This window comes from Lagopus leucura, unplaced genomic scaffold (genome assembly GCF_019238085.1).
Source record: "Lagopus leucura isolate 7727_CA_CO unplaced genomic scaffold, USGS_WTPT01 Super-Scaffold_100002, whole genome shotgun sequence".
NCBI classification, from domain to species: domain Eukaryota; kingdom Metazoa; phylum Chordata; class Aves; order Galliformes; family Phasianidae; genus Lagopus; species Lagopus leucura.
The window spans coordinates 19394641-19538819 of NW_024962263.1; the positions used below are offsets into that span (position 1 = coordinate 19394641).

Here is a 144179-nt window from a genome sequence, read left to right on the forward strand (position 1 = left end):
ATCCTTACATGTGAAGGAAGGAATTAAACATGGATATGGCTCTGTTTTGACTATCTTTTCTTGTGTTCATATGTACAATAACAGAATCAAAATTCAGTGTGACCTTATAGCCAAAAAAAGTCACAAGGTAAGGAAAAATACAGCTCGGTGTCTGAGCAGTTTTTAAAGTTTTTAAAGGGAGAGCATGTAGAATTACACAGCCTCAGAAAGAGAACAGCAGAATGCAGTGCAGCTCTAGACAGGAAATAATTGGAGCAGACTGTTGTTACGGGCAAAGGGTGTCTTACACTTCAGTGACATCCTAGCAGCAGGCAGGGAGAAATCTTAATGCCCCTGAGCATTTTAATTCATTAAAAATTCCTGTTACATGAAAGGCTGCTTTTTCCATCAATCAAGAACCTGCAGAACAATGGTCAGAGCTTTGGCAAACGATACAAAGATGACTGATTCATGCAATTATCAAACTCTACATGCTGAACTAATTTGCGACAGAATAATGACAGGACAAAAATCCAGGCTCTCAAATGAAAACGCTTAGAGAGCCCATTAGTTACACAGAGAACTAAAGATGTGCATAGCTAGTGAACAAGCTCACATCCAAATAGAGAGCATAAGCTAAACAGTCACAGAAGTATTTCAGAAGGCAAAACAAGGAAAGCATGAAAATTTAAGGAAAAACAAAGGAAGGCATACAAACACAAAGCAGAATAAGTGAACAAGTCCCAAAGATCTGTGGCTATTGTGAAAAAAATATAATGAAATGCTCTTTTTGTGGAGTCACATGCAAAAATTCTGACAAGGCAACTCATTATGCAAAGGACTGCTGAGAAAAAAAAAAAAAAAGCCCCCATACTGAGGAAGTAAGCAGTGACTCAGATTTTGCATCTATGTGACATCAGTGCAATGCAGAACAGCAAAAAACAAATGGTCTGCAAGGTTCAGACTAGCACCAGATGCGTAAGAAATGGAATGCAAATGAACAGTGGACATCAATGTGTGTGAGAGGCCTCAAAGACCTCCTCAGAAGTGTACACAAATATTAAGGAAAATAGCAAAGCCATATTTTAAATTTTCTAATTATATAAACACGGCACAACAAGGCCAACAAGGCCAAGTAAATCAAGACTATCAGGGCTATTAAGCAAAAATTAGGTAGAGTAAAAGTTCAGGTAGTACAGCCATTACAGAACAACATTTAGCAAAAAGAAGAAAGCACTTTAAACATGAATTACAGATAATTCTGATAAGATACACATAAATATAAACCATATCCTGGGCGGCTTGTGCACTATTATATCCATGCAACAAACAACTGCACATCACAGGCAAGCCAGTAAGATGCTCAAAGATAAAAATTGATCAGTATCCCACTCTTAAAGCAATACAATATTGGTAATATTTTGGCTGCCCAGGGCAATGGGCACAGCACCAGTACTGACAAAGCTCAACGAGCATTTGGACAATGCTCTCAGACATGGGGTTTGAATTCTGCTGATCCTGTGTGGAACTGGAAATTGGACTTGATGATTCTTGTGGGTCCCTTACAACCTCAGTTTGTAAGCCTTTGATTCTATGCTTTTTGCCATTCTTTTCTATGTGGTCATCAGATGTGATTACATACTAACACTTTGGACAGTACGGTGGAAGGACACAAAAAAGGTAGTTGCTAGGAAATGCCAGCATACTCTTCTAGAAGCAGTACTGCTTTGAGGGATGCTCTAGCAAGCTCACCAGCAGCGTTGCTGGTGGGGACATGGCTACTCTCACCTCTCCTTCAGAAGGAGCCCAGAAATGAATCTGAAATGAAATATAATGAAATTTAAAATAACAACAATTCCCCTGCAACAAAAATAGGTAACTGTGATTGACTACTGGCAAGGAAGCTGTACAGCTGTTTCGATCTTCACTAAAGAGCAGGTCTTCTCAGATATTAGGGAGATCAGTTACTCTACCCCATAAATCCTGTGTCTTAGTGTGGTGGGTGGCTATCATGGCCTAAGGTCTTTGCCACCTCACCATTCCCTGGCCTGCCCAGGCCTCCATGCAAGCCCCAGTCCATCAGCCCCTGCACCAGTGAGGATTCAGTGGGCTGGGCTCCATCTCCCCACAGCCCTGCCCTGCCTAGACATGGCTTCTGCCCATTTGAGCCCACTCAGGTGCTCACAGCCCAGCCTGGCCTTGGCCCATCCCTAGCACCACTGAGGCACCTGGTATGCAGAGCTGAGGCTGCCCCAGTGCCCTGCTCCTGGTGAGGCACTGGGAAGGGCCCCGCGTGCTTGCACTGCCTGTTCCACCAGAGAGACCCTGGCACCTTTGGTAATGCACTGTTCAGGCAAAAGATAATAAGTTACATTTCCTGCATTCAAGTACCTACAGAGGCCTTGCAAACTAGCAGATTTATAAACAGAGTGAGGACATAGGCTTGAGCCCTGGCACACAATAGCTCAACTGTTAAGCTGCCAAGGCGCCTTCGTGACAGCACGCAGTCTCCCTGACAATGTCCAGCAACAGTTTTGGAAACAGCACAAGCCAGAGAATTGATGCTCCCCATCAACAGCACAGGCAACACCACTTCTGAGGAATGGGAAGAGCAAAAAGACAGTTCAGCCATATTAAATTATATTAGCAAGGTCTATTTTATATAACACTACAAATGAAGTCAGATGAGAGATAAGTGGAAAATACTTCTCAGTGCTACTCACCTGGGAAAGCTTCAAACTGTACAGTCAAGGAGAATTTAAACATACATCAGTAAAAGATAGTGAGTCTGCAGTATTATGTATTTCATTGGATGTATGGTGCACAGGGCAGGTATGCCCTTACAGAGTTAAGCAGAGGAACTTCACACTATGGGATTGTATGGGAACTGCTGAGTCACGGCCTGAACCTCTGATTGACCACCTGAGGCAAGCAATGAGTCAGCCACAGGAGCACAGGTGAAGGTAATTCTCCTGTGCTACCGGAAGGGGTGAAGCCTGGCTCCACCTCTCCTAGATCCCATTTAAGAGCTGACTGGCACTGAGGAAGGATCTCTTCCTGGAGATCATTCCTTGTGGAGAATATTGTGAGCTTACAACATTGGTAAGCATTTTCCATTTATTATCTTACTGTTGCAATAGTTTTACTTAGCCTAACTTTCCTGTATATTTCTTAATTATAACATCTGTATGTTCACTGATTATACAGGGATAAACAGCAGTTAAGTCAGAGCATGAGATCTTCAGCTGGCTGAAAGGTTGTGTACATCTTCTATAGGAAGCTAATGTAAGATTTGGGCATAGCCCAAGATTTCCTGTTCTTGGTGAGAGAAAGAAAGAATGAATGAAAAAAGAGAAAGGAAGAAACACTCACTACAAACTCTGTTGTTACAGCACACTAAAATGCTAAAAGCTAAATGAATTGACCTAGCAGTCCTCTCAGACAAGACAGAGATTCTAACAGCATAGATATCCCCATACTATCACATTAGCTAGTAAGCACTTGCTTACACATTTTTCAAAACAGAAACAACAAAATCAAACTTCTCTAATTCCAGTCAAGTACTCAAGTCAGATTGTTAAAAATGGTTACATACTACCAAAAGAAAGGTGAAAAAATGAAATGTCACATAATGACAGAATGCTTGAGGCTGTAAGGTACCTCTGCAGGCCATCTGGTCCAGCCCTCTGCTTAAACAGGGCTGCTTAGAGCTGATTGCTCAGGGTGACATCCAGACGTCTTTTGAAGTTCTCCAAGGATGGAGGCCCAGAGGGCCACCTGCTCCAGTGCTCCATCACCCTCACGGTAAATCAGCATTCACTTATTTTAGATGAAAAAGTCATACGGAGCATTCTTCAATTCCATTAGATAGACATTGGGGGAGGAAAAAAAAAAAAAAAAAAAAAACCTGCTTTGTTGAGGGGAAAAAGAAAAAAACCTATAATAATGTGGTTGAGGAAAGGGGCTTAAATGCTATATCTGATCAAGCATCTATTTTTTTTCTTCACTGCCTACTACAACAAATGTATCATAACTGATCTGTAAGAAATGCTGGAGGCAAGCTGTGGAGTTCACTGGGAGTTCATGCCATCATCATTTTTAAGACTGATTAGGAAAGAAATTTTCCACCAAGCAAGAAGAGATTGTGTAAACTAGGAAAGGTGGCCTACTTAAAGATAACTTAAACCTGAAGTCAGACTTTGGTGAGGAAAGAGACCATACTTACTACACATTCTTTGAGAATAAATCTGATGATAAGTGAAGCTAGGCCACAATGACAGGAAAAACTGGATTCGTATTTACAAGTTCTCCTGTAAAAGGCAACTTAATAGTAAATTCTTATTTTAGTGACAAATAGGAATGCAGTACTACTGGGCTGAATAGTAGGAAAGGACAATATTGGGAGTTAAGGAGTTGTGTTTTTTTTTTTTTTTTTTAAGATTCACTTGCATTCAGAGCATCTCCAATAAGAAGGAAAATCTCCAGAGGTTATGATCAAGGGATCCTGATCTACAAACTAATTCAAATAGGACACAATTGCCCCACAGCAGAGCTATTTTTGAGATCCTAGCTAACTTTTCAGAAAATACAAATCCACACTTGTAGTCTTTGCTAAAATGAGATGTCATTTAATGTTGTCTACTAATGAGGTATTTTTCATAATAGGCTCACAAACACCAGATGTTCTTTCTCTCAGGAAGTAACTCTGCTGGGAGGTGTGCACAGACATAGTCCTGAAATACTTCCCACTACAGATATCTTTTAAGGATGTATGAAGTAGGACTACACACTTACCATATAGTTGGCAATGACTAATTTCTGCAGCATTCATGCCATATATTAGATCAGTAGAGTAAAACTGGTAAGCAGTTTTCCTGTTTTTTGTTTTTTGTTTTTTTTTTTTTTTTTAAAAAAAAAACCCTTTAAAAAAAAGAAATACTTAGTTGTTTTTTATTAAAAAAAAAAAAAAAAGCCAAAAGTTGGATTGCAAAGAGTCCTAATACATTAGGCACCTTTCAGAGAATCCACCAGTGCAATATAAATAGAGCACAAGCCAAAAGCAAGAGATGTCATAATAGATTCAATGTATCCCAGTGCAAGATGAAGTGCAAAGCAGTAACCAAGCATCAAAAGAAACATTTGAACTTTTTCCAGCATCTTGCTAAATAAGCAAAAGAATTTGTTCATAGACACAGAGGACGTTATTCCCAAAACAGAGTAATAAACTAGTTAAGTTAGTACTGATTTGTCTGAAACCATTTTTCAGGGGATGTACCTCAGAGTTCAGCATGTACACACATTATGTTAATCATGTTTCATTACCTCCCATGAATGTGACAGAATGGAAGCTACTTTATGAACCTTCTACAACTATTCTGCCTGATGTATGTTTACAAGTTAGTGCTTAGGAATTTAAAGACACTTACAGAAAGTACTTGTTAGTTATAACGTAAGGAGCAGAATAAAGCTTGGATACTGCTTTGTCTCGGCTGCTGTTTTACATCAGTTGCATGTGAACTGCAAGGAATGGAGGCAGGCCTGAGAAAGGAGCTAGGAAAGTGTTTTTAACATGGACAAGCTATATAGGAAAGAGCAAAATAAGTCATCATGGAATAATAAAATGGCCTGGGTTGAAAAGGACCACAGTGATCATCTAGTTTCAACCCTTTGCTATGTGCAGGATCGCCAAACACCAGACCAGACTGCCAGAGCCACATCCAGCCTGACCTTGAATGCCTCCAGGGATGAGGCATCCACAACCAAGTGAAGATAAGAAAGAAGCATGCAGGAGAGCCTGTGGCCCTCGAGCACTCCCAGAGCTGAAGGAGACTGAGGGTTGTGACTCTTGTCTCACATTCTCCATTATAGATCCACTAAGATAACCCATTAGAAGAGACCCTCTTCCTTTTGCAACAGAGGCTATAACAGAATGGCATCCTATTACTGGTACCATCACATGTTACAGTAGCCCAAGTGGCAGAAGGTGGCACCTCCTAGAGGCTCCATTCCCAGTACTGAACTACGTAACAGTGAACATGGAAAGATTTAGTGGAATCTGGGAGATAAAATTTGATACTTTGCCTTTCAGCACACAGCTAATACTATTCAGCTAATAGTGGGTTCTACTGCGAGAGTGACCTGCCTTTTCAGCCTAACTGGCAGTAAAACCCAGAGAATTAAGATGTTTCTGATGACCAAGAGAGAAAAACCAGCTGATGGCTCACAGAGTTGGAAGAGCTAACACTGTGTACTCTGTTGAGTTGCACTGTCTTAAAAAAGAATGAACTTTCAATTCATTTGGAAGAAATGAATTTAAAACAATTCTAATAGAAGAAACTGGTACATGTTAGTCTAGTACTTCCTGAAATCTTTTCAGAGTATTCCAAGCAGTGAAACAAAGCTAAAATAAAATAAAAGATGCAGTCAGAAGATTTCTGTGGGTAAACCTAGATCTCAGTTCAAGTTTTAAAGTGGAAATAACTCATGGAGATACTGAGTATTTAGACTGGTGTAAGGAGAAAACAGTCTTTACTGGGGACAAATAGGAATGAAAATGTTTACAGCCACAGCATTTTTCTTTTCATTGCTGCATGATGGCTTAATATTTGTTCAAACAGCAGGGAAAAGACAATTCCATAGCTTTAGAGAAGAACAAGTGAGCAAATTCAAATAATACCATAGCAACAACTGTATGATCACCTCAGTGAAAGAAAATTAGATCCCTCTGGATCATGTGTGTAGGCACTGAAGGAAATGATATCGAAATGCTGGAACTTTATAAAATGTTTTTAATGCATTTCATTCACTTTTTACTATTAATATTATGTAATTAGAGATGGGATAAATGGATTTTCCTGCTCTTCTGTGGTGTGCTTTCCTTTCATGCCATCCTTCACAGTCCCTGACGCTGACTGACTTTGGTGCTGAAGTGTGGTTAGTTACAGCCTGCTGCAATTCTAACTGTGCAACAACCTCACGTAATTTTGTAGTGAAAATCAACATTAGATGTGATGGGAAAGAAATTAAAAAAAAAAAAAAAAAAAAAAAAAAAAAAAAAAAAGTCAAGATCATTATTTTCAGAAAATAAATAAATAAGAAACAATATACCCAGAGGTTTAGATCAGCTCATGTCTGCTGGAGAGGAGATGAGCAGCATCGTAAACCCAGTGTTCCAGGCATGCTGCAGTGTTCAGGGAAGAGTGAATGGCAGATAGTCACATAGGAAGAGAGGCTATTCAATTTCTGTGTCTTTTACAGAATTCACTTGCATACTTCAAGGATCACAGCATCTTTTATTTTTACCTGTAAGAGCAACGATGAGAGGAGGAATCCCACTCTTTTTCAGTACAACAAGAAAAAAACATGGAGATCTAACCAGAAAAGCCAGTTGTAGCCAATCTGCCACCTCAGATCAGCTGACTGTGGAGATATTCTCATGATCAATTGCATGCCTCGCATACTGAAGCTAACAAAACACAAGATCAATTGCTAAACAAAACAAAACTTGAGATAAACTGGAAGCTGCATTTAACCATCTCTTTCCAACCCCCAACATTCAGATGTCTGTTTTCACCAAAGATGAGGAAAGCTACTTCAATTCTCTGCTGAAATCTGGACTGATATTTTCTTCTCTGCTAAGTGGCATAATGTGAGACTATAGTGGTCTTCAACTTGTGTTTCTTGTCTAAAAAGAAAAGTAAAAACTAATTCCACACAACAGCATATTTTTGAAATATACTTATTTTGTGTGCACACCATAGCCAACAGATTATCTGACTTGACAGAACTCTGTTTATCACCATAAAGAATTAAAGTATTGCCTCTGTGGTACAAATTCGGACCTCATGTTTACAGTGACACAAGAATTTTAAAAGCTTTGATGTCAAAACCAATGTATTTCATCAAAATTAGTAAAACACACCATTCCATCTCCCCAAAAGGTTAACAAAAATATATCTTTCTCATCCAGAGAATTCAAATAATTGCAGTGGGAGGTGAGTGTTCTCGTATCAAACAACGTTGTTTTTACTTCCTATCATAACTGCAGTGGTTTAATTACTCTTCATAGCAGTCTTAAAATTAATGTAGTTTGAATAAGAGTGTCTGCATACAGTGCATAGATGATGTTGTATCCAGAGAAATATTCTTTCACCAATAAATATTTTAACTTAGAAGCAAGTCAAGAATTAAAATCCTAAGTCTTTTCATAGTAGACCCAACATATATTCATGGATCATGAAAACTTAATTTGCTACAGAGCTGCCCTTTCTTTTTTTTGTTTCCTGAGATACTGCAGCAAATCCTTACATTTTCCTGATTTCCATCTCCTAAGCACAGAGATGGATGGAAAGTAGAAGACAAAGTTTGAAGAATATGGATCATCACTCTTAAACAAGCAGTTGCCCTTTTGTGTTTTGATCACAACCCCCTAAGTATCCAATGCAAACTCTGTTCTTATCAGAGCATTTTATCAGTAGGCTAAAGAATTTGTTTCAACTGATCTCATCCTGTAGCAAATAAACGTGACTTAGATAGTGGGCAAAATATCTTCTACTTGGATAAATTCTTCCATCTTTTCAGACTTCTGTGTGAGTTGGAAACAAAGGCAGTGAACAAATCTAAAATATTAATAACTCAAATATGTGTTTTTTAAGGGAGATGAACAAATGCAAGTTATAATGTTTTGGAATACAAAGGAATATAAAAGGCAGAATTACATGTTTTTCTTTTCCCAGAAGTAACTATTATTTAGCACAAAGACAGGAAAAAGCAAAAGCCAGTTCTTACAGGCTCACATTGGTACACCCAAAAAGATATTGGGGGTAAGAATAAACCAATGGCAATAACATAAGTTGTTATTTACTCTTTTTGAAATCAGAAGACTGTTGACATAGAGAAAAAAAAAAAAAAAAAAAAATTAAAGCTCAACTAACAGATCACAGGTAGAGCAATTTGACAGTCTCTTTGCATGACTGAAGACTAAAAAAATGTATTTCTTTTTTTTTTTTTTTTTAGACACTGTTCTACTGGAGAGAAAATGAATAGCAGTCAATTACATTTAAGATCATTGTAAAACAAAATTTGCATACTAGAACAACACAAAAATAATAATCCAACTGATTGACAAAATTTTACTATTAAAGTGAATAACTTGGAAAGTGAAAAAACCATCTGAGAACCAATAATTTGCATTTCATATTGAATTAAGAATATTATTGCTTTTGCCTTTATTTCCATAAACCTACTGAAATACCTTGAATAACTCAGTAGGATGTTCTGTCACTTCTCATTTTGATGTTTGATGTCCCTTGAAAATGTTTGTGCTGTATTCTTTCGCTCCCCCCTCCATAAACACAAGTACCAAAACAAGTACTTATGGACTATCAGGAATGACTACTCAGATCCTTGGTGTGCCACCAAGACTTTCGAATAGCAGGAGCTTGACAGCAAGCACTTTCTTTGAAATGTTTTGATGGAAGGGCAGAGAGTCTGCTGCTGCCCTGCGTGTCCCTGTGGAGGTTGCTGAGGGCTCCTCAGAGGCAACAGGAACACCTGCCAGAAGTTCTGGTGGGATTCCTGCTGAAATGACAGAAACAAGGAGCCACTGACCCATACACACTTGGAACAACTGTGCTTTGGTCATCACTAATACAGAAATGAAGGAGACAGAGTGCACGTTTAATTTAAGCAAAATTTGGCACAGAACAATATGTTTTTCATGCTGAAGCATTGTACGTAGCAACAAGTAAAGTTTTCTGGCCCAGGCTAAGATCAGATCAGCCCCTTGAATGTATTGAAAAGCTTTTGAAGTGTCGACCCAGAGACAGTTCTCGCAGTGCTTGGGTAATGAAACTATGAAACTGAGGCCTACTTTGAATTCACCAGCAAATACCTCACCAGAGAAAGTCTAGAAAATGCAATTGCAGAGAACAGCACCAAGAAACATAAAGATAACTAAACTTGTCCTGTTTGTTAATATGCTGTAGGAAACAACAGCAAAAACAAAGCCATAAGAACTGATGAAGAAAAAGAATAATAATCTGGATACTTCAAGTGTTTGTTTTCTTTGTCCAGAGCAATAGTGTAAGCCCTTTTTTGGGCTGAGAAGGCATTTTAATTTTCTTAGCATTATTTTCCTATCAGAGAGCGAACATATTGATGAGAACATTTAAAACACAGACTATTCCTAATGCTCTAATGTCCAATTAGAGCTAAAACATTAGCTAACTTCAAAGAAAGAGTCTACAGCAGATGCCAGTGCTTTGGAAATTGCATCATGTTAGAATGCTTAACTGTTAGCAGAGAATGACACTCTTGTGTATTGTATTTGGCTTTAATCTGTTCTGAGAAATGCCTTTACTTCATTTAAAAAGATTCCACTGTTTGTAGACACAGCTAATACAAATGAGTTTCCTTTTCACAAGATTATTTAATGCAGAACACTGTATCAATTATACCTTCCTACAGCAACTACTTGAAGTATCTATGTACATATGTATATGTACATCTGCACAGATCTCCTTATTTTTACACCAAATGCATGTGTTTGCATGCATTACATATCTGTGGACTGGGAAGGCAGGTAGTTCTCACTTTCTGATTTCTCAGTGTGCAGTAAATACTAAAAGAAAAGAAAACAAACAAAAAAAAGAGACAAGCAGAACTGATGGAAACCTGAAACATCATCCCAGCATTGGATTTTGTCCTGACAAATGTCTAGTCAACTCAAACCAGATTACAGTCTTCTGACTATTTCAGTCTGTATCTGTCTGATGGTTTGATAGCAAAACACTTAGAAAATTCCACCTGCCCTGCTCAAATCTCCCCAGAGCCTTGAGAATGAATAGGACTTTCCCTGGAACTGCATCTGCTGTGAGATGGTACCCACTGCAGCACAGCGGCTCAGCAGCTGCTCCAGTTAGATCCTGGCAGCAGAGAGAAGGAGAAAGAAGTAAAGTGTTTGAGAACAAGTAACAAGAGCAGGAACTGAGAGGCAACACCAGCTCAGATTCTGGAGGTGTGGGGCACTGTGAGAAGAAAATCAACAACGTGGAGTTGTGGAGCTGAGAGTTAAAATTAAAGTTCTACCCCAGCCCTGAATATTTTGTGTGATTCTGAATATACCACTGAACCATTTTTTTCCTACCACAGACGATCAGTGCACAAGGAGATACCTTTAAATATCAGTTCCTAAATGGATTTGGTTCCCTCCTCCCAGGCTGTAATCTGCAGAGGTGCTGACTGAGGTCCACAAAACTGTGCACTGAGCAGAGCAGCTGCCCTCATGAGAGTAACTGTTTAAAGAGGCCACAGGCATCCAAGGTTGCACAATTACAAATGAAGAGCACAATCCTTATGGCCTACAGGCTTACAGGAATTTAGGTGACTAACATACAGAACACTGATTTTGCTGGGAACTGAGAGTCTGAATATCCATACTTTGTGGTTTTCCTTTTTCTGAAAAATCAAAAGCTTCATTTCCATCTGGAAAATAACAACTTCTCATAAATTCATTAGGTTGTCATGAGCAACCCAAAGAACCAGAGAATAGTTCCAAATGATCAATTCCTTTACCACAGGCAGTCCATCAGTGGGGAATAGCACCAGATTTGGGGATAACACTGTACAGTGGGGCCAAAATTAAAACTGCTCCTTCAGGGCACTGAACCACCCTACGCTCCGACTGAGGAATACACCTGAAGAGAAAGGGCTGGACTACGAGTCATTTTACAGACCAAGTTAACACATGCAACCTAAAGTCTGGATTTTCCTAATTACTTGCCACACTTACTTTACTCAGGACTGTTCTTCAGGACTCCCTTTTATCTTTATCCATTTTTTCTACAAATCTTGCTACCATATAATTTGCACCCAGGTCTCAGAAAATGTCAAATAACAATCAGAAAGGAGAGAGGAAGATTTTGATCACATAGAATTTTCTGAATTGACTGCAGAATCATTTGAACATATAGTATAGGCTGCCACCCTGAAAGTCCTTATCTTTATCTTGCTGTTGGAATGTGTTGTTTTGCTACTTCACAGCATGCGGGAATCTTTTTAGAAATACAGAAGTTATTTTTCTTTGAGAAATGTATGCTATGATCATGTTATCATTTTACTCATTTCTATAACAATTTTCTATTTCATATCCTTTGCAATCCGAAGTGATGGGATACGCTGGAAGAAAACATTCCTTCTTAACTTGTCAGCTTTGTTATAGTACTTCAGGAAAGAAAAAAAGAGGGGAACATTGTTCTGACTTGGCACTTTTGCAGATCTCTCTGCTATGTGTATTTATAAAAAAAAAAAAAAAAATCACCTAAGGCTTTATCCTGCACCAACAAATTCATAGGAAACTTTCCCTTTGACTTCATCAGATAGCAAAATAGGCCACAGAATAAAGGAAATGTGAAGATCTAGTTATGTATGTAATTACCACTTTATCAATTAGGACTGGAATCCTGGAGATGGGAAGAGGAAAAGCATAAGTTCCTGGATATCCATAAACAGTTGGTAGCCGTGGGCTACAGAAATTAAACAGGCAGCTCTTACTTCCATCTTAGTACCTTTGCTCAGAAACCAAACCATCATCATGAGCCATCTTTGTCCCTCATCAGTCTTGGTCTCTGAGCCTTAGGAGCCAGTTGTTTGGTTGCAAACACCAGTTTGGAGAAGCAGACTTGCAGGCAAGCAGCCACTAAACAAATGACCAACCAGGCACTGATTAGCAAGAGATTTTTGTTAGCTGTATTTGGGTTTTGCTTTTCTTCCATTGTATATAATAAAGATCTAATTCTGTCACTGCAGTCAGAAGGATGAAGTAAATCTAATCTCAGAAGCACTATAGCAAAAAACTCTTAAGATTTTCTCAACCCTTTTCTGAAAAAAGCGCCATTCAATCTATCAAAGTATTATTATCTCCACATAAGGTAAAAGCCCTCCAATTTTTTCTCTTGGTAGGAAAAATATATTGGATCTTCATTTATCAGAAAATTAACAAGCAGCACGTGAGTCAAGAAGGAAGCTACTAGCTGAGATCATACAATGATTACAGGGGGCTTTACTGAATAAGACATCAGCCTTTGAGTGATAGTGTGAGATAACTGGAGATTCTGAACCTGATTTTACCACATAATATCTTTACACCTCACTACAGCTATTTCTAATTTAAATCTGAATGGACTCATACTCCTTAACTTTTCTGTTATCCTAAGATACCTGCTTCTAGCAACATGTTTATCATCATTATAATGGAAGTATCCATATTCCTGCTTCTTAGGAAGGCCAAGATATTCCTATTCCTGGATGTCTATTCTCAGATATCTAAACACTCTTCTGATATACATTAATCGTTCAGGAAAAAGGAGTCAGAAATATCTGATTAATCCACTCAAAGCTGTCATAGCAGATAGATACCTCATAATATGGCAGATCTTTATCGTATGACTGTCCCTGCAGTTAAACAAATTTGTTTAAGAGAATGTGATCTTATACAGAAATTCTACCATATTCCCAAACAGCGTATGTATAAAAAATGGTAGCTTCAGATCCACTTCCATTCCTTTTTTTCATGGTTGTTACTGTAATGAAGTTGGTACATGTTTCCACGTGCTTGCCAAGCTGGGAGGTTAGTGTGCGTTATTAGAAGGTTTCACTTAATTGATTTTCTGATACATAGCTAATTTCTCTTCAGGCTCAGAGTAGCACAGCAGCGTTGCACTTACACAGAAATTATACAGGCATTTAAAGGAGCAGCAAAGAGTGTACTGGTGAAATTCAGCTTTCGGTTGATATAAATGGAAAGTAACTAAATTGATTTCTGTTAATGTATTCTAGAATTGCCCATGTACATTTGGGAGCCACATTTGGGCCAAGGACAGTAAGGACTGCAGTCATAAAATGTTTAACAGAGAAGTAGCATATAAATTCAGAGGATTAGGGGCGGGAAACAAGCAGGCCATAACAATACCGGTCTGGGTAGCTTACCTAACAAAAACAAAAAAAAAAACCCAAAAAACCAAAATCAACTAAAGCTAGCCCACAGTTGAGTTACAGACAGCTTGTTCCCAGCTTGTTGAGTGTTAGTGTATTTAACTGTTGTACAGAAAGTTGTGACTGAAGCACCAGTATATTCTAAATTATATAACTATGCAAAAGCCATTGCTTAAGCAATCACCTACTGCTGTTAACATTTTCTCAAGCTAATTCCAAATACTCCCTTACTAAAGCTCCACTCCTAGAAGATAGCTTAGCGTTTTCCCATGGTGTCATTTACAAGACAGCATGAAAACAACAGCCTCCAGGTGCCATGAATTTCAAGCTGTTCCTCATGAGATAAGTACCATCAAGCCTTCTTAATTTAGTTTCAGCAATCCCATATTTAACAATGTTGTTAAGTATGCTGAAAGAAAATCTAAAATGGTTTTCTCACTTTGCATGTTAAGTGTTGCTATACAGCTTGCAGGGTAATTATTTTTTAAATTTTCTTGAAAGTATGTCCTTTCTTCAGTCTCTTTTCTTGAATGTTGGTGTTTCATAGTATGTGTTATGACCTCAACTGGGAGTAGAGAAGTGCCTTTTAACTTTGAAAGCCACGCACCACATTTTTAAGTCTTCTGTGACTGAGATATCTTGAAAGTACCTTGAGATTTTGAAAGGGTAATGGAGAGTAACTGTAAAGAGAAAAGATAATTCTGTGCTTGGAAAACACTTCTGAATGTCACTGTATAGAAATGGATTCTCTGTTTAATATGAAATAGCACCTTCTGAACTTATTTTGAGCTCTCAAGATCATGCCCTGCACTGGTTTCTGGTTTCTTATTGGCCTAAAACAATGCAAACAACAGTGAGCTGTGCAGAATTGCCATAAGAAATGCCAAGAAGGCCCTAGTACTAAAATCCAATTTAATGCCTAGTCATTCCTGTTGAGACTGAAAATGGATATCAGAGAACCCAGGACACTATGTGAAACCACCTGTCTTCGGGTCAATAACAAAGTGAAACCTTCTGAGAGCATGGAGGGGAAGATGAGATGGAAGCTGTGGGAGACCCCAGCACTGGCCTTGCCCTTGCCATGGTAAGACCAGGCTGGTGACAAAAATAGGTCCATCAACAGTCCAGTGATGATTTATTGAGGGCATGGGGGTGAATCTATCTGGACAGACATCCCTGGGAAATCCAAACAACTAAAGGACAGCAGAAAATGGCCACCTGTAACATATCTTGAGGAGGGGTTTTGGCTTGGCTGGAATGTAGTCCTGGGTCATGGGTGGTATTGGGAGAGAGACTGGGAGGACTGAATGGGGGAAATGAGGAGTAAAAGTGTCCCAAGAGCTCATACAGCAGCAAAAAGAATGAACGTCTTGGATATGCCATCTATTTGGGACTGTGGTTTTATGACTGCTTTAGTGTTTCCCAAGGTAAACCTAGACTTCAGTCCCCCATTCCAGGTCCAAATATATATATATATATATATATATATATATATATACAATATATACAATATATATATATTTACATACAAAGCCTAAGACCTAAAACATACCTCCCATAGGTATATGAGATGTGCTGTGATCTATGGATGGACCAAAGAAGAACAGACCCAGATTTAGTCCCTAAATTAAAAATACATCTCAAGTACACCTTGTAAAAACACTTGTAAACCAAAACCTTGTTGTAACTTGTAAACAAAAACCTTGTAAAATCTGTGATGATGACATCTTCTTCATCTTAAACTTGGCATGATGAATGAGAATGTTTTGATCACAAAAAGTTTGCTTCTAATAGATAGGAAACTTTCCTGTGGATCATGTCTCATAGGGCCACGAAATTGGTAAATCCCACTAAAATCCTTCTTCAGAAGATTGTCAGTTAGAGCCTCCTGATTCTTTCTTTCAACGCTGTGCCTAGTTGAAACATCATTTCCAAAAGTGCACCAATTAGGAGGTTTGGTAAAGTTTCCAAGTCACATTTCTGTGGGATGAGGAGGCCCAGCATAATGACTATTGGACAGACAAAACATCAATTGAGCTATGAATGCTGCTTCCTCTCCTGCTTTTCTCTGACTGTTATTCACTATAGAAAATACCAGTGACTGCTGTGCTTTCAAAACTTGCCACTCTATGGTCCCAGAGACTAAATTCGCCTTTCTGCTTTCACACAGGTTAGGAAACCTCCTGATATCACTGTTCTTAGATGCTTAGGCACAGATGAGAGATGTTCCCATCCCGTGTCCTGAGGTGGCAGTGCCCTGGTCCCTCATATGCAAAGCACAGAGAAGCTACAGCTCTAATTAATCCACAACCACCCTGTGTCACCAGCAGACTTCTGCAAATTGATTTCTTTTTGGTACAAAATTCCACACACCACTTGCCCTAAGTCTGCTGCTGTGTCCACTAATAGTATGTGCATTTCTGTGTGTGACCTAAGGAAGGGAAAAGGGCCTGGTTATTTATTATTACTCTTACTATTATTATTATTAGTATTAAGTTTTTTCTCAGGGAGAACTATTGATGTCCTTAACTTTATTCAGCCTCTCTAAATAAATATGACAAAAAGCTTTGGAGAGTCAAGCTGTGTTGATTCATCTGCAACACTGTGGTTTCCCAGAAAAGAAGCGGCAGGAGGATTGTACATCCTGACCTTCCCCAGCCTAGTGCTGTACACACAACTTCCTCAGCAATTCAAATAAATGCTGTGGTTGAGAGTGGTAAAGTCTCCATCTAACACACTACCCTTATTCTACCCTTCTTCTGCTAAGCAGAAGAGAACAAACCAGAGAGCAGAGACTAACATATTACAGTTAAATTCAGAAGCTAGAAGTAAAATCCAGCATCCTTCCCAAATGGAAATTGAGACAGTTGATTTGATTAACATTCCTTATTTGGAATCCTTGAAGTGAATATCTCGACTCACGCTTCAGAGCTAAACCTTTCAACAAGAACATTCAAGTTTAGGAAATGGTTTGAGGCAGGAGCAAGCAAGGCAGAAACTAAGCCTAGGAGAACAGCTCCATCCCCACAGCACTCTGGCATGCTGTCACCTGAGGATTAAAGAGCAGTATGTTGGCTTTATGATCTGGAAAGAGAAGCTAGCAACTTTCATGGAAGGTTTTAGCCTTAAAATAGGGTTGCTTTAAATGAGCAGTATCCTGCAGAGCAGAGAGCCTATACACTCATTTCTAATCCTAAGAATTCTCTGCTGCTGCCTGTCACTGGGAGATCTGTATGAACATGATCACTGAAGACTGCAATTTAAAACTCAGAACAATGCATTCATAAATCTGATGACTAAAACAATGAGCGCAAACCATACTTGAGAGCAGCAGCAAATGCTGGAAAGCTGCTGTGGCTACAAAAATGTTGTCTCGTGCCTGATGTGGATTGCTTTTCCATGAGTCACCTGACCTCGGAGTGAGTCTGGGTTTTTGGTTACACTGTCAGGGTTTATTGTTTCTTGGTTTCACAGTGCAGGACTGCCATTCCAGAAAATGACTGTTCTCTGATGGGAGCATCCCCTGGGGGTGGCCAGTGCCTCATACTGATTGCTGTGATAAAATTGCAGCTTACTCAGTAAGTAAACAGGCAGGACACTTATGTGGTGACTATACCTCATGTTGAGCACGTCTGCATCAGAACAGTTAGTCAGGTCCACATGGCTGAATCTTTGTAAGATGGCTAACATCAGAAGAGAAGTGCATTATACCAACGGTGGGGGCCAAATTTATTCAGAGACATGGAAAGATCACCCTTGTTACAAGCTAGTGAAAAACATCCTGTCAGAATATCACTTTCAGTGCTAAGTGTAATTCCAGACTTACCCAAATGCTGTGTCCTCAGACCTCAGATTTCAGACTGTAGAACACGGTTTGATTTCTGAAGCCAGGTTTGGGATTTTAACCTATCTCGATGTTCCAGCTTTACCTCTAATTTTGTCCACTTTCTCCACCAAGAATATCTTTCCTGTAATGTAGAAAGCGAAACTTTCTTTGAAAAAAAGAAGTGTTATTTCAGTAGCTCCTAGCTGCTGGAATTTCAAGGCTGCATTTTACACTGCATTTCTATTTCCATACGTACCTAAGCTGTTCTTCTGCTCCTATTTTTAAAATTAAAAAACAGAAGCTATTTCTTACTTAAAAAGAAATCTACTGGAGGTGAAACGAAGGCTGGGGGAAGGGACTGGATCCAGAAATCAACCTTTTTATTAAGTGCTTTTTCACTTTTCTTTTCCTTTCAGGGCAGGGACACACTGAACCAAACCTTTAATCTCAGTAATTGGTATGTTAATTTATACCACCTCTGGCTTTGATCTTTCAGTCCTACCACAGTGCAAATTTTTGCCTCGTATTTAAAATTTGGAAAATCCCCTGGTTATAACATCTGTTCTTTCTCACTTCCCATTCTGCTAGAACAACTTTTTCTCTGAAATAGTTGTCTTTTTTGTGGTTCCTTTGAGAAGTGTAGTCCAGCATTTCCTATTGAATCAGTTTGCTGTGTATTGAGACAACTAAAGACCACTCACTCAAGATTTTTCTTCTTACTATATTGCAGCAAGTCACAATGTAGATCTTAGTAAGTTCAAAAAATTCAAGTGTGCATTCAATAAAAGCATGTGTGCATGACTTTTAAGTACCTGCTGAAGTCTCATTAAGCTCGTGCCTCAAGTAAAATCCACCTAAGTATTTTGCTGAACAGAGTCCCTCTGGGTTTGTTCCAACACACATTGAAGGCAGCCAAAAATTCCCTTGAATTCAGTGAGCTCTTGGATGATTCCTGTGAGGTTTTGGGTGTGTGAAGTTCAGTGTTTCTCCTGCCAAATTTCAGTTCTTGCTCTGACATGTGTTCTTTAATTCTTTACACTGCCTCCTCCCTGTAGAGGAATATAAAACTTTTAAGTCATCCCTAAAAGGCCAGAAGAGTTTTTCACCACTGTATTCAACACACTCTTGTCAAACTGAAGTATTTCAAAACCATTTATTTCCTCCTATGAGAAACATCAAAGCAAATAGTTTGAGGTCTAATATCTGGCTGTAAGGATTATATGTATGTCATTGCATCTTTATCTTTTGGGGGGGTCATGTTTCTGTTTTTATACAACTATTCAAAACACTCATTACAAATCCCGCACATACATGTGGAAACACAACTGCAAATGCTCACTATTGTATTTATAAACTAAATCTAGAAGCTTAAATAGCTAACAAAACAATTTTTCTTTTTCAGAATTAGAACCTTCTGAAGCATGGGTAGAGTAGTAAATTTTACATTGAAAAAAATTTCAATTCAGAGTAGAACCAAGCTTCTAAATGTTCAATTTTTCACAAAAGAAAGTTTTCTGTCATGCATCTTCTAGAACATTTTAGATTATGTAGCCTTTTACTCTATAAATACAAAGGCACATGGCACTTTCACCTCAGCTTGCCTATTTAGCTTAGAAACACTAATAAATTCCTCCTCAAATAATCTTGCAGTAAAATAAATGATATTTCCAGAACTTAGTATACAATGTGACAAGCTTAGCTAAATTCTGCAGAAGAAGGCTCTGGTTTCTGAGTATTGTGTTAATTTAGTGGCAGCTTCATTACATTCAGAAATTGAGAGTCAAATCTTCAGAAGGTTTAAGACTGGCAAAACTCTGAAGTCTAACAAGCTATAGTGGTTCAGTGCAGCTGGAGATGTATTCAGCTGAATAAAAACTGGATAATAGGAACTGAAGAAGTAGCCTCTGTTCTATTAAGATGAATTATTCAGTTCACTTTGTGCAGACCCTGAATTTTCAAAAAGCTTCTTTATTTATCTCCTGTCCTCTCACTGAAGCACTTACAAGGATGGGTGAGATTTGTACGGTGGACCTGGGGAGCCAGCACCCAAGAAGATGTCAGAGGAAGTCTGAGCTTGTCCAGTATTTGGAGTCATATTACATACCTTTTAGATGGATCAGGACAAGATTTAAGCATAGTTTAAATTCATCACTTAGAGACTTCACAGTTACCAGGACATCAGAGTACACAGGGAATGTCATGTCTTTCACATCCAAGCGCAGATGTACCAAAGGGTCTGATGGATCTATCGACCCCATCGGCAGAAGTCACTGAGGAAAATTTGAAGCAAGGCAGCACTGAAGCAGCTGCCTGTAGCTGCCATAGCTCTACTGTTCCCAAAGCTATACCAGAAAGCCACATGGCTGAGGGTAAGGGCATTGCTCCTGCTGGATCCATGCCTATAGCAGCCAGTATTGGCTACTAAGACAGTTCTGGCATGGTATGGAGCTTGGCATACAAATACCACCTACCCTGAAATAGCTTGGCTCTCCACTGCACCCTGTTCTTACCCTACCAAGTGAGGGACTCAAATATTTCTTATTGGTTATTTGTACAAAAAGACGCCTTCTTGTCTTTACAAGTGCAGATGTGAAGGACTGTTTATTTCAAGTCACCATTGAGCTATGAAATATTTTCCACACCTGAAATATTACATAAATCCAGAGGAGAGGAGAGGAGAGGAGAGGAGAGGAGAGGAGAGGAGAGGAGAGGAGAGGAGAGGAGAGGAGAGGAGAGGAGAGGAGAGGAGAGGAGAGGAGAGGAGAGGAGAGGAGAAACAAGAATTAAAAAAGAAAGGTTATGTTTATACAGTGAGCCATGAGCATGTGAAAGATGAGGGGAATGAACTTTATGGAAGATTTAAAAGTCCCTATTTCTGTGCTTGCATGATTACTGTACTGGCCTTTTACCATAACAAGTACCCATATTATGCTTGTCTTGCGAAGAGAGAAACAAAAAATCATTGCTAACCATCTTCAAAAATGCTTTCTTCCTCCATCTTCTCTGCCTGCCATTGTTCATGACAATGTCTCTTTCTCAATCAAAAAGAAAATGGTCATTTGAAAAATCCTCTGTTGATACTACTTTGGACTTATCCTCTCCCACACTGAAGTCAGTGGTGATGTAATTAATTTCTACTGTATGACGCATAAACTGATCCCTGTTTTGCAAGGATCTGATTCTGTGTTTTTGATAGATACTCATCAGAGTAATACGTTGCAGAGGAAAGTGAAGTTAGACTTGCAGTATGTCAGCAGTGTTCACTAGCAGAGGACCATAAAAATATTACAGGGGGAGAAGTGCCAATAATTTCTGAATCTAAAAGGAGAAAACAAAATGAACAGGAGAAAGCTGAGAAAGCCTCCACATTTTGTGATTCCTTGATTTCTTGAGTTTAGCTGGTTCTTTTAAATCTTCCCACTGTTTCCCTGGTGCTTCTTTGTCAGCCAAGCCTCCCCCTTTCTCTCTCTCCCCCCACTCCCCCCCCCAAAAAGAAAAACCTAATTAAACCAATAGGTAGTAATTTATACCACTGTAATTCGTATGATCCCTCTTTATCATTCCAGGATAATCCCAAACATTTTCTGCCTTTGTGGAGCATTAGCTTACATTGTACAGATATCTACATAAGGGCAGCTTATCAAAACACCCAGTTGGAAGAGCATTGTACTTGCAGGTGCAATAAATCCCCATATTTTCAGATAACAGAGAGAGTACTATTACAAATACATGAAAGCATAAGCTTTTAAGCTTTGCCTCTCACCAGCATTATTTCTTTCCCTGTTTAATCAGCAGAGCATTTCTAATGGTTATGCCAGAGCAACTTTGTCACATTTTTCTTCCTCAGATGACACTACTTGGCCTGACTGTGACTCTTGGATGCAAACCAAGATTCTTAAAGAGAGGGAAGGTGGGGTAGAGTGGGCTGTGTGGGTAAGGAGCATGTGCCTGATTGCAGAACAGCAGTTAATAATGAACAGTGCCGATATCTTGTCTGGGACAAGGCTGTGTTGTTTTTATTTTGGCTTTCCAAAGCCAAATTGGATTAGTCTGTCACTCTGTAATAGACACTGCTTCTTTACCTGTTACATTTCTGCTCGTGCACTTGAAGACTGAACGGAGTGCAAGTGCTACAGATTAACATGAAACTTCATTTTAGATTGACAGCATTTTTAAAACTTATATGTCATTTTTCCCTTCCATAAGAGCAGGCCATTCATTTAACACCATCTACAGAAGTATTCAGACTTAAAAAAAAACAAAACATGAAAAATAAAAGCAATCTGAAAATAATATGTTAAGAAACTGAGAAATGTTGCGTAATATGAAATTAATACAAAATAAAAGTGTGTTTTCTTCCATCCTTTCTACTCCCTATCCCCCCTCCCCCCAAGCCTTCAGCATCTCTTGGGAACTGTTCTGAACTTCCGCTTAGGCAGCTGCTTTAATTCTAAGTAAATCACAGAATCACAAAATGGCTTGGGTTGTAGGGGATCTTAAAAATCACCTAGTTCCAACCTCCTGCCATGGATAGGGGTGCCACCTACTAAATCAGGTACTAGATCAGGTTGCCAGGGTAGTAAATTTTTTAAAAAAGTATTTTGTCTTTCTCACAAGGTGTGGGAAAATATGTCATTAAATATATCCATGAACAGAGTTGTGATACCTGTCATTGTCTGATTATCAGCTATTGCAGGAGTGGTTTCTCTTATCATATGGTACCACTGGGTTCCAGTTGCCACAAACATTACAGAATGACAGGGCCCATTGTAGCAGTTGTGTGTAATGGGAGTATACATACTGCTATTTATCTGCCACTGTGAAATCAACTAATCAAATATAGTAATTTTCATTCCATGGGTGAAGCTGCCAAGGTGCATATTAAATAGTTCCATTTAATGATTCAAAATGGTATCATTTCTGTGAAACAAAAGATGACGAGTATTATGGACTGTTGAAACAGCTATGCCAAGTACTTCACATATCGGAAAAAATGAGAATATTTCCATAAAAGCAAAGTATGAGAACTGAAAAAATTGTAATTTTTCAAATGGAAAAATAAATTGAAACCATACTGCCGTTTCCACTCTCTAAGATCTTTATTAACTGAATCTAAGAAGAGAAAATGAGCTTTCTTGTTTTATTACTGTGTTTGGGTTTTAGTACAAAGGCTCAAGGAACTCTTTAGTTATTCAGTAACTTCTGCTGGCTGGTCCAATTGCACACTCCTTAAGAAATTAATGTTTCTTATTTGAAAAAGATAAAGCTGTTCAAGAAAGATTAGGGACTTTGAGGGAGTATTATAAATAGTGACAGGCAGGCACTAAAATACCTGCCTGTACGTGCATCGTGATAAAACAGCGGAGAAATTCTACACACGAGCAGGGCAAGATGCCCTCTTGATTCAGATACCAGGTACTTAGGGCACCACTCATGCACAAACTGTCCACATTTTGTGGAAGGTCACAGCAAAATTCTCAGTTCCAGTTTTAACAACAGAAAAAAAGCTCAAGCATCTTGTCTAGATGCAGTTGCTCCAGATGAACAAATCTTTTATTTTCTTTCTTCCTCCACTTTAATAGTATTAATGATTATTTGAACAGGATAATTACTCTGGCTAAAATCAAGGCAAGTCGTACACACAGTCTGGTCTTTCAGTTCATTGAGCTTTAGATTAACTTGGCCAAACTAAAACTGGAGGGGTGTAGGGAGATAGAAACAGTGGTGATTTCCAAGACTATAGAAATAAAGCCCAGCAGTTTTGCAAATAGTTTGTGCTGAGTTTTAGGCCAGGAGCCAAGAAAAAGTAAGGAAGGAGATGAACACATAGAGTTTCCAACTTTAACGGCTTTGAAAGTATCCTTCGAATTGTCAGTTCCTGAGTTTCAAATGGATCTAATTACTCTTGCGCACATGGCTGAGTCACTTCTAAGCAGTTTCTGGTGTTGTGTGGAAATACACACGGACTCAAGAAAGTCTGATTGAGCTTCAAGTCCCTAACCTCAACATTCCCTCTGTGTGCCAAAAATAAAAGTGTTAGAAAATAATTCCCTCTTACAAGGGAAAAAGAAGCTTAACATTTTGTGGCTTCTCCTACATCTACCTCAGCTATAAATTAACCCAGTACTAGCATAGTTATGCACATGCCAACACAAAGGAAAAAGCACAGAATAGCAATGATTGCTCAGCAGTCAGCATGTACATGGGGCAGGGATTTTCCAGGTCATTTTTATCCAGTTGATCACTACAATTTGCTGGTCCAATTCTGCCACATCAGCAGATGTGCTTCTTAAAAGAAAGCCTCATCCAGTTTTGCACAGGCAGCGCTCTGCGAGTTTGCAGGGTTACTAGCACTTTTCATCAGAAATCCATTGTGAATTGCACCTTTAATTAAAGCCCACAAAGATTAGAAAATTCTCACCACTGCTGGATGTCTACATATCCCCAAGACCATTTATAACAGCTGATCACGTTGCCCAGTAGAAACAGCAATGTATTACCTGCCTATTGCAGGCTGAGACATGAACTGAAGCACTACAGATATATATCCAAGACTGACCAAAACACAGGCTATTGCTTCTCATTAATAGTTTGATTGATGCATACAGGAAAAAGTAAACAGCTTTGCTTATTGATAGTCTGAAAGACAAAAGAATGGCTAAATCAAATCATGCAAGGGGGAGGGGGACAAACATTTTATTCTGAGCACTCAAACAACACTTCAAAAAATGTTTGAAAAGGGAATACTCCCAGAGTAACAGTGTGCTGCTATTGAAATACAGCACCAGGGGATTTATTTGAGACTGAACCGTACCTTCTACTGCCCTTAAACCTGCTGAAGGCAATCTAGAGTGAGTTATTACTCCATGAAAGCAGGCAGTTTAACTCTTACTCACCTGAAAGAAGGGAGTTTTCACTGGAGCAATTTGAAGTCATCATGGAACCACGGAACACTTGGAAGCCTTTAACAAAGCTTCCCTCTCCTTCAGGGACCTACACCTATATCCACGTAACTCCTGGCCAATATTTCTTCTCAGATCTGTAGTCTCCCTGCAGCAGTTCCATGGACTCCTCAGGTGAGAGGCAGCCCTGAAGCCCACCACAGGTAGGCCTGACAAGACCAAGGCACATGGCTGCCCTCGCCCACACAGCCAGCCCAGGCCTGGCAGAGAACATGGCAGCCGGAAGTTGGTTGTAAAGTGATCTCTGTGTGTGAACAGGGCCATTGCTCTTTCACGCCTTTGTTTACTACAAGATGCTTCTAAGGAGAAGGCTGAATGTGGTGCCTGTCCAGAAGTACAGGAATTCTCTGGAAAGCTTCTGGGATGTGTCACATATTCCTCTTCAGTGTATACTTGGCCACTACAGGAAAATATTACTTCAATGCCTAAAGCATAGCTCAGGGAAGAGAAGAAGGTAAAATATCCAGGTGGGAGATATGGAGTGAAAGGGAAAAGAATAGCAGACTGCAACTTTCTCCGTGCTTTCAGATGCAGGCAAAAATCCTGTTCTTTCTGCATAGCCTTTCTGGCCTGCAACACGGGCTGCCTTGTCCAGACACTCAGATGGGACCTCATCTCCATACCCACACAAAACAGTGCTCCAAAAGTCACCATCCTGGCCTTACATACTGACTGCAATCTTCTGACAGTTCCCTTTTCACTGTGACTGAAGCTTCTGTCCCTTCCTCACACTCTTATTGGAAATATAATTATTACGTTACAGGACAGTAGCTATGGTCTTGTTCTTCACTGACACCACAGTTCATTTTATTTTACTTTTTACATATTACTGGAGTAAGACTTTTCTAGTCTTACCCCAGTCACAAAATGCCACTGAGTACACCAAAATATACGTTCACATATTTGTAATCCAAATTTTCTTGGATTAAGTCTCAGAAACATAAGTATTACACAAAAGAAAAAAATATGTCAATATCTTTCAAATATGGATCCTTTCTCTAAAAGTGACTGCAATGGGGGGGCATAACTTTCTGCTAGACCTGGATGTCAGAGAATCACAGAATCACAAAATCATAGGCATTGGAACGGACCTCAAGAGTCCAACCCTCAATAATTTTCCAGTCATCATAAATGTTGCTTTTAGAGAAAAGCAGTATTTGTCCTCATTTACATTTCTTGTACTCTGCCTCCTCCTCTGCAATACTGTATGTGATCCCATTTGTAAAATTCAGCTCTCCTTGTAGGGTCTTCCCCTATGAAGACAGGCTGAGGGAGCTGGGCTTGTTCAGCCTGGAGAAAAGAAGGCTGCAGGGTGACATAATTGCAGTCTTTCAGTATCTAAAGGAAGCCTATAAACAGGAGGGGAGTCAACTCTTTGAAAGGGTTGATAACTGCAGGACAAGGGGAAATGGTTTTAAGCTGATGGAGGGAAGATTTAGGTTGGATGTCAGGGGGAAGTTCTTTACTATGAGAGTGGTGAGATGCTGGAACAGGCTGCCCAGAGAGGTTGTGGATGTCCCATCCCTGGAGGTGTACAAGGCCAGATTGGATGGGGGCCCTAGGCAACCTGGTCTAGTATTAAATGGGGAGGGGCAACCCCTCTGTGGCAGGGGGGTTGGAGATTCATGATCTTTGAGGTCCTTCCCAATCCGGGCCATTCTGTGATTTTATGATTCTGTGATATGGCTACATGGGCAGTGGTAGTGTAGTGAAAACAGAACTTCTCTTCAAATCTCACCCAAAAATGATCCAACATGTGTGTGACACTGCTAAGCTGGAACATCAAAACTTGAAGTAAGGCAAAATTCAAGTGTATTATATTTAAGAGCAGCTTGATGCACTAGCTTAAATTTAACACCTATTAAAAAGTACACAGCTCTCCTCCTTGATACCATTATATTATTTCTCCATTCCTTCTTAAAGTGCATATATGGAAATTTGCTGATCCTTACATTGTCCCTGTTGTCTCACATAAGCATTGTGACACATTCATAAAAACTGACTACCTAAAGTCTTCGATAAATATTTCAAATCTAACACTTTAGAAGTTATATTACCTTCTTAATTAGTATTCACACACTGCTTCTTCTCAAATCCAAATCTGTCTTTTATTAGTTTATCACTAAGGATGATAGCTTAATTGTCTCACACCCAATCAAGCAATGCTACCTGTTATAGTGTGATATTCTCTTGCTAATATGCTTTTATTTTTTAAGATCTATATGAAGTAATTGTAAATAAAAGAAGTTTCATTCAGTTTGGTAGAGACTTGTTGATTATGGCAGCTGATGAATTAGCCACTCGTATTCCAGATTTTCTCTGCTTTTTATGCTGAGGTGTGTGGTAAGGCTAAACTAGACTGACCATTTAGGTTATCTTCAAAAATTAAACAATAAATATTTGCTTTCATGAATGTCTTTGAAAAATTGCCAATTACAAAAACTTTTATTTTAAATGAAATGTTGGAAAAGATTCCCAAGTAGTGTCAGAACCTATTCTACTGAGAAAGGTTATTCAATGTTTAATAGGGCTGAAATTTTCCTTTACAGTATTGTCATTATCAGCTACTGTTGTTTGTTTCCTTTTATTTAAGAATAAACAAAATGGAGTGCAGCTGACAATGTTCAGATTATTGGACAGAGCAGCAAAATTTAAACCAACAATTCATTTAGCACACAGACATGATATCTCTTGAAATCTTCATAAGGTCTTTTAGCTTATAGTGAACCATTTCAGAACCTAGGCTGCAGCAGAATAAAAGGTTTGTTCTTTGAGGCATGCACCAATTTTTAGCAATATAATTATTTTTTTTCAACTTCTCCTTTTCAACAAGTCATTTTGTATTCTATTGGAAAATATATAAAGTTCTACATACTCAGTCCAGAATTCTGACAGCAATGCCAGAACTCCACCGAAAAAAAAAAAAAAAAAAAAAAAAAAAGAAAAAAAATGTTAATAATGGAACATCAGTATGGTCTGCCACTACATACACTATTCTCATTAACACAAAATAAAACAAAACCTGATAGAAAGCCAACAAAACAGGGGTAGGGAAAAAGGAGTGCTAAAAATAACAGCCACTGGAGCGGACAGACCACAAGCCCAGCAGCTGGCTTCCTGCCACCCAGGGTATCACCAGTAACCTAGTTTCTCAGGTGAGCTGTGTAGGCTGTGGTTAAAACACCAACCAGGTTGAAGTTTTCAAGTACTAATGTCTAAGTTATGAAGACTTTCTCTAGTTTGTAGTTAGTATAACTTAGCCTGGCAGCTATGAGCTCTGCCATGCCTGTCACATTCCCAAACTGAAAAGACCATCCACGGAGAGAATCCTGTGCTACGCTGTGTTTCTGAACTGGCTGGAGCTGAGTGGAGAAAAAAAATAGTTTAATTCTATTCTCTTCCCCATCCTAATGTGAGCAGCTCTACTCTGCCTTTGTAAGCCCAGTATGATATGTTTACTTTTCACATGAGACAGAATGTTGAATTTTCCCAAGTGTTAATTTAACATTACTGGCTGGTGGAACTGCCAATGATGTTTAGCAAGTCATTCATTTTGCTGTGACCTGATAATATCCCAAACAATGGTCTGGTAGGACTGATTAGTAGGTAGATTCTGTGAGAAGATCTCACCTTATCCTCACTATAAATATCATGTAAACCCTTTGATTTTTTTTTTCTTAGTAAATAGAACAATGTTGTAACTCATTCAGATCTGCACCTGACTGACTGAGCAATCTCAAAATCATCTTGATCAAGCCAAGTCTATGATGTTTTTAAGTCATCAAGAAGCTCAGACAGCTTCCAGGTGCAACAAGAGATTCTCAGAGATGCAAGACTCACAATGTGGAGGAAAGAGCAGCTGAAGGTGGAGGGAATGCATTTAGATAGCTGTGAGAGGAAGTGCTGGAATATATTATATATATATATATATAATATGTATAATATATATTATATTTATATTTTTAAAAATATGTAAAAATTTTTACTGCCAACACAAGTAAGTATGCTAAAAGTGGAACAAGTATGCCAGCATCAAGAAGTTGAGGGAGACGGGTAACCTTATAGTGACTAGTTAAGATATAATGATGCTGTCTCTGGAAACAAAAAAATTGCGTTACAAGCCATATGTCCCAGTTCCTATGCCCATACTTCAAAATATCCCCTGCCTTCCCTCTGCTCAATAACAACAAAAATCCGAGGTACTTCACTCTCAGCTTCTGAAGAATGACTGAAGGCTTGATTCCTCTACTTCTTAAGCTCAGTTCAATGCACTTGAACGAAAAGGAATTCAATGTGTTCCAGAGAAAGCAATTTCTATGTGAGACAGAGAACTGATACATCCTCCAATTAAGAAAGGCATGTCCAACTCCTGGCTCTCAGTCTGCATGTGGCCCAACACAGCTGGAACTGTGGCCTGGCTGCTGCCTCTGCTCCCCACCAAGCATCCTAACCCGGACCTGGGAGCACGCACACCCACCACTCAGCAACAGCCAAACATCAGTGTGCTATTAATGCTATTTGAGTTGCAACTAGAGCACAGGTAAGATGCAGTGCAGTGCCAGCTCAAGTTATAGCAAATAATTGTGTACATTTTGATTCATTGGCTACACACAGTCCTGTGAACAGTGAAAAGTACACAGCTGTGCTTTCAGTTTTGGTAAAGGAATTTGAGAACTGGTTACAACATTGCAAAAAAAGTGATCGTATTTTTTGTATATTTGAAACTCCACTTTCAGTTGACATAAATACATTATGTGGGAATTATTGAAGGGAGTGCATAGAGTTGCAGTCAAAAAGTTACCATTTCTCTTTGCTTTTATAAGCCTCTCTTATTGATGAAAAACATTCCTCGCTTCGCAACCATATCTTACTCGTTCCATCACTTTTTGGCAGTATGCACATTTGTGAACAAATGTTGTCAAGGATAAAGCACAGTAAGAGAAAAATTTCATCAAAAATCTCCAATGAACACTTTGGGACCTCACTAAGAACTGTAGCCACTGACATCAAACCAGATAATGATGCAAAAACAAGGTCACATATCCCACTAGTTCTGTATTTTTGTTGCTCTCTTTTTTTTGTTTTACTAAAGAATATTAAAGATTAAAATGAATTTTCTTACTTATATACATGAACTATATTTTATATTTTATGAGGGCTTCTCCAAAAGTAATGCCTCCTATTTTATGGTGTTGGCCCGTGATATCAGCAGTAGATGTTGGTGGTATGGCAGTAGGGGCTGAATATTCCTGCCAGTATTCCCTTACATTTTCTGCTGTGCAACAGTTGGCAGCAGAGGAGCAGTTTGACAGGATGGTGTCTGACATGGAAGTGCAGATGAAGCAGAGGTGTGGAACTGAATTCCTTCGTGTGGAAAAAATGGCACCCATTAACATTCATGGACACTTGAATGTTTATGGAGACCAAACCATGGACGTGAGCATGGCGAGGGGTTGATGGTGTGTTTCAGCAGAGAAGTGTGTGTCAGCTACAGAGAAGGCAAGTCACCTTTGCTATTGCAGATTTTTATGAGTGCAACATGATTGCTCTTGTTCATCACTGGCAAAAAAAAAATCATAGTTAATGGAAGTGACTATGTTGAAGAATATTGTTTTGTAGCTCAGAATTTGCTCTATCAAATACTGTGATTATGCTCTTTGTATCAATTGTAGTTTCCATGGAAATAAATGGAAGGCATTACTTTTGGAGTGACCTTTGTGTATGAGGTTCAAGATAATTCCTGTTCACTCAGCACAGCACAGGACAGCTAAAAGGTTGGACACCCATGAATTAGAAGCTGGAACAAAGGGAGAACAAACAGGGAAGCCACTCACCTCAGATACATACAGTTGTTTAGTCTAATACCTAGAAGTCCTGTCACATACAGCATCAATGTATCCTGCAATGTTTTATTTTAAACTTGCTTCAGATGGGTGCCTATCCCATATAGACACACTAGTACATGTTACAGAAACCAGCTTCAGGGAAGTGCTGAGTGTGGTTCTGAGGTGGCTATATCATTATGAGTATTTTAACATAATTTTAGTTGCTTTTCCATCTCAAAATTCCATTATTAAAACATCATGTTTTATTAATGTATAATCATGTATATTTCATATACAGTAATAAAAATAAGTAAAGGTTAAGTTGCTCCTCTTAACAGTGGTTGCTGTGAAAATGGGAGTGAAGCCAATGGCACTGACCTTCTTATTGTTGAAGGGAGAGAAACAAATTCTTGATGATCTCCAAGGAAAAACAAGGGAGCCTTTGCAAACATTTCTCTGTAGGGGCTTTAAACAATAGAAAAGGTTTTTTCCCAGGGTTGAGTTTCTCTATTCCTTTGGCATGCTTTCATGAAAGGGCTGAGTCTTTGAGGTTATCTGTAATGTGCTTACACTGAAACCATTAACATACCTGTTGGCTCAGTACTCTTTACATACTTTTTCTGTTATTAAAGAGTGATTATAGCTCAGAAAAGGAGGATCTTGGAGATGAGCTACTGCACTGAGATGGAGAAAAACAGGGCTCTGGCCCCTTTACATGCCATTTCAGAAAAGGAACATGCTTCATGTTTCTATTATCCCCATCCTACATTCTTAATTCATGAGCACTTTGAGCAGAGGTGGTATCTTTCCTTGTGTATCTAAGTGCAGCAACACTGTGGAGTAATGGTCTAAGCAAGAATGCTTCTGCACTACCAGTTGCATGCTTTTAAATATTTGGTAAGACTATGAATAAAAGAATTAAAAATATTGTATGGCAACTCATAAGTTTTTGAGAAGATCAAACACTGAAATGCATCAGTTTTTGGTAGCACTGCCTCTCAGCTTCCCGATGACATGTGCCTACTTCTATGCCTCTATGTTAGTGATTTCCAGTCACATGAAATGACATTCCCTTGCACTACTGACAGTATCAGGAAGAAACTTCCTTCAACAAGCAAGCTCTGAGAACTGCAGCATGTATGTAAAGAGTATTCTGTCAACAGCTGCAAAAAACTGCTTGGTTTGGATACAGCTCTGGAGTACAGGGGTATTTTTAACTCAAAGAATTAAAGTAAGACTGCTTTTAAGACCTTCTCACCAGGTCTAAGCATGCCAACTGAAGACATTTTAAGAGAAAACAAAGCACTGTCAAATAGATTGTCATCTGTTTTAATAAGAGATTAAGTGCTACTTTGAAAATTTTATTGAAAGTGAATGGGTGTGGTATCAGATAAGGCTTGTTATTGTCAGTAGGCATGTTTGTAGCCATCCCAGTAAACAATTTACATACCTGTTCTCCACTGGCAAGCACTTCCAGCCTGAAGGCAGAGCATCAGCTTAGTCCCACCAGCACCACGTTGGTTCTGTACTGCATCACCACGAAGTATTCAGGATCTCTGCATGCCTCCTCTTCATCCTGGACCTCTCATGAAGTTCACAGAGTAGTCCTGGGCAGAAGTTTTCCCTCTCCAAGACACATCTATGCTGGGGAACAATGGCAGAAGGCTCTTACAGGTTTGCTAGAAAGCCGCAGACTTGATCTCACAAGAATGCTGTAGGTCATGACAGCTGTATAAGCAAAAAGTTTGGTGAACTACCATGAAGGTGCTAATCTGCCTAACCTGTGCAGTTCTTCACCTCTTTTGTCTGAGAACTCTGCCTTCTTTTTAAGCCAGAGTACTGATCTTTGTGCAAAATAATCCAATTTATTTTGATATGTTATGCAGGAAATGAACTCCTTTACATTAAGGACACAAAAACTTGATGGTGATGTCGGATTCATGCAAGTATTTGGCCTGATATGAAACCAGGAGGACTGCTGTTACTGTTCCAGTAAGCTTTCCCTGGGTGGACCAAGGCACATTACTATCCCCAGCAAGAAATAAGACCCCCAGGTTTATGAGCAAAATAAAGGATGAAAATTGTGAAAATCTGTAAAGAGAATTATTCTCACTGTGTGGAGGAAGAATATGTGAAATAATGTATGTAATTTTAAAGTAATATTTGCCTTCTTTACTAAATACAAGACCATGTATCCCTTTGAAATCTGTACAAGCTGTGTTTCTGTTTTCCATTGGCCACTTCTCTCAGAACCTGTGCTCAGTTCAAGAGCTTGCTGGTAGACAGAAAATGCTGCTTATGTTACTTTGTTTACCTCTACTTTGCTATAAATAGGAAAGTGAGCAGCCCCAGATGTAATGATTCTGCTCTGGATGTAAGGATTTTCTTTGCCAAATTCCTAAGGTGAAAGCGGAGATTTAATCAGTCTTTACGCTTTTATATTTTTTAAATTATTTAACTTTTATTACTGTTGCACCATTTATACAATTACATATAATTTCAATGCATCCATTGTACATTTTGTTTTTTTTTCATTTGTTTTCCAATGAGTGTGTGTTGGTGTCTGTGACACAGAATGGAAGAGAAACTGGAACTGCAATGAACGCAGACTTTTCATTTCCACTGACCAATAAACAGAACTACAGGTGCACCCAACCACGGACATGCATTAACTCGTCATGAGAAATCTAGGAAGGCTAAGTAGGATGAGAATGCTTTTTACTCCCAAAAAATATTTGGAGAGGAAGAATTGGAGGATTGGCATTGAGAAATATGTGGACAGCTAAGTGGGTTTTGTCTGAAAGTTGGCATTCATCCACTGCATAAAAAAAATATCAAAATAAGAAAGGCTGTAAATAAAAAAAACACAGAAAATACTGCTTTCATAAAGATCTGATTGCCTTGGCACAAACCCAGTGGGCAGAATCAAACGCATCACTCCCAAACCCCATTACAGAACAAAAAGAAGATTTTGATACATTGGTGGAGTGCATTTACAGCAGTTCAGATACAAAAGATGTGCTGTACTTTCAGACATCCATTTTTTTTATTTTTTTTTAATCCAGGACTTGTGTCAAGTTGGCAGAAAGTATATTAGATATTTCCCCACAAAAATACTATTTGGATTCTCCCCCCTCCCTCCCTCCCAACTTGATGGGACATCCTTTTCATTTTTTTTCCTTTTTTTCCTTCTCTTTCTGGGCAATAATTTTTGTTATTTCAGATCTGAAACGAGTTAGTATAGCTGAAAAAATAAAAAAAAGACACAGGTTGTTTTAAGTGGTTGTTTCAACAGGCTGTCCAATTTAATCTTGCACTGCTATGGTTTGATCCGAATTAGTCGCTGGGGCTTCAGAAGGTTTCGCTTCCTCTGGTGGGGCTGATGGGTCCGAGGCCTTGGCAGTGGAACTAGGTGCTGCTGTGGCTGCTACGGTCTCCTTGGAAGAAGGTGCAGCCTCGCTGCTGCTAGGTTTTGAGTCTGAAGCTGGGGCCACTTCGCTTTTAGTTTCTTGGGCTGCAGGCGTTGCGGGAGCCTCAGTCTTTTTGGCTTCCCCTTCCTCTTTGCTCTTGTCATCTGCTTTGCTGGGAGCTGTGGCTTCTGAAGGCTGGGAAGCTTTTGCATCACTGCTAGGCTCAGAAGTTTTGGGTGCTTCACTACTGGCAGCAGGAGCAGAGGCTGCAGCTGGCTCCTCTTGCTTGGGTGCCTGTTCGTTGTTCTTCTGTGGCTCTACTTTTGCATCAACAACAGCCTCTGACTTCTCTGGTTCTGCTTTCTGGGTTTCTTCTTGGGTCACTGTTTTCTCTTTCTCCCCTTCTTTTTCTTCTGTCTTATTGGCAGCGACCTGAGCATCTTTCTCAACCTTCTCCTCTTTGTTGTTCTCCTTCACTTCTGTGGTCTCTGTGGTTTGCTGGGCATCCTCAGCCTCCTTTGGAGTCTCCTCTTCCTCAGCTGCTGCTCCTTCAGCCTTCTTGTCTTTATCTTTAGCTTTTTCATCATTGACACTGTACCCCTTCTTCTTCTTGCTCAGTTTGCCTCCCATGTTGGAGCTCTGTAACAGAAAAAAGAAAGAGGTGGTTACTCAAAGTGTTTATCACCAAGGGAATCAAAAGCAGATCAACTGACTTACAGGAAAAACAATTCAGTCTCCTGAAACAGGGACTACAACCACTGGATTGCCTGCTAGCAGCCAAGCACACCCAGCGTGATGACCACCACTGCCACCAGGCTGCCACCCCGCTCAGCCCCACAGCACTGCAGCCCCAGGACTACTGCCACATCCCTTATGGACAGTCCTGCTCCAAGACTGTCAAGAAAAGGGCATCACACACACCGAGGACCTCAGCCGCATCACGCCTCATGGTCACGCACAGTGGAATCGATACAGATCAGAAATGCTGAGCACAAACTACAGCAAGATATCTGCCCCTCAGCAAGGCAGCTGAAGTAACACAAGTGCTTCTGAATGGTGCGTACTGCATGATATCACACAATAAAAGGTAGAGAGGAAAAAGAGAGGCGCATGCTTTCACCCATGTTTTCAAGCATCAAAAGTGATCAGGTGCACAGTTCAGCTGCTTAGTAGAGCTGATATGGTTACAATTGTTGAGCACGTGTAACTATATTGGTGTTTATATACCCTATGTGTGGGAGTCTTCACTAAGAATATTTAAAATCTTCCACAGTTTCTGGAAGCAAATTGAATCTATTAAAGCAGGAAATGCTTTCAGATACATTGCTTCCCTCATGGACTTGAAAATCCCTAGGATTGCCTGAAAAGTAGTGTTTATATACTAAAACAAAGGTGTTGTTCATCCTCAGCAAAAGGTTAACAAAACCATAATTTCCTTGCTTTATGCTATTTGAAAACAATTGAAAAGGAATTTTTTTCATAATAGTGCTAAACAAACATGTAAGAGCTTCTCCAAGTGGAGATGAATCATTCTCAATTTCTGTTTTTAAAAAGTAGACAGTCTTGTAGGCCTTATTTTTTCTCACACTTTCCAAAATTGTGAATACAGATAAGAGCTCATAATACGCTATATAGTAAATTATTATAAATATCAATGAGAACCAGCTGCTTCTCAATAGTCTTCCAGCAGGGACCTTTCTCAAGAAGAAGAATTTGCCAGTATTGTTTAAGGGTTAGCACACAGCCCTGTAAAGTGGTAATCTAATATTGCTAAAACACTACTTTATTGTCTGAGGTTTTATGGGTAATGCCACTAAAAGGATTAACTTCCACAGAGCTGCAGTTGAGCTATCTAATCTCTACCTTCAAGGCAGAAATACCAGGTCTTTAGCTATTCAGGGGAAGAATATGGATGTTAGTTGTTTTCTACTTGATACTCCAAAAATATTATTCCAGCTTACTGTTTATGTATAGTTAAAGCCAAAATATTTGAAAGGACTTTTTTCAAGGCAGCAGGATCAGAAATTTATACTGAATTCATGTGTGTATCTGAATTTGCAATCTCTAACTAAGCCTGTATGTGTTTCCCAGCAAAGCCTAATATTACTTGCTACATCTATATTTTTCCAGATTTTGCTATTCTGTGTACAGGAACTCTCAAAGATTTACTTTTTCCTGGAAAAAAAAAAAAAAAAAAAGGAAAAAAAAGCTTCCAACTGCAGATAAAGCTAGCTAGAGAATGCATATGCCAAAGGACATTTAATAAGCAGAGAAGCATTCATATGAGAAAAGTGCTCCCATCCTATGATCAGAAACATGCACTGCCTTTGCTTGGAGGTAAGATGTGAAATTGCTGAGTCTCAATTTGCATCACAGCCAGCTGGCTCGAGAGAGTGGAGAAGATGGAGACTATCATTATGCTCTATTAGTAAATATTTACAGTTACAAATGGACTGCCATAACAGAACATAATGGACTTCATAGAAGAACAGATTCAGTTCTTGTGACACCAAATTCTGAATCTCCTCCCTGTTTAAAAGCCTTCGTCACAACTATACCGGGCCAACATGCAAACGCAGTGGCATAAAGAAGCTCTACATCATGTTCTCCAGTCAGAGTCCCACTGTCACAGGCAGATGCTGCTCTGGTCCCTGTTCCACTTTATCCCAGCCTGAAGGATAGCTCTGCATTGTCCAGAGCAGCCTCTTGGAGCATCAGGTAGAAAGCAGACCTTAGAAAGCTGTACCTGGAAGACACCTAGCACATAGACCAAGGCACAGCAGGGATAATACTGCCTGATGCCATATGAAGGCTGGATGCCAACATCCCTCTTGAAAACATTCACAAGGAATTATTGTCCTGTTTTAAGTGTACAACACTGGTTTTAGTCTCTTCATCCAAGTCGTTCAAGTTGCTTTGCTGTCAATCAGGTCACTTTGTTGTCTAAGCAGTGGTGGGTTTATGAAAACAGGCATTCAAAGTAAAACAAGCAGAGAGAAAGAGAAAAGGAGGAAGGGAGAAAGAAAACTGCCACAGTGACATTTATTCAAATAAAACTCCTTGAGAAAATATCTCAGTGAAATGTCTCACAAGTGAAATGGCAAACTGCATTAAATCACTAAGGCCTCTATGCATACGGTGTTAAGTCTACACTTCATTACTACCTATACACTAACACTTGCAAGAGTGATGACTTCTTTGCTTCCCCTGCCAAAGAGATAAAATCTATCAAAAAGGACAATGACAATAGTTAAATAAATGTGAATGACAGGCCTTGAAGAAAATTTGTCTACAACTACTTACTTTTATAAGCTATAGCCAAGTATGCCTTTGCACTACCACTGTCCCGCAGTGGTTCTTAGCTCCAGAAGCTACCAGCTAAGCACTTTATAATAAGTATATTCAAAAGGAGGGTTCTCAAAAATGCTGGTGCCGAGCACCATTCCTGCAAAATAGAACAGGGTTTGGCAGCTGTGTCTCTTCACTGTTTGACGGAAAAATGTATAGAGACAATCTAGAAGCTTTGATATAGGAAGCAGCAACATATCAGTTTTGTTCAGGAATCTGTGATGAACCAGTTGGCAATCAGTGTTTCTGAAAATCAAAGTTAAATACTACTCCAAAGTCATAAAAGACTTCATCTACTTGTCAGTGTGCTTAGTACGCTTTATCTGCAGTGTTCTTAAAGAGGAAGAAACAGACCCAGTGAGCACTACAGAGGATGTCTAAAGAGGAACAAGATTTCTCAAGTTCCTAACAGCTGCTGGTCATTTTACTTATCCTGAAGTTTCCATTCTCCTCTAGAAAGCAAGAAGAGAGTGGAGAGTTGGCACAGGTATCTCTCTCATTGTAGAGAAGAAATAATCTGGCAGTATTTGCATTACAAAATACCATATCTACAGCTCACCTAGAGCATGTTAAGTACTCTGAAAATGGAATGTTCATGATAATCAGGATTTCCTGGAATAAAAAAGTAAAAAAAAAACTTAATGTCCATAAGACCATTATATAGCAGTAAGAAGAATTCACAGAATACTGTTTGAAGATTGAGATAATAGGGGAGCAGTCGGTCCCTGGAACAGAGGAGGCATGTACTTGCAGTTTGGGTAAGAAAATATTATTTCCAAGTTCTGCATTTCAACTGCTCTTCAAGTTCCTATAATTACCCCTTTTCCTCTCTCTCTTCTGTCAGTAATGGTTTGTCTGGACAATTAGCTTTCTTAAGTGTCTATAACTTTCTACAAATTTCATTTAGCAAACACTTTCACGTCCTATGAAAGGGTCTGGCTCTCAGAAGAATGGACAAGCGAGGAATTCCTGTTATTCCCACACTCAGTACAGAAAACAGTGCATCACAAAAGGATGAAAATTACAGATGAACACCTTTAAATTACCATCATCTGATTGCCAAAGCTAAATTCCTAAAGCTTCTCTTAATCTTCATGTGGAGCGTGAGGAGCTTAGTCCACCTCCAAAAACACAGAGTTGAGGAAGGAAATAGGTACCTTCTGAAATCTTGCTGCCCAAAAGGCAATGCAGGCCCTTGTGATGGGTTGGTCCAAAATAGCCCTGGAGCAATCCAATTCCCAGAGATAAGTTATCTCACATCACCTGCATACAGGAGCAGTAAAATGCACATTCCTCCCAAAGCAGGTTAACAACACTGCAAATCAAGGAAATGCAGATCCCAGAAGCTGCCTCAGCCCCAATTGCTCAAAATAAATAATAAAAAAAAGAATCTTGAAGAAAGCTTTGCATCTCTACACTTCATTGAATTATCTTTACATCTCTGTTTTGAAAAATGAGTGGAAATGTTTCATACAAGCATGTACATAGGAACTTAGGGGAAAGAAAAGGGATTTCCAAACATAATTTTCAAAAGATTTTCTGAAACTTTTTAAAAGAAAAAGAAGAACTTACTACTTCTTAAGATATGAAGTAGAATTTCATGCTTCCCCTTACACGTACACAAATGCTCCTATCTCACCAACCCCAACAGTCTACCAAGTTAATTTTAGAAGATGTCTATAGCAACCTCTATAGAATTTGGTAATAGCTCTGACTTTTAGCCACAAATGCCTGCTTCTCTGTTGGCTCTCAGTTATCCTCACATATCTTTCTTTTCCTCTGCTATTACATGGAATTAACAGAGCAGAAATGCTAGGTCTCAGTCAGGTTCAAGCTTCATCACACTTCAGTAGCAGTGACTTTTTCCTCTCCTCTCCTCTCCTCTCCTCTCCTCTCCTCTCCTCTCCTCTCCTCTCCTCTCCTCTCCTCTCCTCTCCTCTCCTCTATGTTCTAGAAAAGGGATAGGAACAATCTCTCATGGTCAGGCAGGTTGTGGTGCTGGTGCAAGGGAGGCAGTGGGAAGCAGGACCCTGACCATCTCTCACGTGTCTTAACGGTTATATAGCTGGCAACTCCAGGGCCTGGGCAGCTGATGCAATGCCTCACCTACAGCTTTGTGATGGCAGCTGCATGTATCTGAACATAACAAGATGTTGGTTCATTAGATGCACACAATAAAACATGTCCTGTGGTCTTTGAATGTCCTGTGGTTGTTTCAAGCTGAACCCTTAAAACTTAACAATTCAGTGTGTTTATTGTGTTTATTGTTGGCCAATGCTAGTTTTATTATTGTCCAATTATCTTTGGACAATAAAAAGAAAAGCTAGTAGAAGACCTCTAAGAAGTAGTACTGCCAGTCTAAGGGTTTAATTTGATTAATTTCTTTTTTTTTTTTTTCTTTATTTAAAGAGGAACTTTTATTTTTCAGGTTATTTTAAAAGTCCTGGGGACACATACCATGAAAAAATAGGAATGACACTGTACTTTTTTCATGTAAGCCCTTTGTCATTAACACATGTAAATGATGACAATTTATAATAGATTGCCATTATGAGGGCTATAATAATTTAAACACACTGCAGGCAGACATGAAATTGTGTCTGGCTATCTAACAATTCATACATGAGTAACTGGTTCATTCGAGAAGTATAATGAGTTATCATAAAAGTTAATGAACACATGATAATTATTTTGAAAGGAAATTAAAAATTCATACCTGAGAATGACTAAGATCCAAGTGAAATACTCACTTAAACTCTGAGATATGTATTAATTCATCGGTAAGGAACCTATCAGCAGGTTCATCAGAGGCAAATTCTTTGCTGAAATAATCGACTCATATTAGCATCAACCTGAAACCACAAGTACCTCACATGCATAATTCATCTTTGTGAGTTAGCTAGGCAAAATTCCTAAGTACAAATAAAAGGTGTCCATTATTTGATCAAGAAGCAGTGAAGATTTTTTGGGTTGCTTTGATAGCAGCTATCAAAATCTTCAGACATTGTCCTCCTCTCTTGGAGGACTGTTCAGCTGAGACCAGGAGCACAGAGCCACGGAAGGTCCACCACTGAATCTGCCTGATCAGACACCAGCACTACTTTAGTTTTAGGAGCTTCTGCAGAAATACACACATCAAGGAGCTGTATTAAGTAATCTTTATGCATGTTATCCTCTACTAAAGACACTCTTGTGCAGTGTTGAACTGTGCACTGTATGAGGACATGCTGCAGAGCTGTTCTGTAGGAGCAGCTTCCTGAATGCAGCAAGTACACTTCATTTCTTTAGGCTGTTACACCCTTAGCTTCTTTGGGTGTAAAGCCATCTAAAACACATGAGCAGAACTTGGACCAGTGTGCTGTGCCTTCTCTGTTCCACAAGCAGCATGGAAATGATGCTCTGCTGTGTGCAAATTCCTACCCACCCCAGGCGAGGCTGTGCTTTGCAGACAGAGATTGTATTTTCCATCAAACCAGCTAACATAGATAGAAATAGCATTACACCAATTCACCTTAGGCCACTGTCCCTACCTGAGCAATTTTAGAGTTAGCATTATTTGATGCTTGTCTATTGCAGATTTCAAATCAGAACCACAGTGGTTTTGCCACATCTCTTTTTTTTCAGTGAGCCAACACAACACTTCCTTGCCCAGTAGCATAGGCAGAATTGCCAGTGTCTCTGGTTTCATCTCTGGCAGCTCTTCTAAGGCTGTTTTGCACCATTTGTACAAAAATAGAAGTTATGTTAAAAACTGACCAGCACAGAGGAAGTGTAAAGTAAAGGGTGATGTATGTGTTTCACAGCCTTGCATTCAGTTTGTTCAATATTCTGACTGCTGAAATTAAAAATGCTTCCATCCACTTTAATTTCTCTCCTCTCACCCATTCAGTATACCAGCCTTCATACAGGCTGGAGTCCTACCTCATCTTCAAGGCATTTCTCTTCTATTCAGATTACCTGCATATACTCTTTCTGTCAAGCAATAAAAACAGCATATGGACATGTACATGCAGATACAAATATGCAGCCAAAAGTCAGCCTGCCCCAGATCGAGATCCTAATCACAATATTGTTAGGCACATGGTTGGAAAGAGGAACTCTGTGGTAAACACCTGTTTTGCAGAGACTGGGATTAATTTTACAAAAAAAACCTTCTGTAGAAGTAGTTTGCGGTCTTCAAAACTAACCTGACAGAATAAGCCAAACCATAAGTCTGTGCTGCCTTATTATTCATTCTGAGTTGTAACATCACCTTGGTTTCTTTGTGTGTGACTCCCCAGAAAGCATTAAAAAAGAAACCATTTTACATTAGCCAAAGCTTTCTAATCTGCATCCTAGAATTAAGTTCCTAAATAGGAAATTATGCAAATTTCAAAGGTGCTCATTACCTATATCTTTCTAACTGTTCAGTTCCCAAGAGTACTCACAGCAGAGAGGCAAGATTCCTTACATATCATTCCAATTATGGTGAGCCACTTTTTGTCTCCTTCAAATACTTTAGACATCACCACCACACCTAACTACAAAAACATACAAGGTGACAAAATCCTAGGTAACAAAACAATTTTCTTCTAATTTACATTTTACTCAGATTTTGTCCCTCCAACTCTGTCTCTGTCACTAATCTTCAATCACAAATATATTGCTAAGGCTTGCAGACCCTTGAGCAATTTTGAGAGCTTCTGGAAGAGCTATTCCAAACTTGCAACAGTCAGATGCTAGTAAGCAATGAAAATATCCTTCTCCTCTGCTCTGCAATCTTGATGAAGAATGGAAGTGCAAATACATCCATCCTGGAAGGACTGTATGGTGGGAAAATGAGTTTTTTCAAGTATAACATCTATTATCTATATTTCTCTAGCTTTATCCTCAAAAAGGAACATGCAGTCTTTTACTAAACTTAATGTACTGGAGACATTTATGAGGCTCTACATTTACATTATATCTTTTTAATATTTCCTACTTTTAAAACCTTTTTTTACTTTAATGCCCATTTAACTGGTCAAACTAGTTTCAGTCAAACTTGAGACAGTCCTTAGAATATAAGTTGCAGTATACTTAGAAGAAACAGATACATTAATTTTCAAATCTCAGAACTGCCATTTTTACTTTGGAAATAGATTCTCCAATGTGATTGCCAAATTCTTTGGAATTTTTCTTTCCCATCTGTGAGCTGGTCACTGAAAACAGCACTGGGTATGTGCCCCAATTGTAAGGAAACGTCCTACCGCTGGAATTGAAATTCTTAGCAGATACAGCAAACCAAGGATGGGTCACAACCAACCTCAGGCCATATATTTTCCTTCTTATGTTTGCATAATGGCCTTATTACAGGCAGTGAGTGAAACCACATTTATAATCATGAACCAAATCTTATTGTTTCTGAGGCAGCAGCGTGCCCCAGCAGCCCCAAAGGCCAACCATACCTGGGGTGCACCAGGCCCAGCACTGCCAGCAGGGCGGGGGCAGTGGCTGCCCCCTCTGCAATGTGCTGTGCAGCCTCACCTCCAGCACTGCGTGCGGGTTGGGTGCCACAGTGTAGGAAGGACATCGAGCTGTAGAGTGTCCAAAGGAATGCTATGAAAATGGAGGAGCTCAGGGAGAGTTTGGACAGCTCTCTCACATACAGGGTTTGGATTTTGGGTGGTACTGTGTGGAGCCAGGATAGCAACTCCATGATCCTTGTGGGTCCATTTCAACTCAGGATATTCTATGATTCTGTGATTCTATGAGTTCCAGGTTTGTTTACCTTTTAAAACCCAAGCTGCCACTCCTGACTGCGGCACATGACCCCCTCATCACACCACAGAGCAGAGAGAAAAGCAGGGAGCCAAGTTCAGCCACTGCCCAATCAGTGGAGCGCTCTGCTGCAATGTCTCAGTGCTCATGAGGGCACTTCAAGCCCCTCCTTCCAAAACACACAGTGTAGACTTTACTCAGCAAAACAGCAGATTAGGAATTTAAATGAAGCATTTATTGCTGACTCCTTTATTCCATTATTTAAGTATTCAAGTATTGTAATGTCTAGAACCTAGGTAACGCATTCCTTATCCTCTTTTATAAGTATCAGCTTGATTGTAAGCTGCACCACTAGCTTTTCTCCATTTTCTTCCAAAAGAAACAATTGCAGATCCACCCGGTAATTCAGCACATGCCACAGCTTTAGGTTCAGACACTGGAAGAAGTTGCTTGATTTAAAAAAAATCACCCACGGTTCTTTTCTCCCAAATGTGAGTCACAGAGCACGCAGATGCCTCAGGTGGTGGCAGTGTGCTACCTTTGGCCTTGAACGCCACAGTGGCATTCCTCAGAAATAAAGGTTTATGGATGAATTGAGGAATTAAGCCCATTTCATCCTCCAGTTATTTTACAACTGCTAATGACAGTTAAATTAGTCAACGAAACATTGTTCTGAATGTACCTGCAAGTTTCACATCGCACTAGAAAGCTGAGGGCGCTTGTGGCAGGGGAACAGAGCTACACAGCAGACCTCTCTGGTAGAAACTAACCATCTGGAGGTGGTCAGCACAACACCTGCTTTCACCCTCAGCAGCACTTAGAGGGGATTTTACACTGACTTCCTGAAGTCAGTGTTAGAGCTGCCTAAAGAGCTGCTGCATGTCTCCCTGCAGTAACAATTTTTGCCTTTTCGTCCTGTGTATGAAATTTCATTTTAAGTGAAAATTTCTGTACTGAAGTCAATGTACACAAGTCCAGTCATGTTTCACAAAATGTTAAAACTACCTGTAATTAAACTCTGCAAGACTTTGGGCTGAATTACAAGAAAAGCCTCCCCCTTACGAGCACAGTAACAATGCCAGCACCGTATCAGCTCTCAGCTTCTCACAGCTCTGTCGTAATAATGAAGATGTGCTCTAAAGAAGTGGCAGAAATGCAAGCTAGCATGCTTAGCATTCTGGAAAACCTTTTGCATTCATATACGTGGATTTGTGCCATACACTCTTTTGTGCCATCTACATTTTGTATATTTTGTGCCATTTACATTTTGTACCTTGCTGTATTACACAGTTTGTCACTTCGGTCATGTGCATTTCCTGGTTCTCACGCTTGTACAATACACACAGATATATATTTTCAACAGCATACACATAACACAAAAGAAAATCTTAGGTTCCAAACTTTCTTTATTTAGATTATATTTAGAATGCATGTTCATGCTGGATTTTAACTCTTTTTATCTTTTTTTTTTCTTTGTTTTTTCTTTTTTAATCAAAGCATTGCATTCAAACTACCTAACTTACTGGTTTCACTCCAGTCACTGAGGGAAGATTATCAAAATAATATGGAATGTGCATACAACAATCACTGGCAAGCAAAGAGTATCAAGCATCTGATTTATGTTTTTTTTTCTTGCAAATGTCTCTCTCCATCATTTTCACCACTACTAATTTACATTCCTGTAATGGCTGTTCAAAATAACAGGATGCCTTAAGCAATCTTTTTATTAAGACTAGCAATGCTCTCCAAACCTTCAGAAATTAGAGTTGCATTTCTTGAACCAGATGAAGAACCATAGGTATCAGCATATCAGCAAACTGCCCTGTGGAGCCTATTACACCCCTGTGATACCACGTTTTGCTATAAGTTCTGTGTGTTTAGAGAGTGCCATAGATGACTCTGAGAAAAGAGGCAGAGTTTGCTTTTAACTTTCAGTGGCACAAGCTGACACAAGGCATTGCAGAATCAAAACATTGTCTATTAGGGAGCTTTGTCTTGTGTCTCAACATGACAACGGTTTGCTTTGAGAAATGCACTTTGAAAACATAAAGTGTTTCTTAGAATCCCATCATAAGAGCTAAGCCAGGATAGAAGCTGTACCATGTCACGTGCTAGGCTGTTAGACACGTCAGCTTGGATTTGAGACTCCAGATGTAGGTTGATTGACTGGGTTTCTTTCTGACCTTTTCAGTGACTGTATCTTTTTTCTTTTTCTTTTTGGCTTGTTTTTGGTTCAGTTTATACAAGGATGGCAGATCAGCCCTCTGAGAGGGAGACTGCACAAGATTGAAGGCTAGCAAGTTTCTTCGGGAAAAATTTAAAGTCAGTAGCTAGTTCAGTCCCTGAATTGCTAAGGAATTTATGTTCAAACCAAGCAAGACAGGAACACAATCTAATAATTACTCAGCTAGAATCTTCCCAAGCTAGTGGCTATAGAAAAAAAAAGGAGAAGAAAACACAATGCAGAAAGAATCAAAGGAAAAACAGAAATCATGAAAAGTGATCAGGTGTATATATCCTCTAAATAAAACAGCTCATTTTTACTTTGCATTTAAATACCAGTAGGAAATCTGACCATCTTAGAGATATCAGATTCAAACTTGCAAAATGAAAGCAAAACAAAAATAGCTTTGTAGGGATAATTGTGGAGTTGGATGTAGTTCCTTTTTCTCTGTGTCATCTGAGCACTGACTTGCATTTTGTGACTACAGATGTAATTAATAAATTAATGTGGCCGCATTTCTATTTTTGAAGTTCAAATTGCTTTAGATTATATTACTCCTGAAGTGGTCTAGCTTTCCATCAATGTTGTATATATGTTCCAATTTACAGCTTTGGTCCACTCAGACCATGTAACAGAAAACAGCTTAACTTTGGAGGCTCACATGCTGTACAGAAAATTGTGGAGAGTTCTGAGAGTCATTCCTTCACTTCGAGGAGCTTTCTGTTCATGGCTATTTGAAAGTTATCTATTCTAACCAAAGAAGGCAAGCAAACAGGACTGGTGCTCTTCTGTTTTCTCATGCCCACTGATCCTTTGAACTCGGAAGTATAAAATATAACTAAGCTATTTCATGATTAAAATGAGAAAAGTCTTTCAATTCAATGGAGATGTGAAAAGCATGAAAGATTGGGTTTCATTTTTTCAAGACAGAGCTGTAAGTACCATTTGAACTTCCATTAGCACTTTCATTGCTGAAACATTTCATTAGTAGCCCATGATTTAAATGAGGACCAGGTCACATTTCACTGCCCCCCATACTAGCACATGCATGAAAATCACCTGTGCCCCAGAATTTCCAGGTTTTACATGGTATGAGAGGATATCAAGACATTTTAATGTCATGAGCAGCACACAGTTGCCAAGACTCCCAAAAATAACTGGCTTTTCTAAAGTTTTTTCTCGCCAGTTCTCCTGGCTGGCAATGTAGCAGTAGTCAGAGTGAGCAGCCCATCAATTTGTTTTTTTATTTCTCCTACTGGAAGCTTATATGGTGGTACAGAGTCCCTGTGTTCCCCTATGAAATCTCATTGAGGAATTGGAACCCAGTGAGTCCCTTTGCCCTGCTACCTCAGCTCTGGCTAACAGGGTTTTTGAAATTCACTTGCTAAGGGCAGGATGGCAAAAAAGAGCTGTGCTTCATGAAGTTAAAGATGTTGACTGTTACAACTCAGGGTGCATGCAGCTCTGCAGAAACTACGCATAGTTTGCACACTGCAGTTTTCTGGGCAATCCCCTCACCTGCACAAAGCAAGTAATGAATTCACCCATCCCAGGCCAGGAGGATAATTCAAGTGTATAAAAGTCCCGTATCCAAACTTAGAAATATTAATTTCACAGGTCTGTATTACTTTAGAAAATGCTAAGTGAGGTAATATCATGAAACACGTATCAAGAAACTTGTAACTTCTAAACCAAAATCTTCACTTAAGTCTCTTACGTGTCACAACCTTTGACTATAGTATTTCTTCTATTTCTGAATCATGAGTAACTGGTAAACTATACCACAATACAGTTTCTTCTGTTGTTTATTCTTGAACAGAATTTCTTTTTTTTTTTTCATAAAGGGCCAATTTCATTCCCCACTTTCAGTTCAGCAATTCTTCATTACCACAGGACAAGGCTTCAATTTCATTACTCATTGACTTCAGTAAAGGAAAGATAAAAAATTATTTCTTTTCAAAGTCTGGACTAATATCCCCTCAAATTTCTATGTAAATATATGAGGGTAAAAATAAGGATCCTTTTATTCTGGTTGCTAGTGAGTGCCAGTATCTCTCGTGTCACATAGTCTTCTTGAAAAAGACTGTCATGAGACACTTTATTCAAATATAGAAATCAAATAATGACAGAATTACTCTCTTTATTTATAGCAACTTAGAGAAATCAGGCAAAGCTACCACCACACCATTACATTTTGTCATAGTCTGCCATTCACACTTATTTTGTGAGACCCACCTCAGTTCTGCCTTTTTCTTCAAGTCTAAAGAATCAGCCTCACCTTCCAGTCATCCCTAAAATCACACCATGTTCCTGTGGGACAGAACTCATATTTTAAGATGAAATGTGCCATCCTTGAACAGTGAGACAAAATCCCTTGGAGCAAGCTCCTGGCAGCTGTCAAAGTACAAAGCTCCACATGGTAAAAATGGCAGATGAGCTCTTACCTTCCAAAACCTAAATGTAGACAAGTATCACTGAAATAAAACTGTAATGTAGTATAAAATCATGAGAATATCTCCCTCTCTCTGTTTTCTGGGGTTCGTAGCAACCTGGAAATGGAGGAGGCATAAGCTCAGAACATACTTTCATCTCTTCCAGCTGCTGGAAATCCAGCTCATCTGAATCTAACTTTCCCTTTTGGAATATTGGTAGCATCACTAATATGACTTCCTCAAGAAAGTTCTGGCTGCTCCCAGCAGGTGCTGTAAAGAGTTAAAGAGAATTTTCCGTGTTTTAAAACACAAACTCTTTTCATACGACTTCTTCACCCCAAATCTTTTCATTAGAGAATGCTGTTCTACCTACTGGCATTGTACTAAATTACTGTATCTGAAACATATTAGAATACTGTAATGAACAAGTCACTCATCCAGATTTTACGATTTTACAGTATGGAGATGTAAAGCATCTCTGAACATTTTCAGGTATAACTGAAAGCACCTCCTGGAATCAAGCTCCTTTGCAATTATGCCTCCAGACTGAGAACATCTGTACATGGACGTTTTGATTTATGGTTCCAAATGCACACATTTCAGTCAGTTTTGGCTCACGTGATGAGAAGGATTTCTTGCTCAAGCTAAGAAAGCTTAGGTGTATCCAGCTGGATAAAGATGAAGCTTCTGCTTGGCAGCCATCTTAGAACTTTATTAAAGACGGATGTAAAAAAATAAAGTAATTTTGCTTAAATAGAACATTTTGAATGCCTGAAAAACTACAGCAAATCCCTTTGAACCTGCTTGTACTAAGTTTTCAGGCACTGGGCTGAGATATCATAGCTTGTGCAGCATTTATGCTACGTTTATTAATTGAATGCATGTCTTTGTTAAAAGCACCTTCCTTTTTTGGAACAATCACTCAAATATTAACAGATGTAAGAGGAAGCTCTAAACTGGTTCACTAACTTTCCAAGACCTTTTTAAAGACCATGAAAGTTTGAAAATTCTGAGTTATATTTGTTACACACTGCAGAAGCTGCATTTCCTATCTATAGATCTGTGTTTAGCAACTATATCATTACAATGGAAAGTTGTGAAACTTAAAAATATTATCCTTTAAGCTGTGATTAAATATCAAACAGACTTTGCAACACAGTGCTGCTGTAGGTCAGCAGCCCTATTTCCTCAATAGGGCAGGAAACAGAAGGCTCTTCTGCAGGATTTGGGAATTTGAAGGATGACAAATTTGTATAAATTGGGTTCAAGACCTGTAAGTATCTCCTCAAGCCAGCCTGTATTCAGGAGCTTCAGAAGCCTTGTTAGATTAGACCAAGAGCATAGACTTGGCCAAGTAAATAAATAATACCAGTGGGAATTAAGAATGCTCATGGAATTCTCAGTTCTTAGCATCTGCACCAAGGAGCAAGTGACTACAAAGGACCATTGTGGGTCCTTTGATTGAGAGGTCTTATTTTATTAACTGCTTTCATTACCACTTCTGTCAGATGCCAGTTAGTTAGAAAAAAAACATCAGATTTGCAAAAAATCCTGGAGGTTGGTGGCTGAGCAAGAAGTGAGGTCAAAGAAATTAAATCATATGAGCTCATTACCACACGATGCTCAGTTTCAAGTGAACTCATTTTCTATGAATACTCATTTTCGTAACTTGTCAACTCACAATTTAATCATAACCTCAAAGTGTTTGGATTTATTTAAAGCACCAGTGCTAGAATTTATTACAAAAATGATCTATCCTTTCATTTTTGAATTCTCATTTTAGTGAGAAAAGCTCTGAAAGAGTCCTAAAATAATATACAAGTTTTTGTCTCCTGGCTTCTTAAGACATCACTGGCTTTAGATGATTAAGGGTACAAGCATAGAATGTTTGCAAGGAGCAAAAACTGTCTGAAACATTCGTTAAGAACTGAATGCCAATTTATTTTATGCATTGTCATGATATTCAGAATGAGTGCTCTTTTTATGTTTACATGTTTCTCATTAGCATGCTTTATTTTGACAAGTTAACCTTGAGCACTCAGGAGTTAAGAAACTGCCATTAGTTACTAACCTGATGAGGTGTTGCCATACAGAGAACAGAAGAGTTGTGGATGGGAGAAAAAAGAATTGAATCTCTTGTAATCAGTATGTTAGCAGTGGGAACTGGGACTCGGAATCAGTACTAGTAAAGAAGAGAGCTGCTCCCAACATTTCAACATTTTTTCCATAGCAAATGCATGGAGAATCCAAAATTTTCTTAAAAAAAAAAAAAAAATTAAAACAAAAGGCCAAGAGTAATTTTGTTTAAATAAGAAGGATCTTTGAAAAATCTTTAGGGATTTTTTTTTTAATGTTGAGAAGGTTACCCACAAGCTTGCCACAGTACATCACTGCAAGATGATCTGTGCTATTAGCTCTTCATCTACTGAGCTTCTGGAGTGTTTTCTCATAAATTCTTTTGCTTATTTGCAATCAGCTGATATTTTGGGTGCTCTGAGTGATTTTCCAGCTGGAGCACTATAGCAATAATTTGATTTTATTCATGTTATTTATAGCATTGAGCAAATCCACAAATGAAAACCTCAGAATTTGAAACTGCCTGCCCGTTAGACCATTTTTACTGTTTCCCCTGGATATTTGTTTCAATCTTGTTTCTATTTTTAGTCATTAGCAAACAACTGTTTGCTATCACGCTTGATTAGAAAAAGAGTAGTGCTAAAATGTGTTCAGAATAACTTGGTGATATTATCTGTTGCACCAAGTAATACAGATATAACTGTTTTGTTTTTTTTTTTAACTTTGTTTAATTGCAGTATTACTAAAGAGACAGGAGTTTCCTCTATTTAAATACCAAATTTTATTTTCATGTGTGATGTTTTCAAAATTCAGCTAATATTTTTCCTTGTAATTTTTCCTCTAAAGATAATTATAAAAAGTAGTTCTAAGCCAGAACTCAGTCTTTACAAAATGCCACCAGCACTAAGCATAATTTTGCAGTTTCGCTCAAAGAACTACAAGTCACATTTACAAATGCTCAGCAAAAGTTAATCTTCAGCATCTGCCTCTAATTCTATATATTCAAATGAATACTAAGTACTAGATTTTGTACTTAGAAGAGTGAAGTTTTGCTGGGACTTTCAACCACATCTCCAGCATTTGCCAATACAATTCCCTTCCAATAAAACAAGATAAATAGAGAGTTTGCTAGCATTACAAATGAGGTTAGCATTTGGATCAAAGAATGCTGAAGCAGGGTTTGTTGAACCTCCTATTTAACATTTTTTTCTCCAAAAATCATGTGTTTCATATGCAGCCCAACTGTATGACATCTACAGTTACTCCATTATGATCCTCACTTACCAGAAATACACTCATTTCACCAAGCAGCAGATAGAATACATCAGCACCAGTGGTAGGCATGGACGCATATCAACGTCTAATGGCCAGGGGAAAGAAGTTGTAAATGACCACCTGCCCATACAGACTGAGAGCAATTAACTCTGCTTAGCTGAGCATCACCATCCTCAGATTGCTTTAACAACCTTTAAATATTGTTTAGAAGGTTATTGAAAGCATATTCTTCATATTCACGAGGCACAACAGTGCTGTGCCTCTCTAAATCTCTGAGGTTTACAGCCTCCTTGTAACATCTCAGCACGATGCTATGGAGCAGAATGAACCATTGGGCTCACAAAGATTCAGTGTGTGATTAAGCACATGGAAAAAAAGCCTTACTACTCAGCCACAAAGCATGCAACAATTATTTAGATATTTGATTACAGCAGGATAAAATTACAACTTGACTTTCAATCAGCACTTTGTAAATCAACCTCAGACTAATGCCTAAGAAAATATCAAGCCCTGTCTTTCCTCATATGCTGTTATCAAACAGTTGACAGTTCTGATAATAAATAGGCAGGACAAGGGAGCAAGAGGAGAGTGACTTTGGGCACATAAACTTTCTTGTGCTAAGGAGACAGTTGTTAGACCAGGAATCAAAGGCTGGAGTCTGTTAAGAGGTAATGAGATCTCAGAAAAGGCTGTTCTGCCTATTTCTTATTTACTACTGGAAAGGCATACGCACACAAATGCACACATATGCACACACAGACACACACATGAAAGAGAAAATGTTATTCTGCTTACTTTACACTACCTGACATTCCCATTCAGGTATCTGTGCCCATTCTCAATGGATGGTTATCCACAGACAGTGGGAATGCATTGCAGAGCTGTTATTTTCCATCCTTCCTGGTAAGATCAGCAACCTTAGAGCTCTGAAATGCTCCACACTCCATTGCTGATCTTGAAAATTATTGTAAAGATTCCTACAACCCTTACTTTTGCATGATATTGCTGAGAGATGTCTGTGGTATTAGGAGGATCCACTTTCTGATCAGAAACTAGAATAAATTGGTGCAGTATATTTCTGGGGATTTTAAATCCTACCCACCTCTGCAAACTCTTCATCACTGCAAACTTTACAGTTTAAACACTACTTTACATGCAAGGTAAGTATGTACTCTTGAGAAGCTACAGGATTTTGCATCTCAGCTGTAAATAGTTATTCTGTATCACTGGGTCAAGATGTATATCTAACCTAGGAATGTGAATAATTTCTATTTCCACTGACATTTGGTAAAAAGAGGGCATAAAAATGTTTGCTTGTTTGTTTTCATTCTAGGCTACTTTTTTTTTTCCTCCAGATTATGAGGAGGTCCACTTTTACACTTTGATGGAGGGGAAGAGAGGACAGAAAACTTAATAAAATATATATGAAATCTGTCCTTCTCTTTGTTCAAAACAAGTAAGAATATGCGGTCACGAGACCAAACTTGATCTCATTTTTCATGGGGCCCTTGTAGGCAACAAGTCCTCCCCACCCACTGATGTAAGCCAGGTAACATCCCATGATGCTGGGTGTTGTGCACAGATATGAGATGTTCTCCTGGGCCTGATAAGAAGTGTGCAACAACAGCAGAACACTGTGACCAAGCCACAAAGCAGCACACAAACAATGTAAGTGATCCCCCTCTCAGGCCAGTGCTGGCTTGCTCAAAGGCGCCCAGAAACACTGCAATCAGGCACAGTCTGAATGAGTGAGATGAGGCCTACACAAAGCTTCAGATTAAATTTAAGAGGAAAGCGTACAAAAAAAAAGGTAATATGCTAAACTTATCCTTCGTAAATAGCCATTTAGAGTCATTGGGTCAAGATGTATAGCTGACCTAAAAGTCTGAACAACCTACACTGGCATAAAATAATTAAAAAGCTCTAAAAATTCATTCCTTGAGTTTCATCTGGAGCAATTAGAAAATATGAATATTAGTTACTCAGCAAATGAAAATGTGGTTTGTTTTATGTTTGTTGGGGTTTTTTTGTTTTGTTTTTGTTTTTGTTTTTTTTTTTTGCTTTAACAGATATCTGAAATTAGAGTGATGATCTACGCCTCTGTAACAACTTTTGTAACTGTTTATATTGCTGGAACTGCATAAACTGCATTTATATGCTGGAACTGATTTCTGGGCATGTTTCCTGTGAGATCTGATACTGGACAAACAAGTATAATAAAGCACGCATTCTTCTGTTCTTCACTGTCACATTTTGCTGTGTGTGCCATTTTGGCTCATACATTACCTTTTATGTATGAGCTGTACTTTCAGTGCCCCTTCATTTTTATGAAACACAGCTGTCAAGGACTCCAGTAACAAAGAAATTCCAAAATACTCCCAGGCTTAGGCATTTTCCTGTCTACTACACTGCTTGCAACATTAGAGTGGTATTGTATGAAACAAGGCTGCCTTAAGAGTATAGCTGCCACCATCCACTGACACAGAGTGTTTTAAAACAAGGAAGTAGTAAGAGCCAGAGTTGGAGCATTGCAAGCCCAGTCCAGCTGGATAACATACAAACATCTTACAACTCAGCCTCATTAAAAGAGTTCAGGGAAAGGGCATTGCTGAAAATGAAGAACAAATGTCTTGATTTACAGATCTATGTAGCATTTGCTGCAGTATGTTAAACAGTACCAGAAGTCATTTTTAATCCAATCTTTTTCATGGAGAAGCTCATAATGATACCCCATCTGTGCTGCTAAGGAGAGACCCAGAAGGGACACACACAGCATCAATCATTTGTACTACCTTCTACTGAAAGCTCATATCAGTAAAAGGTGGTGGCAGCGGTACATGCCTGTACAAAAGGCGTCTCTGGTTACTTAAGTGAAGACTCTCTTCATCTTTCCTTTCTGATTGCTGAATATGTACAGCCAGGCAGTAGGCAGCCCAGGAGATGCACTAAACAGGGTTTCAAGTCCCTGCCTTGTCCAGCTCAGGGGGAAGAATACAAGAACTCTATCTGAATGAACACTTTGAACTTTGGATCTCCAGCAGGCTAATCCATCCCTCAGCAAGCATGAACAACACATGCAAGGCAGCTTTCTCTCTTCCCACAGCCATGGGGTCCCCTGGACAACACATGGATCCAGATGGAAAACTCTGTAAAAACAGATATTTTTCCACAGAGGGACAGTGCAATTAAACTTAATTTGAAGCAGAACAGCCATCTCTGCTCAGTACTCTGAGGGGAGGAAGAGTAGGAAGAAATCTGCAAAACTGTACAGCAATTTCATAGCTCTCAGGAGAGACACCCCCAGTCTTGCAAGTATGAAAACCAATGGCACCAGTCCAAATATCTTATTCTACCTACTTGTTGCCAACTTGTTATCCAGTCTCTGGCAGAGCACCTGAGATCTCATAAGCGCATTTTTTCTCTTCCTCTCCCAAAGCTTTGAAGATATTAATCTCATTTTTACCTCCATAACAATTTCTCTAGTTTGGGCACCGTATTAGTTAACTTTCTGCAGCTAAGCAGACAATCAGAATAAGACTCACAGGATTATAAGGATCATGTATCCATGGTGATTTTTAATAAGAAGTCTTATTCGCAGTAGAATAGATAGAAGCAAGAAACAGAATTGGACTTCATGGGTGATGTATTTTAATTCATCTCCTATGAACTAGGATGTTACTTGCTTGACTTCCTGCCAAAAATGGTAAGCCTGGATCAAATCCTTGAAATTCAAAGTCAGCTATATTCTACTCTCACAGAACAGAATAATAAAAACAAATTTTGCCAATCCTCCAACCAGAAAAGGACAGGAATTTTGAAGCATATGTCAGGATGTCATGCAGAAAGGAGAACTAAACAGTTACAATTTTCATTTGTATCTGTATTAAGTGTACATTTTCTTTAAGTATTTGTATACACACATATATACATATTTATGTGTATATATATGTACAGAGGTTCTGCTGAGTGTGAACATCCCTTGTCACATAGCACCTTCTTGGACCAACTACTTAATGCCCTCTCTTTCTTGCAGCTAAGTGCTATGTTTTCTGAACATAGCAACACAAGAGTTTCATTGTTTCTGTTCCTTTTACTAAGTGATTTAATCAAGCTTTTTATAACTGCTTTCCATCACCGTATCACCTGAGATCTATGTTAAACAAAGCACTCATGATCACATAGTCTATGGGATTCTGCAACTAAGCTACCCCAGCACTGGTATGTCTTGAGCAGTGAAGCTGTGATGCTACAGAGGCTGCACCACGTTCCATTTCATTTTCTTTGTTTTCTACATCAGTACTTTACTCTAGTGTCCTTTCTTGGTCAAGAAGGAGGAAAACCTAAGAAAACACCATGCACAGAGTTATGACAACAAAGTAGAATTTGATAGAATGTTTTTGAGTATACTGAGACCTGTTTGCTTTGATACTGAGATGCCATGGTTAGAACCTTGAAAAAGCTAAGACCAGAAAGGAAATTACATTAAGTCTTCTGAGAAAAGGACTCTGACAAATGGCAAGTCAGAGGTGAAAGGTTTGCATTCCTTCTGCAGTGTCGAATAGCTCTGTTCCCATAGCTACTGTATGTTGAGACAGATGATGTAGCTACAGCAACAGAGAGCCAACGTTCGTGTTCACTGTAAAATTCCTAAGTTATTACTTACTCCTTCTGTTACCTCCTTCCAAACTTCTAAAAGAGGGAAAAAATCAGGCTGGGTTATTTTTTGAATGAAATAAAACTATGCTAAAAGTATTAAAATGAACAGATCAACAGAACAGATGACTGGAGCTAGAGCTTGCTCCCTTGGCATAGGCATATTGCACCATCCCATGTCCTCCTTGTCCACATTGACTGGGAGCCATTACTGTTTTGCTAAAAAACAAACTTGCACTGCTTGATGGGTGATGTTTGGCAGACTGCAGCTCCTCCAGGTCACGCTGGATTCAAGCGCAGTGCCCGATGATGTGTAAGCTGATTCTCCCATCTGTTATACACTCCTGTTTCTTACCCCCCACCTCCCTTCATGTCTACCTCACTGCTACTTTGAAGTAATGCCTCTACTCAGAAAATCTGCAAATTTTCATGGCAATTATTTGCCTCTGCTTAGCAGTGTGCTAGTTCCCTGTATAATTAAAAGGGAAGGGATTGCATCAAGCACAGAAAGCACTGTCTAGATCACAGAGCATTTTAATCTTCAGCATGTTGTTTGCCATGTTATTGCCAAATGGATAATGTTTGGCAACCCAAGGGCATGTTTTGTTACATGTATATGCTGCTAAACAGAAAAGAGTTTAAAGTTTAACCCACTAGAATGATTTCTGTTTTAATGCCCCAATTCATGTCTCACCAAAAAACAAAAGCAGTCTCACTGAGGGATTTATGCTGGCCCTTAGGAGCAACAGTCAGCAAAAGCCTTGGTTTTCTGAGAGCCCAGCACAGAACTTTGCACTGCTGTTGCAGAATCCAAACATGGAGATACCAACAGAAGCCAGCACTCTGAGCTCTACTTTCTTTCTTTTTTTTTTTTCTCAATGTCCTGCTTAAAATTGCTCATTCTCAAAGCTACCTGGATTACTCAAATGGTCAGTCTCCACTTGAACTATAAAAGGATTAAGCAACACTTAGGCCCTGATACAGTGTAAATTAATCTGGAACCACTGATTAGAAAACCAGTGGAGTGTTTCTCTATGTTAAAAAGCCAACCCTAGAATATTCTCAATTAAAAAAAAAACAACCCTAGTGCTCAGAAATATTCTCATAGGAGTCCAGAAGGCAGCTGAATCTCAGTGTAAATATTTAAAGTTTTAATAACAAGATGTTTATGCAAGCTTATAAATCCGTGTGTGGCATAACTACCCAACATTTATACTGACATTGCTAATTTTGGCTTGTGTGGACAGAAGGAAGGCTCAAGTAAATACTGCAGAGGATTGTTTTTCCAGGCCCTGTCTTCCTCTGTCTGTTCAAAATTTCTAAGGCTAGCAGAGATGTTCAGTCAATAGTGGTATTTTTTTTCTTACTGTTCAGGAAAGGCACCGCACAGGTAGCATGTACGCAGAGGTACTCCTGCAGCAAGTGTCGTTAGTCAACAGTTTTCTATTAAGAACAAGTGGAAAAAAAAAAACACAAGCACAGTCCGGGTTTCAACTTTTTTTTTTATTATTATTTTTTCAGAAGAGAATGTAACCACCCCGATAATGAAAAATGATTGTTTTAGAGAGCAGTTTGTTTCTTTCCCATCCCCTGAAACTGAAACATGTCTTTCCTGCTCCCCAGGACATAGCTTTTGCAAGAGGAAAGTTTCACAACATGGCACCAGGCAAAGCATGTGCACACAACAGCCAGGGAGAGTAGAAATGGTGCAGGAAATGAAACTACTATAATTTCACAAGTTTTCACATACGTAGCTGAATATAGACACAAGCTAGCTGAAAAGTGGAAGCAAAGTAGAGTTGATGTGGTTCATGAAATGCAGGGAGAGTGAGAAAAGCTCAGGTTGATCTTTCATATGTGTTAAAATAACTAAGGCAAATTTGAAAATCACCTACTTTTCAACTGAAAATATTGCTCTGGGCAATCTAACAAAATAACACTCCCATAAATCATCATTTACCTTGGTGTTGCACTGCCTCTGAAGTACTTCTGCAGACAATATTTAAACATCTGAGGTGATCTATCAGGTTGCACTGCCAGAGTCCTTCATATCCATATGAAGATTGATGAAGTATTGGCTGCCCTGGGAGATGGTGGAGTCACTGTCCCTGGAGATGTTCAAGGAAAAGCTGGCTGTGGCACTGAGGGACATGGTTTAAAGGGCATGGTGGTGGTGGGTTGATGGCTGAACTTGAAATCAGAGGTATTCCCCAACCTTAATTATGCTGTGATTCTGTCATCTACACATTTCTGCAGGTTTTGAATGGTTGAAGAGAGAAACAGCAGACAGGTTGCTCTCTACAAGCTTTGCAGACAAAAGCATGCACTGCTGTAATTTCAAACAGAACCAGAAAACACTTCATAAAGGCTGCCCAGAAATGTTTGTCATAGCCCTACCAGTAACAGTTCTGAGACCAGAAGTAAAAAGAGTACAAGATCATCAAAACTGTACCATTAAACATGTGAGATTCCACCTGCATACCAGGACCACGTTAAACAAGTTTAGTACAAGCCTAAGCAAGGAAAAATGCAAATTCATAGGGAATGTTTCCAGCACCAAGCACAAATGGGTTCTCACATAGATTTTTGCATTAACTCTGGTAGGAATGAATGAACTGGGAGAGCAGGAGTGGCTTTTCTTCAAGCTGTGCCTATGCAGTGGGACTGACCACAAAGCATTACAAGAAACTGCCCCTCTACCTCATCTGCATCGAGTCTCCCCTACTGAACTGAAAGACACTTTGAAATGACTAGTCCCCATATGGCAGAAAACAAGCCATGGCTCCAGAGAAACATAGGCTTCCTCCTTTCATGCTGGCCATTGCAGCCAGATAAACACACAGGCTCCAAAGTAGCCCAACTATTTCAGTTGTATTGAGGAACTCTGTGAAAATGAGGTACAAAGCTGGAAAATGATTTGATGTGGGATTGCCCCAGGCATGTTAAGAGAAAGGAGTGTCTTTATTATTTCTTCCTGAAAGAGATGGAAATCAGCTTGGTGAATTGGATTCCAGTGCCAGAAAGGCAGGCTGAAGGCTAACAATGGGGAATAGATCATAAGAAATGCGAATCCTCAAAACTCAGCATTTCCAGTTTTGTGAAATACAAATTATATTTTAAAAGAGATATCCTCTAAATTCAAGGAACTTAAAACAAACAGTCACTATTGTATGAGCACCATTCTTGTGCATAATAAAAATACCATATCCAAGATTACATTCCCTCCATTCTTCGTTAAACCTCCTTAAATTTTATACTGTGATCCCTGCCACAACTTGACAAAGGCCTCCTCCCACCCACCCGAGTGTTGTCTTCTGCTGCATTCAGCATAAGCAGTTCTTCCTCCCAGTGACGCTACAGATGTTCATTTCAAAAACATCAACTTAGCACAGCAATCTTAGAGAGAGCATGCAATGCCTTCAGACAGACTTCCATCCTGCATTTATTATAAGAGTTACATCAACTTGCTTTAGCCTGCCAAAGCTAGAAGAAAGAGAGTGTTTTACTTCCAGTGGCATCAGTGCCACAGCATTATGGAAGGAACATTTCCAGAGCTTTTCAAGCAAGCCACTGTCATCTTCTGATAACTGTGTCAAAAATCATGGAATTTCACAGAATCATAGAATGGCCTGGGTTGAAAAGGACCACAATGATCATCTATTTTCAACTTCCTGCTATGTGCAGGGTCACCAACCACCAGACCTGGCTGCCCAAAGCCACATCCAGCCTGACCTTGAATGCCTCCAGAGATGGGGCATCCACAGCCTCCTTGGGCAACCTGTTCCAGTGTGTCACCACCCTCTGAGTGAAAAACTTCCTCCTAAATGATAGGTGATAGCAAAGATTCAGGTATAAAGAGCAGGTGATCTGCACCCATGCATTAAATTAGCACTCAGCAAGAGAATAGTCTGGTATTTTGGTACGGAACCTGAAAACAAAAGGTGCAGCATGGAAGACGATGCTGGCAATATTTATCCCAGTAGGTGCTCAGTCATTTAGAAAAAAATTGCAATTTTAAGTAATTCAGCTTTTCTGTATATTCAATAAAGAAAAATAAAGTAACAAATTACAACAGAGATGTGGACAATATTTAATATTACTTTGGAGGAATGCCATTGTGTTAAAAAAAAAATGTGATTTAGGTCCGTTTTTTTAATTCTTACGTTTGTGTGCATTGATGGAATAGAATAAAAGGTCCTTAAAAAGTCAAATGGATCCAACTTGAAGCTGTTTACAGCAAGAGGTCTAAAGTAACTGTGGGGAATCTCATTATTACTCAGCAGTGACAGGTGAAGTGATTAGGAATGGGAAGGAAAATAGGAATTCCCGATATAGATGAGGTCATTCATTTCTAAAGATGTCTTCTGAGAAGATGCCAATACGATAATTAAAAATGTCCATTTAGGAGCAAAAAAATATCCTAAAGAAATGACACTGGGAGAAGTTAACCACAGGTTTGCACATGGCTGGAGGTGACACCTTCAATGGTTTTATCTGTATTTGGAAGCTAAAAGCCTAGAAGTGTCACACAGCAAAGCAGGATCGAGTAAATTCTGCAAGCCTGTGAAATTTCAGTTGCGGATGTCCCTTCCATTTTACATACCTAAATTATTTACTTCTTCCAAAGTATGAAGTGTAGAGGAAATTTCTAAGAATTTAAATGCAGGAATTTGCTAGTTAAAATGTTAATGTTAAATGATGCCTCCACCAAATGAGGTAATCTAGAGAACTGAGATTTCTGCTTTGAGGTGTCCACTTGCAGGGACCTAACAGTCTGGTTGGGGGTGGGGGTGAACTGCCTCAAAGAATTTCTTAACCCATCAAAGAATTTCATCTAAATGCAACTGAAGAAGTGGCTAAAGGTTAATGAACTGAAGGAGCTGCACGCTCAAGGATGTTTCGGCACTCAGTGTATGCCTACTGGGTTCCATTCATTCCTGCAACCCTCAATGGAAAAACTGATGTAATAAAATTTAGACTATGTAAGCAACAATTTAAAATAAACCCAAAGCAAGGAAAGACCAGTATATTTGGAGATACTACAAGCGCATAAAAGTACTGCAGCCAGCTGGCAGACTGTGGGGCAGATAGTGTGCCAGAACAAACTATCCTCTGCCCTGGCAGAAAGCTTTGGCATGTTTTGCTACGTCTGTTGGAGCTATATTTCCATGAGGGCTGGCAGCACCGGCAGGGTCTCACCTGAGCTGTGCTCATCCAAGTGAGAACTCAGGGAGAGGGAGGGAGAAAAGAGAAGCTGAGGGTGATAGGAAGCATGTGCTGAGGCAGGGAGAGGGACTACTTGAAGCATGAGGTAGCTCAAGTAGAGCTGAGATAGAAAAGAGCTGCAAGAAAACTCCTCCATCATGAAGACAAGGATTCAGGGGAAGACTGAGGAAACTACCCAAGGGAGGTGCCTGATAGCAGAGGTGTCTGTGCCAATAATTAACTAGAGAGAGCTCTGTATGTCTTAGTTGGAGCCCATTATTGCGATAAGGGGTAGGACAGTCAGTGCCAAACTACAAGGACAACGTCCTCCAAGTAGGAACACAAAAGTGTAGTGCCAGACAGGGAGATATCAGCCTGGAGAGGACTGAAAGGATGTGCTGGGCTGAGAGCCCTTGGCTGGAAATGATCTCTGCTATTCAATTTTAGTTTGGGGTCTAGGGAGTAAGGGAATGGGAGGAGAAAGATAAAAGGAGATTGTTAGCACAGCATTCCTGAATTCATACAGCAAGATTTCAATCCTTGTTTCAGTCTCCGTAATGAAGTAGATTAAGTGTCTGCACTGCACGCTGCCTCCCAAGGGGCTGACAAAAGCTGGATCAGGATTCAAGAGGGCTCAGGGGCAGCTAGATTGGGTCCAACACTGAACTTTGTTCAGCAGTTAAGGAGTTCTCCAGTTTAAAAAACAACCAAACAACTAAACGACGACTGCACACAAAAATGTACAGCATTCTCTCTACTAAATCTACCTCATCAGTGTTTTTCCTCTCTCATTACTTGAGCATTCAGTAATCAGAGCTAACAAATAATTGCCCATTATGTCGGTTCAGCCCCGAAGCAGCTGCCCAAGAGGAGCAGAGGTGAAACAGTCCCCAGCGCTACAAAAACTAACACATACTGAAAGAGAGGAATGGATTGAATACAGGAACAGGGTTCATCTGCTTTTCCATTCACTCCTGGATTTAACTCTATTACAGTTACTTTAAAGATGGAGATCTCAGTCACTGTTGCAGCGGTGAAGTCATTCCAGAATGTTTTACTGTGCCTTTCTTTTTCCCACTCTTAATGGGAAAGCCTAACAAACACACACACACGCACGCACACACACCAAAAAAAGCCTAAATTTTAAGAAAACATGTCAATTATTTTATGTTCTCAAGGTTTTGGCAACAGGCAGATTCGGCAAGCAGCATCATGGCCCGGCAGCAGCTTTTAAGTTTATGGACACGAAGGCCAGTGACACAAGGCACATACACTCTGCATCACAGCTGCATGCTACTGAATTTCCACAGTGGGTCAGTGACTCAATTATATAAACAGTGAGAGTAAGAGATCAAATCATCCCCAACACAGGGGATCTATTAATAAAATGAAGTCAAGCTGGGTAATAAAAATCAAGAATAGGCTAAAGATGAGCTAAGAATATTCCCTGGCTAAAAGGCAAATCTGAGTTTGAAGTTACTGGCTCCAGTAAATGTGGCTTCAATATCTAAAGCTTTTCGAAATATCATGCACTGCTTTACTGCACACATGATATATTTTAATTGCTGTTATACTAGAAGGGATTGCAATACCTTACACAGTCTGTTTCTAACTCACACTTCTCATTTTACTTTGCTTCAAAGAAATCCTCAGATTGGTTTTAATCTCTATGGCATCTGAGCTATGATAACCATGCCCAAGAATGGTCAACTAATTATCCTCAGTGGGTTACAAACACTGAGGAGTGTGGCTTTCTCCATCACCAGAATAAGTCAAGGTTTTTAAATTAGGGTTTTGACGTAGTTTGCTAAGCTATGCAGTGAGAAGGATAGCACCAAATGCTTAATTTTCATAAAATGTACAGAACTAAGCAAAATCTTCTTTTACATGTGTTAGAGCATGCTAACTCTTTATTATAAGGTATAGGACCTTCATTCACAATGAGTTAGGCTTCAAAATGCCATATAGAACAGGTTGTTGAATGTTGTTGAATGCAGATAGTTATGAGCCACAGTAAAGTCACAATTCCCTATTCAGACTCACATCACGCTGAAGAGATAAGCAGGAAGAGGGGAGCAGTTAGAGCTCCCTCTGTAAGAATAGGCTGAATATCACAATTGGCTGGTTTGTAAGAATTTATTGCTTGGCCTAGGCAATTTCTTTCATCGGTCAGAATTTCATTTGTTTTCCAAGAAATAAAATTTCACTTGCCAATATCTAACTATCTCAAAACATAATAATATGATATAGTTTTCCTGGAAGCGTGGTCAAGGAATTTCAGATTGCCATCAAATGTTATCAGAGTGAGCCTTTAATATTACCTACAAGACACCCTCTGAAGTCTTGAAGAGTTCCACAGTTTTTGAAGCAACAGCTGGTTGAAAAACAAGACATATGCTGATCTTTGCTTAATTGTTGATCTGCATGTTGTCCCTCTTTTGGCTACTTCATGCAAGAAACTGGACTATCCGCCTGGAAATATAAATGGTCTAGACATTAAGAACGTGGCCTAATTTTTAGTTTTCTTTTAAAATGCCATGAGGAAATTATTTCTGAAGCAGCACGAGTTCCACGTACAGTTAAAATGGAAACTAAAAACATTGTTCAAAGACAGAAAGGAAACAGTCTTAAAATACTTAATGAATTTTCCATGCATTCCTCCATCTGACGAGTTGCATTAATTTCACTGAACAGGGTGCATTCTCACCTCTCCAGTCTGTACATATTTTAGACATGAAGAAATTAAACCCAAGTAGAAGTGAGAAAGTGTAAGCCCCTGAAAGCAGATGTTTAAAGAATCTTCTAAATCTGCTTGTAGCAGTGCTAGGTTTGGAGAAGAGCTCAATCAGTACAAAGACACTAATGACTGATTTAACTTTCTTATTCATATTCACGTTTGTTAAGTTGGTGGATTGTTGTTTTTTTTTTTCATTTTATCGAGAAATAGGAGAAATATTTGTACAAAATTTGTTCTTGTGGTCTAGGACAATGCATCCAAGCCAGTTGTTGAGGCCAGCAATACTCATGAAGCAGTGCTTTAGTACTAGATTGTGAAAATTGCAGAGCAACTCAGATGAGCTCAGAATTTCAAGGGGCTGCTCGTTACATCCCTCTAATTGGGTGGACACATCAGTCCTTGTTAGAGCACCTCAGTGATCCATTTGTTGTTTAGTGAGGCATGTGCTGGAAGAGTCCACTGGCATGCTGTCAAGGGTCACAGAGAAGACACTTCCATTGAAATTAAAAATTTAGTTGTCTTTAGCAGCTTTTTAATAAACATGATTTCCATCTGACCCACATTAGAAGCTTGCTTTGTTGAGATTTAGAAAGAAATGCTTGTCCTTGCAAAAGAGCACAGGGGACTGTTAGCATTCAGATCGGATTACTGTAGTGATTAGATATCATTAGCATCTGAGTTTCGGCCCAAAGTGAATATAGTTTCTTCCTCATCTCAAGAAGTTCTCAAAGAGACACCTTTCTTCTTCTCAGAGGCAGCAACCTTCGTAGACACTAGAGTCCTCTGAGCCCTTTTAATGAAGGGGTTTTCAATCAAACATGCATTAAGCAAGAAGCTGGGGTGCTCCTACACCTCACTGGGTTTAGCACTCTCACCAAGGGGCTCGTGGCACTGCCATGGATCTCAAAGCTTTGCAAGCCCCCAGCTTTGCCCCAGAATGCTGCTTATAAACAAGTGCTTCCGTCCTCCTGTCAACCTGTTCTCCTCATGGCCTTTGCCATTCGTACCAGGGATGATATGCTGAGTCTTGTACTTGACGTCTAAGTTACATCATATTTTCTACAAACTTAACTTCCTTGGTTGAATGCGAGTCTGCTTTACGGATGTAAAACTAGTAGAAAACGGGGGTTAGTGCCCTGCTCCCTGTAACAGAGGAAATACTGTTTTGCTATAAATGGAGTTGATACTGCCTGTTGGTGCTGGGGGGTTGACACCAGGCCTGTTCACATTTGCATGATACCTTCAGTCCCTACAATGTTAGTTATTTGTAGAAGCATGCAAAAGTAAGGTAGGGGGATGTCCGTCATTGCTGCCATCTCTAGTGCTTCTGTGTTGCAATTGTATCTATTCAACTACATACAGCCAAAGTTAAGAGGAACTGTTAGATTTTACAAGCATTTCTGAAGAGTCATATGCACACAATATAAGCTTTATAATGAAACTCACATATTTAATACTGTTTTCTAAAATGTTATCTTAATAAAATTTAATTCAATTTAAAAGAATGGAACAAGGATACTTGATACTTCAGGCAATGCAACATTGAATTTAGTACTAAGATAGCTAGTTGCAAGGCAGAATTACAAAGCACAAAGCAGGCTATCGCATTGGTGCCCACAGTAGAGGAAGTAACCAGGTAAAATACATGTGAAATTCTACAAGGGGCTGCTAAACATTCTCAGAAGGATAAAATTAGCTCGCACGGAGCTTCCACATGAATACAGCTGTGGTTCCACCAGGAACTCTGGCACTTGTAAAACTACTAAACATACTATATGCATATCCCTACTTTTATGGCTGCTGCATAAGCCAACAGAAATGTGTTGGTCCAGAGCTATAGATCTGACGGATTAGGACAGGTCCAACAGCTCTCCGTTTCAGGACAAAACTGGGCAAGAAATGCACTTGCAGTTAGTTTCTCAAAAATCCCATCAATAATACTGTCTTACTATATTGCCTCGGAACATGGTGGAAAACAATTCTTGGGGAATTTTAGCAAGTAGGAATTACCTGGCAGATTACTGTATGAAAAGTTAATATAGTAGCTAGGCTTTCCTCGTAAAACACAGCTTTACACAAGAGCAGTGCACTTCTCTCACTGCCCTGACAAACAGTCTTGTGTTTGGCCAACAGAGGTGACTCGCTTCCGTCCAGCAAGTGCTACAGCTCTCCTGCAGCCAAATGGCTGACACAGCAGACATCACTCCAAAAATCTGCACAAACTGAAGCTCAGTTTTATGGCCATCATAGAAGTGAGCTAAGCGAGAAAACTACACGCGTTCATAAATTATGCTGAGCAAGCTATCTTCGGGATACAACATTTCATAAACAGTGCTAAGTTCCCATTTACAATGTCAAAGATTTCCTGCCCCAGCACCAGTGCAGCAATTTGCTATGTGCAGCACAGTTCGATTGCTGCCTTGCTGCTCTAATTCTATCGAGGAGTGTAATCTGTAGTCTCAATGACCTGGTTTGTAGCAGGCATCAGAAACTACAGATGAAACAGAAAATAGCCCTTTATCTTGTGAAGCAAGCTATAAATGGCTCCTTTGAAGGGAGCATAAATATGTATAAAGTATTAATTTTTTAGTCCCCTTGATTAAAACCGGTGGAAATCCCCCCAACTCCCCCTAGTCAGCGTTAAATGAGCATTAAGAAACACTTGAAAGTATGAACCCAAGTTGTCAGCCTGATGTGATGGTTTTATCATTACAACCTACTCACTACTTTTAATACATGAATCAAAAGACAACATTAAAGAAAGAATTTAGTGAGCCTCCCGTAGCTTTCCTGCACTGCCAGGATCACAATATTCCTTCAGAGGTTTGGCTCCTGCCCAAGACCAGAAGTGTCAGATGTTCTCAGGCATTTTTCTTCCCACTGCTACCACACTGCTCACACCTGAGTTTTACACATTAGTTTCAACTCAATGTAAACAAAAGAATTGCCATATAAACCATAAGGGTTATTGCTTGCTTTGCCTGAATCAAAATAACTTTAAATAAATAAATAAAGCTTAAGGTTTGAGTTGGTCCTACTTTATGCAAAACATAAACTGATGTGTAAGATGTAGATGATCACTGCAGACCAGAGTTAACTCACTTCTGAACTGCGCTGTCATCTTGGACATATAGTGATCATTGGGCAGATTGAGACCTCTGGCAATGCAGAAATCCACTCATTAGAATTTAAACTAAAAAGGCATTTGACTGGAAAATTTCACAATTGCTTTTAATTTGCAGAAGTTTATGCAATTTTTTAAGATACAACCAAGCCAAATCAAACAGCTTGCTGTTTCCAGCAGGATGGGCCGGCTGCCCACTCCCTTCCCTCGCAGCTGGCCTGGCTCTTAGCTGAGCCCTGGCTGAGGTGATCCCACTCAACCAGCTGGAAGTAAAGGAGCCCAGCCAGAAACAGCAAACAGCAAGTGAAGGAGCACGCAGCACAACACCCAAAGGACCTGCTGGAAGCATCCAACAGCAGAGATGGAATTAGATCTCGTTTGAGTAAAAAATCTCGCAGCTTGAAACATAAATTTCAAATTTCCACCCTAAGAGTTTTGTCCCGGTATAAAGTAGTGGGACCAGCTCCTTGGTTAAGATGAGTGCCAGGCACTCAATTGGCACTTAGGGACTTGAACATCTTTCTGGAAATTCCTACAAATCAAACACTGCAAAATAACAGAAGGGCTGCATGTTTAATTTATGAGTTCAAACAAAGACAGTGGTTTAGCACTATAGCTACATAATAAAAAGCACTTCCCCAGAAGATCAGCATTTGAGGTATTTTTTTATGAGCTTTTGCAGTTGGACAGGCAAAAAATAGCCATGGGTTTAAGCCCTCTGCTTGTAGAGAACTACTTCATCTATAAGAGTGGATATTTCAGCTCTTTATCTGGTTCAGGCTGAACCTCAGCATCTCAGACCACAGATATTTTTCTGCCAATCAGTAGTTTATAGAGCATGGAGCAGTCATTTCATCAGCAGAGGCTCAGACTGACCCAACCAAGACTGGACAACAGTCTGCTGAGTATGCTACTCACTGGCTGCATGAAGACAAATCTAAACAACTGGCTGGAATCAGTAACAAAAATTCGAACCTTGGCTGTCTACATGGGTTACATATATGTTAAATGATTAACTAGCCCAAAGTGGGTAAGTCTGACCTTTATATCAGCTAGGTATATATGATTATTCCTACAGAAGCTGAGCTGTAAGAATTCAAACATTTTCCAGCAGAAAACATTTCACAGGAAGATTCCCAGCCAGTTCCATTATCCTGTTCAAATCTAAGATTTTTTAATTAAAATCTCTTTTTTTTTTTTTTTAAAAAAAAAAAAAAAAAAAAAAAAAAAAAAAAAAAAAAAAGCAATATATGCCTTTCTTTAATTCACATTCATTTGTCCACAGGCTTTCAATGCTACTGCAAACTTTAGGTCATAAACCTCAAACCTCTATGAACTGAGGGTAGTTACATTCCGGTAGAAAATTCTACTGTAGTAGATAGCAGTCTCAAAAGAAAACTCCAGTCCTGGAATACAAACGTGAGTGTTGATTTTAAAGTTCATGTTTATTTTAACTGGCCTGTCTCTTAAGTAGAAGAGGCTTTTGTAGAAGTGCACTAATTAAGCTAGCCATATCTGGTTTACACGTCAGATATTTCTCTATAACAAACCAGTCCAGCTCTGGAGTTTAAACGCTGGCATACACATAATACTTGAAGATAAAAAAACTATTTTCTAGAGCATATTCCCTAAAGTAGGTTCCAATACGATCATTTTTAGTGCTCCATCTTGCTTACCAACTGCTTGTACTGAAGAGCAGTCATACACACACCAGAGTCATCTGAACTATAGCAAACTCCAATACTGCAGAACCCCATGACCATCCTAGCCCACTGTTCTCATCCAGCAGCTCCTGCACAGAGCTCTGCTGCAGAGAAGCAAGAGAGTGCTTCCCACTACACATCAGAATGTGCTCCTGTACCTACCCTGTAACAAACCCTGACATAGCAGGATGGCCTGGTACATCTAGTCCACTCTCCGTTTCCTCATACTGCCTTTACTAGGCTGGTTTCTCACATAGAGAAAAAAAAATTGTCTGCTCAGCCCTTTGTGCCAATTTATATGAGCTTATTAATATTAGTGAGACCTAGTGCCAGGGATTTTGTCTCTGACTAAAAGAATATTAACCTAAGGCATTTTTGTTTGTTTGTTTGTTTGTTTGTTTGTTTCCTTTTCTGAGCTATCTACCCAACATGAAAATTGTACTTCTGCAGATTAAAAAGATAATTCTTCTTCCTCTTCAGGCAGTACAAAACTTGTCTGCTACATCAATACTATTCTTAAAGGAACTCAGGAAGAAAGGCAAACAGATGACAAAATGCTTTGATTTAATGTTTTGGTAAATGCTTGTGTATTATGATTGCAAACATGAGCATCTCACGAAAGCATCATACCCAACCAGTGCTAGCCACTCAAACCATCCCAATTAACCTGCAATTCCAGCAGCTCACAACTCCAATTTTATTAGCAGAACTCAATCACAATCAAAGGATGGGCTCCATAACCAAGAAGGCAAGTACAAGACGTGGAATCACGTCCACAGCTCCAGCTCTGCTCCTAGACTTGCCTCTCTCCATGAGACATTCATCTTGGAGATGCCAGCACACTGTTGTGCGTAGCTCGAAATCCATACCGAGCTGAGCAATCTAGCAATTAGCAGCCGAACAAAGGTGAGCATTTCCTCATCTCTAGTAACACCAAGATATGGGCAACAAGCCAAGAGTCTGATTCACCAAGCAGAAACATACACACAACTCCTGCAATCGCTTCTGAAGAGCACACCACTATTTTCAGTGAGCGCATAGGGAAACTAAACAAATCTCAGGTTGCCCTCAGGTACAAAAGGCAGACTCATTTCAAACTCAGTCCCAAATAGCTGCAGAACGGGCGGCCCCTGTATCGATCCAGGAACTTCAACTGCAGCTGCCCACCTGCACACAAAACAGAATGCAGAGGTGTTTGTTCAGCTAAATGTTACGTCTATTCAAAACCATTTATGAATACACATCAAGGATTTCTTTAGAAATGAGCCTAATTTATATCAGGCTTAACCTTCAATGCTATTGTTATTATGTCTTTAAGTTTGAGCAGCCATGTGGTGAAAGTGTGTGTATAACCTCTGTTATGCAGCTAGATCCTCCACTCATCTGTGGAACAACCCCACAAACCTTTCTGCAGCCTATAGATTAAGTAACAAAGGAGTTAGTATGACTAGTGTCATACCAGTCAGCACTGCAGTCATTCTCAGCTGCAGTTACAACATTTCATTCTGGGCTTACACAGCAGAAGTATCAAGTGTACCCACATGACTACATATCATTGTCTTGAAATAAAATTTAGGAACTAAAAAGCTTTGGTAATTTCTGTAAGCTTTACTTCCATTCTTTTACATCAGCCCCAGTCTGAAGGGTGGCCCCAAATGTAAGCACATTTCAGGCATTCTGTCAGAAATACTAAACAGAGATCTGCCTAACAGCCTGTGCTGTCCAAAATCAATAAATTAAATCTGCTTTAGAAAAGCTTTATTTGTGCATTTCATATTAGCAGTTTATCTTTTGATCTCTATGATTCTATGATTTTAAGAGAGCTCAGACCCACTGCTAATAAATTGGTACATTTGGGAATGACTTTCTTTCAATGGAGCTTATTTCCCTGCACTCCAGCACAAGCTCACTCCCAAGGTCCCTGGTGTGCCTCATCCCACAAACCATAGGGCTGACAGGGATCTCAAAAGCAGTGTGAACGATCCTCCTTCTTCCCCCAGGGCACAGTGACTTACACTGAAGTGATGTCTCACTGGTGATACTCACCTGGTCTTAAAATAATTATCCTCTTCTTTACACTGCTCAAAACCAACTTGTTCATTTTCCCTTCCACAGATTCCATTGATCATTTGCATTGTTTATGCGGGCACCCATTTGAATGGTGTCTCTCTTTTATGTTGCCTATGACCCATGCACGTAATATCCAAATGTCCAATGTGTAGTACATGAAAAGAAATTCTTAACTGTCCATTTTAGGATAGTGACAAATCAATTTATTCTTACTTCGGTAGCAAACATTTAGCACAACATGAAGTATTCCTGCCCATCATTGGTCAACAAAATCTTCTTCACTGTTATTCTGACCATGTGGCTACCTGTCTTTCTCAGAAATGTTTCCACCGAAAATTATCTTTTACAGTGATTTATAAATTTCACATTATTCTTATCATTTTAATCTAGGTTACTGACCATCTTCCATCTGTTACAGAGCAAAGGACAAATATTTTCCACACACAGCCTGAAGTCATGTTTATCTGCTTGAACATTGGTAGTCCCATTTCTTACGTACAGCACAATCACCTCCCAGTCCTCTGTGGTAGAACAGAGAGATTCCTTCTTGTCTTCATGACAGATTTGAAGGTGACTGGAAGTTTCAAGGTTTTCTGTTAAGGTAAACTTATTCCTCCATATTAATTAAGATGAGCTCCCTCTATTTTCATTTCAGATGAAGGGCGACAGGGAGGTATTCCCAGCTGTGGAAACAGTCTCTTAGGAACTGTGGGCAGATTTAACCATGAACAGCTAAATGTTCAGAGAGATGCAAAGTTATATTTAACTGTCTCCCTAGCTAATTAGATTGAGGAAGCAGAATCATATCACTAGATTAATTAAGATGAGATAGGGCATTTGTAATAATTAAGTTAGGCATTTGGTCTCCTTTCCAGTGTAGGGAGGCAATGATCATTGTAAGTGCAGCAGCTGATGGCTGGTACTTTGGTGCCCCAAAGCCACCAAGCACAGAAAACTTCAATGGACAGTCTCATTTCATGTGTTTGCTTCATGAAGGCAACGCAGTTGGCCAAAGGTCTTTCTTCCCTGGGAGAATCCCTAAGACTACTCTCAGGAGAGGTTTCTGGACAAGCAGGGTGAGACAGGCAACAGGTGCTGCAGTTTAGGAGCAGAACCACCATAATGCCATGAGGGGCCTAATGTGGGACTGCAGCCAGGCCCTAGAGGCATTGGAAAGGCACATTAGGACCAGGAAGCCCTGCAGAAATTTGCTATGACTCAAAAAAACAAAAACCAACAACCAAATCAACCCAAAAAACAGTGTACTTGAAATTAAAGCAATACTTTAGAAAAAAGGTATATATATTTGCCATCATTAATTCATTTGGCCTGAATGTGGTACTCATCTTGATGGCATTCATAATGAATTTGCATGGCAATTGTGCTGTTGTCTCTATAATTTATAACTGTGACACATTATCTAGGCACAACAAAAATTTCCAGCAATAAGAAGTGGATCCAAAGAAAGGTATCTCTATGGGAGAAACTCAGGCCAGCTACTGGCCTTTGTGCAGTATGTTGCCCAGCAAAGCCACAACTTGACAGATGAGCTATGTCTATTATAAAAGCAAATATTTCCCCTGAATATGTGTTTTGGAAGATTTTGCAACTCACTGATGTAGTTCAATCGTGATCTTGCAGCGATTTTTTTGTCCTACAGGAATCAAACAAGTCTAGTTTCTCTGGAAAACAAGACTGGCAAGGCAAGCTAACAGATTTTTTTTTAATTTAGTCTTGAGCCCATTTTGCTTAAAAATGAAGTATCAAGTAAAAAGGAAAAAAAAATCTAATACCCTTCCAGTCAGCAGAAGAAACCACATGAATATGTTTTTCAAGTGATAAAAAGTTAAAAGGATTGAATGCCTTGGGTTGGAAGAGCACCAAGATGTCTATATTCCATAAAATTTGCATAAAATGCTGTTTAAGATCAAGTTCTCATGTTGATATGATCTCATTCTAGTGGAAATCTAGATTTAGAAGCCATGTCCATGCAAAAAGTTGGGGGTCTGGTAACATTATGAGTTTAAGAGTTTAAAATTAAAGTTTGACAATAAGTCATTCTGTTCACATATTCCTGTCTATAACAGGGAATGAGATTACACTTAATCTTATGTCATAGATCTTACTGCATTCTGTACACCTGCTAATGCACGTTTCATGTTAGTACGTGATTAACAAGATGTTCTGTGAAACACTTTGTGTTAGTTCACAGCTGAAAATACAGACTTCTGGAGAAGACAGTCAAAGGAAACACCAACATAACCAGTGTGATGGTTAACTGAAATTAAAAAAAAATGTTACCTGCCCCAAGAATACAAGGAAGAACAAAGTTTGCTAAAAAAAATATATATGAATGAGATGTACTAGCTTGAAGACACTTGATTATTTTTTTTTTTACCACAACACATTTAGAAAGATGTGGTATGTATGGAGGTACGTAAGGGATAATGCAGTGTTTCTATAAGGAAATATATGGAGTGGTTTCTTTAACCAGAAGCAAGTGTGCAAAAGGGCTTCGTATTTGAAGTAGAAAGGAAATAAAGGCTGCTGAGATAAATATTTCTGTTCTCAGACTGTAAATTTGCTGCCATTGTTTCAAAGCAAACTCCTGTATGCACTTTTTTCTTAACTACAAATCAGATAGTACAGGACTGGTGAGATGTTTCATTCCTTCCTCTTCCCCTCTTAGCTCTGCACTTTAAATTGTGAGGGGCTCACATAGTCAATGGCTGTGAGAGGGCACATGCAGACAGTTCATCTCCCTCAACACCACCCTCCATGTACCAACTCCATAGCAGAATGGAGGTGGCAAGAATATAATGTCACAATGTTTAGCCTGTTTTGAACAAGTGGGATCCATTATATTTGTCATTTGTTGACTCGATACGTTTGCTTTCCTTCATAACGCCTTGGTAACAGCATTGTTTCAAGAGATGTTTACAAGAACAAATACCTGTAGGTGATTTGCAATGTAGTTTGAACCCTTAGTAACAGGAGCTACCTCAGAACTGAAGACACTGTCAAGACATTATGTCTTTGTGGGTTGCCAATACACTGCACTGTTTGGCCAGGAATGAGAGATCTTGAGGAGTGCCACACTTTTGTTGCCGTTGCTGTCAGTAGTTTATTCATGAATCCACACTTAGCTGCCTCGTCCAGAGAAAAGGATGAGAGTTGAACTTCCAGCAACTTATTAATTATTCTTGTGCTTACTGAAAAAATACTATTATGTTCATTTTCTTGAGCATTGTTGTAGATTTTAATACTGCACACACCAGAAGAGTATCTGCAGGTGAGGTATTGTATTTAAATGCATTATCATTTACAAAGGCAATGTCAATGGCAGCTGGAGGTAAAGCTTGGGCCACTATGCAGAAAGCTGAATGCTCTTCTAAATATCACTTAGGGAGGTGGGCAAAGAGGATAACTCTAAAATGATTATTTTAGCAATTATAATACTGATCGAATATCAAGTGGCTTTGAAAGGGTACATCTGCACTGTAGAATGGTTTTCCTCAAGAAGAATATCCCTGAGGGCAGAAAAGGAGAAAGGTCCAGTACAGGAACAGAAAACAAGTAACTCTTTCTTACCAAAATCTGCATCCATGAATGGCATCAGATTCAACAGAAAACACTGTCTGCCAAGGAAACTCCTTCACATGCTCCTTGACCTCTTATGTCCTACAGACACCAGGATACTCTTGGCTACAAATGTTGAAGTTATGCAGAGTACATACCAGCTGCATCAGATGAGGGAAAAGTCACCACATTTGCTTCAGCCCACTAATTTGTGCACGTGAAGTAGAGGCTCACAGATTATCCCAAGCATTCAGATACACTGTGGAGGCCTACACTGACTATATGTGCTCCTAGTGAAAGCTCCAAGTGAAACAAAGCTATGAACCTCACTGTGTTCTACTCCCACTCAAGCAAAGGAATGGAAGAAGTTGGGAAGTCTGGCCAGATTTTCATTTTTAGTCTTTGGGAACCTGTTGCCTCCCTGCCCTCATAGGGCTCTTAGATCTGGAAAGGAAAGCAAAAGTCAGCGAGCAGCTCGCTTGCACACCCCGCAGTGAGACCAGCTTCTCCCAGTGGGCCACACACTCAGTGGTGCACAGCATGCACACCAGGCTGAATGGTGCTGCTGGAAAACCAGCTCCACTCTCTTGGCCAATCTGCTGGAGAAACATGTTGTTTCGAGCAGCTAGCACATCTTCCCTACTTCTCTTTGCTGTGAAAGCAAGATACACAGAAAAGCTGCTTTCACCATCCCAGAGCTCACTGAATTTGTTTCCTCCCACCAGCTCAGTGCAGCCTGTATCAGCAGTCAGTCATGCACTTACCAGTGCTGGCTGAAATACAAGCAACAGGAAACTGCATACTGCTGGGGAATGCCACCATCACCTGAGCACCACATCCAGCAGTGACAGGTTTCATCCTCCTCATTTGCAGACTCCTAGTTTTGTACCACCTTCAGAATGCTTTTTCACTGGTTTTGGTTTTCTCCCAGGATGACATGCTCAACTGATTTGAGTAATTGTGATTACAGAAAGCTGATGTAGCATTTCTCAGACTCCAGCCTATCTTGGATAAACAGCTGTACCAAAGTGTTTGTCATGACTTTACTCTCCTGCATGTTCTTTTGCAACTGTGGGTTTTCTCCAGTTTCCACATGATGATTTACTCTTGTTTCGTGTGTGCTTCTCTAAGGTAGTGAGATAGTGAGACACGTATCATTTCTATTATTGTTGATGCTTTCTTTGTTTTGTCTAACACAGCTTCATTTCTTCTCCACAGTTCGGCAACCATCTTAAATGTCTGGCAGATGCATTTGTACAACATTCTGCTGTGTGACCATCAGCTTTGCCCTAAAACAGTTAATAAAGGCAAGCTGTAATTTTGAGTGTAAGCAGCCAATCTCATAAGGAAAACAGTAAGAGCAGAAAATAATCCGACAAAATGGGCCTCAGCCTTTGCATCCCATTGAGCATTTAAGGACTGTTGAAACAGAAGATGGCCAGCAGCTCTCTGATTTTACTACTTGAATAGGAGCAGCTTCCACTTGTCATAAAAAGTCACGGGGGCAGACACTTCTGCCATTGAAAGTAATCCTATGGGAAGCTTTGCCACTGCAGACATTTGGTTTTTGCCTACAGTGGAAAGTTACACTTCAATGTTGTATTCATAACCTCTTGATGGCATTGTGTAGGTACCACAACCAGCACCATGACCTCATGAGCAAGTCTCCATCAGCATACCTCTGCAAGCAGCAAAAGGTAGCAGGTTAAGGCCCAGTGTTATTGCGCATTCAGCAAGTCATTCATCAGAGCAAAGCTCTACCACCAGCCCAACAATTTACATTAAGTCCCAAATGGATGCTGCTCTGAAGAGCAGTTAGGGAATTGCTCATAAAATTATATCTTCTGAAAATACTTTCAAATTCCTGCAGGGTAAAAAATAAAATAAAATAAAGTAAATCCCTGTGGCGCTATTACCAGGCTAAACCCTAAACTATGCAACACGTGACCCCAAAGCATGTGTCTTTCCCAGCACTACCGCATTGAGCTTGGCAGCCAACACCCTGCAGAGCCGGGTCAGCGATGCAGGCTGCTTCAGTTCTGCTCTGCAGAACACAACGCCAGACACATCAAAAGAGATCTGCCTCCGATTTATATCCTAAGACAGAAGGGTTTTATTAATAAAACTGTTTCCTCAGACTTAAATTCCTTTAACCGTACTTAAGAGGGAGTTACTACACATCTTGCCCCCAGGCGAAACATGACCATTCCACACATGTTAAAAATCAGTATCTCTTTACGTTTATTGGTGTGTTGAAAAAAAGTCAAAGGATTTCTTTTTCAGACTGTGGCAAGTTGGGAATCTTTTATGTCTGAGGAACCATCTCTATCAACTGGTTTCTATTTTGAACTTATGAATTTTCATATCGCATAGCCAACGGTTACATTTTTATAATAACCACATCTCTCCATCTTGAAGTAAGAGGCTTAGCTGGCATCGCACTTTAAGGACAGCTGTGGGATACGAGATGCTGCAGAGAAGACTTTGAAGTTCTCTCCATTCTGCACAAGGTGTTTCTCCCCCTCCTTCCCCCTGCACTTCTGGTAATCTTGAAAGCATTTCCTACTAATGCATGAAACCTCTATAATGCTGCATATGGTTTCTATTTTCAAGTCTCTAATGATTTCAGGAATTTCTTTGATTTCTCTAGTTGTTACCTCATTCCTGCCATTCCTGATTGACACAGAAGAGACACCCCTCAGCCCCTCCTAAGCTTTATTTCTTTACTTATGAAGCTGTCTTGATGGATGTAGAAGTTCAAAACGGCTTTTGTAGGAAGGAAGGTGGGGCCTCAAACATGGCTCAATAGATCTGTGTTCCATTTGAATAGTATCCATCTTTCTTACTTGGAGAACTGAGGTGTTAACCATCAAATCTGCAGTGTGCCTAAGGACGCTACACTCACACCTACAGACCTATGTCAGCACCGAGGGTGTCATACAAATCTGTATGCACAAATAGAGCATTCCCAGAAAGAAATACTTCACAATTCTTGCTTTCATCAAGTTTCCAAATCATTAGCAGCCAAATGGTGGCCAGACCCCAGCAAATGCAGCCACACAGAGTTCTCCTGCGATGCCATGGCAATGCCTTGTTCTGCCCTGCAGCTCCTGCGCCGTGCCAGCTCCGTGTGCCCTGTCCACGTGCGGATGCCAGCACAAGGCAAGGACTGAGCCTCATTCAGCCTCAAGCTGCCCTTCTGTGGTTCGTGGTTCACTGCATTGGGCAAAGCTCTCACTGGAACACAGCACGCATACAAAAGGGTTCGCTCGGAAAATTCAATTTATTGCAGAGACTTCATGTTGAAGGATCAAAACAGACAAATGCTTAAGGACAGTTCTGGTGGCAGCTTTGAAATTATGAAGAGATTCTGTAATCTCACAGAGGGATGTGCTCCAAAGGTATGTCTGCTCAGAGACAAACCTATCTCCTCCTACCATGTTCCTATAGGAGCGGCTATTGCACTTCAATTGGAAAGAAGGATGGAAAGAGAAGAGGGGGAAAAAAAACCAACACCAAATCATTGCTTCATGTACCAACAGCACCAGTAGATGAACCAGTTCTAATGCTGATTCCATTTAACTGGATGTGATACTGTCAGAGATTCCTATCAGCAGAAGAAAGGGCTGTGTGATTGCTTCTTGGCAGCGGCGTGTAACAAATCCCCCAAATTACACAATCGGCTGTCTCATACATGGGGCACACAGGAACAGGCAGAGCCACCATGAATTTCCCATTTCTTTAGGTTCATTCCATCCAGAAAACATCAGTGCTCTGCATCAGTGAAACCCGAACAGCCCCGCTAAAGAAAATGTTCACGGCATACAGTCCCACCGGCACAGAGATGACAAAGCAATGCTGCTCACTCGCGTGGCACTCCCTGAGACAATGAGCAGGAACAACAGTGCAGAGCCCTTTGGTCACCCCCCCCCCCCCCCCCTTTTCCTCTCCCGCCCACCCCAGTAAAAGCTCGGGGCAGTTCCCTGATGCCTGACACCCCTGGACACAAAGGGGCTGCATGGACGGCATCTCCTGGGGACTGCTGCACAGCAGCAGTAGTTGCCGCATCGCTCCCACATGGCATTCCTAACCCCAAACCCATGTCTGGACCTTGGGTGGCACCCAGAAGGCAGAGAGGTGGCACTGGGGTGGGTGAAGGCTCCAAGAGTGATCTCAGCTAGGAATACAGAGAAATCGTAACCTGAGGCCTTGGGGTGGGTGCTTTCCAGCTAATCACAGAACCATGGGGGTTGGAAGGGACCTCCAGCGATCATAGAATCCAACAGCCTTCTAAAGCAGGTTCCCTAGGGCAGATAACCCAGATGGCCACCTGGAAGGCTAAGGGCTGGGGTGGGAGCCAGAAACTCATTGCTCTGCATTTCAGGCATTAGTAGAACCTGACTAGTGTTCATAGGGGAAGCAGTCAAATCCATGGCACCCTCATGAGGAGCCCGCTTGCACCATTCTTTTGTCATCTCAGCACTTGATGAGAACTTCACTTCTCTCATCGGAAACAGACGAGACATTCGCTGACAAAATCACCCCATTACAGCAGGCTGCAGAATGCCCACCACACACAGAAACACGCAACCCAATTTGGGGCAGGGGCACCCAGTGGGGCAGAGGAAGGATGAGCAGCAGCGCCGATAGCGAGACGCAACCATTCGAACAAAAGAGATTCCAAGATGTCGCACTGAGAAAATCCTCCTGCGGAGAGCTCCCCCCCCTACCCCCCACCAACCCCCCTTTCCCGGCAGCGGGGGATGCTCGGGGGCTGCGGGCACACGGGTGGCTCCCCCTGGCGCGGCCGCATCGCTACGCGGGGCGGAACAGCAGCGCGGAAAACACCGCCGAAAGGACGACGGCGCTCCCTCGGTCCAGAAAGGGGGACCTTCCCCATTTTCCGTCGGTGCCGAAGGGTTATTTTGCGGGTCGATGGGGGAGAGAAGGGGCCTTTGGAAATAGCGGGCAGTGCAGCGCGAGATGCGTACCGCGGATAGGGAGCGGGCTGAGGGACGTGGGGGAGCTCCGCCATCTCTCCACAGCCCCGTGCGGGGCCGGAGCGCGGCGAGGAGCCGGGGGGTCCCTCGAGGTCCGTCGAGGAGGGGCGGGGGGCGATGGGGGGCGGCTTTGTTTCATCCCGGGCCCGATCCCCGACGGGGCGGGCCCCGCGCCCCCACCCCGCGCATGCGCCGGGCAGAGACAAAGGAGCGGGCGCTGGCGGCCCCCCCCGCAGCGCGGCAGTGGGTCGGGGCAGGGGGATGTAGCGCGAGTCCGGCGGCGGGGCGAGGACACGCGTATTCGTGGGGAGAGACGGAGGAGAGAAGTCAGAGGGGTGCTGGAGATGTGCGGCTTCCTGGGAGAGGTGGGGAGGAAAAGTGGGGGAAGAGGGGTGAAAAACGGTGAAGAGGAATCTCCCGGGAGAAGAAGGCGCTCGATGAATATTCATGGTACGCCAGGATGGGAGCCGGGCGCTGGGGCAGCACAGCCTCCCGTACCCCGATACACCCACCCACCCACTACCGCGTCCCGCGCCCGGTGCCGGGAGATCCCGCCTGGCAGGGAACCATCGCGCTGCCGTCCCCACAAGGAACGCCCTCGCCCCGCGCCCAGTTCCCACCGTGAGCCTGAGACTGCGGGTCTCCGCTCATTGTTAAGAAATCGGGCGCAAAACCCTCTCGTTCCCACCACACCCATCGCTTCCTGCCCCCCGCCCCCCACCCCGAGAAAAAGCCATCGGGCATTTAAAACCCCACGGCGTCGCCCTCGGTCCGCTTTGTGCCTCGAAACCGCTCCCGGGCGCCGTCCATCTCTCGAGGAACCGCTCTCCCCACTCTCCTCGCATCCCCGCACCGGGCAGGAGGGATAAAGCAGGGCGGGCTCAAAGCCTCCCGCTCCGCTGCCCATCGACACGCGCGGTTCGCGCTGCTCCTTACCCCGCGTGCTGCCGCTGCCGCTCTCTGTGCCTGTGCCGCGCTGCCGCCCGCCCCGCGCAGCCCGGAGCCGCTGTGCGCTGCGGCTGCCGCTCGCTCGCCGGGCGCGGAGTGCCTCGCGCTGCTGCTGGAGCACTGCCGCCGCTACCGCGGCTGCTGCCTCTGCATTTCTCGCTCTCGCTCTCTCTCTCCCCCCTCCCTCTCTCTCCTCCCTCCCCCCTTCCCTGTGACAGTCTGTGGGCAGTTCAAAAGCCACACGCACTTATTTATTTATTTCCCGGCCCCGCGGGCGGGGGTAGGGGAGAGAGGGGTGCGCTGCGCGGAGCTCGCGCGTAGGGGGCGCACGGGGCCGGGATGCGAAACACCGGGGGGGGCCGCACGAGCATCTTGCAGCCTTATATATCCCACCTCCCCCCGAAAATAAAGCGATATCGGGGAGGACGGTGCCGTCGAGGAAGGGCAGGGAGCGGCTCCTGAGAGGCGCGGCGGTGCGGAGACCTCCGCTGCCCCTCCACTGCCCCCCTCCCTCCACCGACGGAGTTGGAAGCCGCGGCGGGTGGAGGGGCTGCACGCGGATCCCCCACGAGAGAGCGCGTACAAGAAGTACTCTGCCGCAGAACAAAAGGCAGGACAAGTAGGAAGCGATCCGGCTATCGGGGCACGGACCTCTCCGGGGCTCGAGGTGCGCTGCCCCCATTCCCCCCAGCCCCCCATCCTCCCCAGACCCACCGGCGCCGCACCCCTCCCCGCCACCCCGGCCCCCGACCGCATGGCGATGCGCGGAGCTGGGGCGCCCCCTGCTCGGCGTCGGGGCGGCACCGCCTGCGTTGCGTTGCTCTGTGCTGCGGTGCGCTGCGGTTCGGCACGCCCTTTTTATCCCTTTTTCTTTTTTTCTTTTTTTTAATTTTTTTTCTTTTTATTTTTTTTCTTTTTGCATCCCCGCTCCGCAGTGTGCCACACCTGCCCGAGCTCCGCCGAGTGACGTTAGGTAATCGAGGAAAGAAGAAACGGCAGACACACACACATACACACGCATATACACGCACAAAAAAGTCAGCAATGCCCCTAGGCGTGCCGGATCCGGCGGGCGGGGCCGCGCCATCGCCCTACTGCCACGGGAGCAGCGTGGAACGATGCGGCAGAGGGGGAGAAGCGGGCGGTGCTGCGGTGCCTGCAGGGCCGTGAGCTCGAGGTGTGGGTGCTTCTCTGGGGACAGCGATCTCTGAATGCACGCAGCCCAAATGCGGAACGCATCCAACGCTCCCTTTGCCGCTTTGCTGCATGAACACACCCTACAGATGTGATCGATTTCATAGAATCGGAGGATCATTTGAGTTGGAAAGGATCCCTAAAGGTCATCTAGTCCGATCCCCCTGCGATGAACAGGGACATCCACAACTCTATCAGGTTGCTCCGAGCCCCGTCCAGCCTGACCTGGAATTTAGACAAATTCGGGTCCCCAAATCACAGAATCATAGAATCACAGAATCACCAACGTTGGAAAAGACCTGCGAGATCATCCAGTCCACCTACTGCCAGTATTTTCCCACTAAACCACGGGGATTTAAATCTGCCTTTGGACATTCTTTTGTCCTAACCAGGGAGGTGTGGGGTATGCACAACTTCTCCTCCCATGTACAAGGAATGAAGGAGGAGGTCGCTATCAGGAAGGAAGGAAAAGCACGGAACATCTGACAAAGGATGGGGAGCTCTGGCCGCGTAGCTCTGTCCCGGTCCTCCCTGCAGCACAGCTGTTTGTCCTGAACCCATGCTGCCTCTATGGCAATCCCCGGCTTCCACCATCACTCAGCCCAGTCACCTCTCGTCACCTCTCTCTCCCTGCAGCCTTTCAGCCCCCTCTGACTACCAGGCGGCACCGACTGTCACGTTTCCATCTTTGCCACGGGGGAACAAACCCATCCCCGAGCAACCCCTCGCTCTTCCATCCGGACGCAGCTGGTTCTGACCGACGGCTCCTCGCAGTGCGTTAGGTGTGACGCGGGGCGACCGCCCCTTACCCCTCATCCCCACAGCAGGAACCCAGATGCGCACAGCTCGCCCCCAGCACCCACCGCTCCCCGGGCGCTGCGAGCCTCAGCAGGGAGCACCTGCTCCTGGAAAGCAGCTCATCCCCGTTGTGCTCTAGGAAGAAAGAGCGACGACCCAAAACAAAACCCACGTTAAAAACCCCACCGGCGCCGCTCTTTTACGACCAGCCTGGAGAGTAAGCTCTCCCTCCTCACACAGCCGTCACAACGAGAGCAAACCCGGAGCCCCCGCCGCTCCCCGGAGCCGCCCGCCCGGCCCGGCCCCGCCCGCTGCTGCGCTTCGCACGGGCACCGCGGGAGGGAGCGCTGCGCTCAGTTTACGCGCAATCCAACTTCCCCGTGTCGAGCGCAGAGAGAGGCGCTCCGTGCCCGCAGCCAGGTGGGACGTGCAGGCCCTGGAGCCTGCCTTATCCCTATGTTCCTGGCTCTGACTTAGCTCGTAATGTGAAGCACATGTGCTTCCCAGGAGGTCCTGCTCCAGCCATCGATTTAAGAGGCTTCCCTGCTTCTTAGAAGTCCGTGTGCAAGTTTTCCCAAAGATGGGTATAGATGCTGTTCCGACAGTTCCATTTATTTGTGGTTATCTGGGCTATTTTTATCTCCTACCCCAATTACCCTCAAGCCTCGGAGCTGCTTATGTACAAAAGAAGCAAATGTGCATCCCTTGTGACTTACATGTTCCAGACCCTTCCATGACCATCTGCAAGTCAGATCTTGGAGTCTCTTCTCCACTTTCACATGCACGTTTCACTGCAGCAACAGCTGAATCAGGGCTTCTCTGTTTGGCTTGTATGGTCAAAAAATGTCTTTCATGTAACAGCTATAGTGAGTGTATCGGTGTCACAACAGTGACCAGAATTGGCTTCTTGTGCAGTATTTCTTCTATTCTCACTCAGAATGTCAGTAATCAAATCAGATCACACTGTCTGGATGCACCAATGTGACAGCTACAATGCACTGTTGGGTACTCATGAAGTAGAAGAAGTGAGGTGCACAGGAAAGGATGCCAAATACATCGAGCAAAGAAAAGCTCTGCTTCAGTACTCGGTGTCTGATCATTGCACCGAGGGTGACTAATGTATGTTACTGTCTGGATATGCCATTTGAAATGCAAGCTGGAATCCTGCCTTGGGAAAGAGGCACTGGCTGCAGGCATAGGGTCACAGCCCTGGAGACACATCACTCACACTTTCCCTGCTCAACTTCCCTGTACCTCCCCAGTCCTTCCCAGGGCTCAGGACTCATTTTCTGCCTAGCCCGGTCCATCAGTCCCTGCCCCAGCTATGTCACAGCTTTCTCTGACTCCATCTTCTGCTGCTTCACACTGGACCTCCTGAACAGAGCCTTCACCTCTTGTCACCCTTAAGTTTGGGTCCCTCTCCCTTCTGGCATCCAGTCTGTTACAGCTGCTTCTTGGCAGCCCTGCTATGGTCACAGAAAAGAGCTTACAGCCATATACATTAGAGCAGCTTTGGTCCTGTTCAGCCACATTTCTTAGTCCCTGGATTTCTTTCACTTTTTGGCGCTAGGCTTAAAGCTGTCCACTTCTTATACATCACTGCTTATGCTTAGCAGAAGCTGCAGATTCCTTGTGAGAATCAAACTCCATGACTGCATCTGAGGCAGTTAAAGCTGTTAGTATTTGTAAACATTTGGACAGAAGTGGCTCTCCCAGAAAATAAGAGCCAGATAGAACTCATACCTCAAAACCATTACTCCTAAGTGAACATGTCAGTAGCATGAGCTGTTGAGCTCACAACACTCGTCTGCTTTCAATCTACAGTCAGTGATGGAGATTTCTCTGAAATGGAAATGTTAGCAGCACAAAGGACCCGGTGCTTCAGACCACGTGATGTAGGTATGCTCTGTGGCTGCACCTCCATGACCCATCTTCTCATACCAGAACTGGGCATGTTCTCAAGGCACGCACCACAGATTTAGCCACAGGATTCTCTGTGCCGGAGCAAGACATGCTGTCTGCTTCCTGAACGCTTCTTTGAAATGCTACACTACTTTGATATTTTTATTTTTGCGTTTTTACATGCCAAACTGAGTTATCAGTGTCAGAGAGTTGGAGCTTTAAATAAGCCTTGTAATGTGCACTACCAGCTGTTCGTGGCTGAATGACAGAGGGTCTGCAGCCAAGCTATACCTTTTGCCTTTATTGGGTGGATTTTGTGGGTACTGCAAATAAAAGTGCATACGGGGACGTATCACAGAATTACAGAATTGCAGAGGTTGAAAGAGACCTCAAGAGATCCCTGAAACATGGCCAGATCAAGGCCGTTACAGTGCATAAATCAAATACTAACACACACAGAATGAGTCAAGCTTTACTGAAAAACTTCAGAAAGAAAAAGATAAAGGCCAGTGAGATCAGTGGTGATCCAGAAGCTGATAACATGTTGCGCTCCAGCACGAAAGTTTCAGACACCTCTTGCCTTATTGCCTGCAGGTCACTGACTGGTGTAACTGGATGACTTCATGCAGTGGAGGCAGGCACTGCTTTACTTACCCAGTAGCTCATATTTGTTCAGAGATAGCTGACAGCCTCGGGGACAGGCACAGGCTGCTACTGTCACCTGAACACCAATCTGTCCTTCAGAGAGTATCGGTTAATTGCAGTAACAACTGATATCTAATCACAAAAAAAGCCCCTTCCAGTTTCAGTTTAGTGAGTTTAAAAATTTGAGAAATAATTTTCCAGTGAGAAAAGCAGAACATAATCTTTTTTACATCAAAATCACTGAAAGAAGTCCCATTGCCAGTAGAGCTGACACACAGCTCACAGGACAAGACACCTATTTGTCTGGGAAGTTATAACATTGTGTAAGGAGTAGTTCCCAAGTCATAGAAGCATAGAATCAGTAGGGTTGGAAAAGGCCACTAAGAACATCTAGTCCAACTGTCAACCCATCCCCATCCCCATTAACGCACGTTCCTCAGTGCCACATCTACATGTTTCATGAATACTTCCAGGGATGATAACTCTACCACCTTCCTGGGCAGCCCAGGGCTTCATCGCTCTTTCTGAGAAGAAACATTTCCTAATATCTGGCCTGAACTTCCCCTGGTGCAACTTGAGGCCATTCCATCACATCATATTGGTAGTTACCAGGGAGAAGAAGCCAACCTCAACTACCCTCCTTCAGATGATTGCAGAGAGCAATAAGGTCCCCCCGAGCCTCTTCTTCCCCAGACTAAACAATCCCAGTTCTCTCAGCTTCTCTCCATTAGACTTGTGCTAGACACCATTCACCAGCTTCCTTTCCCTTTTCTGGGCTTTCTCCAGGGCCTCTGGGAGATCCCATTTCCTAAAACAGTCGAAGTCTCTTGCCCCTTACAGAAGAGCTGTGACCAGCAGCCTTTGGTGCAGCGTTTCAGCTGGGACATCACAAATGTCCCATGGGGCTTCTGTGAAGAGGCATATGGGCTTACTGTTGATCAACAAAGGTCCTGGTACAGGATAACTGCTATTTTGTACAGACCAAATCTGTTTAATTCAGCACTCTGGAAAACAAGGCTAATACCACAGCTGGTGGTAAGTCAGGCTTTAGTAAGTACGTCCTGAATTCCATGAGTTCCATAAGCCTGAAGCTGAGATACTAATATGCAAAGACTACAAGAGAAATTACTGAACAGCTTTTGTTCCAAATAATGGTAGCCACCACAGTAGCAGAAGGGCTTTCAAACAGCCATTGTTCTGTGAAATGACAATGGCATAGTAAAAAAAAGTGGACAGTAAATGTTGTAGAGTTTAGGAGATGCTTCAGATCTTCTTTGTGCTCTCCCTGCTCATCCTCTCCTTCCCTTTCATACCATCCCTTCAGCTTGTTAACTAGACAGGCTGCAGTTCTCAGAAGAGCTACGGTAGAAGTTCGTACTTACTTTCACCAATGAGAAGGGATTGTGCAAGAAAACTGCAGAAATTCATGATGTAGGTCATAATCAAAACACAAAATTGCCACAGTCTCCTTGCTTTTTGGTCTTTCACATGTTTTCCATCTATGTGTTCTGTTTTGCTGCAGTGTTAGCTTAGAAGGGCAGAAACGTTTAAAGCTCTGCACTGTAGGTCTTAGCCAAGTCAAATAGGTTGGTAGGACCAAGGTGCTGGCTAGACTCCTGCTGCAGTGTAAGGATCACAAAAACTGTAAGGATGAACCAGATCCAGATAGTGAGAGTAAAAGAGCTGAGCATACAAGGAGTATAGATTTTCTGAGTGCTGTTGTCCCCATTTTATGAGCATGATATGCAGACTCTTGTTCATGGCTGGTGAAAATGCATAACTAATGGTAGTAACTATGTTGAAAAACAGGGTTTTCTATAGAAAAATACCTTTTCTATAGCATAGTTTTGAAAACCTTTGCCAAAGTTACCAGCTACAGCACAGACCCTTTTTAAAGGGGAACTAACCCACAGTTAGCAATTTATTTCATAGCCATGCAGTAATTTATTCATGGGAGCCACCAAATAGCCCAACTGGATAAAGAAATGGGAAGCCTGAAGAACAGTTGTTTTCTGCTCCTGTTTCCTGTAACCATTCACATTCTTAAAGCTGCTTTCAACAGAAACTGTTGAAGTACTTTTATCTGATACAACTCATACTTGATGCTATGAGCTACATGAAAGGTGCTCAATATTTACTTCTTTCAGCCTTCTTGTACCAGAAAAAGTCAGAACTAGATTTACCTCTGCTAATCAGTAAATAACAGGAATATTGAGTCCACCAGAGGTTAGTTTTGCTGAAAACAATCTTGTGAAGTATATATTACAATTCCCTATTTTAAGAAAGAGGCTGAGCCAGAACACTTTTACTGTGAGCCAGAATATATTGGAGTTGATATAAATATGAGCAGTTTGAGGTTGTTTTCCATACAATTGCTTAATTATCAGTTTACATGCAAACTTTGTTTCCTTCTCCTTTCAAAATGCAGTCTCTGAGTACAAATTTTCTTTTTTCTCCAACTCCAAAAAATATCTGCTTTGGGACAACAGGTGAAAATAGTCCATAAACTGAAATGAATTTATTAGCTGAATGTTTTTCTTGACAGTCCGAGTTGTATATCCTTAGCTGATGGACAGCACATGTGCAAAATGAACTCCTTGAAATGCGAGTTTTCAGCTTGGACAATCTCGTACCATACTACAAATACCATTGTGAGGAAACTTTGGGAGGTCAATAGTCCAATTTTCTGCTTAAAATACTCAATCATTAGCACTAAATTAATCCCACTATGGCTTCGTATAGTTGAGTCTTGAAAACCTCTGAGGTTGGAAAATCTACAGCTTCTGTCATGCCTCCCTGCAGTGCTGCACTACCATCTTAGTGAAAATGTTTTCCTAATGTCCAACGTGAACCTTCCAAGCCACAGCTTACATTTGTTACTCCTGTCCACTTATTGTTTGGTACTGTGAAGAGAAGTCTGGCCCTGTCATCTTTGTAACTCTCATCTGTACAGTCATAGGCTGCTGTTCAATTTCCTCTCAACCTCTTCTTTTCCATACTAAATAAACTGTGCTGCCTTAGCTTCTCCTTAAAGCTTGTATGCTCATTGTCCCCAGCCATCTAAACAGCTTTCCATAGGACTTTGTCCAAATTTTTAATATCCTTTTCAAAAGGTCAGCGGGGGAGTTCCCATAAATGAGCACAGAAATCTACTTTTGCCCTACGGTAACCCATGAGTTTATTTATTCAGGGTGGGAGCACATTGTTGGCACACGTTCCACTTGACATCCACTGTAGCACCTGGGTCTTTTCCAGTGGAGCTGCTGCTCTGACACTTTGCAGCCAGTTCTGATGCTTGTGGTTGTTCTGCCCCAGCTGCACTTCTTCCCCCTGAGTCCCATGGGTTTTCTGTTGTTCCAGTCCCTAAGTTTCTCAGGTCACTGTGAGCTGAAGTTCTGCTGTTTGTCCCATCAGTTCCTACCCCTACTTTAGCATCATCTGTAAGATGGTGTGTTTAGGGTGCATACTGCCGCACCATCAGGACTGCAAATGAATCATTGGACTATGCAGGTGCTACTATTACAAAATGCTGATCCCTGAGGGACTCCACCCCTACCAGTCAGACCTCAAGATATCAGTTTATACCTCTGGAGCCCCAATTTCTGCCCTGCACAACTGTCTGTTTCTCAAGCTCAAATTTAGCTCCTGAGTGAGCTTTGGGATATGATAGTGTACAGGAACTGCTGAACCACGGCCTGAACCTCTGATTGATCACCTGAGGTGAGCAATGGGTCAGCCACCAGAGTACAGGTGAAGGCAATCCACCTGTGCTGCTAGAAGGTGTGGAGCCTGGCTCCACCTCTCCTAGACCCATTTAAGAGCTGACTACCAGGGGAAAGGGTCTCTTCTGGAGATCCCTCCTCTGGAGTTTTGCAGTGAGCTCAGGATGCAGGTAAGCTTTCTATCTGTTCTCTTTTTGTTTTTATAATCTGCTCTGTTAAACTCTCTTGTTTATTTCATAATTATAACATCTTTATATTCACTGGCTAATACAGATAGGAAATACTGTTAAATGCTTTATTAAAATCCATACATTTTATACCTGCCATCTTCCCATTGCCTGCACAAAACCATTTTTCCAGAGAAGGTAACCCACTTCACCAAGGACAGCTTGCTCTTTAGATGTTTATGCTGAGCAGTTTTCATTACCTGCTTGTCCTTCGGGGGTTTGCAGATAACCAGAGAACACTCTTCACAGCAACCTCTCCTGTCATCATTTTCATAGGTAGAGGCAAGCCAATCACATCAGCTCTGTCAAAACACTTCTCTTCCCATGGATTGACTACTTCCAGCTTTCCTAGGTAGAATCAAAACTGTTTCTACTCCACCTCCATCTTGATTTCAGCAAGTCCATGCTGAGTTCTGGGATCTGAATTTGTCTGTGAAGGTTGAAGGAAAAAAAGACTAAAGTATTTTAGCCATTTCCGTGGTTTTTACTACATCATGTTATCTTTCGTCTGTTGACTACCTTTTCCCAAACTTCCTTTTCCAGCAAATGTACCTGTAAAATTTCATTACTTTCTGTGTCCCTAGGCAGTGGTAGCTTCAGCCCCATCTTATATTTTGACCATCCTGATTTCATCTTTACTGCATTTGTCCTTATGCTGAGCAGTATTGTTTTACCGTTCTTTCATTGGCTCTTTTTGTTTCCCTTCTTGTATGCTTTTTTTTTTTTTTTTTTTTTTTTTTTTTGTTTTTTTTTTTTTGGAGTGTGTTTTAGTCCATTGACAAGCTCCTGGCTTAGTCAAGCAGCCTTCCTGCCAAAATTCCCAGTCTTCCTGCACAATGGTATGGTTTGCTCCTGAGAAAGTTTTTCTGTAAAAAATTAGCCTGCTTTCCTGGGCACTCTTCCCCTTCATGGCTTCTTCCCAGGGCACTCCGCCTAACAATTTCCTAAAAATAAGCCTAAAATTCTGTTCTCCTGAAATCCAGAGTGCTAAAGCCTGCTGCTTTCCTTCCCAAGCATCCTTCAGATCCAGAGATCATTCATCCTGTAGTTACTGCAACCCAAGCTGCCAACTGTGACTACACTTTCCATTAGCACTTTCCACTGTGAGCAATTGAACATTACCTATGGGCAATCCTAACGTTTCTATGCTAGGAAATTATCACCATCACTCCCAAGGACTTCCCTTGATTTCTTGCAAAATATAATGTTGTCAGTGTCTAGAGGGTTGAAACCACATGAAGGCATTAGTCTAAAAACAGAAGACCTTTACTCCTTTCTAGAAGGCCTCATCCACTGTGTCTTCCTGATTAGCCATTTTTACGACTCTCCTCACTGTACCTCTGCTCTCTACTTTTGACCCACATGTGTGCTCAGTGAGAACATCATCCAGATTTATACTGGAAAACTGGGCAGATTCTTCAGGAGCCCTCCTCCTCTTCTCTGCTTGTCCTTAACTAAACAGCTTTTATCCAGGAACTCATATAATATATGAGAATCAAAGATCCTCACTCAATGTGCCCAGTATTTATGTTTGTTTATAGCTTGCTTACATTTCACTTTCACATGCTATGTGGAATTTGCTGTGTTAAATGTTGTTTCTTATTTTGCGTGAAAAAAAGTCTAGGACTTCTCCTCCTTACTCTTCTGTGAAGAGGAGTAGATGAATTTTGAAAGGATGGAACATAGGTGTTCTATGTGGCATGGCCCAAAGCAGAGAGCGGTGAGGTGCTGGAACAGGCTGCCCAGAGAGGCTGTGGATGCCCCATCCCTGGAGGTGTTCAAGGCCAGGTTGGGGCCCTGGGGCAACCTGGTCTGGAAGTTGGTGGTCCTGTCTGTGGCAGGGAGGTGGGAACTTGATGATCCTTGTGGCCATGCCACAGAGAACACTTATGTTCCACCCTTTCAAACTTCATCTACTCCTTTTTACAGAAAGGTAAGCCCAAGCCATTCTATGAAAGCACAGATCAGGATGTGAAATGAACCATCAGACAAGTCCCAACACACAAGTTCAGTTTTCTGCCTACACAGCCGTCTGCACTCATGGAAAATACAGGAGTGGTATAGAACAGCAATGACTTTGCCTGTACTGTGATACTACATCTATATTGAACACAGGACTGTCAGGTTGAGGAACAGCAGAAAACAAAATTGCTCTGAACTTCCAAGTAACAAGCACTTCAAAAATTCGAATAAAAATGTAAGTTTATTTCATTTCCTATTGTATTTCATTTTATATGTGTAATATCTATCTATATCTATAGCAAAACAGTTCACAGTGAACTTACGTAGAGCTTCAACCAAGCTAAATGAATTTGAAGTGCTAATGAACAAAATGAATCAGTTCTCCATAACCCAGCACGTTGCTATGCACTCAATAAGGGCAAAACATCCTTTGGAAGGACTAACTATCCCCCTTCATGTGGGCAGTTTAGTAGTTTTGGGCTGTAGAGCTGAGTGGGAATCCAGATACCCTTGGGCTGCTTTCAGGTTAGCACACATGTGGATTTTGTTATGTTTCAAAAGCAGCTAGTTTGAAGTATGTTTCAGCTACAAGCATGGAAAATTATATTTTATTTTATGTAATAAACTTCAAGTCAGACTACATGTGGCTTCTGGATCTCTCTTGAATTTGCGATGACACAGTCTTGAACACTATCCAGTTTCTTCAACACCACAAAAAAGAACACAGCATCCTTGTAGAAAATGTACGAATATTTGTGTGAAAAAGCACATTTTCCCTGGGCAGGCAAGTATCATTAATGTCAATGAAAATACAATTTAGATGACTTGAAACTATTGTCTCAATCTTTGGGTGAATGGCAGATAAAGAGAATGCATGTTTTCTTAGGCTTGCCATTGAATAGCATGTTCAGAAATCATACAGGGACAATAAAAACAGTTTTCTGGACTGTAAAGGACAGGATAACGTTATGTCACTGTGGATGCTCTACATGCATAAAGGTTTGCATGAAAAATGCAGCATTTCCAATATTTAAATTCTTTCCTCCACCACACCCATAGCTCTGAGCCTATTGGGCAGCTTCATCCAGCAGTGACAGCAATCTTATGAAAAATGTGCATGGGTGCATTAAGGAAATGGTCTATTTTCTATAAGAATTCTGTTTTTGTATCACTCTAGGAAAAGGTTGCAGCGTGATCTTGAGCATCAGGGATGTCAGATTACATGCTTACGTGATCACTATGAATGCTTTAGTTGTAGGAAAAAACTTTGGGCACTGTCCACATCTTTAGGTAGAGTGAGGAACCACAACTCAAAAAGCTATGAAGGGCACATTGAGAATGTCCTTCTTGTGGCATGTGTACATATTAAGAAAAATTTCACATAAAAGAGGCCAGATGAACTGCACAGATGTTGGATGGTGTGATTTTACTACACACATGTTTTGCAGTTGCTGTGTTGCACATGCAGCATAACATGTGGTAGACACTGAACATCAGCTACAGGTATCAGAAAAACAAGCTTCCACTTGTTATGGAAACACCGATTACTTACAGAGCTCCTCGTTTCAAAATGTACAAGTATTTTTGAATAATCAGTTCTTGTCAAGGAGTAAAATTTAATCAAAAATCAGTGAACACCTTGAGACTACGCTAAAAATTGCAACTGTCATCAAACCAGGGGGGTGTGTTAACTGCACAAAAGCAAGGTCAAATATTCCACTAGTTTTATGTTTCTTTATTTTTTTTTAAATGTTTTAAGAAAAATGTTTAAAATTAAAAATGTTTAGTTACTTTTGTATCAGCAGTATTGTATTCTGATGGCTGCTCCAAAAGTAATGCCTCCTGTTTTATAGTCTTGACCCATAACATCAGATGTGGATGTTGGTGTTATGGCAGTAGAGGTTGAACCTTCCCAACAATATTCCATTTCATTTTGATGCCATGTGGCAGATAGCAGCAGAGGGACAGCCTGAAAGAAAGGTACCTGATGTGGAAGTGCGTATGGAGCAAGGGTGTGTCATTGAATTCCTTCATGCAGAAAAAAATTGCATCTATTGACATTCACTGATTCTTTCTTAATTGTTATTGAGATCAAACAGTGAATGTAAGCACGCTGTGGCAATGGGAAGTGTGTTTCTGCAGTGGTGACTGTAGGTCAGATTGTTACAAGTGCAGCATGCGGACAACTTTTCATCATTGGCAGAAGTTCATAGTGAATGGTGACTATGTTGAAAAATAGCACTGTGTAGCTGACAATTTGCTCTAACAAATTGCATTATTCATAGAACACATGGAATCATAGAATGGTCTGGGTTGAAAAGGACTACAGTGATCATCTAGTTTCAACCCCCTGCTACGCACGGGGTTGCCAACCACCAGACCAGGCTGCCCAGAGCCACATCCAGCTTGGCCTTGAATGCCTCCAGGGATGGGGCATCCACAGCCGCCTTGGGCAACCTGTTCCAGCATGGCTTTTTGTATCTGTTCCTTTTTTTTCCCTGGAAATAAACAGGAGGCATTACTTATTGGAGATGAAGCCCAAGACAATTTCTGCTCAATAAATGCAAGCCAGGCAAGTCAAAAGGTTGGACATTCATGCCCTATGCATTCAAAGGAGGGCAATGTAATTCTGAGTCCTGAATGGTGAGTGGTTTTGTTACAGTCTTGACTTTCTTATGCATGTGAATGCTCTCCTGTAGTGTCTTAAGCAAAATAATTTGGCATGTATTTAGTTCTCTTTAGTTAAACATAGTTTTCAGGTTACTTCCTGGTGTTTAAGCAGAGCAGCGCTGTCTGCTGTACTTGCATCCCACTCCAATGGAAACTGGTGAGCCACATAGATGATCTATTCTTGGTGACAAGTGCACTGGAGAGCATAGATCAGTGCAGCTCAGTGGAGCAGGCATTGCTAGAAGTGGCAATACCAGAAGGCCACAAGTTCCTGCTCATTAATCAACTATCAGGGTTATTTTTTACTGGAAAAGGAATGAGTCAATTTCAGCTATCTGCAATCTGAGTGAACTTGTGAATAAAGTAGCATGCTTATCCTTAAGTCCCACACAAATATCAACTACAGATTCCAAATTTCCTCTTTGCAATCCGATTCTCTATATATTTATGTATCTATAATGTTTCCTATTCTAATCTTAGGCAAGTTGCACCAAAACCATCTATCAAATAATTCAATCATCCTAGGTTGCCCGCCAGGGTGACAGTGGACCTATGCTTCTAGTGCAGGACATGACAACTAATTCTAAATCCCAGTTTGGGGATAACTACAGATGATGCAAAGATGAACACTCTCTCTGCCCCGGGCTCCTGGCATGCCCAGTCTCACTCTACCTTATCTTGCAGTGAGACTCCTGGAAAATCATGGTCCTGCCCACCCAATTTTCCATACACAGGAAGTAAATAGCAGTTCCTATCTTGTATTTCTTGGCCAAATGAAGGCTGTGGAGTATAGTTTGTAGGATCCAGGTTGTTGGCCACTGAACATTTGCTGCATTTCTTCTCAGAAATGTATTATTCCAGAGATCATCCACTGATACTATAGCTGGTATAACTGAAGTAGATAACTCCAGAAGCAGGGCAGCTTTTTGCAGAGGAGAGAGAGAATTGAAGACCTCTTATTTCATCTGCCAAAATCACTGCTTATAAGATAAATTATAAGTTACTTACCTTGTTAGCTCAATTAAAATAACAGCTTATTAGTTGATTAATGAATCAAAATTTGACTGTTGTTGCAGGAAAAGAGCCATTCTCTTGCAATGAAACATTTAATTTTTTCCTAAAACAGTTGCTAGTACTTATATGCAAATGCACTGCACATTACAGGAACATGCTGTTAATAATTAGGCCATCAACATCTTTATAATTTCATCTTATCTCACAGTCACAATAAGATCTGAATAGGACCACAGTTGTACACTCACTAATAGAAAAGCAGCCAATTTGGGAAGTGTAAAACATCCAAGATTCCTCAATTGAGTTTAAATAATTGGAACATAATGTGTTATTTTTGTTGACGTTAGTTGTGTTTCCGATGAACAAATAGGCTGGAAGGATACTAACAGGAAATACTATTCACAAGATAAGCAGCTGTTAGACCCCAGAGCTTCAAGAGTTCAGAGGGCCAAAAAACTTCTTTCTCTGTCTCATTTAATGAATAGTCAGCATTCCTCTCCAGCCAAAGGAAATGCTTTGGAGGCAGTTTTTACAGATGCAATCAAATCTTCTGTTTGTGTGAAAGAGGACAGAGTTTGCCATTTGTTTGTGAAGTAACAGTTTCAAAGGTTATGCTTTCACCACAAAAATCTGGAAACGTTGTTCCCGAATGCTTGAGAACCAGCCTATTTTGTAACTTATTGTTTAATTTCTGGAAGGAGACCTAGTCCAGAACATGCTGTTGTTTTCACATTGGAAACAAAGATTAATGCGCATTTCTTGGAGAGTCTTTGTGTTGGGCTCATATTCATCTACAAAGTAACTAGCAGACATCCGCTTCAAACTTTTGGTTTTCTGTTTGTGTTCCACAGATTCGATGGCTTTTCTATCGAACTCACAAGGGAAACACTGATAAAAATGCGTTGGTATAGACCATATGATTGATTAGTAATAACATAAAACAGGTATGTCTCCATCAGGTTTCACATGGCTGTGCAGTGTGATATATCTTCAGCTAACATAGAAGGCATAACCTCATTTACTGCCGCTGTGCTTATTTTCAACAGTTGAAGTAGCAGATCTGGTGAGTCGCTGGCAATTCTGGGAAACATTTGTGGTCTTTGGAAATATGGTGTTGGATTCTTGTATGTAATCCATGTTCAATTACAGTCCTTCACAGTAAGCAGGTACTAAATATAACTGTAGATATTATGAGTTCATTGGAAATCATGAAAATAAAAATGAGAATTGAACAAGTTAATGCAGGTTCTGTATAATCTATTTGTAGAAAGGCAGTGAAACTTTAGATCCCTGAATTCCTTCCAGTGGAAAGAAACAAGCTCAAAGGAACTTGGCATTCATGAAATCTTAATCCAAAAGGGCCAGAGAAGTAGCAAGCTATGCTCCTCACAGGAAAGCTCATGTAGTTTCTTAAAGTCGTTTACAAGCTTGAAGACAGAAAACATGATGGACATTTAGTCAAACTGGACTCAAATTACCTTCAACATATGGGAAGCCAAATTACAGTATTTCCTTCTAAACATTGGTAGTCTAACAGTGAAATCTGACTTGTTATCTCTATTATTTTCCCTTTCCAGTCCTGGATGGAAGAAATCTTTACATGCAGTGCACAAGAAATGTGTTTTTATGTGTCTCTATCATTAGAAAAATGTAACTTTGCATATGGAATTCTCATCAAGCATAGAGTGGATTTATTTTCTCAAGAAAATATAATGGCCTTAACTGCAGTAATATATATACATATTATGCTATTCATTTTCAGAGAGATGAAGTATAATAGGAAAAAACCTACTCAACACAGAGTATGACTAAACTGCAGCAAAAATTTTTTGCACAAATTCTACCTTTGATAAACTGAGAATATCTTCAAGCATTACTACAGAATGACCTGGGTTGAAGAGGACCACAACGATCATCTAGTTTCAGCCCCCCCACTATGCACAGGGTCACCAACCACCAGACCAGGCTTCTCAGAGCCACATCCAGCCTGGCCTTGAATGCCTCCAGGGATGGGGCATCCACAGCCTCCTTGGGCAACGTGTTCCAATGTATCACCACACTCTGTGTGAAGAATTTCCTTCTAATATGTAACCTAAACCTCTCCTGTCTCAGTTTAAAACCATTCCCCCTTGTCCTATCACTATCCACCCTTGTAAACAGCCGTTCCACCTCCTGTTTACACACCCCCTTCTGGTACTGAAAGGCCACAATGAGGTTTCCTTGGAGCCTTCTCTGCCCTGTACAATCAGTGAATATACAGATGTTTTAATTAAGAAATATACAGGAAAGTTAGGCTAAACAGGTTATCACACCAAAGAAGAATGGATGGAACCCTTGTCCTGGGCTTGCTGAAAAGACTGCAAGAGAATTGATTTGCGGAAAAGATCCTTCCCTACTGGTAGTCAGCTCTTAAATGGGTCTAGGAGAGGTGCAGCCAGGCTCCAGCCCTTCCGGCAGCACAGGTGAATTGCTTTCACTTGTGCTCCACTCAGTGCTTGCCTCAGGTGATCAATCAGAAGTTCAGGCTGTGATTCAGCAGTTCCCATACACTTCTCCAAGCTAAACAATCCAAGTTCCCTCAACTTTTCCTCACAGGAGAGGTGCTCCAGCCCTCTGATCATCTTGGTGGCCCTCTTCTGGACCCGCTACAAGAGCTCTGTGTCCTTTCTGTACTGGGAGCCCCAGGCCTGGACACAGTGCTCCAGCTTGGGTCTCACAAGAGCCAAATAGAGGTGGACAATCACCTCCCTCTCCCTGCTGGCCACCTCCCTTCTAATGCAACCCAGAACACAGTTGGCCTTCCAGGCTGCAAATGCACAGCTTGTGTTCAGCTTCTCGTCTACCAGGACCATCAAGTCCTTCTCCACAGGGCTGCTCTCAAGGAGATCTTCCCCCAGTATGTATGAATACCTGGGATTGCCCTGATCCAAGTGCAGCACCCTGCACTTGGCCTTATTGAACCTCATTAGGTTTTCATGGGCCCACTTCTCCAGCTGGTTTAGGTCCAACTGGATGGTTTCTCTTCCTTCCAATGTATTGACCACACCACTCAGCTTGGCATCATCTGCAAACGTGCTGAGGGTGCACTCAATGCCGTTGTCTGTTACTGATGAAGATGTTGAAGAGCACTGCTCCCAGGACCGACCTCAAGGGACACCGCTTGTAACTGGCCTCCACCCAGACACAGAGCCATTGATCACAACCCTTTGGCTGCATCCAGCCAGACAGTTCCTAATCCATCGAACAGCCCATCCTTCAAATCCATGTCTCTCCAATTTAGAGAGAAGGATGTGGTGATTATGGAACAGTGAAGCAGAGAACAGCACAGCCATTACATGCACCGGGCAGGACTGCTTTTACACTCAATATTCTTCTGGGCCATATCACTCCCAAGCTGATAGGCAACTGAATATTCAGATGCTCTGGACCAATGTAGATCCAGTAGCTCTGAACATTTCCTCTGACTTCTTTGTCATTTATGCATCCTCAGAAGGTGCAGGTGTAACTGAAATTGGAAATTATTAAAAACATTATGAAAAGGAAATAAATGATTTTTCAGCAACATCTTACTCTCAAACTTCCAAATGATGCTGTTGTCTAGCACATCACTTTTCTAGCAATTCCTGAAGTGCAAAGAAATAGAATCAAATTTTGAAAATGTATGTACGTTGATTCATGTCCTTACACTTGAAAATATGTTTTCTCTGGAAATAGTTTAGTCATTTTCTTTTCCCCTTCTTCTGTTTTTTATTAAAAGCTCTTTTCAAAATGGAAATAGATGATTTGAATTTGGTCGAGCTTAAAAGAAGCATTTTGTTGCAAAAGAGGGCATTCTCAATTTTCTTATGTTTATGTGCATATGAATTTAATTAATGTGCATTTGTATAGTAAAACTCATATAAAATTTCACTAATTAAAAGTCATTGCAATGTCTCGGAAATGTATTTAAATGTTTAGTCTAGAGGAAACTATAATTTCCCCTGGCTTACGTGGTAAATTAACCCCTATACTTTTCATGGAGGAGTCCTCCAGACAACAGTGCTATACTGGAGAGTACCCCACTGAGTATGGACAGAAATTACTTCTTTTTTCACCCTTTTTTTCCCAATGTGGGCATCTGTGCTGTTTTTCTCAGTTTCCTCTGAGACGCTATTTTGGTAGACTGAAGCCCCCATCTCACCATTGTAAAAAAGCAACTCTGGGATTAACTGACTGCTAGCACGTTCCATTTTTACAACAGCCTCACTGGATTAAACCAGTAGGCCCCTGTGTTGTTTTTTAGAACATTTTCATTTTTGTCTATACATAGGAAGTGCTAAGAACTTTTCTTTGCATTAGCTGATAGGGGAAACTTTCCAAAGACTCCTTTGGAAATGCTAAGACTCCCATTTAGTTCAGTAGGAGAATCCACCCTGAGCTGTCTCTGAGACCCAAGGAGAAAACTGACTGCATCATACTTAGCTGAGATATTGTCTCGGGCTTCTGCCAGTAAGACTTCACAAAATGCTCAAGTTCATCTTTTTATGCTGTTCTTTCAAATTCATACAGACAGACGACAAGGAGTTTTTTTAAGCAACGCTTAAAGCAACGTTAAGCAACGCTGAGTCCACGCCCTACTGACACAGAGGGGGAAGATGGTTGATGGTTGATGGTAAATTATCAGAGATAATTTACATATCAGCAGGTATTTGCTGCTGGGCAGCGATAAAGTGGCCACCTAAGAAACATCACAGCTTCCTTTGTTGTTCCGATATCCATTCAGTTATGTTCACATTATCTTCTTTCCTCACAAAGCAAATCCAGAATACTTGTGAAGAAGAATGCCTCAGCCTACTCTGAAACCCTTGGAGAAAAGTTGGCTTTTCCTTTCTCCTACTTATTTCTTACTGGAAATACATCTGATTGTATTAGGGTAAATTTTCACTTCTGTACAGCACCAGGTATGACACCATCTCACAGACTGCACTGAGCTAACCTATAGCACAGGGCACCCTCCGCCCTCCTTTCTCAGCAGACCTTGACACATACTGGCTTAGCTAGGTGATAACATTTGTTCCAATTTGTAAATCATGTGAACTTTCCACATGAACTTTATTTAATCGGCATTCTCAAAAGGTTTAATTTTCCCCTCCCCCTTAGTAACTGGTTACAAGACGTAGTCTGGTGTTCTCATGTTTGCAGCTACTTTTCTACGAGGCTTTGAAAACTTCTTCCTGTGTCACCTACAGAAATATGTGGTCTTCATTCATCTGAAATCAGACCAGGAAAGCAATTGAAGCTGTGAGTCTCTTTGTGATGCAGTTAGAATTATGTAGTTAGAAATCCAGCTGCTCCCCTGCCTTCTTCTCCCTTTTCCCTTTGCTCATAATTCACATTCCTTTTGGCTTCCATTTTCCACACTTGACCTCAGCCCATAAGTGAACATGTTGGAAGTCTGAGTAAAATCTGTTGAGCTGTTTTTGAATTATGCAAGTGTGAAAAAACATAGCCATATGCTTTGACCAAAAGTGTCATGCTCAAATATAAATAAACAGAGGGAAAATACAGAGCCTTGTTTTCTTTTCTGTAGAGGTCACTTAAGAGAGTTTCTCAATTCTTTTCATTTTAGTGCAATAGTTTTGCAGAACAATGGGAAATGATGGTAACATGGCGATGTATAACATGGTGACACGCCAGACCAGCATCATAACCCTTACCTTTCCCCAGTTTCTCAGCAGCGCTCTGACATTTTGCTTATAAGTGCATTCTGGACCACACACAAAGGGCATCATTCAATCTGCCGTCTGTGCTGACAGCAGCAGAATTTCAGTTTCCTCTCTGCTTGATGAAAGTTTACCATTGTGTTAAAAAGGGAAACCTAAAGTGACTCACTGTTTTCTGTTCCAAACAAATTTTGTTCATCTAAACAAAGTGTCTAAAGGGAAGACTGGGCAAGGACGCTACCTGGCAAGAACTCTCTCTCAGGGCTTATCCAGAGCTATGGCCTCAGAGACTAAAGAAAAGTGAAAGTCATAGCCATCTTCAAAAGAAGGCTGGAAGGTCCCACTTTGGTAGTCACTTGGATTTGCCAAAGGTAAATTATGCCTGACCCAACTGATTGCCTCCTGTGATCAGGATCTCAGTTTCTGGATGAAGGGAGAGCACTGCATGTTGTTTACTTTGTCTTCAGCAAGGCTTTCAACACAGTTGTACACAATATCGTTGTAACCAAGTTAGGAAGTTAAGGCTTGAATGGATGCACAACCAGATGGGTTAAAAAGCTCCAAGCGCTCGCCTCTTGAGAGGAGGCTGAGGGACCAAGTCATGATCATCCTGGAGAGGAGGTGGCTTCAGAGGAACCTAGAAGTAGCCTGTACCCACAGGGTGGTCATTTACCATCAAATGTGGGAGGACAAGACACAATGGGATACACTGAAACAAGAGAGGTTCAAATTGGAAAAGGAAGAAAAAACAGGAAGGAAGAAAAGGGAGAAAATTAGAAAGGCAAAACACCAGCTTGAACTCAACTTGGCCACTGAGGTAAAAAAGAACAGAAAACTTCTTACAAATACACTAACAGTAAGAGGAGGACTAAGGAGAATCTCCATTCTTTACTGGATGCCACAGAGAAATGTGATCACTGAGGATAAGAAAAAGGCAGAGATTCTGTCTTTAAAAGTCATACCAGTCATCCTCTGAGTGCTCTACTCTCAGAACTGAAAGTCTCAGATATGGAGCAGAATACATCACCTGTGATTCAAGTGGAAACAGAGACCTACTTCTCCACCTGGACAGTCAGCAGTCCATGGAGCCAGATGAGATCCACCCAAGGATGCTGAGGGAGCAGGTGGAGGTGATAGCCAATCTACTTTCCACCATCTATGAATGTTCCTGGTCAATTGGAGAGGCCCAAGAGAACTGGAGGTTTGCCAATATGACTCCCATCTACAAGAAGGGTCATAAGGAAGATCTGTGGAACTACAGACTTGTCAGCCTGATCTCTGTGCCAAGTAAGGTTATGAAGCAGATCATCTTGAGGGAAATCACACAGCACGTGCAGGAGAGCTAGGGGATCAAGCCTAGACAGCACGGGTTCATGAAAGTCAGGCTCTGCTTGGCTAACTTGATCTCTTTCCATAATTGAATGACCAATCTGGTAGATGAGGGAAAGGCTGTTCAAATGGTCTACCTGGACTTCAGCAAAGCTTTTGACACTGTCACCCATAGTATTCTACTGGAGAAGCTGGCACCCTAAAGCTTGGCAGCCTGTTACATTCAAATATAAACCCAGTTTGTCTTCCGAAGTCTTCTTCTGTTAGGTATACATGAATTTCAGGTGCAAATCGTGGAGCCTGAGGGTACTAGTACTGCAGCCAATGTAGTGTTAGGAAACAGAGGGAAAATCTTGACGATATACTGACTGCAGAGTAGTATGTTCTCACGCTACTGTTCACCTTTCACTCTGGTGCCCTTTACAGCCCTGCATGCAGTATTTGGAATGTTTTTCTATCTCATGTATCAAAAGCATTAAGGGGAATGATTTCACAATCAACTCTGTTCTGTTAATTCCATACTCATAAGAGTAGGATCCAGCTACTCTGAATGTGGGGAAAGAATGGTTGCATTTGTTTCACAAAGCGGAAGCTAAGCCAAAACTGCTATTGTCTGGAGTCTCGTACCACCGAGATCAGAAGGTGACAGGCTGATATGGCCCAAAGCAGATTTGATCACGTTTAGTGACACAAGTCTCCCATTTTTAATAGAGTAAGCAGTAACTTAATCAGTCTAAGAAATAATTCAGGACTTCTAGTATATAAAATATTAAGTATAATAGAACATGGGTCTATTATACTGTTATTCTTACTTGAACACAAGGAATTTTAATATGTGAGCAAATCATCATTTTCCAGGCTCGCTCTGAAGCTCAGTGAAGTAATTGGCCTTTCCTGTTCACTGCTGGCACTGAGTCAGACTTAATGTTCAGTAGTGGAAATAAGATTGGTAGATCTGAATCACATTTCAGTTATGACAATAGATCAACTTGTATTAGGAAACAGTGGTTATGGTTGTAAAGAAGATTAGTTCCCAGGAAGAAGAAGTGGAATGGATAATGAAAGTCTGTAATAATGATAGGTCACGAGGGAGCAAAAGGAAACCAAAATTGCTGGACAAGTGAGTGAATATCACATTAGAACAAGTCAGGCGGTATATATCACACAATAATGTGGACAAATGACTGAAAACAGCAGTAGAAATGGAAAAACTATGATCTCAAGATAGCAGGACAAGATCTTTTTCAGTAACTTGAGTACACAGCTGGAGACTAAGGATTTAGATAGTTACAAGGAAAAGGAAGCCCTTAAGTGCTAAGGAACAATGTAGAATAAATAGTTTCTTCTTTAAAATGTTGTCTATAAAAAAAGTTTATTTGAGTGAAATGAAAGGCATTCTTGCAAATGGAAGTAACAAAACTTGATCTGACACACTTACCACAAAGCCATCTACAACAAGTCTTACTACTCATACAATCTAAAAACCAATTGAATCACAGTGGTGATATATGACAAATTTTTAGGTGCTGTTAGTTTAATCTATATTTCTTACCCCAAGAACATGAAAATGCAATTAAAAACATGATAAAATCTCTGCAGCTGGGGTAAGGAATTTTTTTGTCATAGTTCATTTTTTAGAGTCATCCCATACTTAAACAGATCATATTTTTATGACAAAGGCAAGAAAAATTGAAAGAACAATTTACCTTAAAAAAGAAAAAATATGATTGATTTTACACTTAGCTGTGCCAGAAGTGTTATTCTCTTAGATCAACTTGGACCTTGGAATCCAGGTATTCCTCTTATCAATAGAGTCACAGTGTATTAGCAGCGAAAACTTAGTACTGAGATATTACAGCTGAGAGGACGAAAATCTAATGAGTAAGATTATACTACTTTGGAGTGTGCCACCAGCAGACCATTCTAAACACTTTTGAAAATGTAATTTTGATTTGGAAAGTGAGACCTACATGCATGATTTGAAGCCTGGAAGCCATGGCAAAGAATGAGAAGTGTAAATTCATCCTGGTCAGTGAATTTAAGTCTACAGAACTTAATCACTGCCTCTATCATACATAAAAGAATTCAAGTGCAACAGGATTTGCAGAACAAAATGTCAACAAAAGTAACTGGATATATTTTGTTTAGTGTCAGGATTCATACCAATCATTTTCTGATGTTATTCCTGATTCTGATGCTTTTGTTATGTTTTCTTTGGGTTTATCACACAGGAATGACACTATTAGAACTGCATGTTCACCAACCTCAGCATATACCTAAACTAGAAAAGGAAAGCCCAGGTAGGGCTTAACTCCTTGTGAGTGACACAGGCAGGCTGGTAACAATAGAAAAGATGAAGGCTGAGGTACTTAATTTTTGATAACTGCTCATCACACAGCCCTCAAACATTTGATTTGGTAGGAGAGGAATGGGAAAGCAGCGTCCATCCCACTGTAAGCAAAGATCAGGTTTGTGACCACTTGAGGAACCTGAACATCCACAAATACTGATGAGATACATCCCAGAGCCCTGAGAGAATTAGTTTATGTAGTCACCAAGTCTCTATCAGTGATATTTGAAAAGTCGTGGCAATCAGGTGAAGTCTTTGGTGACTGGAAAAAAGGTAACATCATACCATTTTTAAGAAGGGTATAAAGGATAACCCCAGGAACTTCTGACCTGTTAGTCTTACCTCTGTTCTGTGGAAGATCGTGGAACAGATCCTCCTGGAAGCTGTGCTAAGGCACATAGAAGTCAGGGAGGTGATATGGGAGGAACAGCATGGCTTCACCAAGGGCAAATCCTGCTGGACCTACCTAATGGCCTTCTATGGTGGTGCCATCGCATCAATGGACAGAAGAAGAGCCACTGATGTAATCTATCTGCATTTCAGTAAGGCCTTTGATGCAGTAGCCCACAACATTCTTCTTTCCAAATAGGAGAGATATGGATTTGATGGATGGACTATTTGATGGATGGACTGTTTGATGGATGAAGAACTGGCTGCAGAATCAAGTCCAGAGATTGGTGGTCAATGGCTCCATGTCTGGCTGGAGACTAGTGATAAGTGATGTCCCCCCGGGGTCAGTGTTGGGACCAATGCTCTTTAATATCTTCCTCAGTGACATTGACAGTGGGGTCCAGCGCATCCTCAGCAAGTTTGTGGATGACACCAAGATGTGGGATGCAGTTGACACATCAGAGGGACAGGATGCCATTTTCAGAGGGACATAGACAGGCTTGAGCAGGGGGCTCAGGTGAACCACATGAGGTTCAACAAATCCAAGTGCAAGGTTTGCACTTGGGTTGAGGCAACAATCCACTACCAGTACAAGCTGGAGAATGAAAGGATTGAGTGCAGCCTTGACGAAGAGGACGTGGGGTGCTGGTGGATGGAAATCTGGATGTATGGGAGCTATTGAGTCACAGCCTGAACCACTGATTGATCACCTGAGGCAAGGACTGAGTCAGTACAGGTGAAGGCAATTCAGCTGTGAGACCGGAAGTGGTGGAGCCTGGCTGCACCTCTCCTAGACATCATTTAAGGGCTGACTGCCACTGGGGCTAGGTCTCTTTTTGGAGGTCTCTCCTCTATGGAGCCTTTCCTGTGAGCCTAGATCTTTGAATACAACTAAGTTTGAATACAACTTCCCTGTTTGTTTCTTTTTCCATTTTCACCACGATAATCTTTCCAGCTGTAATGCCAACTTTAACACTGGACATGAGCTATCAATGTGCCCTTGCAGCCCAGAAAGTCAACTGTATCCTGGGCTGCATCAAAAGGAACACGGCAGCAGGACAAGGGAGGTGATCCTGTCCTTCTGCTCTGTGCTGATGAGGCCTCACCTGGACTACTATATCCAGGTATGGAGTGCTCAGTGCAGGAGAGACATGAATCTGTTGGACCACATCCAGAGGAGGGCTTCAAACATGAAGAAACATTTTCTTAGAGATCAGGTTTACTTGGTAGAAGTGTCCTGAGTGCCAAAAATTCATTTGTAAAAGATGAATGATTCTGCAGGAAAATTGAATAACTGTGCAGGCCATGCACTTCACTTAAGCTATTAAAATGAATGATATGACTTCTTAGTTTAAGAGACTTTCAGCAAGAGCTGGAGCACACTGTATGCTGTTAACATTTTAGGACAACATGGAATATTTTGATTTACAGCTCTTCAGGTTTCTCCTTTAAGCAAAATACAGACTGCAGATGAATTCCAAGGGGGAAAAAAAAATAACAGAAGAAAGCAGCTAGTGTGCAGTTAGGCATTATATTCAGGTAGGGAGCAGCATTCAGTTTACCAGTTTCACCATCTGCTGTTTAACTTCACTCCCTATGTGTGAAGCTAAAAATTTTAGAAGGGCAGAGGGTCACCATTACTTCAGATAATTGGTATTTCAAATATGTTAGAAATACTATGAGCACTGGCAGGAAGCCATTAGCTAAGAGAACAGACAAGGAAGCAAAAATTGTCTTCTCAGATTTATAATGAAATTGCATGCATGATACTAAATCTCAACAAAGTCTTTAAAGAGCAATTCAGTTCCTCCAAATTTCATGTTTTCATCAGAATATTCTCTTACTTTGTGAAATTTAATAAGTTTGTACAAGAGTGTTCATAACCAACAGGAACAGAGTTCATTCTTCTCACAAGAAACATGAGTTTAAATGTCCACTTTTGACAATTGCATTTAGGTGGGTTTTTTTTTTCTTTTCTTGTGAACCATACGTATTATAATTTCTCCATTTAATAGCACAACATTTTGCTTTCAGTTCATGAGCATAAAGATGCTTCTTCAATTTTTGTCTACTTGTTAAGGGAAAATCTTAAAACCTCTCTATCACAGGGTACAATGACTCTACCTCTGGAGTAGAATATTCCACATCAAGATACTTTTCCATGAGCATTTTGAAACAAAATGAAATAAGACCTAAATCATTCAGCATACACCACAGCCTGGCATTCTCTTCTAGGAGAGGAGAAGGAGCATGGACAGAGGTTCACAGGTAAATGGACAGGTAAATGGATATTTTTTTTTAACAATTTTCTTATTGTAGACACTTCTAGATGCTGTCTGTGGTAGCCTGACTTAAAATAAATAAATAAATAAAAAATTCCCAAACCCACTTATTCAAAACTTTCACTTCAGACTACATAAGACTTGCTTCTTCTCCACCAAGTCGCATCTATTTTGTTCTCATCCACGGAGATCCCACCAACTTCAGTTGAGTGGGGTGGAAGGCTATAGCAGCACAGAAATTTTAAGTTTAGAATAGCTTCTACTAGTCCATTTTACATTCACTGCTGCATTCACATAAATGGTATTCATTAGGTCAACTCATTTATCCTGTATAATTAATTTGAACAAGTGTTGCTTGGACAGTTCTTAGAAAAGTGGTGATAACATTGGCAGAGTTTCACCTATTGTCTTCCATGCTCTCTAAAATTATGCCAAGCCACAGGCTAGGTCATCACTGCTTCTATAGACTCTAGTAAATCTAACTAGTAATAGTATGCTTTTGGCAATTCTAGAGTTGCTATTTTAAAGCTCCTTTTCTTGGAGCTATTTAGTCTCAGGGGTTACAGAAGGAATCTTAGACTTTCCAGCATAGCATCCCAGACAAGGATGTACCCTGAATTTTTAGTAATTGAGAATAGCCTTTGGATTAAACCATCATTTGATACTGTGTTGGGATAAGACCCTCAATTTAGATGTTATTCATATTAGATGCTTATTTTAAAGTGAAGCATATTTAGGGTTTTAGTAGCTCAAGCCAGATGCCACATCAGCCTTCTTCATGCTATAGATAGCCACCATCTGGCACAGCTGCATCAGCATAAACCCCAGTGTTACAAACTGCAGCTTTTTCTATGGCACCAATGGGGCTTAGCATGGTTTCAAGCAGGTGTGAATTCAACTCAAGCTACAGTCATGCTGCTACAGATCTAGCACTGGGGCAGACCACAGGTTGCTAGAATCTAAAGTGTGACACTGAGGTTAGCACCAGTTAAAGATCAGATATTTGTTCTCTGTTTACCTGTTTTTATCTAAATTGTGGAATGAAGAGCTTTAAATGGACTACCATCTTTCTTAAGCAAGAATACTGGCCCAATTTACTAACATTCGTCATGCTGAGTCAGCCTTCTCATGAGTGGGGTCCCCAGAGAAACAGCCTGGCTATTCATTAGTTGTGTTCACTGTTGATCTCTCAGCTCAATCTGAACTGTGTTGACTGGATCTTTTAAGTGAGGTACCAGTCCTTGAAATGCTCAGAGCTTTACTATTTAGGGCAGCCTCTAGATTACTATTCAGTACATCCAGCGACAGCTCTGACATTAGTTTGTGATAGCAAGTATTCTGTGCAACAAATAAAGGTTAGCTATAGATGCAAAATACACAGCAGTCTTCACATTTATGTCTGAACTCTGTTTATGAACTGTCCTTCAAATGTGCATAACTTATTTCTACTTTACATGCAACAGCAACTTCTATCCAGACTCCACAAAACAGCTTATTTGGACTATTAGGTAGACAGCCTGCATGATCATATTTACCACATTTTCTAGCACTGTTTGCAAGTATAACTAATTAGAAGCAGCTCATCCAAACATATTAGAGAAGAGCTTAACACGACACCTGCTGTGCATAGTTTGTGTGCTGCATACATAAATAGTCCACAATGGCACAGTTGAGGAATCCAATGCGTGGCTAATGAGTGCCCCTGCACTTGAAGAACAGAAGTTTTGTCATTTCAGCATGCTGAGGAAAGCAGAGGTTACAATTTTGAAATTATCTATTTTGCAGTAGGAAAAAAACCCTGCAATTTGCTGTTCAATTTGTACTCGGTTCCACACTGTGTTTTAAAATTAAAAACGAAACAACAACAGCACAATAATAAGATGTAGAGCTTTGTGATAGCCTACATAGGAATATTTGTAAGGGGACATCCTAATGGTTGCTAGGGCAGAAAGTGGTGTAAGAGTCCTACAGGGTTATGCCAATGATAGGACCAGCCTAACAGCTAATACTAGGAAGGAATGTTGCAGAGCACTCATGTTTTGAAATGTTCCCTGAATATTTTCTCATCCTTTAGCAATTTGCAGATCACTGCCTTCCAGATGCAGATGTCCTGGACATGTATATGGTAATCCTTGATGGATACTCTTTTATAAGTGTTCAGTGGCTTTTTGAATACATAGACACTTCTAGCATCCACACCACTCCTTGTCAAGGAACTTCTTGCAACAGTTTGACTGTACATTGGGTGGGGAGCTATTTCCTTTTCCTTTTATTTGGAACTTCTGTTCTCCCAGTCTAGCAAAATAACTTACTTTTCTTGTGTTGGATGAACTACCTAACAGTAATCCACTACTCAACACCTCAAAATCTCTGATGATTTTGTAGAATCCAGCTATCTCTCTTCAGTTGTCTCTTTTTCAAACTGAAGAGTTTTGTAGGAGAGCTCTTCTGTACCTTTCTGGCTTTCTCTAGACCTCTTCTACTTTTGTTATATCCTTTTAATTATTGACAGAGCAGACCTATATACCATAATCATGATGGTGATGTGCCATGGGAGTATTCAGTGATATTCTAATAAGATCATTCTTCCATTTCTTTTCTAACAACTTTCAACATCATCCTTCCTTTCTGATTGCTTTTGTATGTTTGCATGTATCCATATATATGCAACCAAAATCTCATCTGTGGGTTGTAATTATTAGATAAGAATGCATCAGTTACTATTTACACTAAGAGTTCTTATTTCCCTGGCCGCCATTTACTATATATCTGCATTTCATCCTGCATTTGAAATTTCAATCATTCAGCAAGGGCTATGTGCAATTCACTCCTGTTATACTTTATCATCTAACATTACTGGAAGTCTTGCTGCTCATGTTCATCCAGATTTTTTTATTACCGCGCTGAACAGAAGATCTCATCACATCAGTCTTATTGCTTTTCAACTCAACAGGCTGCTGATGTCCCCACTCCACGGCTAAAATTAAGCATTTTCTCCTACCCTTGCATATTAAGTATTTAATTACCTGAGGAATTATCTTCCATTTTATGCACAGGCTGCCTCATTACTTTAAGAGCTTTCTGGAAACTAAGACATATTAAACTGTCCGTATATTTGTCTGCACCTTCAGAAAGTTCTAAGAGATTTACAAGATGTGACTTCCTTTGTGGAAAACATGTTGATTCTTCTGAAGTGTACTGTTTATCTATACATACTTCAATTCTTTTACTAGTTCTACAGACTTAGTTCTGCAGAAACAGCAGACTCATTCATCTAGTTTCCTGAGTCTCCCTTGGAATCTTTGTCAGCAAAATGTCAAAGACGACTATCCAGAAAATTTTAACATGCTAGCAAAAATCTGCATGCTAGCCAAAAAAAAATTGAGATATTTATACATTGTTTGCTGAAGTCTTCTACAGATTATATTTAGGAAAATGTTATACTAGTATGTAAAGTCTTCTGCTTCATCTTTCATTATTTGATACTAGTACCATAAGCAGAAGGTGGAAAGGAAGAATAAGTATTGTGTGTATGTAGTATAGAAGACTATATATGGTTCAAGGCAATCACACTGTATATCTAGTGTGATTATTACTGTTTCATCAGACATGCATGTTCATCCACAGTTGGTATTACAGGTATATGAGCTGTGGATGATAATTCCTTTGTTATCTTACTCTCTTGCTTTGAGAAAATTTCTTAATGCTTGAGCACATGGAGACCCTGTGAGGTCCCTGTGGCAGGGATGCAAGGTACCATAAAGGGCAAATGACTGATAAAGCAGATACGTTTCTTCTTATATTACAAATATAATACCAGAAAACAAAGCACTGAGGCCAGATCATCAGTGGTCACAAGACTGCACAGATCCTCATCAGGTGGTATTTCTGATTGTTCAGAATCCTGCCACTGGGGCAAAGTGAACATCTACAAAAATGCTGACCAAACACTGCAGAAGCACTTCAGGGCACCCTGACTTGAAAAGAGGGTTATAAGATTTTTACACTTGTTTGTTTGAAGAATGGTCATTTGGAGATTCTTTGTATAAATTAAATACACAAATTAGAATGTTAGTTCTTGCCACTGACAAACCGGAAATACAGCAACGCACAGTGTTAAACATTACAGTTCTTTGATCTATAGAAAAGCAAACATGAAACATATGTCTTCTAGCACTCCAAATAAAAAAATTGAATAACAGGCATTCTTGGTAAATAACTTTGGGGGGAAAAAGTGCCCAAGACAATATTCTGTGATACATCGTTCATTTTTTTGATCACAGAAGACAGAAGGAGTCTGGTCTTGGCTACAGTGAATTAATGAATGCAGAGGGTATGCTCCTGGTGTACTTATTGTAACACACCGGATGTTTGTGGGAACTTTAAAGATATCTTAATATTTCTGTGATTGAGCAAGCAGTTTAAATTATTTCCATTGCAATCCTCCCTGCAAATATACTCCTGTGTCTCTTGGGTACTGTGAAGGTTGCTTCATTAATATTTGTAAAGCACACGTGCATTTCTTGACAAAAACAGTACATACTATTTTATCTTCATTCTTTAGTATTGGGCACAACTACATAACACTAAGAGATTAAGACCTCGAACGCTGAACTCTTTCCCTTCCTTATTTGAAAGTGATGATACAATTATAATTTATTTTTAGAAATAAGATTGTATTTGGTTTAGCCTTGTTGGTTAGCCTTCTTTGTTCTAACAGCATAGTCTCATGAATTCATCCCCTTTTTGGGAAGTATGTGTATGAATTTATATAGCAGCACTGTCGGAAACAAGAATATGTTGCATCGTGAGAAGTCTACCAAATATGGAATAGGATTAGCTCAGTTGGAAGGAGCCTTCATAGATCAAGTCCAACTGACTGACCACTTCAGCACTAACCAAAAGTTAAGAAATATTAATTATAACCAGTTAGATATTGCTATATTATAACTTGTCCACACTTTCATTCCAGGTAGGCAGCTGTTAAGAGACAGCCACAACAACATCTGCTTTGCAATCCATCCCCTTAGTCCTCAGCTAGAGGCTCTCTACCACAGTTACCCTTAACAGCAATGGCCATAGTCTGGTCGCTCTCATACATACATGACAATACATTCACACACCCCTGCCCCATCCTGAACAGCAAACAGCCCTTCTTTCCAGCAATCAGCTGTGAGACTCATCCCACCAAGTCTCACTGATACTGATGGTATCAGAGCACTTGGAAAGAACAAAAGCTTCCACTTCATCCCATTTGTTCCTCATACTGTATGTATATGTATGCTTGTAGGTTTGTTTGTATACAAGCATTTCAGATGTGCTCCTGAACCCTCAACACTCCCTGGGGCAGCACAGATACTCCCACTAGCCTTGCCATCCTCAAAGAGTACTGCATCATCCCTTGGCATAACTTCAGTGTTCCTTAAGTTAACTCCTTTTCCCTCTGATTCTAGCTTAAAACTCTCTCTAGTGTTTCTCACCAGGCTATGAAATGCTTCCCCCACCAAATCAGGTGATCAGGCCCCAGCAGATTTTGTGATTATAAAACCCAAAATTCTAGAGAAGGCACCAGTCTTGCTGATTTTGATACTGCACCTGCTGTAAAGCCTCAGTTGATCTGACCTTGAAGTGGGAACTCTCATAGATGTCTCTCCTTCCAAATTTTCACATCCCCCATCTGTCACCCCCAGGGCCTCATATCTGTTTGACAGTGGAAGCTGAGAGGCAGATGGGTACTCCTTTAGGAGCTCTATGAAGTAATTGTGCCTCCTCATCGCTGTATATCTCCCAGAACATTGTTTAATGCACACTTCAGTAGCGGAGGCTGTTTTGGCTGCAGAGCCTTCCTGGAGAACAGAGCAGACCACAGCACATTCCCTTTGCACAGCACCATGGCAATAAGTGGGAGTGATCACCCACAACCTCTTTATTGTTTGCATTTGCTTTTCTACCCCTCTATCCTTCTAAGGGGAGTGAAAGAACAGTGTGTTCTACCTGCAGATGTTAACTCGTTGTGCATGGAAGAGGTTTTAGATCCACTTAGATTCAAGCAATGGCATTAATTTCTTCTTGAGCACATTGATGAGAAATGCTTTGAGCTGGTTGGCTAAAGTTCAACCATTGTATAGACCACTACATTTTAAACTAATATAATTCTGCTGGTAGGCTGAAAAGAACAGCTCAAGTGATATTTCTTCCCCAACATTAGCAAAGTGGACTACATGACCAAGATGTTATAATTGCAATATAATCAAAAGAGTAAGGCAAAAGCAAACAAGGATCACAGAAGAGAATAAGTAGAAGAGCTTACCCTTGGGTTGAGCTCACTAGAAGATACCAAAAGAGGAGATCTCCAGAAGAGATCCTTCCCCTCTCGTAGCCAGCTCTTAAATAGGTCCAGGAGGGGTGGAGCCAGGCTCCACCCCTTCCGGCAGCACAGGTGAATTGCCTTCACCTGTGCTCCTCTGGCTGACTCAAGGCTCACCTCAGGTGATTAATCAGAGGTTCAGGCCGTGACTCAGCAGTTCCCATACATGGACGCTCTATGAAAATGACATAAAATAGAGAGGAATTCAAATTAAGTTTGAGTCAGAGTCACTGCAGATGCTGCAAATGTTGGGAGTTCAGCATCCAAAGTTAGCATCATCTGTTTTCTGTGAGCCTGGGTGTATGGGTTAATGCCTGCATCTGAGAACTACACCAGCTTGGAGATCATTCCTCAACTTTTCCTTAAATCATTCATTTTTCTGACTTTGGATTCTGTGCATTTTACCACAGCTATGTTTTATCTCTCACTTGGTAGGTGTAGCGAAAATGCTGTCAGGGCTTCAGTCAGTGATTGAGCACCTGATGGGAAGGCAGAGCCAACTAAGAGGAGCTCAGCTGCATGCAATGTGCCTGATGATCAGAAATGGTAGAGCCAGGATCCACCCCTTCCCAGACCTCATTTAAGGGTTGGCAGAGAAGCAATGGCTTCTTGCTGGAGGTAAGCAGATTCTCTCTTTTGTTTCTGTGCCTACAGATGTTGCAATTGAGCAAGTCCTTACTTGCTGCAGCCTAGGACTTTGGCTCTCTGTTGTCATTGCTGTGCTTTCCATTGTGTCACAATAGTCCAGCTCTTGCAGTCCTTATCCAGAATACAGAAGAACAAATGTGTGAGATGGAAACTGCTGCAGGCGCTGCGCCATATGATCATTCTCAGCAAGTGGCTCTTACAAGCTCACTTTCCTTCTCCCTTCAGATAAGGAGTGCTTTGTTAGTAATGCAGAATCACAGGCCACATATAAGCAGCTCCCATGGTATAGTGAGTCTACAGTGGTTTGGCAGGAGTGGGAGTTAGTGCCAAAGATGCTGTGTGGCTCCAACCAATCTGCACCTTGGTCTGTGTCCCACAACCTACTGCTGTTGGAGAACATGAAGATTAGTGACTTTTTTCTTACAAAGCTGTGGGTCATGGAAAGGAGGGCAGAGCCACCAGCTGCTTTGTGAGGTCCTAATCAGCAGAAAAGGAGCAACTGAAAGTAAGAGCTCAAGAAAATTAGGGAGGGGTCTGAGTGGCAGCGGTGCCTCTCAGACGTGTTGGGAAAGCTGCCTGAGTCCCTCTGAGTCAGGAAATGTATTTTATGTTTGCTAGCAAAGTGAAGAAAGAGGCCTGATGCAGACTGTGTTTTTCTTTGTCCAGAGTCCTTTCACCTTACAGTAGTGGCATGGGGTAAAAGCAGATCTTTTGTTTTTATTTTCCCTTAGAAAAAATCAAATGCTTTTGTACAAACACTTGGTTTGGGCTGCTTTAACTCTCTACAGATGGGTGGTTGTGTCTTATGCCCCAAGAGAGCCATCCTGCCTTGCTTGGGCTCTGCAGTAGAACTGCATGGCTGAACTGCATTCCTCTGCCTGTTGTACTGTCCCAGCTTCACACCTCGTTTTGTCTCCCCAGCTTGCCCCCATTTCTCATCGCTGACAGGGAGGAATTAAGATCTCTTTTTCTGGCTGGTATCTGACATGCACTGTTGCCAAGAGAGAACAGCCTCTTTCAAACGGCGCTCATTCTTTACTCTATGAAACACAATGCTTAACTGATTTTGTAAACTCTGCTGCCCGCTGCTCCAAGTGTTATAGCAAACTGGAAAGCTTATAGTTTGCACTAAAAATTGGCAGGAAGAAAAATAAAACAGAGGTGTCATTATTCTGAAGTCTTGAGCAGCTGGATGGTAAGAGCTGCCTGTGCTGACAGTATAGGCTCCAGCTCAGTAAAGAATGTTGCCAGCTATGTGAGGTGAAAGATGAGATGTCCTGCAAGGCAAAACAGGGAGACCTTCTCATCACAAGGATGTGCTTACATTTTAGCAAGTAGCAGATTCTATTAGAAGAAAGCTGTGATTGTAACTGGGAACAGGGTCTGATAAGAATCCCCCCTAAATATAGCAGCACTGCTAGGTGCAGATACAAACTGCTGTACCTGCATGAGACAAGGCTCTACAATCTGAAATTATGAACACTTCTTTTAAGACAGAAGTTGGTGGGGAGTTTTTAGCTAACTAAAGGCAAGATATTCATTAGTCTTGAGAGCAGGTGAAATACCCTTACCCCAAACCTTACTTTTTTTCCTGATCCTCTTCTCTAAGAGAAGTTGCATTCCAACTCTCATTTTCATTCTCAATGCAGTGACTGCATCCAGAGTTGAATCTCTTGACAATGGGTTTCTGTTACTGGTCTTTGAATGAGAATTAGTTAGAAAAAATTAGCTGCATGGGTTGTTTCAAACAGAAAAATACAAAGATTATAAACCCCTGAAAAGGTTAACACACTTTGTTCCTTTATAGCAAATGCCCTGGTACTTTGAATTGCTGATGGATGCCTCAGCATAGCACAGGCAGGTGAAACCTGCTGTTTGGCAGCAAGGTTAGGAAGCGACAACTACATGGATGTCATTATACTATTACATGGTATGTAAGCCTGTATAGCTATCTCAATTTTTTCCTCTAGACTATTTCATTAAAACTGAATGAACAGAGAGGGAGAACTGACAGCAAGTTGTCAGTATTAGGAAGCACTGAAGAAATAATTGCATGAAGTGTTTCCCCTTTGATGAAAGCTTTAAAAAATGAATGGAGTTAAAAGACAAAGAGGGCATTAGTGTTCATAACTATCTTTTCTTGCTGTACTTGGCCCAAGTTGGGCATATTATTCAATGTTGCATGGAAGTGAAATCGTTTGTCATTTGCAGAAGATTTGTCCTTGTTCCTTAAATCTGTATCAGTCTTGTTTGTAGATTTGCATTTATACACATTTATTTTAAAAGTAAATACTTACAATAAACCTTCATCCAGAGGGCTTACAGTGCTGCCAGGTTCTTTATCCTTTCCTTTCACATTTGAATCTATATTCCCTTGTATGTTTGCTTGGAGTCAACAGGATGCTGCATCATTACCCTTCCTGATGGCGGCTTCCTTTATTTTTCTGAAGGAGCCGTGATTGCTTCATGTCAGTTAGCTGCTGTGCCCATCTCCTAATATGTACCCTTTCTTTAACAATAAACTTAATGCCTCATATGACATCTTTTTCTATTTTAAAGTTGATAGAGACAGTGAAGTTACCAGCACAATATCTGTGTGAGGCTACAAAAACACTGGGAGCCATTAGCAGGATGGAAAGGGCACAGAGCTGCTCCATGTGAGGGTGAGAGTGGGTGTTAGGTAACGTTTATTTCATGTGAGGGTGGTCAGAATAGGCTTCTATTCTGACCTCTGGAATAGGCTTCCTAGAGAAGTGGTTGATGCCCTGTGCCTGTCAGCATTCAAGAAACATTTGGACAATGTCCTCAAAAACATGCTTTAACTTTTGGTCTGCCCTGAAGTGACCAGATCTGGGATCGGGGTTTATGAAGATCACTCACAACTAAACTAAACCATTCCATTCCTGAAAGAGAAAATACATATGGTGTTTTCTTACAATACTTATAAAGATAATAATTATTCTTGGCAAACATTCTTAATAGGACCATAAATACATCCCAAAAGTATACCATCAATATTTATGAATATACACAACAAAGTACAGAAATATTTTATTTCCCGATTTCATGCTGATTCAATACATTGCACTGGGATGACACAATATACTTTCTACTGCATTTTGCTAGGTATGTAGTGATTAACATTTGGCTTGTCTTTTTTATTACAAAAAAAAGTGGTTAAGTGCATGATAGTGCATGAGATTATTAATGACTACTGAGCTTTAAAACTGCGCACAGTACTGTTCACGTTGGAAACACACACCAAATTCTTTATTTGTTCTGGTATTGTATGTATTCAGGTGCTGCTAGTTTTCCATACAGCTCTTCATTCAGCGAAGCTGTGTTCTCTTTCAGCTCTGTCCATGTAACCAAGTAGTCTAGCTTACCTTCCATAGGGGCTTACTGAGAGGTGGTGACTCACTGCTCAGTCGGAGTCTCTAGAAATTGGGTCTGCTTCCACTTGCTCCTGTGCAGTGCAGAGTGAGAAGGTACGTCCTCATTTCTTCTCTTGAGTTTAAACAAAGGGCTTTTAAGTTAAATTTTTGGCGTGTTTTTATTGCTTATTGAAAACAAAGAGTTTCTTTAAAATAAGTGGTTAGACCATCAGGAGTTTGAAAATATATCTGAACAGCCAGCACACAGAGCAGGTGTTAAGATCCAGTACAGATGGCTTTGGCCTGCCATTTCTAACTGTTTTTAGATACTTAAATTTTGGTCTTGCTGTGTGAGCACGCACAAGAAACAAATTAGTGGCCACTGTAATGGAATGTGAGCGGAAAAGCGAAAACCTGCTTTCACCTGCCCTCATCCATACAGAACCTTTTCTGGGAGAGTGAACTAAAGTAATAACGTAATAAAACAGAGCAAATACCTGGAGCATAATGTCATTTCCCACATAATAAATGACTGCACCGTCTTCCAGTAGTTGAGACTGTGACTTCATGGCCACAGCAGAATAGAATTTGGATGCACAGAAATGAAGTGGGATTGAGAAATGGTTCTCTCTGCTTTCTGGGGAGGAACTCTCCCTGTGGTTTGCCACTTCCTATCTGGGAGAGATCCTCTGCTCCTTTCCTGCTGATTCATTTGTTGTAAAGAAAATGTGACCTTCTTCTTGATGTTACTCTGTGTTGAAGAAATCCTAATAGCTTCCATTTTCTCCCTCCATTCCCTTGGGTGAATCAGATGGGAAAGAATAGCCAACACCCTTAAACTGGTTGTTATAATCAAATTTGCTGTGGTAAATGCTGTGAAATGCTTGGGCAGATCATCCTGGAAAACAACAATTTTCAGAATGCACTGGGAAAGTTGGACTTAATATATATTAATGAAAATAATTGTATAGAAACAGGAACACGTTCCAAATTCTTTCAAAAGGGAATGCAAATGTTTTGCTCTTTCGTTATTGGATTTTGAGCCCTCAGACTTAGGGAAGATATTCTTAGGCAGAAGCAACTCAGTGCTGTGGTCCTAAGAGCTTCACCAACACTGAATGTCTCTATACATCTTACCCTGTATCCTCCTGCTCCTGGCCCAGGACCCCTTTTCATTGCAGGCAGACCAGGCTGGAGCTATATCAGAGCAAGCACCAGTCTCTAGCCCTGCCTGTTAACTCCTCCATTCTGGAGTTCTGTTGCTCTTGCTGCTTCCTAGCAATTTCAAGTCAGGTCCTAAGGCTAAACAGCTTAGGGATGATATAGAAGTCATCCAGAAATCTAAAATACCAATAAAACATGCAAACAAGCCTCACAGCCATGACCTTACTTGCTTAATAGAAAATGATCTTTGTTCTGAAAGGACTCATGTTGTGTCCTTTACAAACAAATTCCTCTTCTGAAGAATTTTGCTTAAGTCTTCCATTTTTAGCTACTTCTGTCTGACTAAAGGATTTTCCCAGTAGATTTGTGCACGCAATAATAATGTTCCAGGGGCTGTATCTTTTGCTCTGAGACAAACAAAATCATTCTGGATCAGGCTGGCTCTGTCCAGTAATACAATAATTCAGTACTCGCTGAACCAAGCAAGTAGTCTGGATGTTTGTTATGAACTGTTTGGATACTTCCTTTTGTTGTTTTTTTTTTTTTTTCCTAATGCTTGAAACTCCGCATTGAAATTCTCAAGTGTGACTTAATAGGAGAGATGATTTCTATCGAGTTTCCAGGCACAGAAGAGGCAGAGAGATTAATAATTCAAAGATTTCTGCTGCTTTTGGAATTTCAGAAGCCAGGTGCACTGTCCGATATTTTCCAAGAGGTCAAATGCATGTAGTTACTACCAATAAAAGATTTCAGATTTGGTTATTATGACAGCACTTTATACCAAGTGGGCAATAAAAACCTGACAGCTAATGAATATTTACAGTGTTGCGTTCAACTGGATTGTACTGCAGTATCTCTAGAATAGCTAGTTGTATACCCTAATAGTATGATCAAGGGCAGTTTTTCTCCACATTGTGGAACTACTCAGGAAAAGGAGCAGTCTAAGTTTGAGGTTCCATGGTGTCTGTCAAAGTCTTCCAAACTGTGTTGCTCCCAAATAAAAGAAAATTTTCATCATGTTTTCAGAGTAACTCTAAGGAAAGGTGGATGGATTGTTCTGGTAGGATGGGAATTCTTGCTCAGAAAAAAGAAGAATCTATTTTTCTTGGTTGTTGAGTCCTACAAGCTTACCTACAGCCGATTAGCTGAAACCAGATTTTTCTACTGAGGCTGAAAATTAGTACAGCAAATAGTATGCTTTCTCACAATCTGAAGCTTTTTGTTTTTGTGCGTGTGTAATGGTAACAGCGCAATTCTCCAACTTCAACATAGTAGATAGAAAAAAAAATCATCTTAAGCTCACTTCATAATTGAAGATTTTAAATGGTATAAGATTCAGAATCCCAGAAACTGCCCAATTTTCTAATAAATATTAATCTGTTCTCTTCCTATAAGTAGGTGATGACTGTGGTTCTTGGTCTCTTGCAGCAGGCACTGAGTTTTTCAGTGCGTTATCTATCTATCTATATAAATGTCTCTTTTGTGGTTAGGGAGCTGGACTTGGTGGCCTCGATAGTCCTGTATACATGCTGTGCTGAATTCCACAAATAAGTTACAGTGGAGAAGCTTCATGCATTTGGTTACAGTGTCTGAAAGCAGAGATTGGAATGTGAGAGAAAACAACCAAAAACAACGAAAAGCTTCTCCATAGAAGTAAAGTGAAAAAGATGTTAAAGAAAATAACACTAAGTAGATAAAATGGTAGATAAACAGCAAGAATGCAAACAAAGGCAAAAAAAGAAAATTGTCTTCTCTAGTTTTAGACTAAGAAATTATGTACTCTCACCGCATTTTCTATTTCCTTGGCAGGCATTATGCAAATCTGTAACATATGGCAGGGGACTTATCGGATAACCAGCACTACCTGAACCCTGATGCTTCAGTGTGTAGTAGCATACAGATGTTCAAAACTCAAGATTACCTGGAGCCTTCTGATTTATTATGCTATCCATTTCACTATAGTATATCGAAGGTGTAAGAAACTAATCTAATTCTATTTTCTGTCACAAAAGAAAATTTCTAAGTGATGGAGAGCATTTTTGAGATTCTTTCTGTTTCTTTGAACATATTGGACCTCTTAAGGCTTAGAAGACCACTTAGGATCTTCTAAGCACTTAAATTTATTTGCATGTTTCTTCTTCCTCTTCTCTAAGACATGTAACCAAATCTGGAAACCGGGTTAGGGTTAGCCCAATGCCATGCCTAAACACATAAGCTCTGCTTTTAGCTGCGAATTTTGGTTAATGATAGGGCAAGGAACACAAAATTTTTGCAGCCATGGCTACAGCTGTGTTTAAAAAATTAATCTCTATATAACAAAGAGAATGAAGAATATAAATTTGGACTGTAGGGTTGGTTTAGCTGCAGATGTACCTAAAGGGACAAAGTATGGAAGTGAAGATCATCAGTTTGGTCTGTTTTTTTAATCCGAGTCTAATTAAGCTAGATTTCTTGGAAGATTGGGGATTCTTGCAAGATTTCCAGTAATATGTGGGTTTTGGCTCAGGAGGAGAACAGTCTTTCTATGGAAGTTTAAGAAGTAAATTTTAGTTGGAGCCAGAATCATAGAATGTGATGAGATGTTTGCCAAAAGGGAATCAGAAAAGGCTAAAATCTTTGAAATGTTTTTAGGCAGAAAAATGATGATGGGACTTAAGCTATGAAGAAAATTTAAACTGGTTCTTATATTATCTAAACAAGTTTCCTTCCCTCTTGAAGATGATGGTAGCGTCACTACTGCCCATGTTGTGTTTTGAACTGGATCATTAAGTACTATTATAGTTCCAGTACAGCTGTTCAATGTGAGTATTTTAAGTGAAGATTTTGAGAATAAATTTTTCTCTTCCATAACATAATTATATCTTCACTTCCTTGATATGCTTGCTTTTCTCTTGAGCTGTCTTGTATGTTCATTCATGAACACAACCATATCCTTACAGGTGTTAATAGGCCTTTGTATGGGAACTGCTGAATCACAGCCTGATTGATCACCTGAGGTGAGCAATGAGTCAGCCCTGGGAGCACAGGTGAAGACAATTCAGCTGTGCTGCTGGAAGGGGTGGAGCCTGGCTGCACCTCTCCTACACCCATTTAAGAGCTGGCTGCCAGGGGTGAAGGATCTCTTCTGGAGATCCCTCCTCTGGAGTTTCACAGGGAGCCCAAGATACAGGTAAGCATTCTGTCTATTCTGTTTTGATGTAATAACTGCTTAGCCAAACTCTCTGGTATATTTCATAATTATAGTATCTGTACATTCATTGATTATACAGCCTTCTTTTGGCTTTCTTACACTATTCTTCCAGAAAAGATCATGGCTTGTGTCTTAGCTTATAATGCTCACTTTGGAAGGGAACTAATTCTCTGTAGAGTGGGGCTCTATTGGTGTCATATTGTGGAGAACTTTCTTTGAGATTGCATCAAGGCCTTAGAAGTACTAACTTTTACAGTATTATTATTGAATGTTAGAAGTCTTCTGCTTTACTTGATGTGATGGGGAGAAAAGTGTTCCTTCTCAGAACTTGGGGCACATCAACAGTACGGAGTGACTAAATCAGTTCAGTAGAAATATGGCACAGGGAGTCTTGGTCTTTCTAGGTAGCATTTTGCATAACTGATGGTTGTTGGGATTTTCAGCTTGAAATTTATCTTAGAAGAAAAATTTAGGCAAAAAAAAAAATATTCTAAGCTGTATCAGTTTACTTTATTTAGTATCTTGGTTTTTAAGCTAAGGATAAGTATTTTCTTCTCTTGGTTATATGGTATGTTATGCTCTGCTCTTCTGTATTTCTTTGACCACTAAATTAGAGTACTTTCAACTGTAAGATGAAATACATTTCTATCTGCTCTATCCAGTATGAAAGAAAGCATAAAATGTTCATTACAGCGAAGTTGTATCACTGGAAAATATTTTCCTGGTTTGGAATGGTGTTACAGCACATTGGCTGTGACTGATTGTGTAGTCTTATTTTAAAAGTAAATATATGGTAAATCGATTTTGGCAAGGCCAAGTAGGTTTTAGCTACCTTTATTATCTACTAATTAGATAATTCTAGGTTTTGATTGTTTTATGAAAATAAAACAAAGGCCTGATGAAGTAGGGGCTTTCATTAAGCCAGTCTTCGGGAGTTTTCCTTTAGTTACTAATGTTAGATAAAGGCATGTAGATTAAATCAAATGACTGCTGACATCACAGATCACATGGAGTCATGTAGTTCCTTCTGTCATTCTACCAGTTCAGGCCTACCATGACTTTTTCACTCCATAGTGACAAACTGTACTTCAATGTATTGTCTGCTAAAAGTGTGCTTTGTCTAGTTCCCTGAAAGAATAAGCCATAGATAATTACACTGTTCCCAGCCAACTGTGTCCCTGTTCTCTTTTCATTCTTTGTCAGGCTTCAACCAAACTTACTTGAGATGACCAAGATTATAACAACAATCAGAAAAGTGACTCAGGAGATTCTTCTTGGATACTTGCTTTATATTTTTTGTTTCATTGTAGAAGATTAGAAACCTAATTCAAAAGAAAAACTCAGAGCTAGGAGCACAAGGAGCACACCTGTAAGAAATTAAACTTCTTTAGTGCTGGTTCTCACACCACTGGTTCTTAAGAACAAGCCAAGGGCTGATATTTGTTTTTGTTTTCTTCTTGAGTAAGATCAGAACTATTGAGAAACAAGCAACACAGCTAAGAGAAGTTTCTTGTCTTGCTAAGGAGAGCTAAGACCATCGTACTACTCACATTTATATTTTTAAATTCTTAATGAATAAAGATGTCTGGATTTTCATGAATTTGCACGTTACCTCAAAATTATGCATCCAGGGAGGTGAATTGCACATGCTTTGAGACTGAGATGTTTTCCTTCTCACAAAAACTATTTTCCTTCATTTTGTGAGATGTTAATTTATGTATTAATTCATGTAGTAGCAGAATTGCCAGGACAAAAGACTCTGCAGCCCTCCCCCAGTTTTTTTCCCCATGCTATGCAAATTTTTTAATACTGGATTTAGCATGATAAATTCCCCTAATGGCTTTGACACAATCCTAACACAAAAATAGCTTTCATCACTGTGCAGTCCAAAATAAACAGCCCTGGAAAACACCTTCCAGACTTCCAGCAGTCACTTGATATTCCCTTTGGACAACATTCTTGCTTTACTGGAGTTGCAGAGAATCTATGAATTCATCATTTACTTGTTTGAATCTTGCACTGTACCTTTAACCCTGCAAGTAATAATATTCCCTCTGCAAAGTGTGGTTACTGCTATAAACATGACTTAAGCATGCAAGATTTTCACTCCCCTCCTTCCCCCAGCACTATATAGTTTCTTACCCAGGCTATCCTGGATTTTTGTACAGTCTTGTCCTTATCTCTCTTAAATTAACAGGCCCTTCATTGATGTTGTAGTCCTAAACTAAGTGCGTATGCAAGCATTCTTGAACTGCATGTAAATTCAAGTTTTGATTCTGAAACAAAACAAGATCTTTTATGGAAATTTCATTCTTGGGAATAAATTTAAAAGTGGTTAGTTAAAAGTATGTTATCAAACATACAGATTGTTAGTCTCCTTTGTATAAGCTCTTTGCATGTTATGAATATTAAGACTTCCTCCCTTTCCATTTATTTCCTTTCTCCTGATGTCTTTCGCGGTGTTGAAGACCTACTGGAATTAATAAAAGAAAAGAAATAATGGTAAGAGAATCTGAAAATTTAAACTTTCATACCTTTTAAATGAAAGATCTTCTGCTGCCACAAACTGGTCAGGTACCTTTTTCTTGTCTATGACTCAATCTGGAATTTATGTTTTAAGTATTTTTTGTTGCAGTCTTGTTTCTGATCTGGCATTCTTTCTGTACAAGGGCTTTAAAAAGATGTAAAATTAACACAGTAAAATGAAGTGCTGAACTCGTACCATTGAAAAACTGAGCTGTTACACAACCACATAAATCATATCTCAAGATGAAAACAAAAAATTACATTAGTCAAATTTACAATTACTTGTTCATTATTATTTCACTGCTAAAAAGATTTGGATGAAGGTGTTGGAGTTGTTACTATCTTCTGAGGATAATTATATTTTAACACAAAACCAGACAGAAATCGTCACAAGGTAATGATGTTGCATTTGAAATGATTTTTCCATAATGGAGGGACTATCTTTTAGTATATACCTTGTCTTAGGTACTGTGGCAAATCTCCCTTTTGACTGTGTCTGATAGCATATGAGTAAAATACTTCCTATCATGTTTGGTCTCAGTGCTGCCTAATTATCTGGAAATGCAGCTAGATAATTGCATTCTACAACTGCGTAGGAGAATTTTAAATCCCATTTTAGGTGTATAGAAAGAGTGGATTATTTAACATCCTGAGTTTGTTGTTGGTTCCTATCACCACTCCTCAACAAAAAAAGTAAACAAACAAAAAAGCCACAAAGAGAGCTTGAAGAGGTGTTGGGTGGGGATATACAGGATTTTAGAAAACTGGGCATGTAGTGGGAAAAATTGCATGGCTGCTAGCTAGCTCTCGTTATAACTTCTGATAGGCTGGCTGCTCTAAGGCTTGTTTAAATTCTAGAGTCTGTCACCTGTCCCCAGTTTAACAGTTAATATTTTACCTGCTGAAACATTAAGTCTAGGCTCTTGTGCTTTTAACTGCCCTTTCACTCCCTACTAGTCACTCCTGATTAAAAAAAAAAGCAAAACAAACAAACAAAAAAACAGAACTAGGAGTCCCTGTTATAATTCAAAGCTAAAACCATCAACTGCAAACACTTTCTGCTGTGTCATTTTGTTTGTTTTTAACATACAGTAGGAGCTGGTGAAGGAGTAATCACCAAAATACTTATCTAGATCTTAGGATATCTGAGAGAAATTTTTCTTTTTTTACTGCCTAGAAGGGCATTTTTGGAAGCCTGGTGAAGCCTTGGTAATTGATGGCCAGCAGAGATAAGAACTGTCCTTGTCCCAGATCTTCAGCTACATGGAGCCCCATTTAACCCCAAATCTATTGATAGAAGAATGACTTGTGAACAGCTATGGAGAATAAAGGAAAGTAATTGCAGTAGCCCAAGCTTTGACAGGCTGGACAAATATTTATTTGCACAATGCAGCCAACAAGCTGCAAATTGAGAACTAAATAGTTTAGCATTATGGAATAAAAGATAACTTCTTCAGTATCAAGATGAGTTTTGGTTTTGCTAACTATCTACATTTGTGTTTCTGTGAAACTGGTCAGTGCTTTTAAGAGATCACAAGGTAGCAGGGTCTTAATTCTCAGTGCTTTGATTTGGTAGCTGAAGTTAGTAAAAAGGTATAGGTAAAATTGTGACCTGATGGCAATTATGTACAGACAGGTTTGGATAAGCAGAAATATATTCTAAAAATGTAAGGGTTATGCAATTTCCAGCTTTGGCAGCTTTTTTTTTTTTTTTACTTAATTAGCAATGGTGGAAGGCTGAACATGAACTGTACTTGTTACTGTGTTGTTTCTTCCTTGATGCGTTGAGATACCTTCATTCTTTGAGGAATGCTTTGTTCCTGTGTTTCTGTAGACTGAGAATTTCTCAAGGAAGAACAGGTCCTGTACTATCATATCTTTGGCATAAACTGTGTTGCTGTCTGTCATAGAGCAGCAAGACCATTTATGGCCAAAATCTTTATTGAGATAAAACCTTCAGAGGTAGCCAAGGCAAATCAATAGGGATGACAAATGTCATAGTGCGGGACTTGGTTGGACTGATAATCACTGTATAGCTATAAAATGGCAAATACAGTGTAACAGTTTTTTTCCCCTTCACCTTCTTCAGTTCCCTTCCCTGAAGCTGTCTTTTGATAACAGTATTACATAAGTCTTATTCTTCTTTGTGAGCTAGGTCTCTGTGTTTCAGAAGCTCAGTTCCATGAGTCACTGCCAAATAGAGGGCTGCAAAGAGAACCTCATATTCCTGTATCGTGGTATGGCAGTCATTCTCAAACTGCACAAGCTAGAGCAGAAGTTACTCAGGAAAATATCTTCTTCTAAAACTTATAAAGTAAAATACAGGCCAACTAAGAAATATCAAATATAATTTATATTAAGTTGGTTGTGGGAGGGCTTTAAAGCTGCAGCAACCATGCTATCTATTTCTTATGGATTGAGTTGGAATGAGACTAGAGACTGTCACCCTTGAGTGAACCTAACTGTGTGAACCTTTCCACCAACAGTGTTCAAATACTTGTTTTTTTTTCCTTCAGCAATAATTGAAGTAACAGAGTAGGTCTGGGCTGTGGGAGCTCAGGAAGCCTCAGCTGCATCATTTGTCAGTTCTCATTGCAGAAATTCTCACACAATCAGAGAAGTATTGGCTGGAATTGGCATCTGGAGGTAATTTACTCCAGCACTCTATTTAAAACAAGAGTTATCACTTTCACTGAATCACTACATCCATCACCAGCTATCACTGATTATCACCAAGAGTGGAGCTATGGCCTTGCTTAATTCAGCGTTGTAAGCATCCAGGGTAGGAGAGTCCAACCACTGTCTGCCTAGCTGATTTCAGCACTGCGCTATTCTCTAGTGAAGAAATTCTTCCTAATTTTCAAGCTGAACCTTCCAAATCAAGCCACATGTCCTTTGCCCCTTGTTATGAATGTTATCCAGAGAATTCTGACTTAGTTATCTTTGTACCTTACCTTCACATAGTCATAAATTGTTATTTGATCACCCTTTATTCTCCCCTTCATTATACAACAGCTCCCTTTGTTTTTTCTCAGAGTTCTTGAGCTCTGTGACTCTGGCCAATTTTATAGAACACTGATAAACTCATCATATACACTTTTAAAAGGAATGTTAAAATGAAAAATCCCACACTAACTTAAAGTCAAGACTACGGATGAAACACTGGATAGTATTAGTTCCCATTGACTCCTTGATCTACTTCTGCTTGCATTTGAAGCAAAGAGAGATCCTTCCCAAAAATGGACTGTTTTCTTGAGAATTCACACATAAACCTGTGGAAAGGGTATGTTGAATAGCAGCATCGGAGTAATGCTAGAATTGTTTATTGGAGGAAATGCGGAAGTATATTATATTGCTATTATTTCCTTGTTGTAGAAACTGTGCATATGTGAATGGAACATAAGATGATGTGTTTGCATGCTTCATAGAAAGTTTTTTAGTATCTTTAGTTGTTTCTGCTATCCTGCAGCTTGCCTGGGAAATGAAACCTTGTCCATGTGACTTTTTTGATTGCTTAAAGAGATGTACTACATCTGAATTCTGAGAGTTGATCCTAAGTTCTACTCCTGTGCATTGCAGATCATCTCTCCAATATGGACTGGATTCTGTGAACGTTGCAGGGAGGAAAAGGTGACTTATAATACTCAACAGATGGCTTCAGCCCACACTATACTCTTAGTAGAGGCATTTTCTCTGATGCTTTCTTACAGGCTGATCTACTTTAGCTACTCAGAAAACAGCTGTGATAGTTCTTAAACACTATTTACTGATTGAAACCATGTAATATTATTAGAAACCTTTGTAAGTACTATAAAAATAACAAAGTTGAATGATCTAGCATCTTTGTGTAACAGCTGGTATTCTAGTACAATTCACTGACCTATGTTTTTCAGCTGTAAATTGGGATTAAAAGAGGGAAAAAAAAAATGAGTACAACAGTGGGAACTATTCCAAGAGTAGCGATAAAGATCTCCTTCCTTGTCTGGAATTGCCCTTTAAGCCCTAGACTCTTAATCAGCAGCAAAAGGAAGCAAAAGCTTCCTTCCCTGACTGGACGTGATTCCAACTAAGGTGTGAGAGTGTCTTTCACAAAATACTCCCATCACAATCTGTGTAAGAGCTGCCTTAAGGAAAAAAATACTGCCTTGGTCTTTGGCTTCCTTCAGTTGTTAGACCAAATAATAAGAGAGCAGCACCCTTTCTGATGGTCATTTCACTGAGATAAAGCAGCTTCAGCAGTGTGTGTTCTGCTTTGCCAGATATAGTTTTCTTATTAAGATGATTACATTCATGCAGGTAATCTAGATGTAAAAAGTGAAGTCTATTCATTTTTATAGGAAAATAGTCCAAGTGAAGTTTGCTGGTTGGTTAATTTCTTGAAGCATCTGATTCATTGGGAAGTTTTCCAATATCAAATTTGCTAGAGAATTAGAAAAATTGCCCTACAATAGATTTCATATCAGGTCATGAGATACACCAGAGTTTAATTTGATGAAAATCATATAAAAGACACAAACTTATAATTTCTTTGCTAAGGGCAAAGAATGAACAAAGAATGAGCTGAAAACTGAGGTATATCCATACCTCTCTAATGAGAAATAACCTTTGGCCTTCCCGATGCTAACGTAGCCCAAAGACAGGGAAGCATAATGAAGATGATGATGGTGTGAGGAACGATAATGTGTGTGGAATTGGTCTTCATGAAGGAAGTAGAGGAAGAATGACAAGAACTGAGATCAGATACAGCAGCAGAAGTTAGTCAGCTGTTAAGTTAGGACAGAAGATGTTATGTTTTGAGCGTGTAGGGTAGGAGGTTGCTTAAATACTCTTCTGAAAACAAAACAATTGAGTTAAAATGTATATAAGTGATCCAGGCTAAATGAATAAAGACTAGATGTTATCTGCTATGGCTTCTGCATATTAATATTCAGGGGAACTTTGCAGTGTCAGTGGAAAAAATTTGGAGGCTTTCAAAAAGTCTCTTTAACCACTTCTGTGAATCCTGCCTAGTGCTGACAACAGGTTTAGGTTAGCACTTGAGAAGTTTCATGAAGTCTCCTATGGAGAATGTTTTAGTGGCTTATATAGGACAATCATTACTTGGGATATAATGAGATGGTCTGTAGATCTACATGAAGAGCTTTGAACACATAGCAAAAAGCTGTAATATTTAGCAGTTGCATTTTGAAAAATTTATTTAGGACTGCACATTGACCAAACAATTGCACAGAATAAGAGGTGCCCATATATCTGGTAAGACTGTAGTAAGTATTGATCCTGCTTTTTTTTTTTTTTTTTCCATCATTCACTCAGCTCAGAACTAGAGTCATGAATAGGTTTCCCTGGAGGAAAAATGCAGTTTTGTTTTGTTTGCTGTCTTTGCTACTTGTATGACCTTCTTTGGATTCTAATATCTGTCATGTGGAAGACAAAAGAGCTATAGTCTCTGATGTATGACCAGTGAGATAAGAACCGTAGTCATATCCATAAGAGCTGGAGAATGGAGTTATATCCTACTTCAAGTACTTCTATCTGGGGCACACTTGAATATTACACTGAATTCATTTGGCTGCTGAGTACCTCAACCCTGCCTGTGAAGCCTCTCTTCCTGTTCAAGTCTGCTAGCTTTGATGTTCTTATCTATGGAACTTCTAAAAGGTAAAGTCTGCCCAGGAAAGTTCAACCTCTGAGATTAAGTGTGAATGTAAGAACAGTAAAAATACCCTCTTTTTCATGGAACAGTTCCAGTGGTCTTCAGAGTAGCTATTTTTGTCTTGCAAATATGGGTGAAAGTGGTGGATTTGTTTGCACAGTCTGCGTTTTTGTTCCTGACAAATTCTTTTAGCTTGCAGTTGTTATTCAGGTTAAGTACTGGTAAAAACACTTTATTTAAATATTAATTGGGCAGAGTCCAAAGAATACATTTCAAGCAGAAGAAGCTGACACTTTAAGATCCTGACCCAAATAAAATATTTAAATTGTGTTTGTCAGTGTAATACGGAAAGATTTTTAACTTTGCAGTGAAAACTCAGACAGAAAATGTATTCACATGATGGGAACAAATTTGGTATAACTGAGATGCTGATGTTCATTATTCAGGCCATGCCATGTACGATACTTTAGGCAGACTGCACTGTTCAGCATAAACAGAGTGCAGAAGTAAACCTTTTCACATCTGCTTGTGTTTGTCCTTCAGCTTTAAACCAATGGCCAAATTACAGAAATGGGGTGTTTGAAAGCTCTTTGGAGTCAGTGAAGAAAATGCAATGAAATAATGAGTGAGCAGGGCAGTTTTCAGCAGGAAACAGAAGGTTTTATAGGTGGCTGTGGGGTATTTCTTATTTTCGGTTGCGCTTTTTGGGTCAGTAGGAAGGAGCCAAGATTAGAGTTCCAGTGGGCAACGAGTTCTGGTGAGTGCAGGAGAAATGCTGACAGTGAGGTTTACTTACACAAGTGGAATGTTTTGGTGTCTTAAAGTCAAGGTTGGGCATATGGATACAGACATCACTAGGAAGGAATGTGAAATATTCAGATTGCTAGAGGTTATGAGAGAAATTAATAAAGGGCAATAATGGGATTGGTCATGTGTTTGCTCTCAAAGTATGTTTTCCCAAGACAGCGTTAGTCTGCATTATTCCTCCTTCCCATGGTGATGAGTGCCCATGATTATTTTGACTCTGCAATGTTCACTGTGATGCAGGGCTTAATTCATAGCAAAAATAATCCACTGAGGGTTCTTGTATCCATGTGTTCAGCTTTCATTCATTATTTTTGGATTTGCAAGGCTTTTCAGGGGAGCAGAACAACATACAACAAAATGAAATGGACACTCCTCTGTTTGTCCATGCTTTTTGAAATTACCTTTCAGAACAAAACACCTATTTGCCACTTTCTACATGGAAAATAATGGATCACGCAGACATCACTGGATGTGACGGAGGGAGCTGGGAGAGATGGTTTATAGAGGTGGCAATGCAGCTCCTTGAATTCATTTTTAGTGACTTGATCCCAGGCTAAATAAAGAGGGTCTTCTTTATTATAGGCTTTTCTGGCACTGGAAAAGGGTTAGTTGGGTTCTACTGACAGTTCAGTAGGGTTTTATATAAGCTCCTATTTAGCAAATGCTCATCTTTGCTAAGTGCTACTGAGATTGAATTTCTTTTGAGTATATAAGAAAAGTTCTTTAAGCGTTAGCTTAATTAATGCTGTTGTTTCTATGTCTGATACCAGAGAAAAATTCATCTGTTTCCATAAAAAATAAAGCAAATTAGATAAAAATAGAGGAGACAAGGGAAAGAAAAAAAAAAAAAGAGGAAAGAATTGGGGAGTGACAGGGATCAGAGTGGGGTGAAAGAACAGTAAAGGAAGGGACAAGGGAAGATGTGGATATGAGCAAGCAGGCAAGAGTAGCTGCAAGGTAGTGCAGGAGAAAGAAGGCAGTAGGGAATGTGAGGAGCTAGCAACAGAATTATGCTGCTGCTCTTTGTGAAATGTTTTGGCGACAGCCATGTATGTCTCCTCTGATGATCTGCCTGAACAGAGAAGAGCATTTGGCTGTGAAAGTCACTGAGGTCTGTGTGATGATATGAAAATTCCAGATCTGCTTATAGGTACTGCTAGGATTTTCATTTATAAGATTTGGAAAATGCTATTAAGAATACTGCACGTAAATACTACTAAATCTGTAAAATCAAGCTGTCTTCAATCCCAGAAATATTATTGTATCTACTATTTTAACATGATAATCTAATTTGGATACGTGATCATATTTTCTAAATAGAACATAACATAATTTTTTTCCCCCTTCCATGACTCCACAGGTTTTCCTAACGCAAGTTATACGTCAGTGACTTTCAGAGGTTTTCAATATATTGAGAACTATTAGTAGAACCTACTGTAGACATTCTAGGCATTTTTAGAAGACTAATAATTTCTCCAACCATCATGTAAATCTGAGCCGAATTTTTCAATTTTTTTGTTTTTTGTACTAAAGACAAAGCTCTATTTTAATCACAAGACCAATGTTCTCTGTGTGAAATAAACTAGAATTCCTTCATTTTCCTCACAGGGTTCAACTTTGAAAAAGAGAAGTCTTAAAAAAATAAATCTCTCTTGTTAAAAAATGGTTCTTATAAAAGTTATTTTGATCTTTTCAAACTACCATGTCTTGCAGACACACCACAAGATCTGGACAGCTTGTAGGGATTTAGTAAAGTCCCAGCTTAAATAAGAGGTAAAGAATGCTTAATGTCTCAGCTTTCTGACAAATTACTGTATATTTTTAGTGGCTCCCTTTATTTTTACTAATTAAAATTGTGGTTGACGTGCTTCAAATAACGTGTATAATATTAATAGAATTGTTTGTGTAGTTTAAAAATGACACCATAATGTAAATGGCAAAAGGATATTGTTCTTAATTACACAAACTATTCTTTAGCTTGAAGGCTTACAATAGTTCTAATATTAGTCCATTGTGGAAATCACTTCTTCTATAAATTTTCAGTACCTCTGACTTTCATCGGGCCAAAGTCCTTGAGTGGATCTTAATCATATCACCCATTTTTAAGTGGTCTTGAGATACCTTTAGAAATTACTCTTTTAAAACCCAGTGAGTCCTAACCTGTAATTCTTAATTCATTCCTGTGTAGACACAGACAATATTGATCCTTAATGGCAACCTAAATATAAATTCATCCTTATAGATGTAGAAAGTCCATCCTCACCCTGCACCATCACCACTCATTTAGTGCAGAACTTCAGAAATGGGAAATATATGATAACTTGGTTAAACATAAAGGAAGGCACAGGTTGGTTACTGAAGGACAGCATACTGGAAGCCAGGCAGTTGTGCGTATCACCTTGTTGAATAAGGGTAAATAAGAAGCAGGTATAATTAATCAGCACCATCAGGAGATTGCGATGAAATGTCTTCTCATTTCAATAATTGTATCCGAATGAGGAAAAGAGAAATGTAATTAAACTGAGAGAATTTATTATCCTAAATGCAATTGTGCATGTCAACATAGATTTCAAGAAACAATGAGCAAAAAAATTCGAATGAATGCTAAATATTTCTTATTTAGAAATAAGAGTGGGAAACGTACCACAGAGGCTGTGGGACCAAATGGTGCTCATAGCATTAAAAGAACACTGAGACAACAAGACCATTCCTGTGAAGCTAGATGACTTATTTACACAAGCTTCACCTATATTCTAAATTGTAGATTTGTGTTAGATTCCTTTAGATAGGGAGGATATTTCTCAGAGAGTATATCTGATTTTGTGGCAGATATGGGCTTATGGATGTTGCCAATACAAATATTAACAGATTACCAGTGGTGGACAGTAGCATGACATTTGTACCCCTATTTTTTTTTTCTTACCAAGAAAACATTAAGCATGTGAATATTTGGGAATCTATGCGTGAGGAGACGGTGTGTCTGGTTGATACAGCCAGGTTTGTTTCCTTTGAAGATTCTTGGGAGTCCAAACAGCTTTGGGGTCAAGGATGACTATATGACAGGAAGTAAATGACAGAAATAAAAGGCCAGTTGCAGCAATGGGGAGAGGTCACAGAAATCTAGGGGTGTTCATGCTCAAAATTGTGCTGCTGAAATAACTGGGAAGGGAAACAAGAGAGAATGAGCAGTCAAGTAAGATGATTTACTGAGGACATGATGTTCAGTTTGTAAGGATGAAGACATACAAAAGATACTGTGAATATTTAAATCAATGTGAGTTAAAAGGGACTGTGTTCTAAAGAAAAAATTATTCAGGGCTGATAATTGGACGAATCACCTCAAATCCCAGACCCTGACCTGTATGTGCAAGCTTGGAATATTTGAAGTAACAATCCTTTATGCTTGCCTGTTCTCACTCTTCACTGGCATCTGTTGATTGCCATTGCTGAAGAGAAATTATAAAGGACTTTTGGCCTGAATAGGGTTTGCCCTGAGTATACTTTATTGTATGCTTTCCATTGTGACTATTCTTGAAGGAGAAAATATACTGTTGTGATTAACCTCTCTTGTCTGGAGACTTAATTTAATAACCTGCACTGAATCAAATTTATCCTGTGGTTATAAAGGATATTCTTAAAATTACAAAATCATTCAGACAACACTCTTTATTGTGGTCATGTTTGCCTGAGGCTTGAAACTGTGTCTAATGCTCTAAAATTCAAATTACATTCATTATTTAACTGTTGCATAATGATAATTGTTGCAAAAAAAGTAATTCTTTAATCACAGATGAAATTAGATTGACCACATGAAGTCAGACTCTTCTATCTGATTCAGGATCTGCTTAAGAATATAAGCACGTATGCTGATTCATGCTAAAGGTCCATCTAACTTTGTGGCTGTGACAAAAAATAGCAGTGGATACCTGGGTAAAATTATACTAAGGCATAAGTGATGCTACCCTGAAGTAAACATGTCTGTTCTATGCTAAAATTGTGATTATAAAATTTGTCTGGGTCTTCCTGAATCTGTTTACAATTTTAGATAACATGCTGGTATGGAAATGTCTATACTATGCTTTCTAAGCTTGTATGTGGGGACAAGTGATCAGTAGGTGGGTTGACAACTGTCTGACTGGCAGAGCTTAGAGAGTCGTGATCAGGAGGAGAGTCTGGTTGAAGGTGTCTAACTATCAGAGTTCCCCAGGGGTTGGTACTGGTTCCAGTCTTTTTCATTATCTGCATCAGTGATATAGATGAAAGGATAGAGTCTACCCTCAGCAAGTTTGCTGATGATACAAAGCTGGGAGTAGTGGCTGACGCACTGGAAGGCTGTGCTACCATTCAACAAGACCTGAACCGACTGTATAGTTGGGGAGAGAGGAACCTGGTGAGGTTCAACAAGGGCAAATACAGAGTGCTACACCTGGGGAGAAATAACTGCATACATCAGTACAGGTTAGCGGCTGACCTGCTGGAGAGGAGCTCTGTAGAAAAGGACCTGGGTGTCCTGGTGGACAACAGGTTGGCCATGAGCCAGAAGTGTCCTCGTGGCCAAGAAATCAATGGTATCCTGCAGTGTATTAGAAAGAGTGTGGCCAACAGGTCAAAGGAGGTTATTTTTTCCTTTCTACTGTGTCCTGGTGAGGCCACATCTAGAGTACTGTGTCCTGTTCTGGGCTCCTCAGTTCAAGAATGGTAGGGAGCTTGTAGAGAGAGTCCAGTGGAGGGCCACAAAGATGATGAGGGGCACGGAGTATCTCCTTTATGAGGAAAGGCTGAATGACTGACCTGGGCTGTTCAGTCTGGAGAAGAGAAGACTGAGAGGGGATCTCACCAATACTTTTAAATATCTAATGGGTGGGAATCAACTGGGTGGGGCCTGGGTCAGTAGTACCCAGCAAGAGAAAAGGGGATAATGGGCACAAAGTGGTACATAAGAAATTTCATACAAACATGTGGAAACTTCTTTATGATAAGGGTGATAGGCTATAGGAACAGGTTGCCCAGAGAGCTTGAGGAGTCTCCGTCTCTAGAAATATTTAAAACCTATCTGGACACTTTCCTGTGCAACTGTGTTTGTTGCTGATCACCAGACAAGATTTTCAGAAAGCTGTAATGCCTGATCTTGTTACTGAAATAGAAATAGTAGAAATTTTGAGTTCAGATCCTATAAAGTTGTGAATATGAATTTCTCTACATTTATCTGGAAGGTACTTCATTTACTCTATCATCACCCACTAAAGCTTGTAACATCTTTCAGTTCCTTTATTGTGCTGAACAACTTGCTTTATAAGGTAATGCTTTGTTTTATACTTCTTGTGGCCTTTCACAGTGACCTTTCCAAGAAGATCATGCATGTTGCATTTAGAGCTCTGCTTTGTGTAAGTCTGCCATGACTCTGCTACTAACGCTATGTTTTCTTAGGGCACTCTGCCAGAGGTATTTCCTCTTTGAACGTTGTGCTATCATACAGTAAGTACACATGTAGTGTAAAACAGTGCCATTTATCACTGGTTTCATACTTTGTTTTTCTATAGCAGACCAGCAAATGCTCTGAAATACTTTCTTTGTGGGAACTTAGGGACTACATTGCTTATAGCTATGAAGCTTCTGATTGTTTTATTATGGAAGGAAAGCCTCCAATGGGAGTCTGTGATACTTCCCTCTAAAGTTAAATACTTTCTTTGAATGGCATTGCTGGGCAGATCCCTTCAGGATCACAATGTACTGAACTAGGTGTTGCTCAGTAGTGTACTTCTCATTGCTTTCCAACATGTCTTAGTGCACCACAGTGAACTTTGCAAAGAAAGCAGTATGCAACATGTTCATTATTCCCCTTCAAGAACTCTTACGGTAGGTTAGTTTTTCCATCAGATGAAAATCAATGCTGGTGCAACTGTGGAATCAAATGGAGATTGGCAGCTAAGTTTGCATACAGTGGAAATATTGTTGTCTGTGGCTGGGACATCAGCCACTGTGTCGTTTTTGAAGTTAGCCTAAATTTATCTAAACCAACACTACTACGGTCCTCATTTGCAACAATAGCACTCAGGTGATTTCTTGGTGTCAAATCAATCAAAAAAAATCTGGCTGAAAAAAGAGAAAATATCATTTTTATTCTACTGTGTTTTAACTTACTGCTAGATGAAAACATGCTACCGCAAAATGATAGTAGAAGAGGTCTGGAAACACGTGGCTAGAAAACAAGGCATGTCTAGTAGTTCACAGTTTGTATATTCCTTTCTCAACACGCTTTTGACTATGATCTCTGAGTGTTTTTACACTGGTACTTTTCTATCTCCTGCAATTAATTTTTAAATCAACAAAAGAATATGTCTTATTTTGTATATAGGTCATAGAACTAAGTCCTGCTAAATATTACTTTTCTAATCAAGTCATTTCTAAAATTTGCACATAAACAACTGGCAAATACTGTAGTCTCCCACCTGGAAAACTTAGAATACATCATCAGCCTTGAAGGATTTTCCTCTGTACTACTCATGTTTGTGAGTAGTATGCAACATCCAATTTAATTACAAGGTGACTAGCCTTGCCATTTTGATGGTTGTGTCTTGTGAGAGGTATAGCTTGTAGGTAGAGGGAGAACAATTACACCTGTACATACAGTATTTCCTTATCAGTGCTGACTTTTAAGGGAGAACAAAACAGGTCCACTTTGATTGTAAGGTGAGTTTGGTAGTGCCCAGAGTTGAAATGTAGCGCCATCTGTTTGCTCTGTTTTTGTCTTTGTTGAACTTACTGAATTTGTCATAAGTAAGTCTGGAAAGCGTGGTTAGAAGAGCATTTAGATGATTCATGTCATGGTCACATTGTTTAGCCACTTATTTTTAGAACTGAAGAACTTAAAAATTGCGCACTTCTATACCTATAGCTTGGCCTTAATTTCCTTTGCTTTTCTAAACCCATCTGCTTCCTGTAAAGAATGGTGAATTTTCCACTTCGTAAGAATGGTGTTGATAACATGCTTTAACTGAATGCAAGGTATGAGATGCCACATGGACCCTGAACATGTGGGTTTCCTGGATGGGTCACGGTAAGGCGCAGCAGTAGGGCTCTTTCCCCTTCTCACCTAGGAAGAGTGAATGAATGGCTGTATGGTGCTGAGCTGCTGCCAGGATTTAACAACAGCACCTGGAAAATGTATTCTTCTGCATGTTTTCCCAGTTCTAGCATTACTTCAGCTCCATGACATTTCTGACTGAAAGTAATTAGAGTCTCATGAAGTGTGCCTAGCACCACCACTTTTGAGTCATGGGTGTGTAAAGTTATACCACTTCCCTGCATAGTGGGGATGCCACTGTACTAGGCACTGTGCTAGAACTGCTGATGGTCTGATAAGAAGAAAATGAAGTTAGGAATGTTATCTCTCCTCTGAAGATTCTGTACAGCCGCTTAACTTGATATCTAACATTTTTTTTCATTTGCCATATGTGGTTTTAGAGTGAGGAATGTGAGGGGTGGTTAGGAAATCAAACAAGCCTGTATGGATTACAAATCTGTTCATCCCTGGTGGAGACTGCAGGACAAGAACTTCTAGTCCTGAGCTTTGAAAATGGAATAAACAAAAGTCAGTTACAGTAAAATCTGGGCAAACTCCAATTTTGTTTACTTTTTCTTTAGTATCTGTTTAACAGAGGCCTTGCAGCAGCATCAAGAAATTTCAAGAATGCTAATTTGTGTAGGCTGTAACATACTGTAAAAACACAACATTCTGAAATTAAAATACAACATTTCTGTGTAAATAACATGAACAATTGAACTCACTTTGAAACTTGCCTCTGATTTGTGCTGTGAATTTCATCTCTGTGAGCTTCACCTCTGGGCACTGAACCATGGAAGCCTTTGTATCGTAATGAACACTCTCTATCCAGTCTCTCCATCCCAGCATTTCTGAATAGGATCAAGATTCCTCTTGACCATACTGTTAACATCAGTATAAGATGGGCCTTTTTTCCATGAGCCTCTACTTCCAAGATTCCTCAACTGTGTTTTTTTCCATCAGCAGCAGCTTTTCCCAGCGCTCATGAATTTTAGGTCAAATTTAGCACACAGACTTTGGTTAGGAGCACTTTTCTTCCCGATGCCGTGTATTAATGCTGCTAGCTAGTGTCAAAGTTTAGCTATTAAAGTACACTGCATTAAGTAACCCAGTAAAGGGTTTTTAATGTTATGTTATTCACATAAATATGTATGTTGTGGGGTGTGATTTTTTTTTTTTTTTTTTTTTTCAAGCTTGCCACAACAATTCCGGCTTTTGTTTTTTAGTAATGTTGTTTGATTTTTAGCCATGAAGTACAGGTCTTTCTTTTTTTTTTTTTTTTTTTTTTTTTACAACTTTCATAATGCCAGAATAAATATCCATATGAACTTTATCTCCAAATCTGAGGTCAGAAGAGTGGATGATGATTAGATTTATTTACACAGTACTCAGGACTTTCAAGGCTGAGCAAAGTACAATTATGTCTTTGTATGTCACTGGGTGCTTTTCAAAAATTCTGATGTATATTTGGTCAGGTCTTATATTGGAAATACTAACTCTGGCAAATTGTTGAAGACTTCCCAGTGAAATCTTTTAGAAGTTAAAGGGGTTAGAGTCTATAGGGCGAATGTGTACTTAACCATTTATATTGTGAACTCAGAAAACTTTGTCAAGCACTTATCTATAACTTTTCTTGCCTTAAGAAGTTGAGGTTGAAATTACTCATTAGAGAACTTGTTTTACTAAAACTGACAGGATCAATTTTGTATATGGCATCACTTGTGTCAGTCTTCACAACAACATACTCCATTTTTTTTCTCACCGAGTTATTGGATAATAGCCCTTACAAAAAGGACCTGGGGTGCTAGTGAATGGCAGGCTGGACATAAGCCATCAGTGTGCCTTCATAGCCTAGCAGGCCAACCATACCCTGGACTGCATCAAAAGATGCATGGCCAGCAGATCATGGAATGTGATCCTGCCCCTTTACTCTGTGCTGGTGAGACCTCACTTGGACTACTGCATCCAGATACAGAGTCCTCGGTACAGGAGAGACATGGACCTGCAGGAGCACAGTCACAAAAGTGATCTGCAGAGTGGAACACTTGTATGTCTGACTCAGAGTGGAACATAGAGGACACACAGAGTACACAGAGTGTCCTCTTCTATGAGGACAGACTGAGAGAGCTGGGGCTGTTCAGATTGGAGAAGAGAAGGCTCTGGGGTGACCTGGTAGCAGCCTTTCAGTACCTAAAGGAGGACTACAGGAAAGAAGTTTACCAACTCATTAACATGGGCTGTTATGATGATAAGGGGAAATGGTCTCAAACTTAGAGAAGATTAAGGAAGAAATTTTTTTACAGTGAGGATGATGAGGCGCTTGTACAGGTTGCCCAGAGATGGTGGATGCATCATCCCTGGAGATATTCGAGTTCAGTCTGGGTAGGCCTCTGAGCAACATGATCTAGTTGTAGATGCCCCTGTTCGTTGCAGGGGAGTTGAATTAGATGACCTTTAAGGGTGCTTTCCAATTAAAATGATTCTACAATGAAGGTACTATCAGTAATTTGCCACCTATTGACAGTATACTTGAGCTTACTTTTCATTAGGGAAGTTTATTCAAACTTCGTTAATATTACAGAATAATTGTGAAAGCCATAAACCACTTTTTTAGATGCTAAGGAAGCATGAACTTTCTTGCTCTATACTACTGTTCACTGAATGAGGATGGCACAGCAGGTTGAAGCAGTGCTCTCTTTTATCTTTCTCATTAAAGAAGTCTAAAAGAGAATGAGATGGATGTCTGCTTTGTATCAAACAGTGGCTTAATGTCTTCATCATGAAATGGAGTATGGTGTAAGGAGTGCTGAGAGCTCAGTATATCAGCTTTGGTAGCGGTGTGAAATGACACTGATTGGAAGCAAAACAAGCACATTTCTTGTATATGAAGTTCCCTGGCTCTTGAGCACAGAAATTCTCCAACACATCAGTACGATTGTACTGATGAATACAGTAGAATACATAGGCACTATTCCATTGTATTCTTATATGCCCTAGTAGAACTTTTCTACAAAATTCTAGGCACCTCAGTCCTAAGGAAAGGCAATTCCATTTGACTAAAGGCAAGGAAGTCAAAGATTGAATTTAATGCAGTTCCTTGCCAACTATAATAGAAGAACGACTTAACAGACATTTCCCATCTCTTTCACAGTAGAAGAAACCTGAGAAAATGCAAACTCCTTATCTGCGTTCTATAAAACTGCTTTAAATTGCTTACCATCATGTCCCACTAACAGATTTAAAGAGTCTTTAACTATTCACTTCTTTGAGAGTTTTGAGCCCTTCCATTGTGTAACACTTTTGGAGACGGGATGACCAGGTGAGGTTGCATCTCTGGTTTATGGGCAGCTGTATCTCTCTGGCACCATTTGCCCACTGCCTTTTACACAGGGTGTCCTGCCAGTAGCTTAGCATCTGGCACAGAATGTTGCTGTGTTGTCCTCAAAGGCCAACTGGTAGCCAGCTCCTCTTCCTGCAGTAATTTACAGAGCTGTAGGCAGGGGTACATCTATAGAAATACCACATTATTCCTCCAAAGAAGCAAAGTGGAGCCTTTCTTCCCAGCAGGTTTTCAGCTTGAGCTTCAGTGGAGAAAGCTCTAATGTTGCCTGCGATCAGCTCAGGCAGAAGTTTCTGAAGGAAAGAGGGAAGAAAGAGCAGAAGGGACGAACACAGGCCTGATGTAGTGATTGAACAATAGCTCTGCTGTATCTTGCCTTTACACAACCAAGAAAGATGTGAATGTTCTAAACTTTATCTACCAGTCAGTACAAAATTATATTTATCAATGTGTTGTCTCTTTACTGATGTCATCCTAAATTTTCTGACATCCTTCTTTATTCTTTACTGTCACCTGAAAATGTCACTATCTCAGTTTCATTTTCTTCTTCGCCACATGCACAATGATAGTAACTATTATGACACTAAGTGTGGTGTTTGAGACTTTTGTTAGTTCTTTGTCATGATAGAAATTAACCATTTTTCATAATTTCACTTCTCTCCTAGGAACTTTGACCAAAAGCAATACTCTGATTCTCCTTTAATGATTGCTCAACTTCTCACTTGGCATTCATAGTGTTACACTGATAAGTTTAAAAGCTGTAGAGCTTGCGTATCTACTGCATAACTCATTTCTCTGTTAGAAATGCACTGGAGTGAACAGTAGAAAGAGATGGCTTTCAAAATAGCTGAAGTTGAGAGAGAATTTTTGAAATAGTATTCAATTTTGCTGCACAAGATAAGGCACAGATTTCAAAAAATATTTTGAGTCAAAACATTTTCTTACAGCTTTCAAATCAGGGAGGAAGGAATTTAAATTACTGGGGAAAATAGTAGTGAAATATATGGTCATATTGGCTCTTCTCTGAGTATTACTTTTTGCCCACTGAATGTATGAGCAAAACCCAATTCTTTGAAATTTTTCTCCCATAATATGGAAGCAGCTGACTTTTGGAAAGCTTACTATCTTTCTGAGCTGGCCCTATCACAGAAATGAACTATGGTTTGTATTTTTTTTTAATGCCTGAAGACTTAGTAGTCTTTAAGGAAGACTATTTGAGAACTGTGACATGAGTTATATGTAAGACTTGACCATTTGTCAATTTAGGTTTATCTTTGTTCTTCATAAGTTTACTTTAAAAGCTCTCCTATAAGGTTAAAATATGAGTTTCTGTTGCTAAATTTAGAGATGCTCTCTGATAGAAATATCAAACACTACACAGCATGAAAGAAAACTTAAGATTTCTTTGTACAGTATTCTTAGTATACAAGGAAAATAAGATGAAAGGGAGACAAAAAGAAGAGATGGAAGGAGGGAGAAACCTTAAATCATTTAGAGAATCACTGTATATTTGTTCCACAAGAAATTCATCTTAAGTGCTACTTAGAGTGGCTAGAGGTGAACATCCATGCTCACAGGAGCTTGGAGGAAGAAGCATGGAGAAACAGAGCTTGCCACAGTCCCAGTATTCCCTGGGCATGCCTTTTGCATCTCTGCTGGCCCTGCAGGTCTGGGCTTCCTCACTCTCTGAACCCTACCTGTAATGACAGAGGTGGATGCAAATTGGGCATTGCTGTTTTGGAGAAGGATGTGTTGAAAGAAATCTTGCAGTATGCCAGAGCTTCGCTTGGCATTTTTTTTTTTTTTTTTTTTTTTTTTTTCCAGACTCCCTTAAACTCATTGAGCAAGTCAGAGGATGGCAGAGCCTGGTGCTCCTGGGGCCCATGAACCTCCCTGACACCTGCTGCAAGGAAACATGGCAGGACAAGCAGTCCTGGGGATTTCTGGAGAGCATAAGGGACAGTGTGACAGGGCCTGGCTGGGCCAACCAGAGTGTTGTGCTGAGAGAGCCGCTGTCCCTGCCAAGGTGACACTGGTGAGCAAGATAGTGATCCATGTCAGCCTTGGCTGTAGTGATGATCCAAAGAGGAGAGAGGAAGGGAGTGGAGGGGAAAGAATAGCAGAGCCCAGATATAGGCATCAGGAAAGCAGCTTGAGGACTGCCTGGGTAGCAGGTACTAGGATCATCCAGAGGCAGTTCTGAAAGGCAAAGGAAAGGAGGTGGACGACAGGTTGGCCATGAGCCAGCAGTGTGCCCTTGTGGCCAAAAAAGACCAACGGCATTCTGGGGCACATTAAAAAGAGCATGTCCAGCAGGACGAGGGAGGTGATCCTCCCATTTTAGTCTGCCCTGGTAAGCCCTCATCTGGAGTACTGTGTTCAGTTCTGGGCTCCCCAGTACAAAAAAGACAGGGATCTCTTGGAAAGAGTCCAGCGGAGGGCCACGAAGATGGTGAAGGGCCTGGAGCATCTCCCCTATGAGGAAAGGCTGAGTGAACTGGGTCTGTTCAGCCTTGAGAAAAGAAGACTGAGAGGGGACCTGATCCAGGTCTATAAATATCTGAGGTGTGGGGGGCAGAGTGGCGAGGCCAGACTCTTTCCAGCAGTGTATGGAGACAGGACAAAGGGAAACAGCCAGAAACTGGAGCATAGGTAGTTCTACACGAATGTGCACAAGAACTTCTTTATGGTGAGGGTGACAGAGCACTGGAGCAGGCTGCCCAGGGAGGCTGTGGAGTCTCCTTCTCTGGGGATATTCAGGACCTGACTGGACACCTACTTGTGTGACCTGGTGTAGGGAACCTGCTTTGGCAGGGGGGTTGGACTCGATGATCTCTGGAGGTCCCTTCCAACCCCTATGATCCTGTGATTCTGCAAGACAAGCATTCAGGTCTTTATGGACCATGTCCTGCAGGTTCAAGAAAGAGCCATCCCAGTACCCGGAAAAGCAAGAAGATGGGTCAGGACTCTGGATTGACTAAGCTGAGGATTACTGCCAAGGCATGCAGAAATGGGATTAGGAAACTCAAAGCCTTTGAATTTTAAAAATTGTTTGTATATCCCACATTCTAAGAACAAAACTTAACATGTTAAATATCAATAATATGTTATCTGACACTTTCTCACCTACATATCAATATGTAGTCCAAAATAAACATCTATGTAAGGGCAGATTTCACATGTATGTTTATCATGTGGCTGTTCTCTGGCTGAAACTTTTAATTCTTAAGGTCATGCAGGTCTTAGAGCTAATACTGTGTTAATCTTGTGATATTATCCAGGACAGGTGAAGCAACAGGTACAATCTAAAGATGTAACACTAGAACTGAAAAAAAAAATATTTTCAAATGAAATGTTATGTGTCTGTAAATTCAGAGGAAAAACTTGAAAACATTAAAAAATATCTCTGGTAGAGTAGGAGGCTAAAAGAAAAAGGAGTCCAAAATGATTACTCAAGTCTTGAAAGATAATCTTATCACCTGGATTTTTAAGGATGAAAGTTTATGATGAATGGTTTGAGTTGTCTGGTACAAAGCTGGATTATATCAATGTACAAGCTCTCATTACTTGAAGGGGCAAATATTTTTATGTTTTGCAACAGAAAGAAATCATTCCTTTCATCATAATTAAATAAACTTAAAAGTCCTATGGAATGCAGGGAAGCTTAGGATTCTTTTAAATACAAGGAAACTGACTCATGACACCATGTCCCAAGTCAAAGTCAGATGGGAATTCAACCGTATTACTGGGAAT

At 40.4% G+C, this 144179-nt stretch overlaps 1 protein-coding gene across 1 annotated transcript; it reads right to left on the minus strand.

Moving 5' to 3' along the window:
- Positions 1 to 33775: 33775 nt before the first annotated feature.
- Positions 33776 to 80147, minus strand: BASP1 (brain abundant membrane attached signal protein 1). The gene is made up of 2 exons (XM_042870199.1): positions 80096 to 80147; positions 33776 to 34633 (listed from the first exon to the last, which is right to left on the minus strand). The coding sequence occupies exon 2, from the start codon at positions 34622 to 34624 to the stop codon at positions 33890 to 33892; it is 735 nt and encodes a 244-aa protein (XP_042726133.1). The 5' UTR covers positions 34625 to 34633; positions 80096 to 80147; the 3' UTR covers positions 33776 to 33889.
- Positions 80148 to 144179: the final 64032 nt, after the last annotated feature.

Bases quoted from the DNA above. Each gene is read 5' to 3' on its own strand.
- BASP1 (XM_042870199.1), bottom strand. From the start codon at position 34,624: ATGGGAGGCAAACTGAGCAAGAAGAAGAAGGGGTACAGTGTCAATGAT.